Source organism: Corvus cornix, chromosome 22, assembly GCF_000738735.6.
Source record: "Corvus cornix cornix isolate S_Up_H32 chromosome 22, ASM73873v5, whole genome shotgun sequence".
Taxonomy (NCBI): Eukaryota; Metazoa; Chordata; class Aves; order Passeriformes; family Corvidae; genus Corvus; species Corvus cornix.
Window position 1 is genome coordinate 687,021 of NC_046351.1, and position 135,480 is coordinate 822,500.

At 57.3% G+C, this 135,480-nt stretch overlaps 6 protein-coding genes and 2 long non-coding RNA genes across 13 annotated transcripts; 3 read left to right on the forward strand and 5 right to left on the reverse strand.

Annotated features, from left to right (window-relative positions):
- The first annotated feature begins 1,428 nt into the window (after positions 1–1,428).
- Positions 1,429–14,429, forward strand: RAB11FIP1 (RAB11 family interacting protein 1). 2 transcript variants are annotated; one of them, XM_039564310.1, is made up of 6 exons: positions 1,429–1,766; positions 4,691–5,133; positions 5,322–6,114; positions 7,057–9,339; positions 10,430–10,535; positions 11,424–14,429. In XM_039564310.1, the coding sequence occupies exons 1-6, from the start codon at positions 1,444–1,446 to the stop codon at positions 11,640–11,642; spliced, it is 4,167 nt and encodes a 1,388-aa protein (XP_039420244.1). In that variant the 5' UTR covers positions 1,429–1,443; the 3' UTR covers positions 11,643–14,429. The 2 variants fall into 2 exon arrangements, with proteins under 2 accessions (XP_039420244.1, XP_039420245.1); XM_039564311.1 differs by lacking the exon at positions 7,057–9,339.
- A 682-nt stretch (positions 14,430–15,111) lies between these two features.
- BRF2 (BRF2 RNA polymerase III transcription initiation factor subunit) lies at positions 15,112–18,408 on the forward strand. The gene is made up of 4 exons (XM_039564338.1): positions 15,112–15,290; positions 15,870–15,929; positions 16,212–16,533; positions 17,074–18,408. The coding sequence occupies exons 1-4, from the start codon at positions 15,137–15,139 to the stop codon at positions 17,858–17,860; spliced, it is 1,323 nt and encodes a 440-aa protein (XP_039420272.1). The 5' UTR covers positions 15,112–15,136; the 3' UTR covers positions 17,861–18,408.
- Positions 18,409–19,813: 1,405 nt separating this feature from the next.
- Positions 19,814–36,805, reverse strand: ADGRA2 (adhesion G protein-coupled receptor A2). Its single transcript, XM_039564312.1, is given in 21 exon segments — positions 19,814–20,107; positions 20,109–21,108; positions 21,362–21,451; positions 21,595–21,740; positions 21,847–21,970; positions 22,372–22,499; positions 22,634–22,842; positions 23,033–23,234; positions 23,303–23,512; positions 23,660–23,821; positions 23,952–24,101; positions 24,187–24,288; positions 24,290–24,389; positions 24,946–25,110; positions 25,443–25,656; positions 25,724–25,887; positions 25,996–26,067; positions 26,220–26,291; positions 26,398–26,469; positions 29,366–29,437; positions 36,585–36,805. Coding segments are annotated over 21 exon segments (3,876 nt in total). The 3' UTR covers positions 19,814–19,906.
- Positions 36,806–40,591: 3,786 nt separating this feature from the next.
- On the reverse strand, positions 40,592–45,485 carry PLPBP (pyridoxal phosphate binding protein). Its single transcript, XM_039564354.1, is given in 9 exon segments — positions 40,592–42,172; positions 42,453–42,551; positions 43,021–43,163; positions 43,277–43,411; positions 43,792–43,867; positions 44,422–44,457; positions 44,903–45,010; positions 45,391–45,470; positions 45,473–45,485. Coding segments are annotated over 9 exon segments (828 nt in total). The 3' UTR covers positions 40,592–42,034.
- A 990-nt stretch (positions 45,486–46,475) lies between these two features.
- ERLIN2 (ER lipid raft associated 2) lies at positions 46,476–56,974 on the reverse strand. Its single transcript, XM_039564348.1, is given in 12 exon segments — positions 46,476–49,060; positions 50,068–50,147; positions 51,598–51,687; positions 51,989–52,080; positions 53,060–53,118; positions 53,500–53,573; positions 55,294–55,419; positions 56,017–56,078; positions 56,326–56,372; positions 56,638–56,709; positions 56,711–56,720; positions 56,829–56,974. Coding segments are annotated over 12 exon segments (1,029 nt in total). The 5' UTR covers positions 56,936–56,974; the 3' UTR covers positions 46,476–48,850.
- A 12,012-nt stretch (positions 56,975–68,986) lies between these two features.
- Positions 68,987–71,342, reverse strand: ZNF703 (zinc finger protein 703). Its single transcript, XM_039564333.1, has 2 exons — positions 71,115–71,342; positions 68,987–70,704 (listed from the first exon to the last, which is right to left on the reverse strand). Exons 1-2 carry the CDS (start codon positions 71,325–71,327, stop codon positions 69,328–69,330), a joined length of 1,590 nt encoding a protein of 529 aa, XP_039420267.1. The 5' UTR covers positions 71,328–71,342; the 3' UTR covers positions 68,987–69,327.
- On the forward strand, positions 70,911–74,170 carry LOC104694844. Of its 5 annotated transcripts, XR_002047484.2 has the most exons (3): positions 71,718–72,513; positions 72,841–72,946; positions 73,085–74,170. It is a non-coding gene; the product is annotated as an uncharacterized LOC104694844 (long non-coding RNA). The 5 variants fall into 5 exon arrangements; XR_005603558.1 differs by lacking the exons at positions 71,718–72,513; positions 72,841–72,946 and adding an exon at positions 70,911–71,153; XR_002047483.2 differs by lacking the exon at positions 72,841–72,946 and having other exon boundaries at positions 71,718–72,572.
- A 10,071-nt stretch (positions 74,171–84,241) lies between these two features.
- Positions 84,242–93,292, reverse strand: LOC109145830. The gene is made up of 3 exons (XR_002047494.2): positions 92,852–93,292; positions 91,772–92,029; positions 84,242–85,124 (listed from the first exon to the last, which is right to left on the reverse strand). It is a non-coding gene; the product is annotated as an uncharacterized LOC109145830 (long non-coding RNA).
- Positions 93,293–135,480: the final 42,188 nt, after the last annotated feature.

The following is a 135,480-nucleotide window of genomic DNA, read 5'->3' on the forward strand; positions in this document are numbered from 1 at the left end:
AAGCATTTCCTTAACTACCTTTTAATTATTTACGTCTTCTGCTGTCTCCACACCTATACCATGATAAATAACATAATAACTGTGTTAATGGCAACAGCTTAAAATAAGTACAACTTCCCCCAGTTGAGGTGGGATCTGAGGATGTATCTTGGGAGGAGGTTCCGGCAAATGGGAATTTATTTATTGGGTGTGGGGGGTTGTTTCTCTGCTGATGCTGGGCTGCTGAAGTCCCTCCTGGAGCAGAAAAAACAGCGGGTCTGGCTGGTTGTGTGGTTTGCATTCAGCAGCAAATGTTTGACCAAAAGGCCTTTATTCCAAGTCTGTCTCCGAGTGCCGCCTCTGAGGTGGGTGTGCACACCCCTTGCAGACACCGGGGTGAAGCAGACAGGGTGTGGAAGTTGGTCTAAAAACCCAATTGATGCAAATTTGGACCGTGGAGCTTTTAGGGAGCTGTTGGGACGTGTGGTGAAAGCGTGGCTGCATCAGCTCACCTAGGGGCTTCCAGCACACGTCAACCCCCTCGGCCTCACAGTCTCTGTACACCCCACAGACTGTACCCCCACACCTGTCTGCTCTCACAGGCACCTGTGCAGCCTGGAATGCCCGCACACAGCCCTGCACCAAACCACACACAGCTGTACCTACACCTGTACACACCCGTGCACATCTGTACTCACCTGCATGCGCATGTACACCTGTGCACACATGTATACACCCTCACACACACCTGTGCATGCATGTATACACCCTCACACACCTGCACACCTGTGCACACATGTATACACCCTCGCACACACCTGTGCATGCATGTATACACCCTCATGCACACCTGTGCACACATGTATACACCCTCACACACACCTGTACTTACCTGTGCACATATGTATACACCCTCACACACACCTGTGCACGCATGTATACACCCTCACACACCTGTACAGACCTGTGCACACATGTATACACCCTCGCACGCACGTGTACTTACCTGTGCACACATGTATACACCCTCATGCACACCTGTGCACACATGTATACACCCTCGCACGCACGTGTACTTACCTGTGCACACATGTATACACCCTCGCACGCACGTGTACTTACCTGTGCACACATGTATACTCCCTCATGCACACCTGTGCACACATGTATACACCCTCGCACGCACGTGTACTTACCTGTGCACACATGTATACACCCTCATGCACACCTGTGCACACATGTATACACCCTCGCACGCACGTGTACTTACCTGTGCACACATGTATACTCCCTCATGCACACCTGCACACACCTGTGCGCCCGGGCCCCGCCCGCCGCAGGCCGCGCCCTCCCCGCGCTCTCGCGAGAGGGGCGGGCCGGTGCCTCCCCGGTGCCTCCCCGGTGCCTCCCCGGTGCCGCCGCCGTTCCCGGGGCGCTCCCGGCGCCGCCGCTGCCCTCGCTGCCATGGCGGCCGCGGGCTGGGCGCCCACCCACGCGCGGGTGACGGTGCTGCGGGCGCGGGGGCTCCGCGCCAAGGCGGCGGCGGGCGGCAGCGACGCGTACGCGGTGATGGCGCTGGGCCGCGACAAGTTCCGCACGTCGGTGGCCGAGCGGTGCCGGGGGGAGCCGCTGTGGCGGGAGGAGGCCACGTTCGAGCTGCCGGCGCGCCCCGCCGCGCTGCGCCTCACGGTGCTGCACCGCGCCCTGGCCGGCGCCGACAAGTTCCTGGGCCGCGCCGAGGTGGATCTGGCGGCGCTGCGGGACGACGGCGACCGGCGGCACACGAGGTGCGACCGGGGGGGACCCTCAGTGTGCGGTGGGGACTGGGGAGAGGTTTGGGGGGAAACCTGAGCGCCCCACCGGCACCAGGGAGAGGGATGCGAGGGCTTCTGTGTCCCACGGGAGCTGGGGAGAAGGATGGAGTGGGTCCTACGGAGGCTGGAGAGGAGGTTTTGGGGGGGGGGGTCTCTCAGCCCCACGAGGGCCAGGAAGAGGTTTGGAGGGGACCTGTGCACCCCTCGGAGGTCAGGGAGAGTGATGAGGGGGCTTCTGTGCCCCACGGGGGCTGGGGAGGAAGCTGAGAGGGGGCTCTGTGCTCTTCAAGGGTGTGAAGTTGTGTGAGGAGCCCCAGTTCCCCATGGCCTGTTCCTATTCCTCATGGAAACCTCTGTGTGCCACAGGCATGTGTGGATCTGGTGGGAGACCCCTGTGCCCCCATGGGAATCTGTGTGTCCCTCAGACTGGGGGTCACCCTGTGCCCCAGAGGAGTGGGGGGGTCGTGGTGGGGACTCTTGTTCCCCACAGGGCCCCCTGAAGCCCCGTAAGTGCCCACGGGGTGACCCCTCGGGGCAGGGTCCCTCCTGGTGTGGGTGAGCCCCCATAGCTGGGGGCCCGCAGAAAGCTTTTCCAGCCAGTCCTGCCTGGTCCTTGGGTTTGACTTTTAAATGTTTCCGTGTGAGTGCTGACACCGTACAGAGGAAACAGCCAGCCTGACCCCCGAAACCTGCTGTCCTCGGAATGCCGCCTCCTTCCAGCAGGGAATGAGCCTGGGCTCTGCCAGCCGTTTATTTATTTTCCTTAATAAGTGCTTAGCATGTGTCAGGGGAATAATTCCGTGTTCCATGGACTGACCCCGCTGCTGTCAGCAGGACTCGGAGCCGGGACGTTCCTGCCCAGCACCAGCTCTGTGTCACACTCGCTGCTTTGAACATAAACACTGGGGCGGTGAAACCCGGGGGTGGTTCCCGGGGGTTTTACTGGGAGTCAGCAGCCTTGTAATGTGCTGGTGACTCACCTTCCTCCTCTGGCTCACCTGAGCACCGGGATGGAGCCGCTTGTCAAGGCTTAATTAGGCCGTGGGTTCATTAAGGCTGTGTCAGACACTGCTGTGTTTACACTGCGGAGCCCCTTGGTCAGCAGAGCTCAGGGCCGGTGCCTCAGGCTCCCGAGCGCGTTCCTTTGTGTCTGGGCAAAGGAAAATTGAGGGGGAGAAAAAATGAAAACACAGCTTTGGTACTCCTGGGGAAATTTCTCATATTTTCAGTTGTTTCCAGCCCTTGATTTCCGGTTTGCAGCCTGTTTTGTTCTTGCTGCCATGGTGATGTGTAGCCATAAAGGATTAGTTTTATTTGGCAGATAGATGCACGTTGATTGACAGGTGCTCGCTAACACAATAAATGCCATTAATGAGATTTTTTGTGGACTGGGGGGTTGTCAGTCCATGATTGCCTTCCAGCCGCCCCCAGGGGTGCCGTGTTCAGCCGGGACTGAGCTGCCTTTGCTGAACACGTTGTTTGCCCGTGGCTCCCAGGGCACACGGGATCAATTGTGGCACCGAAGCCCTGCGAGCACAGGATGCTCCTGGAAATCACGGGTTGGGAACAAAAGTGCCCAGTGCTGGCTCATGTTAAAGGCAAAGGGGTTGTGATTGCCAGGCTGCTGCAGCTTCAGGGACTGGGCAAAGCCTCAGTCTCCTGATAAAACCCCTTCCCTGGGTGTCTTCTAACTCCAGGTCAGAGTGTCTGACTGTAGCTCAAGCGTTCATTGAGAATCCCAGAATGGACCTTTAAGCTCATCTTGTTCCACCCCCTGCCCCAGGCAGGGACAACTTCCACCAGACCCATTGCTCCAAACTTGCCCTTGAACATTTTGAGGGACAGGACAGGCACAGCTTCTCCAGGATCAGCACCCTCACAGGGAAGAATTTCTTCCACATTTCCATCTGAAGTGTCTGTAGCAGATTCCTGAATCCATCTCCTTCAGTTATCCCCATTAGTTTTGAATTTCCTCTGGAGCAAATTGCCTTTTCCTGTTCTCATTTGTTGCTCTCAGTACATCCTTGGAGGTTGAAGCACAAATTTGATGGCAAGGGCGCATTTGCATGCTCTGTTTGCTTCCTTTATTTTCCCGTTGCAGCTGGTGAGGAGGAAGAAACCAGCAGTCTCCAGGCAGCCTTTCCTATGGGTTCTGTGGAGTCGGGAATTCTGCAGTTCCGTCAACAAACAAAACCATACTGGTGTGCAGTGCTGATAATTCTCTTTGCTGGCTCAAATGTGGTTTGAATGTCACTGAGTGGTGGTTGAGGGCATGTGGGTGGTGGGATTGTGGTTTGGGATGCCCTGGGCACGCCTCACACAGAGCTTGACATTCTGGAGCCTTGTTTGGGGAGGGAGAGGGCTCTGTCTGAGCAATGCCCTTCCTGGTGCGTGCCAGTCACGAGCCTGGAGGGGTGAGTGGAAATCCCCCGCAGTCTGTAAGGCTTGGGTTGGCTCTCTGGTGCTGATTAGGGGTTCCTTGGCTTAAGAGGCATTAAGGAGCTGGAATGAAAGGTATGAGGGTGTGGGACCGTGTGCAGCTCCGAGGCTGCTGCTCTCGCTCCCACTTCAAAGCCGTGGCCTCTGCGAGTATCAGGAGGAGAGATGAAAGGGCAGAGGAGAGTGGCTGAGCTGAAATACAGGAATTCCATGTCGTGTTTCTGTTTTTTCTCCTTTTTTTTAACCCTTCCTGATCTGGGTTTTAAATCAAATCTTACAAATAACTTTCTGTTTACGATAAGGAATGTTTTCCTTGGCACCTGGGGCTGTGACCATGACGTCGTCATAAGATTAAAGGTGTTCTTTTCCTACACTGTGGGCTGATTTGATTTTTCAGCCATAAGCACCCTCTGTGCTCTCAATTACTGGTGGTAAAAGAAACCTCCTTGTTGCTGCAGGTGGTACAAGCTTCGCTCCAAACCGGGGAAGAAGGAAAAAGAGAGAGGGGAGATCGAGGTGGATATCCAGTTTATGAGGAGCAACATGACAGCCAGCATGTTTGATCTGTCCATGAAGGACAAGCCCCGCTCTCCCTTTGGGAAGCTCAAAGACAAGCTCAAGGGCAAGAGGAGCAGCGGCCTCTCGGACACGGCATCGGCGATCGTCCCCAGCACAACCCACTCCCCCGCTGACAGCGAGGATGAGGCCGTCGAGAAGGAGAAGAAGAAATCCAAGTTCAAAGCGCTGTTCTCCAAGCCCGGCCTGCAGAAGACGTCCCTGTCGCAGTCGCTGTCGGTGCTGCCCACGCAGCAGCCTGTCACCCCGAGGGTTCGGCTGCGGCCCAGCGACTTCCAGCCGCAGTGGGACGAGGAGGAGTCCGAGACCTCTCCGACCTCAGAACGTGAGTATTGGCACTCGCTGGGCACAGAGCCTTCCTCCAAAGGGTCGTTCACACTTTCCACAGCACTCGTTAAATTCTTCTTTCTGAACAAATTTGTAGGAAGTCCCTCCTGGTACTGAGGCTGTCAGTAGTGTCAGGGAAAAGGTTGTTCTTGCATCTTGAATTTCTCCCTGGTTTTTTTTTTCCAGGATCCTTTGAAAATGCCCTGGAAGAGAAGCCAGCTCCTTCTCCTCTGTTCAAATCTCGTAAACCAGCGTTTTTGGACAGTAGGCAGCTCACCCAAGGAACCACTAACCACACCAAAAAGGATGGGCTCTCTTTGTTCAGTGGCCTTAAATCCAAAAGCGATCCCATCTCCAAGTCCAGTCTGTGCATCAATGGCAGTCACGTTTATATGGAAGAGACCACGACAAAGGACAAGACTCCAACCTCCTCCCCCTCTCCTCACAACCTCAGGAGGAAGCAGCTCTTTGCCTCAGAGGAGAACCTGTCCTCCAGGTCCACTAAATCACCTGAAGAGATGGGAAGAACCTCTCCTGGTCAGGCTTTCTCTGGGTCCACATCCTTGGAGACTTTCAAATCCATGACTTTGCCATCATACAAACTGCTCAGTAGCGAGGAGCACCTGGACACCAGCGTTCCACCGAGCGTCGAGGCTGTTAGAGAGACCAAAAAACCAGACCACAAAAAGTCTGCCTTGCTCTCCCTGGTCACTGGGAAGAAGGAAACGCTGAAGCCCAGCGATGCTGAGATTATTCCCGACAGGACCCTGCAGAGTGAGGAAAACACAATTACAGAGGAGAAGAGTGAAGAGGAGGCCAAATGCCCCGAACCCCCAGCAGATGGGGGAGGAGGGAGCCCGTCAGGAGACGCTCACCATGGGGAGGACGCCGTCGCAACCAAGCAGCTGCTCAGCCCTCGTGAGGAGGAACGGAAACCCGAGAAAGCTGCGCCAGCCAAGACCAAAGCTGTGAAACCCAGGTGAGTCCCAGCTGCTGCCAGGGGGCAGGAGGGGCAGTGGTGGTGGCAGGTGGCAGTGGGCTGTGTCCTGCCACACCTGAGCTCAGGTGCTGCTCTGTGCATACCTGCAGGTTTTACGCTGGCGTTGGGCGCTTTGATAGCAAATAACAACTCCCAGGTTCTTTCTCAATGTGAAAAAAAGATGGATATGGGGAGCTCCTTGTAAGTGATGCTGAAATAGTGGTTCTCTAGTGCAGGCACCTGTGCAGGTACTGTAGGGTGATTTTTCTTGCTGGATCTCTTGCACAAACTAACTCTGTCTGAGCTGTGTGACTGCAGCCTCCCCAGGGTCTGAAATGCCCGTTCTAACATCTCTGCTTTCCTCTTCTCTACTTGGCTGTGGTCTTCCAGAGGGTAGCCTTGGAGCCCTTGGAGCCCTTCTGCTTTTGGCATCGTTCACAGCAGCACAAAGGGATTTTGTGTGGTTTTGTACACAAGGCTTTTTCGGAAATTCTGCTCCTTTTTTCCTTCATACACACATATATATAAATTGTGTTTGGAGTTTTATATATATATATATATATATATATAGGTGTGCCCTACTAATAAGGCTGTGTTTTGTGTATGTCCCTAACTCCTCATTTTCAGTGCTTCTCAAGTTTAAATTTCTTGCCTGTGCAGTGTTTTCTGTACTAACAAACCTGCTTGGGGTGCAAAGAGACGGTGCTTAAAGCAGCAAAACCAAGCTCTGCAGCAGAAGAGTTCTGATGTAAGTCCAGTGCTTGGTAAAGATGCAGTTCAGGATATAAAGTCTCGCAGACAGGGAGACCTCTCTCTGAGGTCTCTTTAAAGTATGGTTCATCTCCAGTGGCAGAGCTGATGGAGGCTGGTGCTGAAGCTTGTCTGTTCCTGCCTCGTGTTGCATCTGCAAGTGACATCCGAGTTTTTTGTCCCTTTTTGCAGACTGGGCCTGTCTCCAGAGGAGGAACCCAAAGCCACACTTCCTACTCTTGCACCTGACCCTCTCCCTGCTTTTCTCTCTGTGCACCGTATCAGCAGTGCAAATAATCCTTTTATTTCTAAAGTGGGGCAGACAGTCCAAGTGCCAGACTCTAAAAACATCACCAGTTCTCCTGCCTCTCTCGCTGCTCCTGCTTTTGCTGCAGAGCTTTGGAATGACAAGAACCCCTTTACTCCTGAGTGGGACAGGGCATCCAGAGCCCTGGATCCCAACAGCATCACCCGTTTCCCTTCATCCCATCATCCTGCAGCGTCTGTTCCCAAAGCTCCTTGTCCTGGGCCAGTCTCTGCTAGGGGCAATAATCCTTTTGCTGCTGACTGGGGGCAAGGTCCCGAGGGCTCTGACACAGAGGCTTCCCGGGGTCTCTCTGGCCCACCCACACCTTCTGTCCCCTCTGGCTGTCATTTCAATGACAATAATCCCTTCGTGTCCAAGCGTGGGGGACAGCCAGTGCCAGGTTCCCAGGCTGTCGCTGGTTCTTCCCCTTCCTGCCTTCCTGGTGGTGAGGACTGTTCCTCTGCAGGACGCCCTGGTCCTGGTGCTTCAGGAGGCTCTTCGGATGTGGCTTTAACCAGGGATGTCACAGCTGTGCCAGACCCTCTTGGCACCTTGTCTGACCCCCCTGCTGGCCCCCCTGGGCTGGCTCCAGAGCTGCACTGTGATTCTCCCCAGCTTCAGCCTGAGGATTCTTTGGAAAGCAGTGAGCCAGGCAATGCGAAATCTAAGTCCTTTGTCCTTGGTGGATGGCAGGGTGTTACATCAGGTGATGCAGGTTTGGGTGGGCAGGAGGGGGGAGAGCAGCACTCGGGTTCCAGTGGAAGGTTACGGACGGGTTCAGGGGCAGCAGGAGAGGGAGCAGGGTTTGGGGGTGAGCTGGGAGCAGGGGGTTACCCATCGACAGAGCTCTCTGGTGACAGCACACATCCCACCTGGAGCAGGGATGGAACAGCTGTGGAGGTCACTGGTGTAAACACGGAGCCCTGCACGAGGGGTGACAAAGGTTTTGTGTCTCTCTCCAAGTCCAGTGACAGCCTCGTGCCAGAGGCTGACCGGGCACCGTCCCCCGAGAGCGAGCTCAGGGAGAAGCAGGAGAGCTGTGGTGGAGAGCGATGGGTGGAATGTGTGCCCATGGTAGAGCCCCAGGCAACTCCACTTGCTGGAAATGAGTCACTTTCTCCAGTCAAACCAACCCAGAGAGCCTGCCCGGTGTCCCCTCGGGACTCGGGTACAGGAGGGGCTGGCAGCGAGATCCTTGTCCCACCAAGGCCAGCCCCACGGCTCGCTGCACTGCTGAGGAAATGCCCACCCATTTCCCAGGCTGAGCTAAGGGGTGATGTCCCTGCTTCAGGTGATGGTGTGAAATCCACACCAGGGCTTCTGTTACTGGGTGATGAAGCCTCAGCTGCTCGTGGGTGCCTCCCTCAAAGTGGCTCCTTGGAGACTGTCACCCCTCCAGTGACACCCAGAGGTAACAGCAGTGACAGGCCTTTAAAACAGGAAGGTGATGACAATTTATCTGTCAGTCTCACAAATCTCAAGTCTGCCATTCCTGTTCCCGGAGACCGGGGCTCGAGACTGGCCAATCTTCCAGCGATCCCAGAGGGAGGCTCTGATGACGAGCTGCTGGGGGACTGTCAGGAGGGCTATGGAGTCACTGCAGGTGGTAAAGGTGCTTTACAGACTGGAGAGCAGCCCCGAGGTCTGACGCCTTTGCACGGAGAACAAAGAGAGCTCTCTGATAGCTCTGCTGCAGCTCTGGTGATCCCGGCTGCTCTGGGAGGAGGAGGAGCTGTTCCTGGTGCCTGTAAGCCAGGGAGTTCAGCCGTGCTGCCTGCTGGAGTGGGTGCTCCCAGGGTCTGTGTCCAGGGAGCTGACTCAGGCTTAGGTGTGACGTCTCATTCCAGGGAGTGCAGTGGTCATTTTGAGAAACAAGAGCTGGAAAGGAGTGCAGGTGTTGAGGAGCGTGCAGAGTGTGACTTCTCTGAGCCTTCTGCTTCCTCTTCCTCCCTGTCAAGTCCTTGCCAGCCCTACTCTTCCTCTCATTCCCTTCTCTCTGACACCCCAAATCGTAGAGCAGAGTCTCCGAAAAAGCCAGCAGCCGAGGGCTTCGCAGATAAAGCGGGAAATTCGGGCAAGAAGAAACTTCTCCAGGCACGGGTTTCACCCTCTGAAACGTTCCCTAACCAAACCCCATGGGGTGGTGAAACCGTGTCTCCCAAGCACAGGTGAGACCATGTGGGGATCCCAGCAGGTACCTCTGTGCAGGGGTGAGCTTTGCTTTGCTTTGTGGGTGCAGATCTGTCTCTGCAGCTGCTGGATCTGACCGGGATCAGACAGCCCTGACTTCCTTCGGGGCCTGGATTTGTCAGGGCCTGGGTCCTGTCCCCCAGTGCGGGGTTGCTGCTGGCTCCAGGAGGATCTGTGCAGCTCCTCAGGGTGCTGAGCGGAGTGGGTGCTCATCAGAGCTCTTAGGGGAGCCATTAGGGAAAGGGCAGGTGGAATAGAGTCATGAATACCAGTTGGGAAAATGGACTGGGATTGAGCTGTTTGTCAGACACGGGAGAATGGTCACCCTGATAAATGGGGCTGCTTCATTTCCTGGCTGAGTTGGGCTCCTCAGCGTGATCACCACAAGTGATACAGCTCAGGCTGCTCCTGAAGATGCAGCTCCTGCTGTGTGGGAGTGCTGCCACTGACCTTTCAGCCCTTGAGACTTCACCTGCACAACTCTGCCTGGGATCTAGGACACCTCTGGGCCAGTGTTTGCTGAAACAGAAGTAAAATTTTCTTCCTGTGTTAAAATTGGTGTTGTAAGTCCTGCTCAGGCAAGTAATGACAGCACTTCTTCGCAGGTCGTGGTGTCAGTTCAGACTGGAAAAGGCCTAATGCTTGTCTTGGGATAGCAGAAGTATTTGATCTGTTGTAAGACCACAAATATGTTCTGATTAGGAAAGTCGGGCTGAAATACCAGTGCCTGAGGGATCAGAGTAGCTGCCCTGTGCTCTGTCTGCTCGTGTAGCCCGACGCGGCTTTTCTTCCATGACACACACAGGATGTATTTCCCTTCCTGCTGCTGCTTTATCTCCAATGCCTTAAGTCAATAAAGATAGTAGAGAACTGGAAAATACTTACAAAACCCCTGTGGCTTAGAAATACCTTGTCTTCCTGAAGCTGAATCTCTTTTCTCTCAGGAGATAGAGCAGGGAGGGAATCTCCCCCAATTTCTTGCTGTATTTGTTTTAGTGTAAAGATCTGTGTCATGCTGGTGTTACGTGTCCTGCATAAACAACAGAAACATTTCTTTTCCTGTTGCAGACTCCATCCCGTGAAGCCAATGAATGCCATGGCAAACAAGCCTCAGAGTAAGAACCTGAATGTCATCAGCACCATGAATGAAAAGCTGCTGGAAATGAGTGTGAAGGTATGGAGGGAAGTGGCACTTCCACTGCCTAAGCTTTGATTTAATTGAAGAGTTTGTGTATTCCGGATAGCTGGGACATGAACTTTCTTTTGGTCAGCTCCCAAGCGTGGGGACAGTCTTAAATGCTCATTTTCTTGCAGACTGGTCTCTAATAGAGTTGGTGCTGGTGTTTTGTGGAGGAGGTTCTCAGGCACAGCCACTTCCTCGGAGTGTAGTCGTGCAGTTGGGACCAGCACTGGGACTGAGAGGAGCTTTCAGCATAATCCTGGCCTCAGAGGAGACCTCCAGGCTTGAGGCATAGCTTACCTGCCACGTTGATCTGAATGGCTGGGAGCATCCCCTGGTCAGCAGGGAAAATCCCGGGTCCCCTTATTGTCCCTCGGGGTTTTTTTGGGGAAATAGAGAAGTTAGAACTGAAATAATGGCAGTGCCTCCTTCTGGTGTGAGGGGAGAGGATGTGAGTTAAGGGATTCAAAGTGACACGCTGCTGTTTCAGGGGAGTTGACAACTTGCAGTGGGTGTCGTGGTGCTCTGGTTCCACCTAAACTGTGTGATGCACCACAGGAGCCTCTTGTGCTCACACTCCCTGCCTGGGCAGTGTTCTGGGAGCTGCAGGAATCAGCGGAAGTTGCCCAGTACCTCTCAAGTTCCTTAAGGGTTAAAAACAGACTTTTCAAAGAAATAGGAGGAAACACCAAAGGCCTGGGTGGCTGTTTCTTGCTGTTTAACTTTAATTTGGCTTTACCAGTCTGTATTTAAGCAGCTGGTTTAAGCTTTAGGAGGTTTGTTGAAGCAGCAGCTATCACAGTGCTGCTCTGTGTGTTCTGTTGCTGCTTTGGAATGCCCTGTGTCTGCACTGACCCTGCTTTCCCTCCCTCCCTCCCCAAGAAATACGATCCCTCAGACCCTGCCTATGCGTATGCTCAGCTGACACACGATGAGCTGATCCAGCTGGTGCTGAAACAGAAGGATACCATTACCAGGAAGGACCTCCAAGTGCGGGAGCTCGAGGACTACATCGACAACCTGCTTGTCAGAGTCATGGAAGAAACCCCAAACATCCTCCGTGTTTCCATGTCTGGGAACAAAAAGGCTGGGAAGATGTGAAGGGTCTCGGGATGTTGGTGAACAAGGACTGAATTCCCACCAGAGGAGTGTGAGGAGCTGGTGTGGAGCAGGTGGTACCGGTTGTGCTGCCCACAGAAAATGACCTTTTTCCTGTTTCTGCCTTGAGCAACTCTCAGATTGATTAATAGTTCCATCAGGTGTTGTAATGAAGTTGCCTTATCATATTTATTTTTTGTTTTCTTCCCATTATTTGGGAAGATCAGGCATTAATCCAAAGGCTGGTTGTGATGTGAAGGAGGAGGGTTTTTGATGTGTTTTGCTTCCCAGCAAGGCGCTGATGATCCTTTAGGAAGATGTTTTTAACTGGTTTTGTTTTGTAGCAGCTTTGATAGATCAGTTACTTTTCTTTCCACATCTGAAGTTGTAGTGCAATATAAATCCTTGTACAGTAGAGCTTGAGGATTTGATTGCTTCTAAAGTAATAATTAACTACACTGGAGAAGTCCAAAGATGTCCCAGCTTCAGACCCGGGCTGTAATTTAAAAGGAATTAATGCCCTGAATGTTGACCATAAGTTGACCAAATCTCAGTTCATCTCATCAAGTGGACATTCCCAAGAGTTCTCCAAGGGCAAGTTTACAGGTTTTTTGGAGTAGGAGACGTTGAGGTTCACGGTACGTTTCTACCATAGAAATGGCATCAATGAATTTGGGCCAAAGGTACATTTTAAATCAGAAGTTGTTCTCTTGGTGTCTTAAAATTTCTGCTTTGGAGGTCGTTCAGAGGAGGCAAAGGCCCCCTGGCTCTGCTCGGTGCTCTGCAGCAGGCCTGGGTCTCACATCTTGTGCCGTGTGGGAGTTCTGTGACCGTTTCCCTTTTACATTGAATTCATTAAATATAAACCCCTTGGATTTTGGAGCTGGGGCTCACCTTGAATGCCCTCCAAAGGTGATCAGTCTTGCAGTGCTTTTTTCTGTCATTCCTTGCACAGCCCAGAGAGGGGAGGGAGCGCTGGGGCTCCCATCTGCTCTGGCTCTTTGGGGCTGGCTGCTCACAGTGGGAGGAAAACCTCGTGTAGCTGAGGGGTGCTGGTGTTGCTGGAGAATCGATACCTTTGGTAGGGTCTCAGTGGATTCAGGGATTTCTCCTCCCCATCCCGTCAGACAGCGGGAACAGCTCTTTGCTGGTGAGCAGCCACCACGGCTTCCCCCACTGAAAACTACATGGGGCTTTGTTTTGGTGAGCTCTTGGCAAAGATCTAAAAAAAAATCAGATGCCTTTTTGCACCTCTGGGATTTACCAGGGTAGGGAGAGTCCATAAAAGGCTTAGAAGGAAGTTGGAATACCAACAGAGTGGAAGCAAAGGACCAAAGCTTCATGAGGACCAAAGCTTAAAGCTTTCCAGCCTGAGTTCTGTGGAAATAAACACTCCTACCTTTGGAAGTTTTATTGGGTCACTTCTGGCTCAGGGGTGAGTTCCAACTCAGTTTTCCTACAGCAAAGCACTTTATGGAGGGACTGGAGCAGCTGGATGGACTCTCACCCTGTGAGCAGTCTGCTTACAATTGTCATAAACCACTGGAAGCGACTGGAGACCTCAATACTGTATTTTTGTAGCAAAGAGCAGTTTAATATATTTTCACGGAGATGTAAACATTTATTAGAAAAATCAAAAAAATGCTGTTAATGACATTTTTATTCCTGTAAACTGACCTGCTACCAAAGTCCAGAGCTTTTCTGGTAGAGCTGTCCCTCAGGGGCAGGCTGACCTCAAACAAGCCTTAGGAGTTGAGAGTCTTCCAAGACTTCAGGTACTTTTATCTCATTTTAGTGTTATTTGAGCAGTGGAGGCATTCTGTCTTTTCTCCTGTCCCCTCTGCTCTGAACGAAGGGTCCGAAACGCAGGCGGCCCTGGTGGTGGTGGTGAAATCCTGAGTGGTGCTGCTTGGCCTTGCTGAAACTGCTGCTGCTGCTTCTTGTGCCTTCCCGAGTGAGGAAGATGAAGGATTGATTTGTTTCCTCCTTGTGCCTCGGGGGATCTCTGGACAGAGGGTCCTGTACCTCACTGATAAATTTGTATTTTAGACTTTATTCCGCAGCTTTCCGATGTTCTGGGTCAGAGAGGAAACCCTGTTGTGCCCTGGAACAGCGACTCAGCGGGTGAGAAACCCACACTGGTGTTACTGGTCACTGTAACTGGGCACAGGGGAGCAGGACTGGGCTCGCTCTAGGACAGTCCGGGTCCGACGGCTGCTGGCGGCACCTCGGGGTGTGCGACGCTTTTGGAGCCTGGGTCTCACGGAACTGGCCTCGTGTGCATCACCACTGCACAGAACCAAAGCAATAACGTGTGCTTGTAGCAGAGATGAAGCCTTAAAACCTCTAACACCCTCCCCTGGCAGCCTTTTTCTGCCAGCTCCAGCCGTGTCTGTTGGGATGGACCCCGAGCTGTGCAAGGCTCTTGTCCTGGGGTTGTTCTCTCCAGTGGCTGCAGCTGTGGAGCCTCTTCCCGAGCAGACCCAGCACTGGGGGGGACACAGGGGGGCCACAGGGGGGTCACAGTCCTTGACTTCCCCAGCTCCAAAAGCATTGCACAACCCTCATACCTCGTTTTTATTGGCAATACTTGTTAAAGCCTTCCTTCAGTGTGGGGGGACTGCCATTTTACATCCTCAAGGGCCTTAAGAATCAAATATATTGTTTTATTATTGAAGGATCTGAGTGCATGTTCCCTGTTTGTACTCTCTGCTTTTAGCCCAGGTACTGTTTGTTTTTAAACACCTTTTGGTTTTACGGAACACTACAATAAAAATACTTTAAATCCAGTGTTCTGATCACTGTGTCTTTGTTCTGAAATAGTTTCAAAAGGGCCTCGTCCCCTCCTTGTGACCAGCTCCGCTCATCCTCCAGCTATTTTGGGGCTGGTTTCATCCCTGCAGCGACCCATGCAGGAACTTCCTGGTGAACACCTCGCAGGGTGGGGAAACCTGACGGACGGGCTCGTCCGCATCTGCAGAATCGAGAGTTTCTGTAAAGCACAAACAGTGACCGTGTGAAACATTCTCGGCCCGCAGCGAAGTGACCCCGGCGCTGGTCCCTGATGGCAACACTGGCCTCAGATTGCGGGGATGATGGAAGGAGGAGGAGGAGGCGGAGGAGGCAATCAGCCTCCCGCAGGCGGGGCCACTCCGCCTCCAGCCTGCCTTGGCTGCAGGAGCCCTGAGCGCGGTTGCCGCCCTGATCCTCCGCGGCGACAGGCGCCGGGGGCCCCCGAGCCGGGCTGACGTGCGGTTCCCCGCCGAGGAGGACGCGCTGTCCCCTCGGTGCCGCCGCCCTCCGCAGGCCCCGGGGCCTCCTGCCCGGCGGAACTCGCGGGGGCGGAACGCAGCGAGCGCGGGCGGCGCCTCGGCCGGGCGGGCGACGGGAGGCACTGCGAGCTGTGCCGCTATTGGTCGGCTGGGGCCGAGCGGCGCCGCTATTGGCTGTTGGTGGTGCGCCCGCCCCGGCGCTCCCCCAGCGCGGCGGCGGCGGCGATGGCGGCGCGGGGCCGGTGCCCCGAATGCGGGTCGGCGGCGCTGGTGGAGGACGCGCACTACGCGCAGCAGCAGCTGGTCTGCGCCGCCTGCGGCTGCGTCCTGGCCGAGGGGCTCCTCACCACCACCTACACCGAGGAGGAGCATCTGCGGGGTGCGGCACTGGAACCGGGAGCGTCCGGGCGCGGGGTGGTGCAGAACCGACCGTGCGAAGCGCGTTTGGGCCTCTCTGAGTCGGTCCGGGAAGCGAAGCGCTTTCCTGAGCTGTGTCTCGGTGCGCGGGGCTCTCCCGGTGCCCGCTGGGCACTGTCGGGTCAGAGAGGCCGCTTCCCCTCCCTCCGTCCCCCCGAACACCATCAGGGTTTTCCATCATGGGGCACACCCGCAGCACTTCCCTGCCAGGGTTTAGGCTTGGAGCCGGTGATGAACTTTTAATTTAAAGTGTGGAATCGCTTATTATTAAAAGAAATTATTAACATCTCATTTAAACCTCTTAGAAGAGCTTTAAGTGCAGTGGAGCAGCCCCGAGGCCATTGCCTGGCTCTGTCTGTAGAGAAGGCATGGCTCGGAGGAGATCCCACAGCTCAGTGTTGCCTGTGCTGCTCTAACTCAGGGCCCTCAAACAATTCTGATTGTTGGAATCCGGTTCTGTGGGCATCTGGTTGCCGCAGAGCCAAACGACTCTGTCCCCTGGATTCCCTGCAAGACTGACTGATCCAACCCTGTTTTCCAGAGGTGGCCTATTCCCAGAGCACTGGCCAGAAGGAGCAGCTGAGCCGCTGCCTGCAGCGAGGTAAGAGCAGTTCCTCCACACCCCGATCCTCCTGGCTGCTGCTCCAATTTGTTTCTAATGGTAAAAGAGTGTTAAAAACCCTTCGGAGCTGGCGGCAGAGCGGGGGGAGGGCAGTCGGTGCTGCGTCCAACCGGTGCCTCCCCTGCCCTGAGGGCCTGGGAGGTGTTTTAGTGCCATCTGTGGGGCTGCTTGTGCCCGTGCCGGGGCTGGGTGAACGCTGCCTGCTGCAGTTCTGAGGAGAAATTGCTTGATCCGATGTCTGAGGGCAGCTTCTTCCCGCAGGGATCCGGCGGGTCCAGGACCTCTGCAAAGTCCTGCAGCTCCCAGCAGTGTTTGAGGAAACGGCCGTGTCCTACTTCCAGAGGGCTCTGCAGCTCCCCGCCTTCCACCTGGTCAGCCTGGAGAAGAAGGAGCTGCTGGGGGGCTGCTGCGTGTTCGTGACGTGCCGCCAGCACAACTGGCCCCTGACCATGGGCACCATCTGCTCCCTCCTGTACGCGAAGCAGGACCTGTTCGCCAGCGTCTACCTGAGCCTGCAGAAGGAGCTGGGGCTCTCCGTGCCCGCCCTGAGCCTGGCAGACCTGGTGACAACGCACCTGAACAGGTGATGGGGCCCCTTCCAACCATTTCGCAGCCCTTGTTTGTCTTGGGTGGGTGGAGAGGCAGAAATGTGGCTGTGGGCAGGGCTGAGGTGTGACACAGATATGTGTGCTCAAGCTGGGCTGCCTTTTGTCCCTCCCTTGTCACACCTGGGCTGTCATCCTCATCCTTCCCCGTTCTCCTCAGTTTGGAGAGGGCAGAGAGATGCTCAGGGAGGCACCATAAATCACAGAATCCCAGAGTCACTGAGGTTGGAAAAGATCTCTGAGGCCATCGAGTCCAACCCGTGCCCGATGCCCACCTTGTCACCCAGCCCAGAGCACTGAGTGCCATGTCCAGGCCTTCCTTGGACACCTCCAGGAATGGGCACTCCAACACCTCCCTGACAGCAATTCCAATGCCTGAGAAGCCTTTCCATAAAGAAATTCCTCCTGATGTCCATGAGCAGCAGCCCATGGCAGGAGCAGGATGTGTTTGTCCCAAAGGCCCCCCTGGAGCCTGGTGTCCCAGGTTTCCTCTGACTGTGGCCTCTTTGCTCCCGCAGCTTCCGGCTGTTCCAGCCCGCGGCCAACGTCCCTGCGCCGTTCCTGGAGGACAAGGAGAAGCTGTTGGCCCGGACCATGGGCATTGTGGAGCTGGCCAGCGAGACGTGGCTGGTCACCGGCCGGCACCCCGTGCCCATCGTCACGGCCGCAGTGTTCCTGGCGTGGCAGTCGCTGCGGCCCGGCCCGCGCCTCTCCTGCCCCTTGGCACGGTTCTGCCGCCTGGCAGGGGTGGATCTGCCCCCGCCAGCCCACCTCAGGCTGAAGGAGCTGCTGGAGATCCTGCTGGGAATGGCCTCCCATCTCTCCTGGCTGCGCGGCTTCACCTTGGACAAGAAAACGGTGGTGAAGCACATTGGGGACCTGCTGCAGCACCGGGTGTTCCTGCTGAAAAACGCCTTCAGCCAGCAGGACGGGGAGGAGCAGCACGACACAGCCCCGGGCCACGGCTCCCCAGGCCAGGACTCCGTGGGCCAGGGCTTCCTGGATAAGAACTCCCCGGATAAGGACTCCCCAGGCCAGGATTCCCCAGGCCAGGGCTCTCCCAGCTCTCCTCCGGTGGCACAGAAAGGCTGTCCCGTGGCAGGGAAACGCCAGCGTGGGGGCACCCTGAGGCCCCTGCTCCCACCCTGCCTCATCCACCCAAGGAAGAGACTGCGTCCGGCAGCTCCGAGCGCTCCGGACTCGGCTGCCACGGGCGACGAGCCCATCTCGGACACTGAGATCGAGCAGTACCTGCGGAGCCCTGAGGAGATCCGGGCCTTCAGGAAGGCCAAGGCCTGGCTGTGAGGGTGGCCATGGCCCAGAGGATGTTGCTGCCAGGGAGAGTTTTGGGACCAAAAGTGTGAAGCCCACCAGGGACAGAGTGAGTGTGCTGCAGTGACAGTCACCCAGGGAATGAGGCCGTGAGGAGGGAGCAGGCTGGGTCCTCCTCAATATGCTGGACCAAAATGGAGCTTTTTATGGAGTGACTGCTTCAGGTCATGTTACATTTCTGTTATAAATAAATAAAGGTGCAGGTGCCAGGTTTTCCAGGGCAGGCACGAACTTCTCATTCTTCAGCAGAATGACTTTGTGAGGGTCAAAAAACTGCAGGCCAGGCTGTATTTGAACATGAAGTCTGAGAGAAATAACAGCAGATCTTGGCAGATTGGCATATCTTTAATATATTAAACAAAACATATCTGCTAGAAACATTCTATTCATATAAAAATGCAAAAAGACCCCCTTAAAGGCATTTCTTTGGCATATTTCCCTTCCCTCCCCCCGGATATTGCAGGAAGCTCTGTTGATATGTCATTCGCTTGTAAACAGACAAAACAAAGTGTAATTAAGAATACAAAGCTTTTTCTCTAATACTGTCACAATGCAGCAAGCGATAGAACCATGGCGCATCAGCCAGGCTGGGAAGGCTGCAGGAGCCACAGCAAGGGTTTGAACTGTGTTAAATACCAGGGACAATGAAATATTTAAACATTTAATTGGGCAGAGAAGCCGAGGCAGGCAGACAGTGGCATGTTAAGCCCAGGGGTGCCCCAGCCCTGTGGGGTGAGTGGTGCCCAGGGGAGACCGATCCCCACTAAGTGCTTTTTCCTCCCCCCCTCGTGGCCCTGCCAGCCCCACGACCCCTCGGAGGTAGCTACATAATTAAACTCATTTGCATGGAGGGGAAACTGAAGCAGGGGAGGCACCAGGCTCCCACCTTCCTCCTGTGCTTTGCTGCAGCCTCTCTGCGGCCTGGCTGCTTTACCTGTGTGCTGGGAAAAAGGAGAGACTTGTTTTTCAGTGGGAACAATAAGTGCTTATCCAGGTTCCAGCCCTTTGCACCATGGGAACTGTCCGAGGAAGGTCCCCAATTCCTTGGCATCATTCTCCTGCATTCCCAGGAATGGTCCCTGCTCCCCAGAATGGTCTCTGCCTTCTTAAGAGCAAGCCTAGGTCTTTTCTGAGCTTGAGCCCCTGGATTAAGGACACAGAGCTGCTCTGGGTCTCTCCCCCATCTTGGTTCTTTGGTGCTTTGGCACAGAGGGTCAGTCCTGGCTCCAGCAGCAGCACAGCTCTGCCAGCCCACCCCACTGCATGGCTTGAGCCTCTGAGGGCCTGGGAGCATTTTCTGGCTGTGATTTTAGTGTCTGGAGCCTTTTCTGGCCGTTATTTTAGTGTCTGGCATTAAAGCAGTGCAGACAATCGCCTCACCTTGGAGCTGAGGCTCCTCTTACCTTGTGCTTGGCTTTTCGATATGGCTTCAGCACCGCCCAACCCCCAGGGCTGACACGCGGGTAGGAACATTCCAGAGGGAGCAGCTGCTCTCCAGAAGCAGTTTGCTCAGGCTGGGGCTGCGGTGCCTGGACGTAAAGGGCACTTGGAGTGGTCCCTCAGCGGGAATATTGCAGTCGTGGCACGAGTGGGCCCCGGCCCAGCGCCCGCTCCCAGGGCACAGGGGCGGGAGCGGGGCCCTCGCGTCACTTACGGCTCTGTCTATACATATATACATTCAATAATATAGCTTTGAAAAATAGACATTTCCTCTGTATAATATAAAATAGCATTTAGGATCAATCTCAAGTGACATGCAGGAGTGATTAAAGCACGGCTGCAATTCTGGCTGCTGACGGGCAAGGATTGCCTGGAGCCGCCGGCACCGCGGCGGGAAGCTCGGAGCCTCCTCGGGGAGATGGATCGCGCTGTGCCCGGGGGAGCCGGAGCCGCCGGCCGTGCCGCCCACCCCTGCTAGTGCATGTGGTGATTCCCGCAGCGCTGCCACCGCCATGGCCCGAGCAGCTCCGGCCGCGGCTCCCGCAGGAAAACGCTGCGGCCGTTGGTCCTTCCCCACCTTCACACGGTGGTTTCGCTCTTCCACAGGCCTGTCTTCATGCCGGCCACGCTGTCGGCGCTGGCCAGGTTGATGTCGTACTTGCTGCCCTTGAGGCCGCCGTTGTGGCTGCCCACGTTGAGGGGGTACGAGCGGCGCTTCGCCTCCCTCTCGGCGCTGCCGCCCGGCCGCAGGTTGTCCCGGCTGCCGCTCCTCCGGCGAGCCCTCGGCGAAGTCGGGCACCCGCCGCCCGCCGTCGCTGCCCTCCGAGGGGCTGGGCACCGCCTCCCCATCCTGCGCCGCCCGCGGCCCCGCGCGGCCGCCGCTGGCCGGGCTGGTCCTGCCGCTGGGGTAGCTCTCGGAGTGGCTGTTGTGGAGGCTCCCGCTCTCGCTGGACGGGTGGTCCGAGGGGCCCCGCAGCATTTTCAAGCGGTGGTGCTTCCCGTCCCGGCACGGCTTAGTTCTGCCCCGGTGGCTCCTGCGGCCGTGGAGGTTGCTGGTGTGCCTGACGGGCTTCCCGTCGGCAGGGTCCGGCTCCGGGCAGGGCGCCGGGCGAGCGTCCGCCTGGCTCTGGGCTACCTGCAGGTTGGTGAGCTTGCAGCGGCCCCCGGCAGAGCCGGCGCTGCTGGGCGAGGAGGAGGAGGAGGCGCCGGAGCGAGCGGCGTCTGGGTCGCAGCCGATGAAGACCTGCGAGCCGTCCTCTGGCCCCAGCCCGGGGTGGACGTAGGCCTGCATGGGCAGCGCGTTCCGGTACGACGGGCAGCAGGAGAACCAGGAGCTGAGCACGTCCCGGCGCCGCAGGCAGTGATGGACGAAGATGAAGAGCCCCAGCGCCACGGCGGTGACGCCGTAGAGGCAGCTGAAGACGATGTTCAGGTACCAGCGCTGGGACACGGCCATGGCGCCGAACGTCCACAGGGCCACGTACAGAGCGTGGGTGGCCACCAGTGCCCAGAACTGCACCCGCAGAGAGTAGACACCGTCCCCCTCGGGGCAGGGCGGCCCCGAGTGCAGCGTCACCGAGATGGACCCAGAGTCTGTCAGGAGGTCGCTGGTCCCCCCCAGCCGTGGCGGTGGTTCCAGCGGCTCTGGGATGTCTTTCCGGTGTGAGGGTCGGCACTGGAGGCTGAGCCCGGCACAGAGGAAATAAATCCAGGTGACGAGCAGGATGAAAGCCACGGGGACGTAGAAAGCGCCCAGGCTGGGCCGCCACACCAGCCAGCAGCTGTGCGGGAGGAGAGGGGCTCTGAGGGGTCGTGGTGTGGAGCTGCTTGGCACCCCTGCCCTGATGGCACGGGCTCTGTGGAGCCGTGCTCGCTGTCTGGATGATTTTTTCCCAGTATACGGGTAACTCTCGGGAAAAACCTCACCGACCATTTCCCAAACTTCTCCAGATTCCCAGTGCCACCAGTTCCCCTGCCCCAGCAGAGGGAGGCCACCCATGTGGGAGGAATGAAGGATCAAGCAGTGGCACTTACTAGGGGTTGTTGTCATGGTAGTTTTGGATGTTGACAGCTGCTGTGATCCCACAGATGATGAGGGGGATCCCGCCAGCGATCAGGTAGAACCTGGGGGGGGGGGGGGGGAAGTGTCACTGCACACCTGGAGCCCGTGGGAGAGCGCAGGATGGGCTTGTCCAGAAGAGCAAGTCCCACCCCAGCCCCTGGAGATGCCCCCGCGGGGCCGGAGCAAGGGCAAGGAGAGTCCATACCGCAGCATGGGTCTGGGGGCTGCCTGGGACGTGTCCCCGTCCGGCTGCTGCGGCGCCTTCCAGGTCACCTCCTTGTAGAGCACTCGGGCTTTCACTGCCATCCAGAGCAGCGTGGAGAGGGATGAGTAGTGCAAGATGATGCCAACCTGCGGGAGGAGGCCTCGGTTGGGGAGGGGATGCTGCAGACATGGCCGTGCCCCCCAGTCCCTGTCCCACAGGACCCCACGGTGCTGGGCTCTGCCCGGTACCCACGGCCTGGCACACGGCCCGGTAGCCGGTGAGGGTGATGCCTCCTGCGAAGACGGCGGCCGTCATGGCGATGTGGAAGCAGAGGTTAAGCAGCATGTGCCAGCCCTTCCGCGGGATGAGGATGGTGCTGGAAGAGCAAGAGGCACAGTGGGCACCTATGAGCTCCAGCCCGACCCCGGGAGAGCCACAGCTCCCTTCGGCACAAATCCTGCATCTGGGGGGATGCACCAACAGCCTGTCCCTGGCCATGGAGCGTGGCTGGAGGAGGAGATGTACAGGTGCGTGCCTGCACATGGGCGAAGGACCAGGACCCAGGGCACCTGGGGCAGTGCCACTTGCCGGGCAGCACATTCCTGGAGGGTCATCGCCTGAGAACCCATGTCCTAAAGGGCCGTGTCACTGGATGGCCATCCCTGCACACCTTCTCCTGGCTGTTGGCACCTCGGGAGCTCCTCCCGCTGCCCAAAGAGATACCCACCCCAGCACAGCCCGCAGACCCCCACCACAGGCACCGAGATGCTCCCTCACCCGTGGTGGACGATGTAGGTGATGATGGTGGTGAAGAGGCAGAGCAGCAGCACGGCCGTGCAGGTGTACATGGCCGGGTGCAGCACCTCGGCAGCACTTTGTGCCTCGCTGGGGAACCCACTGAGCTCCTGCACAGCACAGCACAGCCCGTGAGACCCCACAGCACCCTCCCTGTGCCCCTGACCCACCCCACCACCCTCCTGCAGCTCCCCCACTCCCCACCGCAGCAACACTCCCACCCTGCTGCTCGCCAGGCACCTACCATGAGCACGGCCACGTTGCTGAGGTGCCGGCAGTGCAGGGAGGTGACATTGGGCTCGCGGGCGGCCAGCTGGCACCCCTCGGCGCTCCAGCCCCCCATGCCTCCCAGCACCTCGAAGTTCCAGTACGCAGCCACGGGGTCCGTGCCCTCCCCGGGGTGTCGCAGGGACACAGCCACTGGCTCTGACAGGTTCCCCACTCCACAGCCATCTGCAGCCACAGAGAAACCTGGTCAGCAGGACAAGTGACGCCCCCAGAGGGGCTGGGCACAGGGGACCCTCCACATCCCACAGGCACACTGCCATCTCCCCATGAGGACCGCGGGGATGCCGCTGCACTGCGGGGGCACCAGCACAATGCCCCAGGGAGCCCCAGAGGGCACCCCCCATGCCGCCCTTACAGGTTCCAGCGTAGATGACGGGGGTGGCCACGCTGCGGCGTTTGCCATCGTCGGCCAGGCGGGAGGAGTTCCCGGTGCTGCAGAAGAGTTTCCCGTTGCGGAAGACCAGCAGCTGGAGCTTGCAGTCGGCCCCCGGCATGGCTGGGACTGGGCTGGCGAAGAGGCTGGGGGGCAGCTGGATGGAGGCCAGGGCGATGCTGTTCTGCGGGTGCACGGTCACTGGTGAGCAGGGGCCAACCCCCAGCCCCCCAACCCCCGGCATTCCTGTACCTTGATGTGGAAGCTGGTCAGGGAGACGTTGGGCCGCCCCGTGGTGCAGCGGAGCCTGAGCTGCTGGTCGGGCATGGGCTCGGCCCCCGGCTCGGCCGAGGGGGGACGTCCTGGGGGGACCCCCTCCCGCCGCTGGAATGCCACGCAGCTCAGCCCCACGTAGCTCTCGGGCTTTACCACGTAAGCCTCGAAGGCGATGTTGCGAGAGTTCTGCCAGGCACAGCACCGTGGGGTGGTCATCAGCCCTGGCACGGGCAGAGACCCCCCTGGCATTGCCAGAGACCCCACACCAGCATCCCACCCACTCCTCCCTCTGCATCCTCCCCCTACCCAGCCCCACCCCATGTTCCCCCTCACCACTGCCATGTGCTGGGAGTTGCTGCCCAGTGTGTGGGCTGCGATCCTCTCCAGGGAGCGCACGATGCTGGAGCAGGCCTTCTCCTCCTTCTGAGACATCCACAGGATGTGGTCGTCCACCAGCATGATGTTGCTGGCCATCTCCACAATCACGTCTGTCAGCTGGGGACAGCAAGCGGCTCTGCAAAGAGCTACCGCCGTCCCCCGTGGAAATCCCCCAATTCATGCTTTTCCACCCCAAAAGCACCAGGCTGCACTGGGGCAAGCAGGGGACACCCGCAGTGCTCATTACCTGCTTGATCTGGTCCACGTAGCCAATAAACTTCTCTATCATCTGGGCCACATAGAGAACATCAACCATGTCTGAGAAGTTGGCTGCCTCGGCCGTGTAGACGCGGAGCTGGTGGGCCAGGGTCAGGGCGTTGGAGGCGTTGATGGGCATCTGCAGGGCGGCACGGCCACGGCGGGGCCACGGTCACCGGCTGTGCCCCCTCCGGCCCAGCCGAGCCCCCGGGCCCCCCACTCACCAGCACGAAGGTGTAGAGCACTCGGGTGATGTCGTTGGTGTAGAGGCAGTGGGAGTAGTCGCCCTCCTCCCAGCGCCCGGTGCGGTCGCAGCGCCGCCACGCCCTGCTTCTCGCCCGCCGAGCCCGCGCCCGCCGGCCCCGCGGCGAACGGGTGCTGCAGGCAGGGCTGATAGGCCGTGATCCCTGCCAGGGTGCGGGGCCACCTGCGGGCACCAGCGCACAGTGACCGCGGGGCACCCGCCACCAGCAGCCCCGCCCCGAGCCTGCTCCCCCGTGCGGCCCCTGCGCAGCGCCACCCGCACCTCCTCCGCAAGCCGCCGCCGCCGCCGGGCTCTGGGGACGCTCGTGTGATGCTCCCCCAAAAGCCCCCATTCTCTCCAATCCCGAATCCCACTCGGCTCCGGCAGCGCAGGGGGAAGCAGCGGGCGGGGGGGGGGGGGGAGGGTACCGCTAATTTAAGCCACATTGACTGTGCCAGTAATTTCTATTCCGTAAGGGCCCCGCCGGGGTTATGGCGGGCGCCCGGAGCCTTTCGTCTCGTGCCAGAGAAATTCCAACACCTCTGCTGCTGGAGCCAGGCTGCGCCGCCGGCACGGGAAGCCCTTCAAAAGCGCCCGCGCTCCCCGCGGCCGATAATCGCTACCAGACGCGCGGTCACCTGCGGCGAGGAGAGGCCCCCGCACGCACCGCTCGCTGTCCATGCGGCACCGGCCACGGGTGTCCCCCCCGCCACAGCACTTGCGCCACCGCGGTCCCCACCTGAAGTCCCCGCGGTTGTTGGTGACCCGCTCGGCAGGGCAGTAGGATGCGGAGGTCTCCAGCACCACGATCTCCACCTTCTTGCTGACGTTACCCTGGGAGGTGGAGACGGCGCATTCCCACTCGCCGTTGGCGGAGACGTGGATGTTGGAGAGGATGAGCTCGCTGCGGGCAGAGGAGACGGGCTGGCGCGGCGGGGCTACCCCACGGCGATCACCCAAGCTTGGGGGCGTGGGGACACACGCCATGAAGCACCGCAGGTACCCACACTCGGCAGCCCACCCACGGCACTTGGTACCGACAAACCTGTGAGCCCTGTGCCCACGAGTGTCCGTCCCTGTCCCCATCCCCATGTGGTCTCTATTGCCATCCCCATCTCATTTTCATCCCTGTCCCCATCTCATCCCCATCCCATCCCAATCTCTGTCCCCATCTCTATCCCAATTCCATCTCCATCCCAATCTCATTCCCATCCCATTCCCATCCCTATCCCTTACCTGGTGATGAAGGTGCAGTCATGGATGAGGCTCTCCTCCACGATGATGCCCGTCTGCTCATCCTCCTCCACGGGCTCGCGGTTGTGGAACCACCGGATCTGGGTGCTGTTGTCCAGGTACGTGGCCGTGCACTGGAAGGGCAGCCGGTCGCCCTGGAAAACCACCTGGCGCAGCGACGGGATGAGGTGGTGGGTGTGCAGCTCCGGGGCTCCCGCTGCAGGGGACACAGGTGAGCCCGCGCCGCCGCCGCCGCCGCCGCCCCCGCCCCGGCCCCGGCTCACCGCAGCGGAGCTGCCCGTCCCGCGCCCCGCGCAGGGCGATGCCGCGCAGCTGCCGGGGGAACGCGCACGCCGTCCGCTCCGAGATCTGCGCCAGGCGCTCGCGGGCCCAGGGCAGCACCCAGCGCAGGTTGCAGTCGCACGTCAGGTACTCGGTGGCAAAGTCCCTGCAAGGGATGGTGTCACGGGGCACCTGCAGGGCTGGGGCACCCACCAGCCCTGAGACCCCCGGCAGGGGCCTCCCTGAGCGCTGAAATCCCAGGGCACCAACTCACACAACTTTAAGGGAGGGGAGCTCGTCAAAAACACCGGGCGGGAGGCTGGAGAAGATGTTTCCGGACATGTTCCTGTGGGACAAGAGAGAAAGATGGCATGGAGGGGGCCAGGGAGCTGCTGGGAGAGGGGACACCTCCCAGGTCCCTTGTTGTGCCCACACACCCCCTCACTGTCAGGAGACAGGGGACAGGGCTGGCCAGGATGTCCCCAGGGAGCTACTTACAGTCGGAGGAGGTTGGGGAGCCCCTGGAAGACGCTGGCACTCAGGCAGCCGATGCGGTTGTTGGAGAGGTCCCTGCAAGGCGAGTGAAGGGGCCATCAGGGCTGGCACTGCCCCACTGTCCCCGTTGTCGTCCCCAGGGCCAGCCCGGTGTGGTCCGAGGGGCTGCACCGGCACTTACAGCCGCTTCAGCTCAGGGAGGCCGAGGAAGGCACCGGGCTGAACTGTGCTGATCAGGTTGTTCTTCAGGTCCCTGTGGGGAGACAGACACAGATCTTGGGGGTGCGCTGTGGGGAGCCCCGTCCCCAGGAGACGCAGCACGGGGAGGCCGAGGCCACGAGCACACCCGTTCCACCCCCAGCCCCCATCTCCTTCCTTGCCCCCCCCCCCCCCCCCAGGTACTGCCAACCCCCTGCGAGGGCCTCATTAACACTTTTCCATCCCATTTCTCTCTCGTTATCTCTCCGAGGGATGCAGGGAAGGCGCGAGGCTCCCCGCTGCTCCGGGGGGAATGCCAGCCCCTCGGCACACCCTGGGTGCCCTGCGGAGCACCGAGGGTCCCTGCACGCTGGCACTGGCTGCTGGCATTGGCCCCGCATTGCTTCCAGAACAGCGGTATCCCGGCGGGTTATCTCCTGTTGCGGGATAAGAGCAGGGCTCTGCGGCCCTCAGGAAGCTCGTTTGAGCAATTAGCCTGATCAGGGGCTCGCCTGGCACAGCCGCGCGGGGTGGCTGCCGACAGAACGGGGAGCGCTGGTGGCATCGGCCACTCTGTCCAGCCCCTGGGACCCGAGGCAACTTCTGCTGAGCACCGGCGCTGTCCGGGAGAGGAAATGGGATCCATATGGATCCGTGTTTATTTATAGCAGTCTCCACGGGCTCATCGCTGGGTCTCCCGCTGCTCTGCCTGCGGCCCTCGGGACACCCCGTGAACCACAGCCCCGCTGGAGGGCCACAAACCAGTGCCCAGGATGGGGAGCGGAGCAGCCCCTTCCAGCAGGCCCGGGGTGCGGGGGGGAGTCCCGCCGGAGAGGCGAGAGGGGCCCCTCAGGGAGAGGAAACGCAGCCGGCGTCATCCCGGCCCTTCTCGGCTGATGCAACGGCCCTGCCCACGCCTGCCTTTCCCAGCGTTCCTGACGGACAAACGCAGGTCCTGGCAGCGGCCGGCGGTGCAGGCAGGCGTGCGGGCAGGTGTGCACAGGTGAGCGCCGGTGCTGAAGGAACAGCTCCGCTCACCTGCACCGCCCCCGCCAGCACCCGCCGCACCGACGGCAGTCCCGCTGCCGACATCCACCCCACACACACCCGTCCCGCAAACCCCGCCTGTTTGCGCCAGGAGAGACCATCGGCACCAGCCCCCTGCCCCGCTGCGTGTCCCAAGGACTCCCACGCCCCAGAACACCCCCAGCACACCCTGCCAGCCAAAACGCATCCACTGACAAAACTTGCGGCCCCTGGCTCAGGTCTGGGGGGGTCTGGGTGCTGCAGGGACCACCAGCCGGGGATGGGACCCACCAGGGACCGTGCTGGGGCCCAGGGGTTTGCAGCCAGCCCGGCGCTTGGCCAGGGGCAGCCTTCCTCACTCAGGCACTTCCTCCCGCGGGCCACGGCCGGGGCTGCTGCTGATTTCCGATAAGGCTCCTCTCTTTCTCTGCTCTGCGCATTTGCCTTTGCATTTCCTCCCGTCCCGAGCCCCCTCCTCCCCCAGCCCCGGCGGGGTGAGCTGCAGGCGTGAGAGCCAGCAGTGGCTCAGTGCCACGTGTGCATGGGGACACCCCGCCACCACACGTGCATGGAGACCCCAATGACCACGAGTGCACTGAGATCCCCACTGCAGCAAACCAAGGACCTGAGCCATCCTGATTCACCGCCCAGAGCACGCTGGGCTGCACCCGCTGCAGCCCAGCAGACAGACAGACAGATGGACTGAGTCCATCCTTGTCCCTGCTGTCACCCAGCGAGCCTCCTCGCATCTCCCCGGGGCCGTTCCCAAGAGGGGCCCTGCTAATGAGCGCTCGCGGCCGCCGCCGCATACCGTCCCCACTCAGACTCATTAATCTCATTACGCCGCTACAAATCACTGGAGATGCCAAGCCCGAGGGGAGGTGGTCCTTGGGGGCACCGCTGACATCCAGGGAATGGGTTCTCCCCATTATGCTGGGACTCCAAAGCACCCACGGTGGGTAGCCAGGGTGGGTGGGGGCCTTGCCAGCCCCAGGATGAGAAGCGAGGGGCCCCGCAGCCCCACGGTGTCCCCGCCTTGCCAGCACGGGCTCCCCATGGGGCACGTCTGTGCTGCGGCCCCAAACCGACCCGATGAAAACAATTATGGCTCCTGTCGAGGGCAATCAGGCGCGGCACAGTGCAATGTGGCCGGCCGGGGTGGGGGAATGCTGCCCACCCCCCCCCCCAGGCCTCCTCTGACCCCGTGGTGAGCAGGAGGTGACCTGGGGCGGTTGCTCTCCCAGGACATGGCGACCTTTAGGGGCACACGGGGGCTGCAGATCCATGGCCCTCCCCAGCTGTGGCCCCCCGGCTGCGCCACGACTCGTCCCCTGTGTCCCATGATCCCTCCCGTTCATGAGGGTGCAGTGCCTGGAGCAGGAGGTGACCCCACACCTCGACCCGTGCTGGGGAGGACTCAGCTATGTGGGATGGTGTCCCTAAGGTGACTGCTTTTCACTCACCCCAAAAACAGTCCCGTGGGGATTTCCACGGGAGCCCACACAGCGCAGGAATGTGCGAGACCCTCGCAGGGCCATGGCAGGGAACAAAACGCCCTCAGTGCTGGTCCCTGTGCCTGCATACCTACAGATCAAACCCATATGGGGGCCATAAATCTCCCCTCCTCACAGCTCCCTCCATAGAGATGCCTTTCACGGAGAGATAAGAAAGTTGACTTTGTTCGGGGGGACAATGTCGCTTTTCATACTGGCCCTCACGGAGCGCGGCCCCCCGGTACCTCCCGCCCCACGGCAGCTCCCGGGGTCCCTGCGATGCCCGTGGGTGCCAGTGGCAAATTCTGCGCTGTGGTGCTGGTCCTGCTGCAGCACATCAGGAGTCGAAAGCGAGTGATGGTGCTGCCATCCACCGTGGAAGCCCTGTCTGCATCCCACTGCCCTCTACCCTCCTGCCCGACCCTCACTCACAGCTTCTCCAGAGCCCGCAGCCCGAAGAAAGAGCCGTTCTCCAGCACCGTGATCTTGTTGTTGCTCAGCAGCCTGTGGGAAGAGCAGAGGGAGAGGGGCAGCCCCGTTACCTGACCTGTCACAGACCCCCAGCCGTGCCCTGGTGACCCAGGAGGGGAGTAAGGACAGGCAGACCCCCACAAGATGCCACTGCCCTGGTGGTGCCACTGCCCTGGTGGTGCCACAGGGACAGGCTTGCGTGGCCAGGTGGGAGCATGGAATGCAATGGCCGTGTTGGGACGCAGAAGCTGTGCTGGGATGCTCTGCGTGGTCTCCATGCCATGGACCACCTGGACTGACTGCCACGGGATCCCCGTGCTGGCTCCTGGGGCATCACCTTGGTGCAAGGAATTACACGTGCAGGAGATGACCCCCGCCCCAGCACCAAGAGGACACCCCAAGGACCTGCAGCCAGGAGGGGGCCGCCTGCTCCTGATGGTCATGGCATTGTGGCTATCCCAGCAAGGACATTTTATCCCAAAATGAACAGCTTTGCTGACCAAAGGGCCCCTTGTGGGGTGATGGGAGAGGACGGAGGGCGCCAGCACCCGACGATTCAGCCAGGAGCTCATTAAAGCTCATCAGTGCAATTAGCAGAGCCAGACCCAGCTCTCGGGGACCAGCGTTGGCTCCCCGGAGCTCCCGTACGGCCCCGTGGGCACCGGCGACGCCAGCGCCGGCAAAGCGACCCGGAGACGGAGCGGGGGCAGGCGGCAGCCGGGCCGGGAGGGCATCCTGGAGCCCTGGCCGGGGGGAGCCGCGGGAAAAAAGGGCTCATTGAGGGCCGGGCCGGGGCTGTTTACACACGGGCGGGCTCGGCGGCCGGGCTGAATGGCCGCTGTGTGCTGCAGCCCGGCCCCTCCGGACGCGCTGCCCGCGGAGCCGCCGCCGCGCTCGGTTCGGGGCAGGACCGCGACCGGGACGTGCAGCCCCCCGCAGGCCGGGTGGGAGGGAAGGGCCGGGGTCTGGCAGCGCAGCCCCCGCATCCTGTGCTAATGAGGAGCCGCCACCGGGCACCGGCGCGCCCGCGGGGCCCTCGACCCGGCCGGCGGGGAGCGGAAACGTCCGGCGGCCCCGACAGCTGCAAATTGCTTCCACACGCCGGCGGCCGGAGCTGCCACGGCCAGGGCCATGTCTGACCCTCTCCTCCCTGCCGGGAGCATTCTTTGCCAAGGCTCGGCTCTCCCCAGCAGCGACCACCGGTGCCGGCTCAGCCCAGGACCCTTCCCAGAGCAGGGGACAGCTTCCGGGGATGTTTCCATCGCTCCTGGCAAAGCCCCAGCAGCCCATGGCGCGCCCCAGTTCCCCGTCACGGCCATCGGTGGGGGCTGTTGCTCAAGGCCGTGCGGGCCCCAAGGGCTCCAGGAGGTTTTCATTCCAGCGGCAGGAGATTTCACAACCCACAGCACGGGCTGTGCGGGGAGATGCAGCTGTGGCTCCAGCGTGGTGGCAGAGCCGGCAGGGCCGGAGCACCAGACCTGCACCGCACTGGGAACGCGGCCCTCGGCTGACCCCCGGGGACGGTCGCTCTCCTCACAGACCCCCGGCACCATCCGCACCTCTGCCCTAACACCACAGCTCCAGCCTTAAAAGGCAACGCTCCTGGCTTCCAGCAGGAGCGGCTGCCCCCGTGATCTGCAGCCAGCGACACCCTCCCCGGGGGTACCTCGGCCGAGGGCAAAGCCACCCCTGGAGCCCCTCCAGAAAAAGGCCGGGACCCCACACGGTTCAGGGCACCCTGAGCTGTGGGTGCTGCCCAGGTCTGTCCTTTCTCAAGGAGAAGAGATCCTTGACTAAAAGGAGGGGTTGGCACAAAAAGGCTGTGCTGACAGTGACAGTTTGCCCAAAACTTTTCTTCCTGGCAGAATTCTTCCTGGGTAGGGATCCTGGCTCTTTTCTTCCCTGTCCCACAGAAGCCATCTGGGTCGCACTCCCCAGTTACAACCCACATCCTCCAACACGGGTTTGTTTTGTTTTCTCTAGTTTCATGGATATTATGTTCCAAATTGTTTTCTATTTGGGTTTTTGGGGTTTTTTTTTGGTTTGTTTTTTTTTTTTTTTCTTTTTTTCCCCAGGAAGTTCTCATCAAGCTTCACGGCACTTTCCATTCCCACATGTCCACAGGCAGCAGAGCCGTGTGTGGGTCCTTGGCACTGTCCCTTTGCAGGATATTAACTGAGAACCCCCAAAATGGGATCCCACACAATGGGATCAGTGTGCCCACGAGGCCACCCCAGCCCAGCACACGGGGGTCATGGGCCAGCAGCCCCTGAGCCACACTGGGAGCCCAGCTGTCGGCACGTGGGGATGGACCTGGAGCCCCCCACTGCATTTCAAACTCTGAGAGCTGTCCCTGGGAGGAGGGATCAGCCGGGGGGAAGGGGATGGAGGGCTGTAAGCCAAGCTACTGCCCCCAGCTCACCGAGGCCAAGCAGCTGTCGGTGGGCTGGGAGATCCGGGCAGGGGTTGCAGTGGCTTCCCATATGCTCACCGAGGCCCGGGGGTGCAGAGGGGACCCAGTGCCCTCACATCCCACCCATCAGCAGGCTTGGCAGGCCATGGAAACAGAGCTGTGGCCTTTGGAGCTGTTACTCAGCTCCGGCCCCAGGCTGGGACCCCTCAGCTCAGCAAGAGAACCCCCAGTCCAGGCTTGGAGCGATGTGCCTGGAGGGAGGGCTGGGGATCCCTCTCACCAACCCAGCTGTCTCCATGCCACTCCAGAATCCTCCCGCCTGGAACGGCACCTCCATCCTGCCCGGTGCCCTGAGACCCTCCGGCCGCACGGAGCGTGGGCGGGCGGGGGGCTCCTGCCGGGGACAGCCCCGCCACGGGGACAATAATCGGCTAATTGAGCGGTGGCTGGAAAAGTCCCTCTGGACAATGCGGGGATTAAGGACTGGAGCATGAAGTCAAATGGAAACGATGGGGGATGCGTGGTGGGGATGGCAGGGGGAGCCCCAAGGAACACCCTCCCATCCCGGGGGATCTAGGCCTGGAAGGGGTGCAGCATCCGTGCTCCAGGACTATGGGGGCTTGGAGCCTGCGAGGCTGCCGGCAGGGAGATACAGTTCCCTTCTTCTTCTTCTTCTCCTCTTTTTTCATCTCAAAAAGAGGAGCCAAAAGTGAAAAAAACAAGATTGTTTTTTCAAGCGTGCTGGAATCCACTTGGATAAATAACAGCTCCAGAAACTGGGCTGCTGAAACAATAAACTTCCTCTGGACCCAACCAAAAAAGGACGCGGGGAGACGGTGGCTCCCCAGCCTGGGCAGGGCAGGCAGCGGCGCGGGGGTTCCTGGGGGGGCCGCGGTGGGGGTGGGGGCCCGGCCCGGCTCTGCTCTCCAAGTGCATTAATTCAAAGCATATGCCCGGAGCAGATACGGCACAGGCTGCGCCCTGAGCATGGCTCGCTGCTCTGCACAGGGATTTCGGGAAGAGAAAAGAGGGGCCCCGGGGCTGGCGAGAGGTGCTGAAGGCTCTGGCAATGAGAAAGGTTCTGGAGGTGGCAGTATCACAGGGGGGGCACGCAGCAACCCAGAGGGACCCCACAGAATCCCAGCGGGACTATGCAGCGTCCCAGAGGGACCCACAACATCCCAGGGGGGAACCCACATTCCAGGAAGGACCCCACAGTTCCCAGAAAGAACCTTGCGTTCCGAGGGGAACCCTACAGCGTCCCAGAGGGGACCCCACAGCATCCCGGAGGGGACCTCGCATCTTCCAACCCAATGGGGCTGGAGAACCAAAGACCTGGCAGGGATCCCCCCTCCCTGCTTTGTTTGGGTGCTCAGGGGCTCTTCCCCTCCCTGTGCCATGCCTGGGCGTTTCCTCCAGCCTCACGTCACGCCGGGCTATTTCGGATGGTGAAAATTATTGTTCCAAGCCTCGGCTTTTGTTAGCACAGGAAAAATAAGCCCCGGAGAGAGGGCAAAGCCTCCAGAGCTGGCCTGGGCCGGGATGCTCCGACTCACCAGGCAGCACCACGACCTGCAGCCCCTGGAAAACCCAAACCTGATGGAGCTGCAGCCCAATAAACAACAAATAAAAAGCTGAAGAAGGCTTGAGAAAGGAACCATCTGCAGGGCCCGGGATAGAGCGGCCTTGGAGCGGGGAGTTCAAGTAGAACTGGAAATTGGTCATAAGTCAAAGCCCTCTATTCCCTGCAGACAATCTGTAATTTCAGTGCAATCAAGCTGTGCACATAAATGAGGCCTGTGCTGGGATTCCACATCTGGAAGAGGTTTGGGCTCCCGCCCGTGTGACAGCGGGGCTGGCCGAGGCTCTCCAGCTCTCGTTAGGGATATGGCGCTTTTTCCATCAGGCGATTAGCACAGGGGTCAGCTGGGGGGGATTAAAGCCTTGTTAATCCCTGTCTGCAGCACCCCGGCACCTCACAGCCACGCTGGAGGGACAGCCCCGAGAGGTGCCAAATCCCCTGGTCCTAACTGGAGCAGGATGTGGGGCTGGGGGCCACACTGCGCCCCAGGCTGCACTGGTGCCAGTCCTGCCAAAACAGCCAGGCCACCTCGCCAGGGCCACGAGTCAGAGCGGGGTGAGAACCCCGTGCACCAAGGCTGGCACCCCTCCTTCCTCCCTGCAGGGAGCTGGGCACAGGAATTAACCTGGGTGTGAACTGGGGCGGGTGTTGGAGGGCACACACCGTGTAACGTCTGCTGGGGCTGCAGGGGGTTGTGAGCATCACCCCCTCCCCACACCCACAGCCATCGCTGGAGATCCCTGCGAGGGCCCAAGGGAAGAGCAAGGAGACACAGCTCCGCTCAGCAGACACTCCCCATCAGACACCAACGTGTCCCCGGGACTCTGGGACCATGGCCGAGCCCAGCAGTGGCCGCAGGGCAGGTCCTGGGGCCACAGGCATCCCTCATCCCTTGTCCTTTGTCCCTCATCCCTGCTCTGCCTGTCCGTGGGCTGCGGTGCCAGCGCGCATTTCTCAGGCGTGGGGGGTAAATGTGCAGCAGCTGCCGCGGAGGCAGCGCAGGATTCCTCAGCACAGGCCTAATAATTAAAGATAAATAAAGCGAGAGTGTGGGAAAAAGCCAAATGAGAGGCGGGATGAGGGACCCACAGGGTGACAGAGCTCCAGCCACTGAAGCTTCTCTGGCCACCTGCCTGTCCCCAGCCACTGCCTGGACAGCTGGACCTGCGGCCGAGCCAGGGTCCCTCCCGCGCTGGCGGCTGCTGGGAAGAGCCTCCCCGGTGCACAGCACTCAGGCACGCCCGATTCCAGGCTGGACCGGATGAGCGCTGGAACATGGCTCTGCTTTGAAGCGTTACTGCCCCAAACACATTTCCTGCAGCACAGGCAACAGCAGTGCCGAGCACCCGGGGAGACAGAGGGGACCTGAGCACGCCGGGGCACAGACAGGACCTGGACCCCCGGGGCACGTGTAGGAGCCCTGCTCAGACCCAGCTCACCCGCAGAATTCAAGATTCGGCTGTCCCCAGCAGGACGTCCCCAAGGCACGTGCAGCCCTTGCCACATTCCCGGGCCCCTCCACTCCCTGCTCGCACCCCAGTGGCTCCAGGAGACGCTCCCAAAGTCAGAGCCTCTGGTTTTGATTGTTCCATCTGGAAAGGGTTTGGAATAAATCATGTTTACTGCGCGAGAGCAGAGCCAGGGTCACCGCATATTTGTAGGTTTCTGCCTATGCCTGTAGGTTTCATGTCACGTTTTAGTGGGATCGTGTAATGCCCTAATGCTTCTGCACGGTCATCCCGGCCCCTCCGAGGGGGCCCTCGGCACAGCCCCCACTGGGAACAGCTGGGGAGGGCACTGGAGCAGGCATGGGATGGGATGCTTTTCCCAAATGCAAACTGACAAAGGACTAAACATCCCTGCGAGCGTTTGCGCGGGGCTGACATACGAGGAAGGGCCATATGAGGAAAGACACGAAGAGCAAAGCTCACGAGTGTGATGGAGAGCCCAGCTGTCACCTGCCTGAGGCCCCCCAGTGTCCCCCGCCGAGGGAAGCCCAGGACACCCCTCAGTGCTGCTGTTCTGGGACAATTTATGCTTTTAATGTGACCGTTGCACTCAGACCCTGCTCACGGCACCATCCTGTAGCCCCGGCGTGTTCCATGCCTGCACTCCTCACGGGGACGCTGGTGCCAGCGGTGTCACCTTCGCTGCCACCATCACCCCAAACCAGAGCAGCAGCAACACGCCCCAGCGGGTTCGAGGATGTGAGAGCAGACAGGACGAGGCAGCCCCCAACCCCAATCCTCTGCAGCGTCCAACCAAACCCACCCGAGGAGGGGAAGGTGGGAGCCACGACCATGGGCAGGCTGGCATGGGCAGGAAGCACAGCCACCCCGACGGGACAACACTCCGGGTGAAAGCGACGTTCCCCCCGGCTGCAGCGCTGCCAGCCCAGTCTTCAATCCAGATTTTAATTCAAACATCTCCTCTGGAGTTATAAATAAACCCTGCAGCGAGCAGCGCGCGGCTGCCAGCTCCAGCCGAGCCCCAACCCCCTGCACGGGGGCCGCGAGGAAGAGGAGCCTTCACGGATCAAGCAGCAGCTTTAGACCCTTTGCACAAACCCCGAACCCATTAACCGCTCCTGATCGCTGCTCAGTAAATATTTCCAGGGACAACAGTCACTTTCAAACAAAAACAGGCTTCCCAGCACTCAGAAACGCTGCGGAGGGAAGCAGGAGAAGGAGCCCGTTTCCTGGATTTCCAGCTCACGTCCACACCAGCCCCGCGCTGCCGCCGCGCCGTAGGGACAGCGGGGTCCCCTCGGAGTCCAGCGCCACAACACCCCTATAACGCGATTTGAGCCACGTTACACAGCACCGAGCGACGCTTCCGCTGGTGCAGAGCAGCTTATTGAGAGAAAAAAGTAACTTCATCGCGCTCCCGACCCCACGGGGCTTCACCCCCGGTCTCCGTGTCCCCGGTTCCCGTGTCCCCGCCAGCACCTGCCCGCCACGGGGCGACCCGGGGATCCCCCGCCGCGCAGCTCCAGCACGGAAAGGGCTCAGCGCGATCCACGCGTGGGTTCTCGTCCCGCTCAGGGGGCCCCGGGGCAGCAGCGCCCGGCCGGGGCGGCGCGGGGCAATGCCGGGCCGGAGGGAGATGCCCGGGGAGACGCCGGGGACTGGGGGATGCCCGGGGCCGGGTGCGATGCCCCTGACGGTGCCGGTCGCGGTACTCACAGCGTGACGGTGCCCTCGGGAAGCAGGCGCGGCTCGGGCGGCACGGGGAGCCCCCCGCCGCTGCAGACCACCCTCCGCCGAGGCGCGCCGGGGCCGCCGCCCGCCTTGGCCCGCTCGGCCGCGCACTTGCAGCCCAGGCTGAGCGCGGGGCAGCTCCGCGCACCGGCCCCGGGGCCGCTCAGTGCCGCCGCCAGCAGCACCAGCGCCGCCGCCCGCCGCATGGCCCCGGCCCCGGGCCACGGCTACGGGCTCCGGCTCCGCGCCCGCCGCCGCCCCGCTCCCCGGGGCGGCTCCGGCGGCGCCGCCTCCCCCGCTCGCCGCGCTCCGCCGCCGGCCCTGGCACCTCCCCCGGCCCGCCCCGGCCCGCCCCGGCCCCGCCGAGGGCAGCGGCTCGGCCCCCCCCGACGGCACCGGCGTGGAGGAGCGGGGGAGACCCACAAGGAGCAGAGCGGGACTGCCGCGGGCAGGGGCCGGAGCCCCGTGGGGTCTCCACGGACCAGAGCTGGGGATCTGCGCTCCCCCCGGAGGGCTCCGGCTGCTCCCCACCCCGGGGCCGAGCTGGAGCCCTGCGTGGGTCAGAGCCCACGCGGTCCACGCGGACAGCCTGCGGTGCCTCGCTGTGACATCCCGGCCGTGACAAGCACAGGGTGCCGTGTCCAGAGTGGGGACACACACGCGGGCCCAGCAGATCCTCTGCATACGGGAGTTCTGCGGTCTCCCGCTGCTCCCCGGGACCCCGCGCCGCGGAGGAACTCCCTGCAGAAACTCACACAGTTCACTCCCAGCCTCTGCTCTGCAGTGAGCACTCGTCCCCCTCGGCTTCCCTGTTTGCTTCACTGCTTTTCACACTAAGTTCAATATTTTTCTTCCCGCTCCCCCCTCCCACGTCCCCGCTCCCTCTCGTCTGCCCGGGGCTCGGCTTCTCCGAGGCCACGGCTCGCTGCAGCGTCAAATCAAAAGGGATCAAAAGCCGGCAATGAAGTCTGTGGGACCTCGTACCAGGGAGAGGACAAAAAGGGTCATGGAAGGACAACAAGACCTCGCTGGGAGTGCGGTTTCTCTCCAGGACCAATAGTTCCTGGAGGGGAAAAGAAATTTACTCCTCTCTCCAAATAAATGCAACTCGCCGTGGCAGTGGGCACCGAGGAGCAGAGATGCTGCTCAGCTCGCACTCCAGGCTGCTCCCACGCGTGCTCTTGGTTGGGAGCATAAGAGCCTGGTGCCCTCAGAGCTCCGAGCCCGGGCACCCGCTGCCTCCACCCAGGCAGGGACAAGGACTGTGTCCCCAAGGGCTCTTCCATGGCCAGTCACACCCCCACAGACCTTCCACCTTGGCACGGGGGGTCAGCTGCAGGACCCCAGAGCCCTGGAGACCGGCATCATCCTCGAGTAAAAGAGACAATGAGGTGTCCCACATATTTCCGTCTTTTTACCTCCCCCCTCCCCTTTTTCCACTGAGCAGAATTTTCCCTTTCTGGATCTGTACCCACCGGTCCCGTTGCTTGTGGGGCCGCCCCCGTCCCCCCACACTGTGGAACAGTGCTGCCCCAGGAGCGAGTCCCAGCCCATGACACTCCTGGCTCAAGGAGCCTCTGCAGAAGGGTCTCAGGGACAGGGTGGGATTGTCCTGTGCAGGGCCGAGAGTTGGGCTCAATGATCCTTGTGGGTCACTTCCAACTCAAAATATTCTCTGATTCTCTGCTGGTCCCAGATCCTGCAGCTGAAGCTGGAAGAGCAACAGGAAACTGCTTGTGTCCAGTATCCGCTCTGAGATCCTGTGAGCATCAGCACAGCACGGAACCCTCCCAAACCCCCGCGTGGTGAGTGGGGCCTCCCGCTTCCAGCACTGCAGAGCAAGAGTGGCTTCCCTCCTTCTGGAGGGGATGAGCCTCCAGCTGGAGCCTGCTGCTCTCCCTGGGCATTCCCACAAGGGAGAAGAGACTCCTTGTCTCAGGCGCTCACAACAGCACCACACAGGGACACCCCAAAACATGTCAGGGTACAGGGCTCAGCCACCTCCTTTCACTGGATGAACCCTAAATTAAGAAATCCTCATCTCCAGGAGCTCCAGTACCAGCACTGGAGTTGCATCCATGACACGCTGAAGCAATCAAACTGTTGTGCCTGCTCTTCAGAATTTCGGTCTCTAAATTCCCTCCAAGAACAGTGAGAACTTTGTCCAAATCAGGACGTGTGGAATACCCTGCCCCAGCCCTGCTTGGAGAAGAGGAGCTCAAGCAACACTTTCCACATGCTTTGAGCCCGATGGAGTTCAGGTTCTTTCAACTGCTTCCAAGCCCCTCTCCATGCTTTTCCAGCCCTGACCCCTCCTGATGCCTCTGGCCCAGGAGACAAAGCAACCCGTTTGAAACTCCATCACCACAGTGCTGGATGCCAAATCCCTGTGTCCCTCCCTCCCACTCAAAGGTAAAAAACCTTAACTACTGCAGGCGCAGGGAAAGACAACAAGCACGAGACTCTCTCAATTCCTTTCACTGGGATCCAATAAAAACCTTGGCAGTGGCCGTCCTTCCTGCCGGAAAGCCGATATCCCAGAAATAAACACACTTTCCACTTTGAAGGGCTGTAGTGGGATCCGCCTCGGCCGAGCTGCTCTGGGTGTCCCGGGCTCCCACCTGCCCGCAGCACCCGGGAGCTGACCCACAGCTCCTGATCTTTGCTGCTTTGGCACTGGTGCTTCGCCGAGGATGAGGATGACCCATTTCCCAGGAGCCAGAGAAGAAGGAGCAGCAGCAGATCACCCTGTCCAGCATCATCAACGGGTTTACTCCTCTTAGAGGCAGCCAAGTCTGCCCATGGATGCGCTCCAAGCCCCCAGGAAGTTTTTCACCATAGTGCATGCGAAGTCCTGAGGCTCTGGGGGCTCATCCTGGTCAGCTCACATCCAAGGGCCAGTGTGGAAACAAGGGTGACCTCAGGGGACTGCTGGGAATCCTGGGGCCATGCCTTTGCTCCAGAGGGAACGACGCCTGCGCCATCGGCCACCGGACCGTCTGCCGGACGCCGTCCTCCAAGGCAAATATTGACAGTGACAGTGGCGGGCGGGGGGAGCCCGAGCGCTGCTGCTCCCAGCCTGGCCCGGGGCTTTGATGGATGTAAACCAAGCCGGGGGCGCGGGGGGCTGAGGCTCCGCGCGGTTCATTAAGAGGCCGGGGAGTCTTTCATCTGCGGCCCGTTGGCTCCACTCCAGCGACCAACAGCTCCCATCTGCCGGGTGACCTCTGCGGACGGAGCGGGTGGTCTGCGCCCCACGCCCCCGGACAGGTGTCCGGTGTCACTGACGCCGCATTCCCGCACCCTCCCGCCTCAGGCTCCAGGTGGGTGCCTCGGGAGGTGCCTGTGGGCAGTGCCCTCTGCTCCGGCCTCGGGGAGGCTCGGACACGTGGGAAGCCTAGCAAACCTTCTGGACATGATGAGAAAAGTCAGTTGGAAGCTCCATGGGTGGGAGAAGCAGCTGCAGGGGAAGGAGCAGAAGCTCTCGCAGATCCCCCCTCCTCTCCAGAGCCTTGTCACAGCCCAGCTCGGGCTGTCCCCAGCACAGCACCTGGGCTGCTCCCCGATGGCCACCTGGACCAGCCCGGCGGGACGAGAGAGGTGTCCTGTGGCAAAGTGCATCCCCAAGGCCACCGAGACCTCTGCCCTGCCGCAGCCCCGCGCACGGAGGCCGCCAGAGCCGCGGGAGCCCCGAAGCTTTCGGCAGGCGCTGTGCACCTGAGCCAGGTGCGCTCCAGGCGATTTTGGGACCCGTGACCCGGCAGCGCCACCCAGAGGCTCCTCCGGGGACAGCTCGCGACACACGACATCCCGCCCAGCGCGGCAGCGACTTCCCGACCTTCCCGATCAAAACCCGCTTCACTTTCTTTGCCAGCTCCGTCTCAGTTGCCTTTCAACCACCCTCCTCCCTCCGCCCCAGCTCCAACAGCGGCTCCAGGTTGGGGAAACAGCTCCAGGGGCAGCTCGGGGCATTTATTCACCACGCTGGCACATAAAAATAACATCTTTAATAGCTTTAGAGTTGGCACAGATGGCATTAAAACTCACCACTGTTTATTACTAGACTATGGAACCACACACGGTGCAGCGTGAGGAGGGCGGCTCCAACCCCACGTCACTTCTAAGCCACGGAGCTACGACAGGTTGGTGTTGGAGTTGACTCTTTTCATTTACATTCAGCTTTTATAGAGTGAAACCAACAGCGAGATTTAACCACACGCACACAGAGCAAAGCCTGGGGAGGATGTTCCTGCTGGCAGCCGAGCTCTCCTCCTCTTAGCAGATACAAAGCCCAAAAACCAGCTGTAACACAGGTTGTGAGACTGGCCAAACAACACAGGACGACGCAGGAGCTTCTGCTCACACCTGAAGGAAAGTTACTGCAGTGACAGTCCCATTTCCCTCTTCCAAGTGCAGGAAAGGATGTTAGAGGACACAGCCCAGCAGCTCTCAGTGGCCAAACAATTTTTTTTCAGGAACCCAGAATGCAGTGGGACAATAATACTTCCTTTTCTGAAGTATTTTCCCAAGGAAATCTCCCTGCTGCCCTGCACCGAGCATTATCCTCACATAGGTGTAGAGGGGATGGCACAGGCACCAAACCATCAGGGACTCACCTTGGAAAGCAGCAGCAAGCTGGTGGCAAAGCAGAGGCCTGGCAGAAAACCCCCATTCTGACCAAAAAACAGCATCAAAACTATTAGGCAGGATGAAAATAATTCCCAGCAACAGAGGAGGGGAAAGGAAGGGAAGGGGGAAAGCATCCCAGATCTGGGCAGCCACAGAGCCATGGGAAAAGTTAGTGTCAGCCTGAAAAGGACAAAACTGAGCCGAAAAGACACTCCCACACTGGTGATGTGCAGCCAAAACATCACACCGTGGACCCACAGTGGCAGCTGAGCTCCTCACAGTCCCCTGTGCCTGTAAGTCACCCCCTTGCCATGGCCACGGCCTCTCCCGTGTCACAGCACAGCCCTACCTCAGCTCCTACGTAACCACCCCACGTGCAAAACTTGTATTTGGGGAAACATTTACAGGTTTCTGGCAAGATCACAACGTGTTCAATGAAGTTTTTAGTCCTTAGTGAAAACACCAGCACTGCTGCGGTGACACCTACCTTGCTCAGCAGCAGCTCCAGCCTGACAAACACTTGTTTGTCCAACCCAGTTACCCCAAAGTCTCTGTCCTTGATGACCCTGAGGAACCAAGACACCACAGCCACTTCCAACCCTCAATTTCCTTGTCATTTGTTGGTTATAAAGATTTCCAGTTTCTAGGGGTACTCTACAATCACAATGATTTGAGGCATTTCTGGCCTCTGTTCCGAGGAATTCCCTCTCACCACCAGGATCGGGTGCTGACACGGAGGGAGGTAAAATGCATAGTGAGTCTCCCGCAGCGAGGTCTCTCCTCTGGTGAGGCCACTTGTTTTCCCTTTAGTGCCCCTGCACTGTCACGGCCTCTGTTTGGCCTTTACTTCCAGCAGGGGCCTTGCCCCCGATGGCTTTGTTGGAATAATCCCGCTCTCCAAAAATAGTGCTCCCAATCCTGACGTTTGTAGAGCCAACCTCTATCTGGAAGAGACAGAGAGGAGGAGGTCAGGGCAGGGCTGCCACCACCCCATGGCCTAGCCTGGACGCCCACCACACCACAGGATGGTTCCCCACAGACCCATCACCCACAGCTACACCCAGGGGTTGGTTTGATCCCAGGAATCTCCCCCAGGACCGGGAGAGCTGCACTGGGATCTCCATCCAAGGGGAAGCCTTAGAGGCCTGTTTGGGTGGCACCTGGGCTGGAATTTGGGGTGCAGGCATGTTTGTTCCCTGAGGGAAGGGGCAGGAATGCACTTACTGCGTGCTGGAAGTCCGTGGACATGCCCATGCTCAGCTCCACCTTCTCCACGGGCAGATTGAGCTTCTCACACACCTCCTGCCGCAGGGACAGCAGCACCTGCAGCGCACGAGGGGACAGGACAGGGTCACACACCTGGACAGCCACGCCAGCTCCCTTCCAGGGTGACACAGATCCCGATTCCTGCCCGTCCCTGAAGCGTCCTTCACACGGGATGTGCAATTCCCACACTTCCCACAGAAGCACCGGAACAGCATCTGGAGATTTCCCAGATTTCCTGACAACACAGAGGAGGCTGAACTCTCACCTGGACCAGGGGCTCCAGGACAGCAATTGCTGCACAGGTAGCCCTGCCAACATCCTGGCTGCAGCTTCAGAGGAGGGATGAGAGAAATACTCTGCAGAAAGAAGCCTCACACCTGCACTGACACTGGTACTGAGGGCTCTGTGCTATCCTGCACAAGGTGTTCCTACCTCCCTACAGCTTGACTTGGACTGGTTTGACTGTGACAGACAAACTGTAACAGGAAACCAGCCCACAGTGACATTTTCTCTGAGAAAATCTTACCTGGAAGTCAGGATTTGGCCCCTTACTGAGGTCATGCCCGATGCTGCCAATGGTCATCAGCCCCACAAATTCCAGGCTGGGGCACTTGTTGATGACATGCTCCACGGCAGCTGTGGTGTCTCCGGGGGGAAGGCCATGCTTGCCTGGAAAAAACCAGGGAGATCTGTGCCCAGCTCTGCCAGAGAAATGCTTTCAGCCCGTCCTGGTCAAGTTCCCTGTCAAGCCAGCAGGACAAATGTCACAAAGAGCCACTTACTGTCCTCCCCACTGGTGTTAACTTGCACCATGACCTTCAGCTTCTGGGATGACCCTTTTTTCTGCCACGAGCTGTTGACTCTGTCTGCCAGTTTCACAGAATCCACCGTTTCCAACATGAACAGGTTTGGGACAGCTGGGGAGAAAACACAGGCTGACAGAGCTCTGCTGGCATGGGATTGTTTGTACCAACAGCAGGCATTTGTGAGTTCACGGTTATTGTTTCAGAGAATCACGGAATATCCTGAGCTGGAAGGGACTCCCAGGGATGATTGAGTCCAACCCCTGGCCCAGCACAGACACCCCAACAATCCCAGCCTGGGCATCCCTGGCAGCGCTGTCCCGACACTCCTGGAGCTCCGGCAGCCTCGGGGCCGTGCCCATTCCCTGGGCAGCCTGGGCAGCTCCTGACCACCCTCTGGGGGAAGAACCTTTTCCTGATCTCCACCCTAACCCTCCCCTGACACATCTGAACACTGGAAGACCATTGCCCACATAAAATCAACCAGGATTTACCGATCAGCTTGTTGACATTGTTCTTCTGCAGGTGGCCAATAAAATGCCACTTGATGTCTGGACAAGACGACAGAATCTGAAAGCAGAGAGAACACTCAGGTTGGAACAGCAATTCCCTCTTCCCCCATACAACACTTCAGTCTTAGTTTGCCCACAACCAAATACCAGACGCCCAATTTCTTTGTTTGTTGACCCTGAAAGACTCAGCTTGTGGTTGTGCTGAGGTTGCTGCACAGCCTGGAGAGGGATGGGGCTGTGGCTGCAGGGAATGCTGTCCATGGGAACAGTGAAGGCAAAGCTCTTTTGCAACAGTCATTAAATAATATTTTCCCCAAACTGAGTGTTAACGTTTCTTTTTCAGCAAGGGCTGTGCTTCTCCTAAAGAGAGCACAAAAGGCAAAGCACTGTGTAGACAAACCATGACTAAGGCTCATGTATTCCCAGACTCCTCTGGAGCCAGCAAGGCAGGAGGGGGAAGGGGGCAGAGGCAGTGAGCCAAGAATAACCCACCATTTATCTGCAAAGATAAGGATCCAACCAAATCCCTAACAAACCCCAGGACTTTGACTGAACAGCTCTTAGGACACAGCTATACATGGAGAGAAAACACAAAGGGAACTGTGTGCTTACTCTGGAGTCTGAAGCCTTTTCCAGCAGCTCCTGAACCTGGGAGAATGAAGGAGAATTCCGTTAAACCCACAGCAGGCATTGGATTGGTGTCCTTGGGATGTGTGTTCCTGGGGCCAACCTGAGCCTCAAAAACACGGGGCCAGGGAATAATGCTGTCACCCACAGAGCCACCTAAACCGGGCTGCCCCGAGCCCGCCCCGAGCTACCAGGAGGAATTTCTTCGCAGAAAGGGTCATTAAACACGGGAAGGGGCTGCCCAGGGAGGTGTTGGAGCGTCCATCCCTGGAGGTGTCCAAGGAAAGACTGGCTGTGGCACTCAGTGCTCTGGGCTGGGTGACAACGTGGCGATCGGGCACGGGTTGCACTCCATGACCTTGGAGGGCTTTTCCACCTGGAATGATGCTGGGATTCCACGCCCTCAACAGGGGGCCCTTTCCCAGCCCTGCTGACCCTCTCCCAGCCCCTCAGACCCCCGACTCACGTAGTTCTCCCCGAAGCTGCGCTGCCCGTGGCTGTAGGCCTCCATCACCATCTCCGCCGGCTTGGTCTTGCTGACGGCCACGAGCCGCGGCTGCACGGCCGGGAGCCCCTGCGGGAGCACGGCGGGGTGAGCACGGGGACCCCGGGCCAGCTCCGGGCACCCCCGGCCGGGGCCGCTGAGGGGGGACGAAGGGGGCCCGGCCCTATTGGGGGAGCGCCGGGACGAGCAGAAGGGAGGCCTGTCGCGATAGTGGGGTGCTGGCTCCTTTGCTGGGGGTTTCAAACACCCAGATCCGTGGTGTGCTCGTCCCTGGGGCACTGAGGGTCTGTTCCCACGGTGGGACCTGTCCCGGTCGCACCGCGGGTCTGTCCCCACGGTCACCGGTAACCTGTCCCCAAGGCGCGGGCCCGTCCCTACGGTGACGGAGGCCCTGTCGCCATGGCAGCGACCCGCGGACCTCCCCGGGTTGCCCCCCGTGCCCCCCTCACCTGCGGCCGCCGCGCCGCCGCTTGCTGCACCTGCTCGGTGACGGCGCGGAGCGCCGGGCCCAGCCCGTCCCCGGCGCCATGCCCGCTCTCCACATCCCCGCCCGCCCGCGGCCGCTTCCGCCACACACCCGCCCCGCCCCCGCCCCGCCGCCAATCAGATCGCTCCGCCGGCCGCCGCCGGCCAATGGGAGGGGCGGGGGCGCCATATTGGGAAGGTCGCGGGCGCCATGGCGGCCCCGGGGACAGCGGGGCCCGGCCGGGGCTCCCCCGTTCTCCGCGTTCTGGCCACAAATCCAAATCACGGCCTGAGTAACGGGCGCGAGCGCTGCCACCCAGCCCGCCCCACTGTTCCAGTCCCGGCCACCCTCCACCCTCCAAAATTAGGTTCTTATCCCTGCATGAGGAGCAGCCTCCCAAGGGTGTGAATTTCAATTATTTCGGGGAGAAAAAAGCGTTATAAAAACAAGGCAGGGACCGTGCTTGTCCTGCAGGCCCAGTCTGAGGGCGGGCAGTGCTGGGGAGCGCTTGGAGCGCGGCCACAGAGCCCGAGAGCAGCTGGAGGGGCCGGGACAATGCCCGGCTTCATCGCGGCCACTGACGGGGGAAGAACGGGAAACTGCCAGCTGGAACCCATTAACTCAAATATTTGTCTTAATGTGCAGAACTTCACTGTCCCTCTGCAGATTCAGTGTTTACACAGCTGGGTAAAAACACCCAGAAGGTTCCTGCCCTTTGTCTGGTAAAACACGACAAGGATTTTCTGCAAACTTTACCAAATCCGAGGTGTTTGCCGCTCCAGTCTTGTTCCTGTGTTTTTCACTCATTCCATAGCAAAGCAGGGGTTGACAGACACGGGATTCCTTGGACATGGACACCTCTGACCTTTCTTCTTCCACTTTCCTCCTCCTCCTCCTCCTCACTGGAAAGGGGGAACCGTCCCGTGCAGGGGCACAGCGCCGACCCCCAGCACCCCACCGCTCCCCATGCCCACCGGCGGCCTTCACGTCCCCTCGCTGGAAAATCCTCCCCTGCAAATACATCTACACGTGATACTAAAGTTCATCCTGATATTAAAACTGGAAGATTCTAAAATTGAAGGCCATTTTATTGCCATAGCAAATACCAAAATAAAAAGGCTTTGAATTCAGTACATAAGATCAAAGACTGCATTTCCATGCTCCCCACAGCCATTCCCAGGTATCAGCAGTGCCACAAACCTCTGTTCCCTTTGCTGTAGAGTGGGTTTAAAGTTCAGATATTCATCTCAAGATTAGAGAAACAGGACAATTTGCCTGTTAAAGAGACAGAGGGAATAAAGGTTTATATGGAGAGACATCCACTCTGGAAAATTCAGGACATTTTACAGAGTGGAGAAACCTGAATGAAGACACAACAACAGATTTTGGCTTGTGAAGACTGATACACTCTCAACTTTGCTTCTGCACTCTTAGTACAATTTAACTAAATTACACTAATACTTTAGCAGTCAGGGTTTTAATTAAAAAAAAAAATCATTAAGAGCTCTTTATCCCAAGCTATTGTCTTGCTATGAAATCACACACAAAAAAAAGCCTTTATAATACCACTTTGGCTTAGTTGCATCCTTCCATTAGTGAAAAATACTTGCGTAAAAGGAGGTGTTAGTTGCTGATGGAAACCTTGAGCACAAACGTAGAACAATCTCAAATGAGCTCATCCTCATTGCTGAACTTCTGCTATTCCCTGTTACAATCTCCCTGCACAGACCAATTTATGAGTCAGGAATATCACAGCCTCCCTGGGGATGCTGTTGTTGACTACTGTGGGTCTGATGGAGGTCTGGAGATGGGACTTCCCTTAGCTCCTATTTTCCAAGAAATACAAAGAGGAGGGGACTTTTCTCCAGCAGAAACCGATGCTTAATTTCTATTTTGCATTTTCAAGCATCAACAGGGAAGAGAAAACTGCTGTAAAAACCCTGGAACCAGGAGCTGAGATTCATCTGAGCTCTCTTAGTGTAACACAGATGGATGAAGATTTAAACGCTGAAGAGTGAGACCAGGGGTAGGGGGGAGCAAGAATTCGGGGCACGAGCCTGTAAATGCACCAGGCTGGTCTCTGACAACGAGCACTGCCATCACCTCAGATGAGGATATTGGCCTCAAATTTTATCAGCAATTAAGCACCAGGCTCTGCTGCCAAATGCAGATGGATTAGGTAGGAAAAAAAAAAAATGTTCCCTCTAGGCATGAATTTTTATCTTCAAATTTTGCATGTGTGGAAAACAAAACCCTGTTTCCTCCTTGCATCTGGGATGCGAGGAACTGGTCAGCTCTCTGGAGGGGAAGGTCTGGTACATTGTTCTGAGAGAAAAAGGGGAATCCATCTTTGGGTAGTTCAGGAAGAGCTGCTTTTCTCTGCCCCGTGACCTTTCAGAATCACAGTTTGTCCTTGGCCAGTACAAAACCTTCCTTCCACAAGGTCCATTCAGACCCAATCCCACAGGAGCTCAGTTCTGCTCGTTTCAGCTCACCTGAAGGTCCTTTTTCTAGTCAGACACTGTAAACACCGAGATCCAGTTGCTCCTGCAGAGCAGGTAACGAGCTGAAAAACCATCAGGTCACTCCAGCAGCTCCTCCCCAGCACGGCCTTTTGTAAAGTCAGGGTCCCTGAGACAAAAGTTCTTTCCTCCCTGGTTTTCTATGACTGTGACAACTTCCACGCCTGTGGCCTCATTCCACTGAAAATCCCACCCAGCTCTGCACTCCAGGACGCTGCCCACGCCCTCCCCCAGCAGCTGAACTGCTGGGAAAACTCTCCTGTGCCCCACAGAAACATGAAAAACAGAAAACAAAGCCGTGTTAGGACATAGAAAATGAAGAATTTGGGTCACTCCCTGCGTGACTTGTGGTCTAAGGCCTCGATCCCCCCGGTGAGTGGGAACCTGCAGGATTCCAGCTGAGCCTCTCTCCCTCATAGGGTCACCTCACATGGGCTCGGCAGCCACCTGCCACTGGCCCCAGCCTCGAGCAGCCACTTGTAGTGTACAAAATCTAGCACCTTATTTTCAAAGGGGACTGAAATAAAGTACTTGGAATTTTCAATAAGAAAAAAACCCAAAACAAGTTGTAGCAGCAATTCCCCTCCCTCCAAACCCTCAACATTTCTTTACCTGCAACAGCTATGAACCACCTCAATCCCAAATCAGGTTCCCATCCAGCTGATAGCCCTGACAGCCTCTCCCAAATCCTTGGTCTGTGTGACCAAGAGCTGGGGAGGTGCAGCTACAGAACATACCTGGAGCTTAGAAATTACCAGAAAACCCACCCCATAAATACCAAAGTCCTTATGTCTAATTGTCATACAAAAGATTGAAAGGATTAAATCTGATTCATCTCTTTCAGCACAGGAAAGGGGGAAAACAAAAAGGAATTTCCCAGTTCATGATGTTTTGATATAAAACGAATAGAAATCTTTCTTTTCAGTTGATGTTATGAAGTAGTTTTGTGTCCTCGCTGGTTCCTGCCCCGTCCTCATCTTGGATTCCCTCTGCCAGTCCCTCTGCAGATTTTCTCTGGCTCCCTGCAGAGTCCATGAACATGTTGGGAATATCTTTGCCAAAGTAGATCTTGCTGTTGGCTGCGATTGCCTTGTACTTCATCAGCTGCAAGTACTCGGGAGTTAACTTGAGCTGCACAGAGAGAAAACGGGTCACAACAGCTCAGATACGGGAAAAGGAGATTCCTGCCATGAGCACATGAGGCACATACTTTCCACAAGCACAGCAGGCATGGCCAGCCCTCCACAGGGAAAACAGAGAGTGCCCAGAGCCAGGCTGAGTGCAGCTCTAAATCCCAGTGACTAAATGGCAAAATGAAAAGTGATGGGACCAGCTGGGGAAAACGCTCAATCCAAACGTGATGGAGATGCTCAAGAGCACATCACTCACTGCAGCCCTTGCAACGAGAACTACTGAGGAGGGAAATATCCCTGGCTGTTTTCCAGGGAGCAGATCCACGAGCGTGTCTGGGTGAGAGGAGCTCATTTGTTCAGGATAACGACATTGTCACAGAGAGGACAGAACAACTGGCACAAAACCTGTGTACAAACACCCCAGCCCTCTGGCCCTTCTCACAGACCACCACAGAACTGAAACTCTTCCTGCTGGAGTGTCCTGGGAACTTGCTCACCTGGCAATTCTATCCATGCCATTTTTCTGTTTCCAGGTTGGACTTTTTGTTGTTTTTACTTTTGCAGTACTGAGGCTCTTCCAGGGTGTCTGAGACCAGCTCCATTTGTTCTTTCCCTGCACTGTGGTTTATTCTACCCCTGCCTGTCACCCCGGAGATCTCCCTGTTCTGACTGCCTGCCAACTTGAGACTGGAATGAAACCACATTTCTCATCACAACAGCGTGAAAGGGCAACACTGAAACTGATATTCCATCTACGGAGAGCCACGGCCCGTGAGCACCTGGCAGAGCAGAGACTTCACATACCCTGACACTGATCTGTCCAGAGAACAAAAGGAACTTGCAAATAAGGATCTAATTGTTTCAGTCAGATAAAAGCTTTGCTGAGAGGAGATGGCCTCCGTTGTGCTTTTTGACTTAAACAATGATCACTGCCTGCTCTTGTGCTGAGCATTCCCCCACAGCCCGGGGCCCTGCTCTGAGGCACCACAAAGGAAAGCACAGTACCTTGTTGGCCTCGGCCACCTTCATAGCAGTGTAACACTCAGCATCAGCTCTCGCCTTCTCTCGTGCAAGAAATGCAGCATCTGGAAGCAAACACATGCTCTGAGTCACATTTTTATTTCCAGCCACGTTAGCACCGTTTGCAGCTGGAAACTCTTCAGAAAGGGGCCAGTGCCACATCTAAACTGCACGGGGTGCAACAAGGGGAAGAGGGAACAAAATGGGAAACCCAGAAATGGGAGCTCAATTTACAGCTAAATAGCTGCAGGACGAGAGCATTAATAAGTGAATTGCATCTGCAACTGCAGAGCTCAAAGAATTTCTCACACATCAGGGTTTGATTATCCCCATCACGTGGGCCAAGCTCAGCCTTTCTTCTCGAGCCAGGGCTGACTCTCGTGCTGAAACGCAGCAACTGCTCTCCTGCAGACGTGGGATTTACCCACAGCCTTTGCCCAGGACTCCAGGAACAGCCTGAGCAGCCCAGCACTCTCTGCAGATGAGGTCTGTGCCTGTGGATGCGATTCCCAGATGGGATTTGGTCTGGGATACGCAGATGAAGGTTCTGGCACACAGAGCAGGGGATTTTAACCTCTACAGGCTCTGCCCCTTGGACAGATGCTGGAGAGCTTTTCTCTGCTCTGTCAACAATTGCTCAAAGGCTCTGATTCTGTGGATACTGAAATTCCTGACTCCTGGCAGAGACACTTAAGGAAAGCAATGCTTCCCGTTTCTGTACTGCACTCCTTTTCCCCCTCGGACTCTGTATCCGTCCAGCGATAACGATGGGTACCAGTGAGTGTAATCCTGCCCCTCTCCTGACATTCCTCCCAAGGCATGGAGCCACACGATTGCAGCACTCAGTCTGGGTTGGAGAGCTGCATAGCTGCATAAACCATTTGTTTACTTCCCCTAGCAGGGAGTCCTGTGAGCTGCTGCACTTAAAGATCATGTAAACAGCTGGATGGTCTGGCCCACAGCTTCCTCTCTTTGGGCTAAAAGGAGAGGCTGGGCCCAGTCACAGACACCAGGAAAAAAGAGGGAGGCAGGAATCCTCTGCCAGCACAGACCCAGACTGACGGGCTGACAGAGTTATAGGAAATAAACCCCACTGTATTTCTGCAAAGAACTTCTTCCTGGGAAGCTGCTGATCTGTAAAACTCTTAATTGGCTCCTCAGTGGCTTCTGCAAAGCTTGGCAGGGCCTATAATGAATGTAAGGGGAAAAAAGGCCTTGCCACTTCTGAGCTGGAATTGCAGAGCCCTCTCCACGCCCTGCAGTCTCCTTGGCAAAGCATCGTATCAGATGGGTGAGGGAACACCTCCTTGAGTTCAAACTCCTACAAAGATCACCTTGAGAAAGGGAGTTTCAAGAAGCACAGCTGTCAAAGAAATTCCTGTTCTTGCCTCTGGTCAGGAACTTCACCCCTGGGAGCATCAGCCTGGACTGAAGAACACAGCCAACACACACTTCAAGAGCTCCCTGGTGAACTGCTTCAGGAGTTACTTACTGGAAAGCTCACCCCCCACTCACCTTCAATCTCTGAAATTCGCTTCTCTGTTTCCTTTTCCATCACTTTCTGTCCATAAGTTATTTCAGCAACTTGTGCAATCTTTTCTGCCTCTGAAATGAAAACAAGAACACACCCACACTGTCATCACACATCTTCCTAACGCCAGAAGCAGCCTCACCCTGGAAAATCCTCACTCATCACCTACTTCAGGTGGAAATAAACGGTAGGAAGAATTTCCAGCCTGCAGAAAACAAAGCTGGAACCCACCTGCAACACTCCTGAGCTTCTCAGGGAGTTTCAGATCAGAGAAGGTCCCAAAGCGAACCAGTGCACCCCTTCCCCCTCTCTGGAGCCTGGGGTCTCTTTGCTGCCTGTCCCCCCCGTTCCCTCTCCCAGCCCACCCATACAGACCGATCAGGGCTTTCTTCCTCTCTGTCTCTGCCTCCTTCTCCACCACCTTCTGCTTCTGTGCCGCGATCAGCAGCTTTGTCTTCTCGCTCTCCCTGGGGAGCAAGAGAAACCAGTTAAAAACAGGGGCTCACTGGTGTGGGATTCACAGCACATCCCCAGCACGAGCTGCTGGCACTCCCCTCCTTCCAGCACGTGTCCAGCGCAGGTGGGATCAGCAGTGTGAGGGCAGGTACCTGCACAGAGCGTCTTGCCTAAACCAAAGCATTCTTTCCTCCCCTCCATAGCAGGAAGATTTTCCAGTGAGTCCCTGTGACACACTCCCTGCAGGCTGCCCTATTGCCTTTTCTATCTTAATGGTTTTTATTTACATTAATGAGTTTTTAAAGAGTGAACATAAATAAAAAACTCTGCCCCTGCTCCCAGCCAGGGAAGAGACACTGGAACTGAGTCTCTCTCAACACGTCCTGCTGTATTTATGGCAACAGAACACAGGCTGATTTGGGACCCCCTGCCATGACCACGCCACACAGGATTTACCACAAGCCCAAAGGTGACATGCAATGCCAGGGAAGCAGAATGGATGAGAGGGATCCCATCCTGGCCAGCACGGAGTGCTGGCAGCGTGCTCAGGGAGCACGGGCGTGTCTGACTGACCAAGTGCAGGAGAAGGCAGCTGGCTCAGGGCGTTGCAAAGGGATCAGCATGTCAACTGCTGCCAAAGAAAGTTATTTCAAAGCTTTGCGAGTCTTCAGCCTGTTGAATCAACAGTTTCTCCATCCCAGTCAAACAACAGGATTAGTGCTGAAATCCATCCCTCTGCCAGTCACCCACAGCTCCAGGAGGGCTCTGGAACACAGGGCCAGTGCCCAGGGGAAGGAGCCCCAGGGCAAAGCATTCCTGTGCTCAAGGGCTCCAAGTGAGGGCCCTGCCAGCCCAGCCAGGGCTCAGTGCTGCTCCTCGGCAGCCCCTTCCCGAGGGGCAGCATGAGGCCAGGAGCCAAGGGCACCCCAATCCCCAGATCCCAAGGTAATCTGCCCTTCTGGATCCTTCTGGGAACACAAAGCCACTTACATGAGCTCATAATTCCTCCGGATTGTTTCAGGGATGTTTGGCTTTGTAACTCGAACTGCCTGGAGAGAGGGAGACAGAAGAGGACATGGGCCAACAGCCAAGTGGCCCCTGGGACTGCAGGGGTGGCACTTGGGGCACGCTCTGCCACCAGAGCTGCACAAACTGTGACCAGGCCCAAAATCCAGAGAAACAGCACTGAAGGATCTCCTGACATGATAGAGATTGTAACCTGGGCAAACCAGCACCCAGAATAACTTCAGGAGAAACTCAACACATCAAAACTGAGAGGAGACAGGAAGGACACTGTTCCCACTCCTCAGGTTCAATGAAATCTGTGCTGTAAAGCAAGTTCCTAAACAAATCTCAGTTTCTTGTTTCCTTTTAGCCCTTTCCCCTCTTCACAATCTGCACCTTCAATATCTCAATCAAATCCTGATTACCTGTATAATTAATCCAGGGGCCATCGTGGTTAGGTCTTGCTGCAAGGCCAGTTTAAGGTTTTCATCAATTTGATCTGATTGGGGGAAAAAGAAAAGGGAATGAAACATCCCCCAGGGCAGTTTGCTGTCAGCACCCAGAGTGAGCTGGGAGGGCTCACATTTCTTATCCCTGGAAAGTACGAATGGGAGTTGGATGTAGAAGTGCTGGCCTGACCCCGAGGCAGGTTCCCAGCTCTCCCAGCAACAACCCTTGGGACGCACCACAGGAACATGGCAGGCATGAAAGGAAACCCTCCAGTTTCCCCAAACCTGCGGTTTGGAATCTTCCTGAATCTTTACAACAAGGAGTCTGTGCTCTAACCCCCTTCCCCACTGAACTTCCCAACTGGATCCTGAAGTAACGTGGTAAATCCTGACCGACTCTGGCCTGCACCTGTGCCAGGAGGACAAAAAGGAAATGGAAAGGCAAGAATGGGAAATAGCAGCATCAGTTACTTTAACAGGCTGCAAAAATCATCAGTAATGTCTCTCTGGCTCAGGGAGTCCCAGAACTCCAGCGTAGCTGAGGATTTCAAAGGGATACACAACCTAAAACCCTGCTCTGATGAAAGCTCCAAGGAGGGCAGCGCTTCCAGCTGGGGCCTGCTGGGAAGTGCAGAGGGAAAATCAAACTGTAATGGCCTTAAGAGGGATCACATCACACTCCTGGATTGTTTGCTTTGGTCCCAGTTTCCTATCTGGAACTCAGGCTCCTAATGAAGTCCAGCCAGGAGTTTGGGAAGCAGCTGTTATCAGTTCCCTGCACCTGCTGGCAGATGTGGGGGCAGAGGGTGACGTGAGGCTGCTCAAAGGGGCTGTGCCCCACTGCAGAGCCTGAGCCAGACCCAGGCAGCTCAGAGCAGGAGTTCCAGGGGAGTTTGTGCAAGTTCCTTCTGTGCAGAGCGGGTGCTTTCAGCCCATTTCAAGCAGCCGTCAGCAGCAGCTGCCGACATCTGGAGTCTCCATTGGCCAGGAACCCGTCCAGCGCCAGCAGGGACTGGGAACCAGGGGGGTCCGAGCCCCAGGCCTGCAGCCTGTGTGGGAAGGGGAAGCCGGGCTCCTTGGAAAGCCCAGGCTGAACAGAGAGCAGGAGTCTGCTCTCTCAGGCACAAATCCTGTCCCAAACCATTCCCAGCAGCTCTGCGCCCACAGCCAGCACTGCCGAGTGCTGAAAGGCTGCAAGGATTTCCTGTCAGTCCAGAGCCAGAAACAAAACACTCAGCATTGGCAGCCACTGCACGAATTCTACCAAGAAACCCCAGCTTCTCCTCAGCCTCTCCTGCTGTGTGTCTCCCTGTGCTGCCCGGTTTCCCGTTGGGAAGGTCAGCAGGCTCCTGCCAACACTCCTGGTTTATGGGCACTGCAGCCACGGGCACAGCCCAGAGCTCATGGAACCCTCTGGCCAGGGAGTGCTTGCTCAGGCTTTCTGTAACAGCAAAGAGCCACAGCCTGGCTCTTCCATCTGGATTAGAGAATCCTGTGACTGATTCAATCACACAGAGAATGCCACAGAATTCCTGCTCCCTTCCCTACAGGGAGGCTACTGGCAGGGCTGGGGCTGGAGTTTATTGTTACAACATATTGAAGCACTCAGCTCCAAAAGATAACACGGATAAACGATGGCAGCTGGATACCAACCCCGCCTCTGAGCAGAGCAAACACAGGATTAATGGATAAAAGCCCACCAGCTGCGGGTTCTGCACCAATAGCCCACGGGGAGAACCCTCAGAACCACCAGTCCCAGGGGCAGCTCACCAAACAGCTCGATGTAAACCTCCTGCAGCGTGTGGACACTGCAGAACTGGTTCAGCTCGTGGTGGATCTTGTTGAAGATGAGGGCCTTGTCGTAGTCGGCCGTGTAGTTCTTCACGATGTCGTACACTGGCAGAGGAGAGAGCAGGGATGGAGGAGGGAGGGAAGGGAAGCGGGGAAAGGAGGCTGAGCACTCTCAGGGAAAACCTTGAGGGGCTGTGAAATGCCCTCAAACCCTCTGCTCAGGGCAGGTTTATTTACTGCTGACATTTTGCGACGCCTCCACCAATATCTGTCCTCTGCTCTGTCAATAGAAGGGTTTGAAGCAGCCTCAGGCTGTGCTGGGGCTGCACACACACACAGAGCTCCCTGCCGAGCCAGGCACTCCCACATTAAACACCCAAGGATTTGGGAAAAGGCTGCACAGGTCGTTCTCCCTGGGCTCCAGGAGCCTGTGCTCACAGCCCCCTTGGCTCCCCCTGCACACCCCGTTACTCCAACCTGATGCTGCACAAAGCTCGGGGGAGCTGGGTTAACGCAGATCAGAAAGGCAAGAAACAATAAACACCCCAAATTCTCGGGAGAGCGAGGTCAGAAGTGACACCCGGAGCTCAGGGCACACCTGTGGTACAGCCTGGCTCCAACCAAACACAGCCACAACCTCTTCACCTCCTGTTCCTGCAGCACAGCCCCCGGGGAGTGTCCGGGGCAGGACTGGTGACTCACCCGCGCTCTGGATGAGGAAATTCACCACCTCGATCCTGTCGAAATAAATCATCACTCCTCCACTGCAAAGCGAGAAAAACAAAAAGTTACGTTTGCTGGAGGCTGAGTTTGCTCCTGTGGGATGAGTGTGGGATCCACCCCAGCCTGCTCAGCACCATCCCAGACCCCCCCGCCCGGGGTGGGCTCCCTGTCCTGGGGAGGCCCTGCAGAGCCTCCCAGTGACCCCAGTTTGGGTCAGAGAAGTTCTGTCTCTGAGGAGCTTCCAGCTGGGATGAAGGGCTGTAGGGGGGTAAGAGCTGAACATCTCACCTGGTGCCACACGGGACATTTTTCACCTCGTCCGTCTGCAGCGTGGTCTGGAGGAGATCGAAGGAAAGAGGCTTAAGAGAGGGATTTTCCCGGCACAAATCCTGCAGCCCACGGGGCTCTGACACAGCCACGTCCCCCCGGGACCCTCCAAAGCAGGAGCTGCACCCGCCTCGCTCAGTCCCTCGTTCGAGGCTCAGCGGGACCGGCCCGAGAGCCGCCCGTCCCCGGTACCGGGCACGGCCGCCCCCAGCCCCGTGGGACCAGCCGGGCTCCCCCGGTGCCCGCCCCGCCCGGGCCCGGGCCCAGCAGCACCTGCACTGACTTGTAGGACGTGATGAAGGGCAGCATGAGGTGGAAGCCGGGCCCGCTGGTGGAGGTCAGCAAACGCGCCGCCGCTGCGGAGGGAACGAGAAGGGGAGAGAGAGAGAGAGAGAGAGAGAGAGAGAGAACCGTGAGCGGCGGCTGGCCGGGGCCCGGCTCTCTCCCCGTAGGGCCCGTCTCACCGATAGTAGACGCCGATGTGCCCCTCGTCGATCTTGTGTACGGCCGACAGGAGCGCGGCGGCCGCGACGCCGAGGGCGAGGGCGGCGATGGCACCGAGCTGGGCCATGCCCGGCACCGGCGGCGGCACCGGAGGCGCGCCACTGACGTCATCACAGCGCGACCCGCGCCGCCCGCCGCCAGAGGGCGATGGAGGAGCGGGGGATGTGGCGCTGGAGGTCGCAGGTTCGAGACCCTCTCGCTCCCGCGGCGCGACCCCCGCAGGGGTTTGGGGTGCGGGGCCCCCAGAGCCCGCTCCCCATGCAGGCGGGGGGGACAGAGCGGGACGGCGGCGTGGAGGGGTGTGCCGCACCCACGGAGTCACAGATCGTAGAATGTTAAGCGTCGGAAGGGACATCGAGACTCATCCCGTTCCATCCACGGGCTGGGACATTTCCCAGCAGAACCACAGAGGATCCTCAGCTGGAAAGGGCCCACGGGATCATCCAGTCCAGCTCCTGGCCCAGCACAGACACCCTAACAATCCCCCCGTGTCCCTGAGAGCATTGTCCAAACGCTCCTGGAGATCTGACTCCCAATGTCCAGCCTAAATTTCCCCTCTTTCAATTCTTTCTGTCACGCACAAAGGGTTCTCCCCTCTCTGACCGCCCCGGCATCGCCCCACGCCCCCCGCGTGGAACCCCCCGTTCCCTGTCCGGACCTTGTTCGGGCAATTGCAGGAAACGGGATGGGCCAGGAACCATGGAATCATCCAGCTCTGTAATCGTGGAAACGGACCTAAAAACCATGTGAGAGATGTATAAAACGTCAATAAAGGAGAATGATTTGATCTTTACTCGTGATAGATCTCCGAGGTTATATATAACAACCCTGTCAGGAGGGTTCAGCGCCATTTAGGAATAAGGAATGAAATATCCACGATATTTGTCAATCCAAATTTTACAGCTCTTAAATAAGTGCAAAAGGGCGCCAGAGATGAAAAACACCCTGTAGTTGGTGTTTTTTTAAAGGCGTTTGCCCAGATTTAGGGCCTTGATAAAATGTATTAAATCTTTAAAGGTTTTAATGAATCTAGTATGTGTTTCATAAATCACAAGCCTCTGCTCAGCCCCTCTCAGTTTAATAAGGGTAAACTAGGAAATTGCTCTGAGCTGGAGCAAAATGCATCCATGGAATATTGAAAAGTAATAGATTTTTAAATGTGGGGTGTTCTGGCTCGCAGGAGAGGTTTTGCTTCATAACACCGGCACTATATCACTGCCCTGAACGGGAAACCAGCTGTGGCCACGTGTTTAACAGCATCAAGATGTGAACCAGCACAAAGGTAAATATTATTTGTAATAATCCTAAAAAAACCTAAAAGCCAAAAAAAATCATTACTGCTGGACCCGAGGCCAGGAACATTCAGTGGTGTCTGTGCCGCGGCGCTCGGGATTTTAACAGGGCTTTTTGGAGGAATAAATGGTTTATTGCACCCAGTTCTCTCCAGCACTTGAAGACTTCTTCATCCCTACCTCATCCCTTTGCCCCTGTCAAAATATCCTGTGGGGTTTTCTGCAGAGTTAAGTGAGACAATTTGAGGGTCTCTGGGTGCTTGTGGCTCCGGACTCGTGGGGATGGAGCTGGGATGGGACCTGGGCAGGCCCTGGGTCGGGATGCGGGCAGAGATGGGGCTGCTGTGGGCAGGGCCAGGACAGGCACGGGCAGCCCCGGGTGGGACGTGCCCCACTCGGTCCCTGCGGGGCGGGGAGGGTCCGGTGGGGCCGGAGCGCGGCGCGGTGTAAAGTCTGTCTGCCCTCATTAGCTGTCACAAGTAACAATGCCGGGCTGGCAATAAAGGCAATTCCGAGGCTGTTGGCCATTAATCACTGCCTGACAGCTGGGAATAGGGCTGGAAAAACTCTGTCCCTGCCGCTCCTGCTTTGGCGTTTAAGGTTACCTCTGCAGCTGCAGTGGTGGGGCGGAAAGCTCTGCTCACCAGTCCTGCCCCAGCCCCACTCCCATCTCCATCTCCGTTTCTATCCTGTCCCCATCCCCATCCCCATCCCCAATTCTGCCTCCATCTCCATTTCCACACCATTCCTATCCCCATCCCATCCTTGTTCACATCCCCATCCCATGCCATCCCATGCCATCCCATCCCGTCCCATCCCGTCCCATCCCAGCTGTTCCCTAGCTGAAACCTAAAGGAGCAGTGGAGCCCAGGAAGGGCTCCTGGAAGGAGCTGGGAGGGTTCAGGGTGCTTGGCTGGGCCCTTTCCTGCTCTGCTCTGGCTCTGGAAGGGAAGGGAAGGGGGTGGGAGAGGGGCTGTGTGGGGGGAACACTTCCCGAATTCCGTCCATCGGATGTTATTTGCCGATTACGGGGCAGAATTGTGTTCGAGTCTGTCCGGGCTCGTTCCGTGTCAGCTCTAACAATACAGCACTTGGCAGTCCAGGCAGTTGTGTGGCGTTGGCCATTAATCATCCCCTGACAGTCCGGAGCTGGAAGGGAGGGAACCACTCACATGTGGTCACGGTGCCCCCTCCCCATGGCCGGCGGGGCAGGGGGGGCTTCCTCTGCCTTGGGCCCACCCAAACCCACTGCGGGCTATGAGCTGAGAGTCCTCAATCCACGTCCCCTTGGGAGGGCTGTGTGGGGCAGGCGGAGAGTGGGGAGACATTCCCGCCTTTGCCATGGGGCAACCAAGCTCCCAGGGAACAGCCCCGCTGGGAGGAGGCTCTTGGGAAAAGCCTTTAAGCACGTGGCATTCCCAGTGTTTTCCTCTCCATCCCCAGCCTCTCGCTCCATGAGCCCCTGATCAGGAGCTGGGGTTTGTCCTGGGGGAGGTGATCCCGGTGGGAGCCAACTCTTGGCACAGGAGGGGAGCTCTCCCCGAGGCTTCTCTCCGTGCCCCTCGTCGTCCCGCAGGCGCCAGTCCCGTGGCCGGGTGCCAGTGTGCCAGGTCATCCCCCAGTAAAGAAAGGAGCAATGTGTTTCCAGCCCCCCGATGCTGTTTTCTAAAGGGGAATGATTAATGGTGCTTGGAAACCACAATTCATCCCGGGAAAGAAAGTAGATTTACCCGAAACATGCGTGAGAATTAGTGCTGGGATCGGCTCCTAGGGCAGAGGGGGGGAAGCTAATGGCAAACAGAGCCCGTCTGTGCGCAGGGGGAGAGAATACCCCGCCAAAAACATGGGCTGGAGGAGCTGGGATGGAGCTGGGACAGGAGGAGGAGAGTGGCCCTCAGAGCCAGGTCCCCCCCCCATCTGGAAACCTCGGTCGCTCCTTCCCTGACCCGCAGTGAGATGGTCATGAAGGAGAACGGAATTCCCCTCCCATGTGTGTCCCAACAGCACAGCAAAGGATGGACAGTGCTGATGAGACCAAAATTCATCATTCCTGAGAGTCCAAGAGATACCTGGGAGAAGCAGGAGTTGCACCAGAACCCACGAAGCTCCGGCGTGGAAACACCAAATGCTTCAAAAACGTCTGTTTTAGGCTCAGGGAATGATCTCACCTTGCTCCTGCTGGTGGCATCCACTGGGGTAACTGGGATGGGCTGGGGTGCAGCACAGCAGCACGGAGCCATCCAGGTGCTTCATCCCTGGGGAGCAGGAAACCTCAGAGAAGGGAAGAACACAGTTTTCCTCCGTGAGGGTGAGAGGGAGGCAGCCGTGGCAGCCCCGGCCCGGAGCACAGTCCTGCTGGGATGTGGGAGCTGCAGCCTCATCCTGCTGAGCTGGGGAAACAAGGCAGGGGCTGGCAGGTTAGGAAGTTCATGGAAAAGGTTTTCAGGCACAAATCCTGACCTGGATCCAAGCTGCCCTGCTCTTCTCTGGCCAGGAGAGCAGCAAGGGAGGGGAAAGGGCTCCCTTGAAAGGAAGCAGGGACAGGTGACATGAATTTATCACCCGATTCCAGAGATAACCCCAAGATCCTTGCCTTTATCTTAGCTCTGGATCAAGGCAGCAGCCGGCCCCACGCAGGTCCCGTCCCATCAGCGGCGTGGAGGAGCTCAGACAGGGCTCCAGGGGAGAGATTTATTTGTGGGATTCCGGGAAGGGTTGGGGAAACCTCAGCGAGGTGCTGAAGCCCAGGTCAGGAGTCATCCCTGGTTCGGGGATATATTTAGAGCGGGATAATGTAAGCGACAGGAGGGAAAAAAATAAAAAGTCCGTGGAGGAGGTGCAGATCCGTCCCCTTGGCTGGGAGTTACTGGATGATCCGAGCCAGGGAACAGATAGTTGGATTTCCCTTATTTCTCCCTTCAAATAAATCACAACTCCAGAGGCCTTTAAACTCTGCAACATGATCTGTTCCAATAAGGAAGGGAATGAAAGGCTGTGTCTCTCTGGAAGCCTTCAGAGCCATAAATCTCCTATGTACAAACACAGACCAGATTTCCAAGTGCATTTATTTTATTGTATTGTTTTAACAGAAAAATCAAACTGCAATAAACTCTGTCCCTCATTAGCTGTCTCCATATCCAGGCCAAACGCTGCTAACGAATAAAATCAGGACAAAGGAATGTGGATGTGGGTCCAAGGCCTGGCCGGGCGCTGACCCCCCGAAAGGCACTTCCCTCTGAGCCTCACGGAGGTGTGGGATGAGGGGAGCCAAGGGGGTGGCTCCTGCACTGCCCATTGCTGCAGATTTGCTGGGGGTTGTCACCCCAAATCCAGCATCCCTGCCACGACCTGGCATCCCTGCCACAGACCTGGCATCCCTCCCTGGCTCCCACCACAGCAGCTGGAGTTTAGTTTAGGGGTTTCCTGCTTCAGTGTGTTGTGGTCCCTGATGTGCACCCCAAGCAAGGCACCACAGAGCAGTGGGAACGCGAGGCAGTTTGGGGGTGCTCCCCAGGCTCCGTGAGACCCCCCCAGCTGCCCACGTGAAGGGGCTGCAGAATTAGGGATGAACTCATTAAGCGCCGGGTCAAACCCCAAACTGGTGATTGGGGCAGTTCTGGAGTTGTTGGTCATTAATCATCTGCTGACAGTCCCGAAGGGTCCGGCGGCTCTGGGGGGGGGGGGTTGGAGAGCTCAGGGACAGGGACGTGGCTGGCAGTGTGGACGGCGCGGTCCCCAGTGACCCCCACGGAGCATCCAGCACCCCCAAACCCGCCCCACGGAGGGAGCAGGGCTGTCACATCCCAAGCACAGGAGGTGCAGCAACTTGGTCTGATCCAGGGAAAACGCAGAAATCAGTCTCAAGCAGGCCAGGAAGGAACAAGGAGCCTGTCTGCAGGATTTACGGCGCTGAGCCGGAGAGCCCAGAGCAGCGCCCGCGCCGCGCGGGTCCCGCCTCAGCCCACGGAGAAATTCCTGACTTATTGAATCACATTTGTCATCCCTAAATACATATGCAGGCCCGTGTTTCTGAATCCATAAACATCTTTAACTAACTCCGCTCAGCGAGGCCTCTTTCAGCAGTAATTTATATTTAACTTTTTCCATATGCAGGGCCTGTCGCGTTGGTGTCATTTCCGGGAAAACCAGGGGGGCTCGGGGGGAGCCGGGGGCGCGGGGGGAGCGCGGCGTGTCTTGGCCCGCTGGAGCAGCCCAGCTGCTGGCACAGCGCGAGAAATCCACCCGGCAGAGCCAGTGCTCATTAATCATTTGAACTACTAAACTGCCAGCTCCTTTCAAGATCTTTCAAGAAGTGTTTTCACCCAAAATAGAGTTGAAAACGCGCCGGGCCCTACTTTCAGAGTCTCATCCATCTGGCCATTATGGGGAGTGTCAGGCGGCTCTGACAGACAAGGCTGCTCTGTTCGAGGGGCCCCGGCCCCACAACCTGTCATATCGCGGGGCTGATGGCATCTGACAGCTCCATTTGTACCTCCCCGGGAGATGAAAGGGCTGCTCCCGGCGGCGGGAGAAGGGCACGGGGAAGAGGGTGAGCAGGGGCACCCCGGGCTGCCAGCAGCGTCCCTGGCACCGCGCTGGCTCCACGGGGAGAACGCCCCTTTCCCCAGGAGCCCATCGCTGCCCCGGGGTGTGATCAAAGGCCGGGGGTCTGTGCCCATTGCCCACCCCTGGCTGTGGTGCTGAGCTCTCCCTGTGCCCTGCTGGCACAGAGAACCCAGAGCTGCCAGCCCTGCCCTGGCCTCCATGTCCCCCAAACTCACCTGGAGCATGCGGGTGCTGTGCGCACCCCCAGTGCTCAGAGCCAGACCCCAAACCCAGCACGACAGACCCAGCGCCCTGAGAGCTTCCGCCGTGGCCAGGAGAGCTCAGGGTCTGCCACACACCAGGATATCCCAAAAGCAGGTGAGCGGCTGCCGAATCCTGGTGCTCCCTTTGGAGTGTTCCCTAGGTAGGAACCCCTCAGTGCTGCAGGGTTTCTGAGCCAGTGCAGCAACTTGGAAAAGTTTGGGAATTATGGAGGCAGCAGCGGGGACAGAGCGCATCTCTGCAGCCAGAGGAGCAGACATGGTGCACACCCAGCCAGCCCCTCTGTCCCAGTTGATCCCAAAACAAAACACAAGCAGAGACTGTGGGAACCCCAGAAGGAATGAAGGGCTCTTGGCTCCACTTCCATTTTTGCCCAGAACACGGCTCTTCTCACCTCCAAGGAGGACTGTCCTTCTCCAGCCTGTTGGATGTTACCAGGACTGTGCAGGGAACGGGAACAAAACCCCACAAAGGCAACACTGCTCCAGCAGAAACAAGGAGTCACTTTTATGGGAGCTCTGCCCAGAGGACCAAGAGCTCCTGGCCTTGCTGCCGTCCTCGGTGATGAGCAGCCCCATCCTTCTCATCCAGAGAGAAAAATACAGCAAATCTTTTGGGTTCTTCACTCTCCCCTCTCCTCCCTCCAGGAAGTGCAGAGAAGATGGTGAGGGTTCAGCAAGAAACATCCAGAACATCTTTGACAGTCCCCATCTCTCTCCTGTCCTTCACTCTCGGAGCCCCCCAGCCACCCCTCCTGTAGGAGCTGCTCAAGGAGAGGTGGCGCTGGGACCTCAGGCTCCCACTGGTCCCTTTTTCTTTGGTACAGCAGCATCTCCCTGTCCCACAGATGCACCAGTGGAGATGCAGGGGCTGCTGTGGTGGGCACCAGCACAGCCCCAAGTGCTGCTGGGAGCCACCCTTTGCAGATGTGGGGGACACAAAAAAGGCCATTTCGGTTCTCTGTTCCACTGAGGTGTCTGCAGGAGAGGTCTGTCAAGCCCCCAAAGCCACCAGATGCCCGGGATGCTGCATGTCCTTTCTCCGCTCCCAAATTTTGCCAGGCCAGGAGGGATGATCCGTGAATTCTGGGACCACAAGGTGTTGGAAGAGGTCACGTTGCACCCTGCCCAGTATCAGGTGTCCTGTCCAGCTCTGCTCAGCCCGTGGGTGTCAGCATTCCATTGTCACTTTTGGCAAAGGCACCTCCCCTGTGGGTCCATCCTCGTGCAGGTCACATCCTCCTGTCCTGTCTCCTGCACCACGCTGGAAGGTGGGATGAAACCATGGCAAAGCTGCTCCCGGAGATTTCCATAAACACCTTTAGAAAACACAACGGTCTGTGTCAATCTGTTACTGGGACTCGAGCTACAGGACCACGCTCTGTGCACGGAGCTGTCAGCTGAGCGCCTTCCCCTGCGCTCCCCGGCGAGGTCCAGCTGAAATGTTGGTGTGTAAGGGATCAGCATTCTCCAGTTATTCATCACAATAAACAGAGCGGTAACTGAACCGGGCCCCGCAGCACGAGCGGGATCCCTCCCACACCACGGTGTCAACCTGTGCGAGCGGCTGTGCCCTGCAGGGAACGGCCGTGCCCAGAGCGGGGCCAGCCTCAGGACCAGAGCTTTGTCACCCTGTGCTGGATCGTCACGCTGCTCAGACACTGCAGAAGAGGGAAACCATGGCCACGGGTCACACTGGGAACTTCCCATGGGGTCACTGGTGACCAGCCAAGGCTGGGTGTCCTGGTGTGGCAAAGAAGACGCCAGCGTATCGCTGCTGGAAGCTGGAGCCGGAGCTGCTGGAGGATTTGTATCACACGTCGATTCATAGCCAGGGCAGAGGCGGCAGCAGCTCTTCAGTTGTTATCCAGAGCCAGAGGAAAGTCCACTCCTATCCATGGTACTCCTGGCCACTGCGGTGCCCGGGTGCTTGCCCACGCTCTTCTGGCTTTGGCGCCTTGAGGTCTTTGCCCTTCTCCACTCACCTCGCCCAGGTCCTCTTGTCACTTATGCTGTCCCACTGCTTGGAGTGGCTGGAGGCGAACACCAGGCCAGGGGCTGCGCTCACGGTGCCAACCCAGGGGCAGCTCCACACCCTGGTGCTGCCCCGGCCGCTCCACGTCACCGCCGGCTGCTCCAGCTGCTCCCTTCCTGCAGGGCTCCAGCACACAGCCCTGGCACAGCACCTCCACTGCCATCTCCAAGCACGGCTCTGTCCCTCCGGGTCTGCTTTCAGCTTGTGCAGCACGAAGCATATCCCAAAGCAAACCCCTGACCCCAGACTGGGCACAGGGATGCTGGTGGGGGGACAGGAGGTGTCCACGCCACTTTGGCTTTGAGGACAAACAGAGCTCGTTTTCTCCGTGGCATCCACCAGTGCTCACGTGGAAAGAAAAGCTGCTTTATGCAGCTGAGGAACTTCTCATCCACCCACCATGGCTCTGCTCTGGCCCATGCCTCTGCATCCCGACCTGACCCCTTGGCAGGCTCCAGCCCTCGAGGACGCTGTGCTCCGCTCTGGACTCTGAAACGCCTTGTACGTCTGCGGGCAGCCACCTCTGCATCACCTAAAAGACATCGGGGATTTTTGTGCAGGAGAGGAAGGAAAACAACAAGAAAAAATAGGGCCTGGCTCTTTCATTCACGTATTTATTGGGCGGACAGCGTGGCTGTGGTCAGCTGGGCTTCGGGCTTTACAGACGGGGATATTTATAAGGCACGCGGAGTGGCTCGGCGTGTGCGTCCAAGTCATTCCTTCCCCGGCACAGGGTATAATGTTGCCTTTGTTCGGCTGCCTCCGGCACAGCAGAGCGTGCCGTGCCGCTCGGCCGGGCCCCTCGCCGTGCTCCGACAGTCCCGGCGCAGCCCCGCTCCTTCCACACACACCACGGCCCCGGCAACTGCCACGATAAATCAATAGGAAAGGAGAGGCTGCCAGTTAGACTAAACAAGTGCATTTGCAAGGATTGCTAACCCTCATTAATCACTCTGACAGTCCTAAAAACACATTTCCCCTTTAATGACTGTATTTGGATAATCAGAGCTTTTTCCTCGCGGCGCGGGGTGAGTGACGGTGGGCGCGACTTCGGCGAGCACCGGCACCGAGGTCACCGGCGAGTCAAGCGCTGCAGGTCCCCGGCAGCTCGGGGCGAGCTGGAGAAGGTGCTGCTGTGCCATGGGGAAAGGAGCCACCAGCACAGCCCCAACACTGCTGTCCCCATGTCTGACACCCACCGCTGTCCTCCCAGCCCCAGCTGGATTTGAAAAGGTCTTTTTCTGTCTCTCCGTGTTCCCTTTAGGTGACTTTTGCCTCCTGGAGAGGTTTGAAACCTCGCACATTTTTCTGTATAAATGATGCAACACATTAATGCAGAGCACATTATGAAAATGGTAATTCAAACCCATACAACTCTAAATTAAGCCATACATTATCCGACCCACTCAGCCATATATTTTGCAGAAAGACAGGATTGAATCAAATCAAACCGAAACTGTGGAGTGCAGGTTGTTAGACAGAATGATTAATAAAGTGCATCCCAGTACTCTTATTATAAAATGAATTCCGCAATAACCTGGGCATACATTACACAGGGAGTTATTTAATATATTGGCAATGCAACTGTTCCCCAGCAGCTCCAGCCCAAGTGCCGCCGCTATCAGATGATACTCGCAGTGTTTACACGGTCTGGCCCCGCTGCTGCAGTCCTTAGGGAAGGGAAAAATATTCCTCAGGGAGCCTCCTGCACAGCAGGATGCATCCAAGCAGCATCCAGCCCTACCGTGGGTGAAGGGAAGGTGCACGGGCTCGTTTTTGGAGCGGGGACCATCCTGGTGCAGGGAGGGTTTGGGGGAGAGGGGGATGGAGCTTCGCCGTAAGGAGGGATGCACCCGCATCTCTGGGAGAAGGCTCTGGCAGGACGAGGGCTGTGCAGCCCCCTGCCCAGGCTGCTCCATGGCTGGGACATGGCACAGCCCTGGCAGCCCTGACAGCCCTGGGTGTGCTGATTTTGGCACTGGGCTACCGCGCCTCGAGGTTCTGCGGCATCGCCCTCCCACCCCGCGGCACGAGGTGCCCGGCCGTGGCCAGGAACTCGCACGGTGTGACAAAATTCCAGTGCAAGAACCTGTGACAGGCCTGGCATCACAAAGGCACAGCTGAAGAGCCAAGATTTATGATGGGGACTGGCAGTGCCTGAGCGAGGCCGACACCGAGCAGCATCACGGGTGGGAGTGGGTGCCACGTCCAGGGAGAAGCAATGCTCCCGAGGGACGGGGGGTCTGGATGCCTCCCATGCCACCCGAGGGAACGCACTGGAGCTGCTCTGCCCACCGCCCCTGGCACCCTGCTCCACGGCCTGCATCAGCTGCCAAAAGGCTCAGCACCCAGCAGGAGACACTGGAGTGGCTGCACCAGCCTGGGTCTGGCACCCCCTTCCTGCTGTGCCCACGGGACAGAGCAAACACCCGCAGCAAAGTCCCCCTGCTCCAACGCCAGTCCTGCAAATCCCAGGCCCTCATCCAGCAAACATCCCACCTGGAAGGAGCAACGCCACCACGGGCACAACCGGACCCCAGCTGCATCCACACAGGGCAAGGGGCAGCCACAAACCCCCAAAACCAGCCTCCCCCAGCCTTGGGGAGCTCGGAACGGAGCCAAACTGGCTCCTGGACCACCAACCTCTCCCACTGCCAGAGGGCCCTCCCACCGGCCGCGCGCCCGCAGCCACGCTCGAGGCACAAGCAGGGAAATAAAAATCCCTTCGGTAAAAGTAGTCCCTGTTCTCAGCACATTATTTCTCAGCTCAAAGGACACAAAGGAATTTAAACACGGGGCAGAAAGCAATATCGAGAAGGCAATTAACAGGGATTAATTGCGTGACTCACTGAAATGCAACAGGAGCAAGGCAGAAAAATACAAATGGTGTGGGGCAATGGGGCATGCAGGGTTTCAAAGGGGAGCAGGGACTTGGCCAGGGGTCCCACTGCTGGAGGAAAAGCACTTTCCTTGGGGCATGGTGCGGGCAGAGCCCCCTGCCCGGCTGAGCCCCCAACATGGCGGGGATGGAGCCAGACGGTGTCAGAGCCATTCATCACCCTCCTCTCCCGGCACAAAGATCGAATGGGAGCAGACAGGACCCCCCAGCTCCTCGCCACCCTCACACCGAGGTCTGGGACCCTGCTTCTACTGCAATTCCACCCCTAAAACAGCACCCCCAGGAAGGGGTGACCACCCGCTCCCCGCAGCTCCCCGGGGGCACCGGGGCTCCCGCTCTCATCCCGCTCAAACGCCTTCTCGAACCTTCCCTCCGCCGCCACGCGTGGGAACACCGTGGGCACGGACACGCGGGGAGGGGGACGGGGGCGCGGAGCCCGCAGGGCCCCGCCAGGACCGCACCCGGGGCTCCGGCGCTCGGTCCCGTGGGGCTCCGGTGCCGGTCCCGCGGGGCTCCGGTGCCGGTCCCGTCGCCGCCGCCGCCGCTAGATGGTGCTGGGACCCCGCGGCCCCCGCCGGACCCCCGGGCAGGGACGAGACCAGACCAGAGCGTGGGTACAACCAAGAGCCGTTTATTAACAAAATCAGACTTACCGGGGCTCGTCCGCCCGCCCGGGGCCGCCGGTCCTGCCGCTGCGCCCGCCGCTCCTCCGGGCCCCCCCGGGATGGGGGGGACACGCGGGGTCCTGCAGCCCACGGCGGGGCACGGCCGCGGGGGGAGCACGGCCGGGGGTGACCATCACCCGGCTGGCGTCCGCAGCCCCCGGGCTCCGGACACAGCGCAAAAAAAAAGAAAATAAAAAAACCAACAACAACAAAAGCCAACAAAAAAAAGGAAAAAAGAATTAAAAAAAAAGAAACAAAAATTTTAAAAGGGAAAAAAAAAATTAAAACCCCAAAAATTAAAAATAAGAAAAAAATTACAAAAAAAAATTACATCTGCGAGTTACAAACGCAGAGAACAGAATCCCAGAGCGATAAACGCAGAGGGGGAGGAGGAAAATGCCTTTTTTTTTTTTTTTTTTTTTTTTGCTTTTCCATGTGTGGCAGGAGTCATGCAAGAATTTCTCATGGGGGAAATTAAGAAGGGGAAGGAAAAAAAATTCAAAAGAAACAGAAGGGGAAAATCAAAGCCCCACACCTGCAAAGTAAAGAGGGATTTTTTTTTTTTTTCTTTTTTTCGAGTTTTTTTTTTTTTTGGACACAGACTTTTGCATACCATTGATTCATTGGTGTATAATGCACTTATATTCCCAGCTTTAAGCTAACATACAGTAATAAATACAGAGTCCAAGGAGGGCGCGGGGGGCTGGGGCTCGGGGGCTGAGCCGGGCCGGGGCCGCGGTGGCTACTGATATCCCAGTGCGGAAGCTGACGTGAGTCTTTGGCCGTAGAGCGCGTACGGGGAGTAGTAAGGTCCGGCGGCCGGCAAGGAGGGCACGGGCAGGGCGCCGGCCGTGGGCAAGTGGCTCTTGCCATAGGGGTGGTACCTGTTTAGTCCCAAAGTGTGTGGGCTCCTCAAGGAGAGCGAGGCCGGTAACGTGTTGGGGCTCCCGGGGGCGGCGGGCGGGAGGTGGAGGTGGCAGGAGGCCGCGGAGCCCAGCCCGGAGGTAGGGTAACCCGCCAAGAGTTTCTCGGCCCCCGGCAGGGCCGTGTGGGTCCGTAGGTGGGTGAGCAGCTCCTCCGAGGTGGCAAACCTCTTGTCGCAGGGTCCGCTGGCAGACACCCAGTTGCATATGTGGGGCAGGGGGTCGTTCTGCAGCATGAAGCCGTAGGTGTAGAGGGGGTGGCCGGGCAGGCTGGGGGTGCCGCTGGAGGAGAGCGTGGTGTGCACCGAGTGCAGGGGGTGCGTGGGGTACACCAAGGGGTATCCGCTCTTGAGGCTGCCAGGGTCGTGCACGCAGCTGGAGCAGTTGCTGGAGCCCAGGTGCGAGGCGCTGTGGTAGCTCAGGCAATACGGGTCCCGGCATAATCCCTGCATGAAGGAGGGCGGCGAGGCCCCGGTGAGCGGGCTGGAGCTGGGCGGTTTGCCCGGCAGCCCCAGCGCCCCCGGCAGCTGGCTGCTCACCAGCCCCGGCTTGGTGGGGTCCAGCCCGGGCACGAACTGGGACGGGTAGCCGGCGTATGCACCGACGATGGAGCCGTGGTAGCCGATGCTGGAGGGCGGCAGGGGGAAGACGGAGTGGCCCGGCTTGTAGGGCGAGACGGGGGCCACATGGCCGGCGGGCGGCAGGGCGGGGGGCTCCGACTTGCGGCCCGAGGGGGGCTCGCCGTGCGCCCCGGGCTCCACCGCCCCGCGCCCCAGCGCCCCGCCCGTCCCCTCGGGGCTGGGCTTGCCCCCCTCGGGCTCTTTCTTCTCCTCGGCGCCCTTGGGGTCGGGGTGCTGCGGCGAGGCCCCGCGGGAGCCGCCGGGCGAGGCGGCGGCGTGCGGGGGGAACGGCGGGCACGCGGCGCTGGGCACCCGAAAGCCGGCCTTGTCCGCGCCGCCCTCCTTGCGCGGCTCCCCGCCGCCCTTCGAGTAGGGCTTGAAGCTCGACTTGTCCTCGGCGGGCACGTCCCCGCTGCCCGGCGGCTTCAGCGCGGCGGGGCGGGCGGAGGGCTCCTTCTCGGCGGCGGGCGCGGCGGCGGCCACGGCGTTCAGCTTGGAGGAGGGCGGCGGGTCCGGCTTCCCGATCTGCGAGCAGGTCTGGGCCAGCAGCGCCAGCGGGCTCTTCTTGGCGTCCAGCTGCGGGCGGAGCGGAGCCGGTCAGGGGGGACCCCGACGGCGCCCCCGCACCGGCCTCCCCCCACCCCCGAAACCCCGGGGCCGGGCCCGGCGCCGAGCCAGGGCGCGGGGATGGGGGGGACGGGGCGGGGGACGCGCCCGGCCGCGGAGAAGAGGGACGGGGTGGGGTGGGGGGAGCGGGGCTGCGGCGGCAGCAGGGGAGGGAAGGAACGGGGTGGGGGGAGCGGGGACGCCAGGCAGGGCAGAGCCCGGCCGGGAGAACCGGGAGAGCCGGCCGAGAATGCTGGGAGCACCGGGCTGGGAAGAGCCCGGCCGCGAGAACCGGGAGAGCCGGGCTGGGAAGAGCCCGGCCGGGAGGACCGGGAGCGCGGGTCCGGTCCGAGTCGCGGTCGGGGGCGGCGGGCACTGACCTCGATGGGGCTGACGGGCGTGGAGGAGAGCGGCTGGAGGTACTCGGGGTGCAGGAGGTGGCCGCCGTGGGCGCTGAGCATCTTCAGGACGCGGATGGGCAGCCGGCTGGCCTGACGCAGCGGGTCGGCGGGGGGCGGCCGGGGCGACGGGGCGGCCGCGGCTCCGCGGCTCGGCGGGGTCCTCGGCCGGGGCCCGCCGGGAGCGCCGCTCATTTGGGGCGGGGGAAAGGGGGGGTGCCCGGGCTCCGCGGGGCCGGGCCGGGCCGGGCGGGCGGCGGAGCGGCGGCGGCGGCGGCCCCGGCGAGACGAAGCCCTTCCCCGGCCCCACCGACACGTCAAATAGCCCCGATGGCGGCCGCGCTCCGAGGGGGCCGGCGCCGCGCACCAATCCGCGCCCGGCCGGGCCCCCGGGGCGGGGAGAGCCGCCGGTGGGGGGGGCGAGCCGCCGCCGCTCCGCCGCCACCGCCCCGCGCCGCCGCGCGGGGGAGAACCGCGGCACCGGCCCGAGCGCGGCGGCGGCTGGCGCGGCGCGGAGGGCACGGCACGGCACGGCACGGCACGGCACGGCACGGCACGGCACGGCACGGCACGGCTCGGCACGGCATGGCGCTGCTGGCGCGGCTTGGATGGCATGGCTTGCGTGACATGGCATGGCATGGCATGGCATGGCATGATATGGCATGACACTGGTGGCACAGCTTGGCATAGCTTGGCTGGAACGCCTTAGCAGGGCACAGCATGGCACTGCTAACGCACCTTGGCACGGCTGACACGAGATGGCACAGCTTGGATGGCACGGCACTGCTTAGCACGCCTCAGCATGGCATGGCTCAGCTGACATGGCACTGCTGGCACAGCTTAGGATGGCATGGCATGCCCAGCCTGGCTGATCATGGCATGGCTCAGCTGGCACACCATGGCATGGCACTGCTGCCCTGGCACGGCTTAGATAGGATCAGCCTGGCACAGCTTGGCATGGCACAGCTCAGCACCCCTGTGCCAGTGGCTCCTGCACCCAAACCTGCGCCCAGTGCCTGTGCCCTGCCACCGCCCTGCCCCAGCAGCCAGCTGGGCCTTAACTCAGAGCTCTCACAAAGTGACAATTCCCTTGTGAACCTACAACTCCTTTTTTCTGGGCATTTTCTCCTTTCTTTGGTTTGCTGAGTCTTAAAAGTCTTCAGGTGCCAGTGCAGGCTGCTGTATAACTAATTAACTTCCAACAATTAACTTCCTATTTCTAGTTACCTTTTCCAGACATTCTTGAATTAATTTCACAAACCCCTGGGGCTTCAGTTTTGGGGGGGGGGCTGAAAACCAACCAAGCTCAGCCAGGCTCTATCCATGAGGAGCCAAGGCACATGGATAAATCCTGGAGCTTTACCCAAGCGACGTCGTGCATGTGAGCCTCTGGGGTCCGGGTGGGGCGAGTGCTGCTTCCCTAGCTCTCCTGGGCTTCAGGTGGGAGCTGGTGGGAGAATGGGGGCTTGGGGGGAGATGTGCAATGGGATGGGGGTGGGGGAATGAGGAGAAAATCGTGAGGGCCAGGATGGAATGAGAACTGAGGACCTTTGGCCTGAAGAAAGGCAATGTGGGGCTGGGTGCCCACTCTGGCCCCATCTCTGCCCTCCCTGGGTTTGTGTTTCAGGTCCCTCCTGCCTACCCAGCGAGGGAGAGGTGAAAGGGGGAGAGGCAGACACCTCTAATTAATCATATTAACTCCTGACAGATGCTTTATGTTCCAACAATGTTGCTATTATTAAGTTTATGTGCCCACCCCTCTCCGAGCCCGCTGCTCCGGGTTCTGGGAAAAAAGGCTTTGCTGGATTTCCCTGGTGAGTGCTGGCATTGCCTAGCGCAGCCCCACATCCAGTCCCGCTTGTCCAACCACTATCAATCACACCCAGGGTCAGGCCTGTCAATTTCCCCTCTTTGTGAAGCTTTTTTCTTCTCTTTTTTTCACTCTCCCAAAGCTGACCGCAAGATTGATTCAATCCGGACAGCGGGATGTAAGCAGAGAGGCGCTGCCGTTCAAAGGAGCCATTCAAGGAAGGAGGAAAAGGAGGAAACAGAAAAAAAGGCTTTCCTCAAAGTCACTCGAGTTGTTCGCCAACAACAACACGGCCTTAACAGAGCAACCCAAAATCAGGTGGGACGAGTGCGTAAGAGCAGCGGCGATGCCGCCGGAGCGGAGCGAGGGCACGGAGCAGCGATGCCCCCGGGGCTGTTTGTCCTTCCCCGAACCTCGGGTCATGCCCAAGGCCTGATCCAGCCCCGGTGCTGGCACACAGAGGCCATTTCTGGGTCAGCTTGTGCTTGCTGGATTAAAGCTTCATCAGAGGGATGTCATGGGTAATGGTGAATCTTGCTCCATGCTGGTGCCCTTCCTGGAGCCCGTTGGATCCTCTGCTCTAAAATCCACGAGGATTTATTTAAGGAGAGCAGTAACCAGAGGGGAGAAAGTTAAACTTCCCTGTTCCATGTCCAGTTCTGCTCCATGATGAGCCCCTGTCTGCTCAGAGATTGCACAAGTTCAAATAAAAGCAAGACCCTTGCCCAGCAAAAATAACACCAGCACCAAAGGAAAAGCAAAATATTTGGAAGAGAAGCAAAGCTGAAGAATCCTCGAGGAGCACTTTCACCAATGACTGATGATGTTTTTGTCCCTAAGCAGGACTTGCCCCACCTGGGCTGCCATGAAGGAGGTTAGATTTTGCCAAGGACAAGTTCCTGTGCAGAGCCCTAATGAAGCCCCGGGACTCCGACATCTTTGTGACCTGTGAAGTGAGGCTGGGGAAGAGGGAAGTGAGTTTTTCTTTAAGTTCAAGATGTTCCAGTAACTTGGGATGAGTCTGAGCAGGGAGTTTGCTGTCCCATGGCACTGGCATCCTGAGTGCCAGGGGGTGCAGAGCAGGCAGGACGGAGAGAGGCCTCCAAGCGCTGCAACCTGCACGGAAAATTGTGGTGGGATAAGATAAGACATGAATTTAAATCGCTGTAACTCTCCTCTGCTGTGCTTTGACTCTGGAATAAATCTCTCCTGTTTCATTGCTGCGGGACACAGTTTAAGGGAAAACAGGATAAGTGGAGCTGGGGGTTGTGTGGGGTACGGGGGGCCAGGCACCATCTCCCACCTCTGCAGGGCGCTGAGGGGACATCTGCCGTGAGGGACCGGGCAGAGGGACAGCCCGTGCTCGGTGGGTCCCCGGACGGGTCCCACGGGGGTTCCAGTCAGTGTGGGGGGAGCTGGGGGATGGTTCCAGCCCCCACTGCAGGATGAGGATCCAGGGCACATCCTAAATCTGAGCCTTTCTCTGCGCCTCGGTGCCTGTTGTACACCTGCTGCTTCCCAGGTAAATCCTCCCTCGCCCACCCCGCAGCCCCTCCAGCTGCTCCCTGGAAGCAAAACCTTCGGAGTCAGCGTTTTCCCTGCCCTGCTCCATCCCAGAGTCCCTCCACTCCCCACGCAGCACCAGCCCAGGCCTTGCTTTTAGCTGCAGAACAAGTGCATAAAAATGATCTTATTTATTACAGGAGACATGTTTTAAAACAACTGACAAAATTGCAAGATGTAAAACGACAAGCAAGTGCTTTTTCTTTTTTAAGCCCGTATAGACTCCTGGCAATGATAAAAATAGTGTTTTCTTTTTTAAAGTTGGAATTAATCTTTCTTTCCAAAGCAATCATGTAGCAGGAAAAGCAGGAAGACACTTGGATATTAACTGATCCTGGCTGGTGATGGTTAGTTATGGAATGGCCGGGACTCGCTTCCCTCCGCAGAGCCATTAACGCTGCAAACATTAAAGCAAAAAAAGGTGAAGGGTTTTTTCCCCTCCCCTGTTCCCTTGATGTGTGACTAACAGCTGCTTTTCTGTGTGACAAATCAGTGGGGTCTTCCTGTTGTTGATGTAATGAAGCTGTTTCCTGGTGGGAAATTCTACGGGATAAATTGCAGAAGGGGGAGGAGAACATCCCACACTCACCAAAGAGCTTTGGAGAGAGGGAGGGAGGGAGGGAGGGAGGGAGCTCGGGTGGTCAGGGCTGGCCCGGGGTCACAGTCACTTAACTGAGGCTTTTTAGGGGTTTTTGCCTGTTTGTCTCCAAGTTTCCGGCCGTGCCATCAGAGTGAGGGTTCGCACAGCCACGGAATGTAGCCAGGATAGTTTGGGGTGTTCTCCCTGCTGACCCCCATGGTAACCCCATGCTGGGGCTGCAGAGAGCTGTGCCAAGCAGCCAAGCTCCCGTGCCTCAGTTTCCCCATCTCTAAAGGGGGAGGGGGGGTGATGGTGACCCCCCAGTCTCCATCACTGTCAGCACTGGCACCCCCCAAAATCGCTGTGGGGATGCCAGTGTTTCCCTGTGCTGGCACTTTGGGGGATCAGCCTCAGTGGGTTCATTGAGTCTTCAGACACCCACAAAAAAATTCACCTTCACCCCCAGTTTCCTTTTTTTCTTTGCCAGTATTAGTTAATTAAACTATGCAAATTAAACCAACTTAATTTCTGTAACACCAGGGCCAGAGCCTCAAACCATTCAGTGCAGCTCATCTGGCACGTACGTCACAGAAAATGTTTGGAGCAACTCTAATAAAAATGAAAAAGGCTGTAAATCAAGTTTAATTTATTCATTTTCTGTATGGTATGAAAGCATGCCAAAATCAGATTATTTATGAGCCCTTCATAACAATAGGCATTTTTATTGGTTGCAAATGACAAAAGGGGTTCTCAGAGGGATTTTTTTCTTCTTTTAAATTTTTTGAATGCCTTTTCAGAAACATTTATTTTTTTGGACTCTATGATCTCAAAGAAAAATATTTAATCATTGATACAGTAAAAATAATTTATATTTTGATACTGAAAAACACATCCGTCTTTAAAACATAAATAGACAGAGCTAATCCAGCCCAAAGGCTCAGGAGAATGCTACCCCACAGGTTAGAGGAAAAGGCTGTGATTTATACCCACATCCTTAAATTTCCCATTAAGAACATAATCCCCTATAAGTCTTTCACAAAATGTCTGAGCCACTTGGGTTTGCTTTTGCTTTTCCAGACCCTTTGGTGGGTCGGGGGCTGTGCACCTGCTCTGTCACACGCCTGTGTCCACGCACGCACCTCCAGGTGACTTTCTCTGCCCATCCAGGGTAATCCACAAATCTCGGTGTGTAACGGAGTCCCTGCGAGGACACCGAGCAGGTGGGGCAGGTAACACACCCCGACACCAAAAATTGCCCACAAACCAGCTCTGGGTTGGTTCTGCCTCTACTTTCCAGCTCATTTCTACCATCTCTGTCCATTGAGTGGCACAGCTGGACCCAGAGGTGAGTTTGGTGATGGGCATGGGCTGCACACCAGGGCAGGTACTCACTGACCACCTGGACCGGCCTGGGATGCTCCTGTGGGTGTCCCAGTGGTTCCCTCTGAGGCTGGACCTTGCTGGCTCTGGGGACAGGGAAAAAGTGCTGTGAGCACACCCAACCCCCCAGACCTGTGTGACAACCAGAGGGCCATGTCCCTCCTCTTCTTTAGGAGGGGAATTACCCAGAGCAACCCCAAAGGCCCAGGAGCCAAGGGAGAGGTGGAGGAAGGGCACCCCAGGGACGAGGTGGGTGCCAGGGACAGCATCTCCCTGGTGGGGACAGTGCTGGAGACAGCACGGGGGGAAGCCCTGTCCCTGGGTGCCCTCCTGCCTGCGACATCCTGGGCATCGTGGCCACAGCCACCTGGCAGCAGGAGGAGGCAGGGGCACCCCAAAACTCTTGTGAGGGAAACAAAAGCCTGTCTGGCTTGTGCTCGGGGCTCGGCTTTGCCGGAGGGCTCTGGGTGAGGAGAGGCACCCTCTCCTGCAGGAATTGGAGCTTTCTCTGCGCCAGCCTGGCCCAGCCTGAGAATAAAAAACCACCGAGAAGAGAAAAGAGGGAACCCCCTCCCCGGGAGAATTAGCATCCAGGATCTGTCAGTCACCGGGAGCTTTTGGTAAAAGGGGCCCCTTGTCAACCTCTGCCTTTGATGTGACTGGGACGGAGGTGCTCAATTAAAAGCCTATCAGTCTGTAAGTAAATCAACGCCTATCAGGCTTGTCACATCAAACAAACGATTATTGCACGAACCCGCCCACCCCATTAATCTGGCTGTTCCTTCTTGACAGCTCGGGGTCAGGGCACTGTAAATCCTGCACTGGATTGCAGCCACCTGGAGCAGGATTAAAGCAGCCCCGCAGCATGTGCTGCTGCACCCAATTACTCCCCGGCGGCGGGAGGCTGCGCTCGGGGGCACCCGTGGGTGTGGGGTGGCCGGCGCGGGGCTGGGGTCCCCACCCGAGCTCAGTTTCGCAAGGTCACGGCCGGTGTCCCCGTGGTTTGGTGGCGCCGTGTGGCCCCCGTGGCACAGGTTGGGTTGTGTTGGTTCTGGGGATGCTCGGCTGTGGGGAAGGGAGAGCTCAGCACCCGGTTTAGGGGTGCTCAGCGCCGGGAGTTGCCAGCACCGAGATAACACGGGAGCAGCTCCGAGGGCTCCTGGCTGCTCTGGGAAGTTGTTGTCCCCAAGGATGGTGGCACACAGCCCCTCAATCACACCTTGGGGGTGGGCAGTCACACCGGGCTGGTCCAAATCCTGACGTGCTCTGGGCAGGTCACATTTCCACCCATGACCGGAGCAGGGACTGACCTTGGGGAGCCTCTGGGTAACTCTCAAAGTGAAAGGAACCAACAGGTTGAGCTTTCAGATGCTCCTTGGGTCTGGATTAGCAGCAGCAGTCCCGGGGACACTGGGTCTTCCCATTGGGTCCCTGAAGGTGAAGACAGCTGGGGGGCTCCAGCCCTCCCCCGCTGGGTGCACCCTGTCCTGGCGCCGGGGCTGCGGGGCCCCGGGCTGGGCTGGAGGGAGGAGGGCGCTGGAGCCGGCGCTGGTGGGAGGTGGCCGGGCCCTCCTCCGAGAACAAGCGGGGCTATTCAAGGGCAGGCAGAAGCCAAACTTGCCAGAAAAGCCTCAGAGCTGCGGTGGGAGCAGCCCCGGGGCAGCCAGAGCTTGTGATTCCTGCACACAGGCAGAGGATTTTCATAAAGGAAAAGCCAAGTCTTGGATCACATGAGGGCTGTGCCATGTGGGAGTAGAACGAGCCCTGGGCAGGCTGCAGGCTGGGATTTGGGAAAGGGTTCGGTGCTCCTGTCCCACCGAGGGCTCTGCTGGCCCCATGTGCTGGCATTGCCCCAGTGGGGACGGGATCTGTCCTCTGCGGCTGTGGGGGGCACAGGGGCAGCCCTGCCCAGGTGGTCCCAGACCAGGAGCATCCCCATGGTGAGCGGTGGCCGGAGGCTGCAGGAGGCTGTGCAGGAGGGAGGGACTGTGCTCCCCTTCTGCCCAGGCCTATTATTAGCATTTTCCCTCTCCCGCCGAGCCTGGCGCCTCGTAATGCAGCTCTGGCTCGCTCTCCCGGCGGGAGCTGTGAGCCGGGGCTGCCCTCCCGTGCCAAGGACAGATGCCGGCCCTGAGGGCTCCGGGAGCTCACCCTGCAGCGATGGGCTGCGTTTTGGGGGTGCCATGGGGGCAGCATCCCCAGGGCTGCCCTCCCTGCCCCAGTGTCCCCATTTACGGGGTCGGGGGTGTCTCTGAGCGGGTGCAATCCTGGCACCCCTAAAAGCAGCACACTCAGCACTGGAGGAGGAGAGGGGCTTTATGTGTCTCAGCAAAGAAATGGAGGCTGCTGCGGCCATCGTCCATCGCTGCCTCCACCCGTGTGCCGAGGGGGCAGCTGGGACAATGGGCCAGTGCCAGCAGAGGTGACACCACATAGGAGACAGTGTCACCGTGCCACGTTTGAGACGGTGACACCAAATCTTTGCCGATAAGTGGTGTCACCTCGGCAGGGAGAGCCATCACCCCTCACCCGTTCCGCACACCCACCCGGCGCCCTCGGCTCTCCCAGCACGTCAAGCAACACCTGCTCTCCCTGGGAGATAAACCCCACCGTGTCCCCTGTGTCCCTGCCATGCCCTGCTGGCTCTGCCTGGCCCCAGCCCTGCGGTGGGAGATGCTTGAGCTGGTGGGGAGGGAAGAAAGGAAATTCCCCCCTCTGTCACCCACTGTCACATCCCAGTGTGGGGAGAAGTGCCGGGGGTGCACGGCCGGGGGGATCGGGCCCTGAGGAGTTTATCTCCCACACATGATCAATGCTGAGTTTAAGTAAGGTTTATTGGTATCTGTAATTTAACATGACATATTTCTAACACGAATTACTCTGAGATCATCGTGTGCATAAAATATGACAGGAATCTTTTAAGTGCAAGCATAGTTCTCAGTTAATTTAATAACTGAGATGGAAAGTGGAATAGCATTAAATTTAATATTTTACATAATGCTCCTACACTTCCTTCACTTGCTGCTGGCATCATTTGTTTTCCCTTCTTCCTCATTTACAGCCCACTCAGCCCGAATTGTCCTGGAGCCCGGCCAGGGAGGGAGGTGCTGACCCCTCGAAGGGCCACAGTGAGCCCCCAGGGCAGCCAGAGCTGCTCGCACCTCTCCCCCATCCCGTGGAAAGGTGCTGGGATGCTCTGCGTGCCCCCTCCCCTTGGCCCCCCACGGGTGGGGTTGCTGTGGCTGCTCTCTGGGTACCTGGGTCGTGGCACCTCCTGAAACCCCCAGACGCGAAGCACCCACGGTCACCACCAGCCCTGAGAAGCCCAGGGACACCCTTCCCGGGGCAGCAGCCCATGCTCCACGCCAGGTTTTTTGCTGGCCGTGGGATTTGGGAGCCCGTGCACTGCAGAAGGGATCGATACAGCTCTTAGCCGTGTCCCTTCCTATTGAGCCTCAGCGGTGATTTAAGGGGCTCCGGTGACGCGGCGCTGCCGCCGCGGACAAGGTGTTAACACCGATCCGGAGGGGCAGGGGCTGCGAGGGGGCTGGCAGGATCCCACCCTCCAGCCCTGTCTGCTCTGGTTCAGAGGGTCCCCAAGGCCGCGATGAAAGCAGCGATGCTGGAGGGATTAGCTGGGGAGGGGAGGCCGGAGCTGCCGGGAGCAGCCGGCTCTTTATCGGAGAGTAGCAGAGCCTGACAGCGCTGTAACTCTCTCCTCCTAAGGAGATGAGCTTGCAATAAAGCAAGGAGCACATTAGAGGTAACGAGACAAAATGGCAGGGTTTGGAAAGCCCGGCAAAGCAATAATCCAGGCTGGAACAGAGAGAGCACTCAGCTCACCTCTGCTCCTGGAAACGCTGCCAGAGCAGTTCTTTACTGTGACTTGGAAAGTCTCGGCCGCGGGTTTCAACACCTCGCGCTCACACCACATCATGCAAAAGTTAATTCTACTTTCAGGCTGATGTCAACATTCCCCTTTATTGCCACGGCGAAATGTGAAGACTACATTAATTTGCATTTGCTGTGTGCAAGTAATGTGTTCCAGATAATCACAGTAACTCCTCTAAGGTATAGACGAGAATTTCCTGGATAATGTGCTGGATGGAAAAAGCCGATGGGGTCCAGGAGAAGGAAACGCCGTTGTGTGTTTTCATAACTCCACCTGGAAGCAGCACAGCCCCGAAATGCAGGCTGCAGCCCCTGGCTGGACCAGCTCCCCTCGCTGTGGAGAGGGTGATTCGGGGGCCTGGGCACCCACTTGCTGTGGAAACATCTCCCAGGGCTCTGTGGGGTGTAAGGAGCGACCATGGAATGCCACGGGAAGGGAGATTCTCCTCCCAGACAACTTCTAACACCAGGCAGCCACTTCTCCATGTAACAAACAACCCATTGCCAGCTGGAGGCCAAAGAAAAATATTGCTTTGAGCAATGTGCTGGAAACATGGGTGCTCCTGTCTGGGATGGTAACGACCCTTTGTCCATGGAGCTGGGAAATAAATGGAGCCCCAGGTGCCCTCGCAGGAGCTGCCTTGTGCCCCACAGTAAATAACTGGGCTGAGCTCAGAGGATCCTCCTGCACCTGAGCGCTCTGTCTGGGATGCAGCAGCCCAGGGAATGGATTTTCCATCTTCCCTGAGGAATGGCACGCCCCAGCCGATGGCAATGACCACACATCACAGCCAAAGGCTTCCAAAGGCTCTGCAAACCGACAGCTGGGCTCCAGGAATCTCATACCGAAGGTGCTGCGAGGAGAGCCAGGGCCTCGGCCAGGCTGCCCCGGGCTTGGGGTTCAGTGCTGGGGCTGTGGAATGGGACAGGGGACCCTCCCAGGTGGGATCCATCCTGTATCCCATCCCCACCGCTGCACTGGCCACCCGCCTGGCATTAAACTGTGTGCCGGGATGCGGCGATGGCATGTGGGAGCGATGAATTCATTTCCATTTATGATCTGTTATGATGATACCCCTGAAGGATAAAAGTCTATACATAATAATCTCCCTCTTCAGCTTTGTTAACAACTTCAATTAACAGGGAGCTGTGTAATGCTTCATCAGCCGCTCGGATTACAGATGAAATTAAGCCATCATATTTATGAACTACGCAGTGAGTTCGAGGAGGACTCCACATATTTTACATTTAATAACTTGCCCTCTCATTTTATTTATAACGTTAATAATGATTTGGTGGCTGCTTTGGGGGGAAACAGCAATGACAGAGCGAGGTGGCCGGGCGGGAGGGAAGCTCTGCTGGGCTCTCCGGAGCCCGGCCATGCCCCTCCTGCCTCTGTTCCCTCCCCTTTGATTTTCCATTAAATCCCCCTCTGCACACAGCGACTTCTCCATGGAATTGCTTTCCACTCAGCACTTTTAAAGCTGGGATGAGGATTAATGATTGAGTTCTGCACCCACCAGCCAGAGCATTGGCAGCCGGCACATGCCAGCGGGCCCTGGGTCCGGGGTGTCCCCAGGTTTGGGGGCGTTCCGGAGGTTCTGATGCCCGAAGGCGGATGGATGCTTCCCATGAAGGGACGGTGTTTTGCCAGGGGAAAAACCAGAAATATCCGTCCTTAAAGTGGGGAGGGGCAGTGGGAGCTGTGGGAGAGCTTCTCCTGCACATCCCACCTTCCCATCCTCCCCATCCTCTGAGGAGGGACTGGGGCCTGCAGTTGGGTTTGGGGTCGGTTCCCTGCCAGGGACACCCATTGTCACCACCCTCTCTGACTGACCAGGCTGGGAGCATGGTGCATCCTCCCTGGCCCTGTCTGGAGCCCTGGCACAGCCAGGCTGAGCGAGGTTAATTAATTTGAGCAGAGACTGAAGCCCCAAAGATGGGGAGCAGCACGTTGAAAGATGATGGCTGGCAAAAATCATTAGAAGCATCTTTCAACGATCTATACACCGTTATCGATCCTGTTATAGATCATGTTCCTTTCCCCTTTTTTGCAGGATCTTCTGGATCGATACAGCAAGTGCATTGAGACTGTAGCAACACATTTAAAACCTTATAAAAGGTTATTTAGTTGCTAACAGTGCAGCAGTTTCTGCAAAGCCTGCCAAAAGGTTACAGCTTTTTGGGCATCATAAATTACAGACGACAGGGGAAAAAAAGTAAGTGCGGTTTTCTTTATTGTCTGGGTGATGGATGGGCTCCTGAACAAGACACAAAATACATCATATCACCTTTAATGGGACCACATTTCTGTAGCCATAACTCACAATTTTAAAATAGAAAATGGTGAAATATGGCGTTGTATATTCCACTCCTGACATATTTATGAGTCCTTCCCTTCTTATAAATACAGTGATTGCTATTTCAAAGCAGCACGTCAGGTATGAGCAGAGCACAAACAGCTGGAGCGAGTGAAAAAATATGGCCAGAGTTGGACATTTTCAAAAACTCTCTCTAGCAGCAGTAAATTTACAATGTTTGCACTAACTGTTATTAAAACCAAATCCATATCTTGGCAACAGGACTCCAGCTGGAGTGACGGTGCCGCTGACAGCCGGGGCGAGCCCGGGGGCTGCTCCTGGGGAAGCATCAAAAGGCACTGGGAGGGCCAGGGGCTCCCGTGGGGCAGCACCAGGGCCGGTGCGGTGCTCCCGGGACCGGCAGAGCCCAGGGACCAAACCTGTGATGGGTGTGGAGTCCTGGAACTGAGCCTCACCCTGGCACCAAACAGCACCGAGAGGTGGGGAAGGGAGGATGGAGCTGGGGATGGAGCTGGGGATGGAGCTGGTGATGGAGCTGGGGATGGAACTGGGGATGGAACTGGGGATGGAGCTGGGGATGGAGCTGGGGATGGAACTGGGGATGGAGCTGGGGATGGAGCTGGGGATGAAGCTGAGGATGGAGCTGGTGATGGAGCTGGGGATGGAGCTGGGGATGGAGCTGGGGATGGAGCTGGGGATGGAGCTGGGGATGGAACTGGGGATGGAGCTGGGGATGAAGCTGGGGATGGAACTGGGGATGGAACTGGGGATGGAACTGGGGATGGAGGTGAGGATGGAACCGGGGATGGAGCTGGGGATGGAACTGGGGATGGAGCTGGGGATGAAGCTGGGGATGGAGCTGAGGATGGAGCTGGGAATGGAACTGGGGATAGAGCTGGGGATGGAGCTGAGGATGGAGCTGAGGATGGAGCTGGGGATGGAGCTGGGAATGGAACTGGGGATGGAACTGGGAATGGAGCTGGGGATGGAACGGGGGATGGAGGTGAGGATGGAACTGGGGATGGAACTGGGGATGGAACGGGGGATGGAGGTGGGGATGGAGCTGGGGATGGAACGGGGGATGGAGGTGAGGATGGAACTGGGGATGGAACTGGGGATGGAGCTGGGGATGGAACTGGGGATGGAACGGGGGATGGAACGGGGGATGGAGGTGAGGATGGAACTGGGGATGGAGCTGGGGATGGAGCTGGGGATGGAGCTGGGGATGGAGCTGGGGATGGAGCTGGGGATGGAACTGGTGATGGAACTGGGAATGGAGCTGGGGATGGAACTGGGAATGGAGCTGGGGATGGAACTGGGGATGGAACTGGGGATGGAGGTGAGGATGGAACTGGGGATGGAACTGGGGATGGAACGGGGGATGGAACTGGGGATGGAGCTGGGGATGGAGCGGGGGATGGAGGTGAGGATGGAACTGGGGATGGAGCTGGGGATGGAACGGGGGATGGAATGGCGGATGTAACTGGGGATGGAGCTGGGGATGGAACGGGGGATGGAGGTGAGGATGGAACTGGGGATGGAGCTGGGGATGGAACTGGGGATGGAACGGGGGATGGAGCTGGGATGGAACGGGGGATGGAACGGGGGATGGAGCTGAGCATGGCGCTGAGGATGGAGCTGAGGACGGTGCTGAGGATGGAGCTCAGCATGGCGCTGAGGGTGGAGCACCGTCATTCCCGTGCCAGCTGCACCCCGCGAGCACCACGCTCCAGCCCCGGCCACCCTCGGTTTATCCTTCAGTTTGATGTGGCTCCAACCCACGGCTCCGCTCCGCGGCCGCTCCCGGGTCATTATTTCCATTCACTCGGCGAGAGGCTTTCACCAGCAAATACCTCGCGAAGAACTAATCCTGCCAAGGGCCCTCCTGAGCACCCCTCACCCCTGGGAGCAGGGGGAACTCCCCGGCCTCATTTAGGCACACAAAAGACCTCTAATTAGCTTTTTGTTTAGTCCGATTATGACTGTAAGTTTTGACCTTTCAAAGTGATTAGCTTTCGAAGTGAACTCATTTGCATAACATCGGTTTCCAAACTACATCTACAATCTGGGATCAGACTTTTTGTTGTTGCTGTTCACTCCTTTTTTCTTTTTCTTCTTTTCTAACAGCAGCCAGGCTCTGGTTTTGGACCCTGGATGAGGCTCTGCTCCTGCCCTTTGGTATCTCCAGCGCTCCAGGCTCTGGCGCACCCAGTTTTAGGGCATACGGGATTTCTGCAGTCCTTTCCCAAAGCTCTGGCTCTGCCATTGCTGGAAAATCGCATCGGCCTGGAAAATGCTCACCTGCATCCTGCTGTCACCACCAACCGACCCCAGCTCCTTGGGACCTCCAGGGAAATCCTGGAGTCCTTCCAGCTGGACTCCAAGCTCTCTGTCCAGCCATCCTGGCCCAGCTGCGCCACAGTCACGGCCAAGGTCACCCGCAGAGCCTGGGGGAACAAAGGGTTTTAATACGTTCTTTGTGGCAGCTAAATTCAAAACTCTTTATCACCACAAACATTCCTTTATCTGGGCAAAGCCCTCCAGAGGCGCATTTTATTACCCTGGGTTATTAAACAAAAACTTTCCGATAATGAGGCGAGTTGATCTCCGCGGTCGCCTTCGGGGGACGGGGGAGCCCCCACCCAGCGCTGCCGCGGTTATCAGCCCCGGGGCCGCGCTGCCTCTATCTCTGCCCGTGATTATCCTGCCCCCTGCGAGGCTTCGCATCTCCCCGGCCCGCCAGTAACAGAGGAGAAATCTTTGCTTTGGGCGAGTCTTCTTGGCGAGCATCTTCTGGCACAACAGCTCAGGGCTCGGGGGGCTTCAGGGGGTCCAAAGGTTTTGGAGATAACAGCCCTCCTCTCCTTTCCTCCCCTCGGAGAGGAGGGCCAAGGGCTCAGTGCAGCACGAACACCAAGGAAATGCTGACTTTGCTCTGGAAGAAACACTCGTATGGTCAGAGGCTGAGCTGTGCCCACTCTCCCCAGCCAGACCTGGATCCTGTGACCCCTCAAACCCACCCACAACCTCCTGCCCAGGCAGCAGCTTTTGGCCTGAACCCCCCCGGCCCTCCCATCCCTGTGGGACACAGACACTGCTCCATCCCTGGCACAGCAGCTCCCTTCCCCCTCCTTTCCCCCCTCCCCAAAGCAGGTCTGTAATATTTTGTTCCCTGCACACAGACGAGGAGCTCTGTGCTGGCTGCTCGGCTTTATAACATCCCTGTTTCCTGCCCTGGCTTTATTACATCTGTTCTTTGGGGTATGGGGTTATAAATTGGGCATGTGATGACGTGTAATCACTAACTGCAAAGCCAATACATTTTCGCTGCAACAGCAGCAAGACAAATAAAGGTGAGCGGGGGAGGCTGGCGAGGCTCTGACAAAGGGAGATACACGGCCCTGAGAACTTAAAAAGCTGACTGAGGATCCAGCGTTACCCTAATCGAGCTGGTTTCCTTTCTGGGGCAATGTCCCTGCTTTTGGGAAGGGTTTTGGCTTTCATTATGAAGCCCAGCTGCACCTCCAGCTCTCTTTTGGGGTGCCTGGGGCCTGGCACTGGCTGTGCTCCCCCAGCAGCACATTCCTCGGGGGTTTCCTGGGCAGAGCCAAAGCCAAACCAAGGCAGTTTCACACTGGGATCAGCCCAGCTGATGTGAGTTGGATATTAGGAAAAATTTCTTCATGGAAAGGGTGGTTAGCACTGGAACAGGCTGCGGAAGGCAGTGGTGGTGTCACCATCCCTGGGAGCGTTCAAAAAACGCGTGGGTGTGGCACCTGGGGACAGGGATTAGTGGTGAAGGTGGCAGTGTGACGTTAGCGGCTGGACTTGATGATCTTAGAGAGCTTTTCCAACATGAATGAATCCATGATTCTGTGATCTCCGGAGGGCACAGCCCTGCCTGCTGCAATAGGGGCACTCTGGCATCCTCACTCACCAACTCTGCCAGGAAGGACCTGGCACATCCCTGCTCCTGGCACAGCAGGACCCTCCAGCCCCTCGCCCCACGTCCAGATCAGCTGCTCCAGGAGCTTCACCCAGGGAGGTTTCTCCAGTGCCCGGGGCTGGAGGGCGGCTTAAACCAACTCAGACTCAACCTGGTTTTTGATCTGCAATTCCAAGGTGCCTCGTGTCCACCCAGGCAGAGTTTCCATGGCTCAGGAGCTTGGCAGTGCCTCTCTGCCCTGCTCCCACTGAGGCCAGGCCCGAGTCAGCGCAGGGCGAGAGCTGAAGCCAGCCCTGGCCTTGTGCAGGGTGAGCTGAAACCGGCCCAGGACTGCTGTCCTGAGCAGCAATCATCACTTGTGCAACTGTGCAAATGTGGCTGGCGAAGATGGGACAGGTGATAAATGGGAGGGAGTCACCCAGCTGCAGCTTAAGATGTGCCTGTATGCTGCCGTACCGGTTTATCATGATAAATGTCATCGCAAAATCAATTCTCTGTGTACTTTTGGGAATTACAACTATCATTCTGGTGTGATTTATTTCCTGTATAACACGGACAAGGGCTCTTTGTTCATCATTTTGAAAGTTCATTTAAAATTGCTTTGAGTTCTTGGTTTTTGCGCCGTGACACGGCCGATGGGTGTCTGCTCTCCTGTGAAATATGGGCCAAAGCAGGAGGAGGCTGGGCTGGGAGCTCTGCCCCTCCTTGTCCTGCTCCTGTGGCCGTGGGAGTCATGGAAAGCCCTGGTAGAAAGTAATGTCACCGGGGGCATCTCTGGGGACAGAGGAGAGGATGGCTGGCGATTGCCCCAGTGCTGGGCTGGGATTCTTTTATCCCGGCACAGCGCGCTGGGCCAACCTTCCCTTCTTTTCCATGCCACCCACCAAACCTGTTTGTCCTGCCCTGCTGCTGGGGAGCCAAGAAACTTCCCAAGCTCTGAGCACAGAGCGTCCCATCTCCTCCTTGTGCCGGCCTTTGTGCCGGGGTTCATGCTGGTGCTGGCAGGAGCTGGCACACTGCCCTGCTAGGTGTCCTTCCCACCCTAAACCTGTCTCCTCTTGCTGCTGGAGCTGCAGGGATGAGGGCTGGAGGTCCCAGAGGATGCAGGGATGGGGGCTTGTTGGGCTGGGGGCAGTGGGGTTGGAGGTGGCAGGACAGCAGCTGCCGGTGCCAGGGAAGAGCAACTGCAAACCATCCAAGCTCAGGTTGTTTATCCACGAGTGCAGAGGCCGAGCAGGGAACTGATGGCTCCTATAAACACATGGGGTAAACAACAGGCACGGGATGAGCTGTTTAAGTTAAAGGACAGTGCTGGCACAAGGACGAAGGGGATAAATTAGCCATGAAGAAGATTTAGGCTGGAAATGACAAGAAAGCTGAAGATCATAAGGAGAGAGAGGTTCTGGAAGAGCCTCCAGAGCAAGGGCATGGAGGGGTGAAGCTTCCAGTGCTTCCAGGATGGGGCCCAGTCCCTTTCTCGGTGGGTGACCTGCACTCCTGCAGCTGCTGCTCTCCTTCTCCCCGACCACCTGGCCAAGGGGCTCTTGCTGCCTCCAAAGATTGATACTCCCACTGCCTTCACCCCGTGGTACTTCAGAGAAGCTCAGGAAAACCATCACTGCATAAATCTCCCAGTTCAAACCTCTCCGGCATTAATCATTTGTCTTTAAAGCCCAGAACTCAGCCCTGGGATTATCACCTTTGGAGGAAAACAGCTCCCTAGGATATCCAGGAGGGGTGCGTGACGAAGGGATCCCTATTTCTGCCCCAAAATACATCCCCCAAACCCTTGGGAAACTGGAACTCAGCTTTGGAGGCTGCATGAGGCCTGATGCAGCCCTGTTCCCTGTCACCCTGGGGTACCCGGCGGCGTTGCTGGCCCCAGCCCCGCGCTGCAGACGTGTTTTTATGGTTGTTTGTACCAGGTGTGCGCTGCGGCGGCGCGGGGGCGGAACCGCGAGGAGGAGGAAATGTGCTCGGTGGTTTTGCCTTACAGATTTGAGCCGAAACCTCCAATAAATCACGGGAGCAGCTGACAGGGAGCAGAGGTTGCGGCGGGGGGAACGCCGGGGCACAGCAGCTTCCCCGCAGGCGGGACCCCGCTCGGTGGGGGTGATGTGGGGACCCCACAGCCGTCCCGTCGTGAATGCCCGCGGTGGAGGCTTCTCCTGCCATCAGGAGCTCCCAGTGGAGCGAGGAGGGAAGGAGAGGAGCTGAGTCACAGTGTCCTTCTCGTGTGCCAGACCCCACCAGCAGCAGGGCCCGAGGGGTGTCCGGCTGCCCTGCGCACACCTGGGCCCCTCCAGCGCCTGTCCCTGTTCCCCAGCCAGGCTCTCCCAGCTCCCTTCTGGTTTTCATTACCCTCCTCCAAGCCCAGCACCAAGAGCCTAATTTGGAATAACAGGCGAGTGAGTGCGAAGGGGAAAAACCCTGCACTTGCTCTGTTCCTGAGCTAATCCCCTGACAAATTCTGCAGCCCCGGCTGTGGTCTGGTTCCAGAGACGCCCCTGATTGAAATGGAAATACTCCCCGCTCCTCTCCCTTAAAGGAGAAGCTTCCCTCTGTTTATAAACCCTTCCAGAGGGGGTTTTACGATTCTCTTTTACTGGCTGGCCTGCCCGAGGAATGTGGCAGCCTCAATAGCTGCAGGAAACATCTCTGCCCATAAACCCCCCCAGTCAGAGCCACGAGCTGACATTGTCATGAAACGAAAATATTCCTGACGCTTATCAGGGGCCCACATCAAAGGAGCTCCGGCCGTAAATCTCCCGGGGCTGTGCCATGGAGCCCAAATAAAAGCAGCTCCCTGGGCAGCTGAGGGTCCCCGCGGGCAGGGCAGGGGGCTCAGGCTGGGGTCACCTTCCTGCACAGACCAGCGATTGGAGAAGGCAATTGGAGAAGGCCTCTGGGTGTGGGGAGAGCCCCGAGCTCGTTTCTTGGGACAGTTTTGCAGTAGAACTTGGAAATGTTTTTGGGGTGCTTTGCCTCCTCCTGCCCCTCTGCTGGGCCTCGCTCACCAAGACACAGATGGACATGGGCATTTCATCCCGGGGCAGAACGTTACTGGTTCGGTGCTTGGCACACATGGGGAGACAAATCCCACCAATCCAGGCTGCCTCCAAGCTCCCAGGATTCAGAAGCGACAGGAGACGTCCCAGCTCTTCCCAGCACACTCTGCCCCCAAAATGCTCATTATTTCAACCTGAACCAGGGTAAAATCAAACATAAAAAATAAATAAAATATCAGGCATGCGTGTGTGTGGGTGGAGAAAGCCCTGTGGGAAGCTGGAATGGTGGGAGAGCTGAAATGCCACTTCCCAGGCAGCGGGAGTGGCACCCGGGATGGGGAGCAGAGTGTGCCCAACCGCTGGCTCGGGGTGACCCTGCTGTCCCCAGGCCCGGGCAGGCTGACAGCACATTATGCAGCTCGCCTATCTTTTGTTGCCAGTCGGAGCCAGGAGTATTCCTGCAGATCGTTTAGATTCAGGTAAATCAGCGTTTTCCAGTCCCAGGGGGATATTTCCCACTGGTTGGGCTGCGGGGTCACCTCCAGGAGCTTTCAGCAGGGTATCGGTTGCTCCGTAAAGTCTTTGAGTGATGGATACTTCGTCTCACAGGTAAGTTGTTCCAAAAGTTAATTATCTCCCTGGTTGCTCACTTGGGACTGTAATCACGCTCTGCTGAGCTGCTGCCCTCACCAACAATTACAGAAGTGCCCAAAGGGGAAGTTTCTATCTCGCCCTCAGCCTCGTCATGCCCTGATGGCAGCAGATTTACAGCCTCCGAGGCGCCCAGGAGCCCCGGCTGGGCACTGCTGCTCTCCCTGCAGCTCTCTCAGGGCTGGACCATCCCAGGGCTGCCCCGAAGCTGCTCCCGGTGCAGGAGCAGAGTTCTCTGTATGTGGCCTCTCCTCCCTCCCTGAAGCAGGGCCACGGAGTCGAAGCCTTGATGAACAAAATTTAAATGCAGCAGCTCTGGGAGAGCCAGACACTAATGTGACATCTCTCACCAGCACTTGCCATTCCCTCCCTTCCACGGCTTTGATGTTAACTTCTTACAAGCTCGGAGACGGCTGCAGGATCGGCTTGGGGAATCGTGCATGTTAATAGGGACAAGCGACAGGGAGGCACAAGGTTCCTCTCTCCCCACAAACACAAGGGGAAAGGGCAGGCTGTCTCCCCTGGGCTGCCCTCTTCTCTCCTGGATGCCTTGTCCAGGTGTTTTGGGATGATGATGTGAACCTTTGGCCCAGTGCACCACACTGCGCCAGCACAAGTGGGTTATTCCTGGGTCAGGAGTCCTTGACAAGGGCTGAAACCAGTTTGGCCACAATTTTAACACGTGGCTCCTGCCTCTCTTCTCCTCCTATTTCCAAACTAGGTTAGTTTCCCCTTGGCTATCAAGGGAGTGTTGGAGATGCTCAGGCAGGTTTGATATTTAGTGCTGCACCTGTGTTGGATGGGCCTTAATTATTTATAGCTTTCCTATCCTGTTTTCTCAAGTCAGTTGGGAAGAGGTGACAGGTGAAGACTTCTTGCAGCAGATGCTTATGAGGCGGGTGAGGTGCCTGCCGCTCAGATGAGAAGAAAAGAAAGTGTCTTCAGCAGGAGAGAAATGACAAAGCTACATAGGAACTGCCTCATTTAGTAGTCAAGGAGGAGGAAAAAAACCCTCCTTAGGTCTCCAGAAAAGAAACACATTCCTGCTCAAGAGATGGATGTGGTGGGGAGCAGAACCCTCCCCTCTTTGTTCAGGGGATGTGCCGGAGGTACCGAGGGCAGGGCTGTGCTGTGACCCTGCCCCTCCCGAGGGCTTGCCCCACTTTGCTTGGCGGGCCCTGGCAATGCCAAAAAACCCTGGGGCATTCAAACCCATGGATGTACCTCACCCTCCATCGGCTGGGCTTGGCTGGAGGCTGTTGTACACAATGCTGGGGCGAGCTCAGCTTTGGCGGCTTTGAGGTCGGTGAGATCTTCCCATGAAACCCATTTCCCCGTCTGTGAGAGCATCAAGGTGGGGGGGAGTGGGGCTGCCCTGCTCTGCACCACCTCTCTGCACCCTTGGACAGAGTCCCGAGTGTCCCCACGGCCCCTCTGTGCTCCTGAACACACACACAGGATTGTCACCCGTGCTCGTGCCTCCCGTTACCTGCTGCTTCCTCACCCCTGAGGGAGAGGTTCCTTGAGCTCAAGCACCTGGTACCTCCTGCTCTCTGGTGACAGAGGACTTAATCTCGAGTGACAGCCAGACTGCTCCTCTTCAGGGCCGCATTTGTCACCGTCGCCCCGACTCGTCCCCGGGCTCAGCAGTTGTGCAGTGAAGGGCTGGGGCAGGAGGAGAGCGGAGCTGGAGCCCGGCAGATGCTGCTGCTGTGTCTCCAGGACACACTGCGGGTGAAGATTCTCACTGAAATGTGATAATTGTGCCACCATTAATACAGTTTGTGCTTCCCCATGAGGATGGGAGGGCAGGAGGGCCGGGCTGCCCCGCGAGGCTCAGTGAGGGCCGGGGCAGTGAGGGGGCTCCGCTCTGCCAGCAGTTCTGAGTCCTGCTCCCAGCCCATCCTGCCACTGCAGATGTCAAGTTGATTATTTTAACCACATTGGATCCCTGTTAATTAATATGAATTAACCACCCTAATATTCCTGGGCAAACAAGCTATTAGGTGCAGGGAGGAGAGGAAAACCACCTTTAAACCATCACTAATCGATCCCTGCCAGATCTGGGGCTTCATGACGGCCTGTGCAGCCCAGCCCGAGCCCGGGCACCCCCTCCTCACTGCCGCGCTCGTCTGGGGCTGGGCGGTGCTGAACTCCTGGCACCTCCTGGTTGCCGCCGGTTCCAGGTATGACACACACACAAAGGTACCTTTTTATAGTTAGGAAATTATAGGTGCCATGACTTCAAAGGCTTTTGCAACAAGAGCTTTCCCTTTGATAAGTGACAGCATCATTAATGGTGATTTATTACCCGGGCTATTTCACAAACAGAAATAACCAGTTTCTTTTCATTTGGCTTGGTGGGTTTTTTTGCTCTGGGCTACCCAGACATACAAGGTGGCTGGTAACAGCTGTTTTACTGCTGGTAAGACATCTCATTTATTAACTTGTCATCATGTGTCATAAAGTTTAGCAAAATGCGAGATGATTGTGTACTTAAGCTGGGTAATTACCCCATTATTAAAGCTGCCTTCTTTATTTATTTGCTCTTCTGGTGGTTTGTTCCTACCTTTGCTCTACATGGTGCCTTAGTCACAGGGCACGGAGATGCGCTGCCTTGTAATTATCCATGTGCTGACTTCCACTCTTGGAGACATGAAAGGTGTCTCTGCCAGGTGCCACTGGCTCGCCGGTGATGGGGGCCAGGCTGCTGCACCACTGGCTGGTGTCTGGAGAGCTGGGATGGTGCTTGGAGCGGTGTCCTGGGGTGCGTCCAGCCCGGTCCTGACACCAGCAATCCCTGTCTGATTTAGCGGCAGGAACGGGAACATTGCACACGCTGAAGGTATCCCAAGATCTCTTCTCCAGGGGAGGAAGCACTGAGGCAGTGCAGGGTCCCGACCTGGCCGGTGGGATGGCTGCACAAGCACTGCTGTCGTAGCCACGCTCTAATTAAACTCCCCGAGCGTCACCGCCAGCGCCCAGACACGGCAGATCCACACCTTGATGGAGGAGCTGCCTAGACAGAGGAGAAACCACGGTTAGCACAGAGATGCTAATTGCCTTGGGAACTCCCAGAACTCAGGTGCGCGTCTCCCAGGAATGTCTGGGACCCTGCCCAGACACGTCCGTGCCCTCCCCGGGGAGGGTGGGGCTCTGCGGGCACCAGCCCGGACAGCGGCACCGCGTTCCCAGACAAATGGAGACACTCCGGCCTCGCTTCCTGCCCTGCTCCAGCAGCCTGCCCGTGCTCTGCTGACGCCGAGCCACCGGATAAATCCGGTTAACAAACATTTTGGAAGAGGTTAAACCCCTGGATCCGCTCAATGCCCGACCATTATCCGGGCAAACAGGAGCTGCACCGCAGGAGCTGCGGTGGCGGCTCAGTCCGGCGTTTACTGTGCCCCGGCCCTGCAGCAGAGCACCGGCAGGTCTGCCAGGGACGATGCCAAACCCACCCTGGGCAATGCCAGAGGGCTGGCTGCTCCGTTGGGATTCCTTCTTCCCGACCTCTTCTCCCAAATCCAGCCTTGTGGTGGAGCACAGCTCTTGCCATCCTTCCTGGAGAGGGAATGAGGCAACACCAGGTGCTGCTGGACCCTGGAGCTGCCGCTGGGCCCTGGAGCTGCCCTGCACTGGCCTCTCTCCCACAGTCCTATGTGCTTGGGCAGTGAGAGAGGATTTTGCAGTGCCACAAGGGATTTTTGGTGTCTTGTTCTTTCACGGGCAACTGGCATCTCCCTCAGCAGGTCCCCGTGGGACAGGCTCCATGTTCAGCGTCTCTGTTTTCCTTTTACATTCTCCAAGGTCAGCCAATATTAAACCAGAGAGAAATAATTACCAAAAAGAATTAAAAAATATTCCCTACTACCCCACACGTTTCTTCCTGGCGCTGCTGTGAATATTGATCAGGGAATTTCATCCATAAATCCGTCTCTCACATGGTAAGAGGTTTTATGTTGTAATTAACAAGTGGCTGTTGCACAGCAGTCACAAAGAGGTGAAAATTCCATTTCCAGCACTGCCCAGGGTGCAGTGAGGGGCTTTTTTCCATCCTGGATGCAAGAATTTTGTTTAGGCCCATCCCCGCTTGGTGTACCTCATTCCGTGGGGTCAAGACCCACATGGAAAGGAAGGGAAAAGCTGGTAGGATCAGAGAGAATAAACCCCACCCTGTGCCTCGGGCTGACTCCCACACATCTGTGCACGGGGCTGGATACCTGCTCCGAGGGATTGGGAGGTTTGGAAACACGGAGGCTTCACAGGAGAGAACTGCCCCGGAGCAGGAGAGGCACAGAGGATGAAATGGAACAGTTCAGCCTCATCCAGGGGTTTTGCACTGGCAGAGCTCAGGGAATGGCAGTGGGAACGACAAAAACCCAGCGCTGCTGAAACCCGCAGCGGCCCAGCAGTGAATCTCCCCATTTCCATTTATTAAAATAGCGTTTTTATTACAAAGAGATGTTAAAAGTGAAAATGGACGAAATCCACTTTACATCCCCCATTGATTTCCTGGGATATTTACAACCGCAGAGATATCGATCTCCCCGAAGTGCCGGATGTGCTCGCTCCTCACCTGTGACACTTGCAGCGATCGAGGATTTTTGGCAAACAAACCACCAAAACCTGCGATGTGAATTGATCCACAAAGGCTGGGGGAAGTGCCAGTGCTGTCTCCACCACCCACCCTGGCTGCCATCCCGGCTTTTGGCCCTTTGCTCCCACTGGGAATCGCGGCTGTCAGGCCTGGGTGGGGAGGAAGGAGCAGGGGAGACCTCAGCGCTGCCATTCCCCACCCCACAGAAACTCTCAGGTGACTCAGCCCCTTTTTGTACTTCTCCCCCTGCCCCCAGATCCATTCCCATAGCCCGTGCTGGCCGCAGCCCGTCTCTGTGCATGGCTCTGACTGGAGTCAGCCGGGAGGCCCTGCCATGGTGCCTGGCACAGCTGGAGGAGGTTTTCTCCCACCTTCTTTTGCCACACACGTGGGACTCAGCCCAGACCCCAATGCCTTTATTCCTCCTTCCAGCAAAATCCTGCTGAAGCAGTGCTGGGGTTCCCAGGGTCCGAGTCGGTGCCGTGGCCCGGGGTTGCAGAAGGGGTGAGAGGGATGGTAGCACTCCCAGTTTATCATCCCCCCTCCCCGCCAGACCCGCACTAGAAACGCCCCAAATCCAGACGTGCTGGCAGCCCCAGGTGCGCCGCGGGGCCGGGATGGTGCAGACGGTGCGTCAGGAGCTCCCGGGGCCAAAGCGCCGCGAGCCAGCGAGGTGCGAGCCCCAGCTCCGGCTTCAAAGGGCGCTCCGAGCTCCGTCGCACCCGCCCGCCTGGCAGCGGGGCCGGCACTGCCGGGGCTCTGCCTGCACCTTCCCTCTGAGTCAGAAGCGACTTGGCTGAGTCCAGCGCAGCCCGGCCCCGCCGAAGCGCCCTTGGCTGGTCTGAGGTGCCCATTTTGGGAGGGTGGCATCGCTGAGCGTCGCTCCCTCCGCCGGGCAGAGCGGCACCTCCGAACGCGGCTTCCAGGAACGAGCCGGGCGGGCGCAGGCTGGGAAAGCGCGTGGTGGAAAGTTTCCAGAGCCCCTCCATGCCGGTGTGTCGGCCCCGATTACATCAGTCAGGTCGTGTTACCCGGCTGACGGGCACTAACGAGAAGTGACAGACGTGACAGGGAGCGGGCAGGCTCCAGGAACGACACCGCCGTCCCCAGGGACACGTCCCCCCCTTCCCGGAGCGGCTCGGCGCCAGCTCCGTGCTCTCGCTGGCCGAAGGCAGGAGGCTTTGCCGGGGGCTCTGCTCCGTGCCGGGGCGGTGGGACCGGCCTGGGGACCCGGGACCCGCAGCCAGGGCCGGGCGGCCGTGGGGAGCCCGTGGGGAGCCACCTGCTTTTGTCGTCAGAGCTTGGAATCAGGGTCAAACCAGGAAATGCACCCGCGGCTGAGCCCTCCCGTGGTGGTGGAGGGCTGGGGGCTCCTGCCTGAGAAACCGCACAGGGGTGGGGGCTGCCCAGCAGTGGCGATGCTCCCCGGGCAGCTCCCGTGTGGAGCTGCGCTTGACGGGATGAATGGGAAGGAGGGCGGGACGCGTTTGAAGTCACATCGCTTTGTTGTGATCCTGTCGCTGTGAGGACCGGCAGAAATCTGGGAAATCTGGCAGGGGGATGCCGGGGGCAGGGGGACACGAAGGAGCGAGCAGGGAAGGAGTGAAGTTTTCACCCTGAATGCCCCCCAGTTTGGTGGCCCTTTGCAGGCCAGGTCTCCGTGGGAGAGCTGGAACCTTGGGGACACCCTCCCAGGGCAGGTGATGGGTGATGGCCTTGTCCCACACAGTTCTGGGAGAGGAGGGGCACAAACAGCTCTTGCTGCTGCATTCTCCCGGGGAAGGTTTTCTGCTTCCCTGAAACAGTTAAAGAGGGCCAAGAGGAGGATTCCTGGGCTCTGGCATGGCAAGTTCCTCCCTGCCTGAACCTCTCCCATCAGGAGCTGCCTCTGTCCCACCATGGCTCATCCCTGCCCCAGCCCACACCGGTAGCCAGGGAGTTTAATCGGCATCAATCTTCCCCAGCCTTCAAGGGTTGCAGTTATTGACATTTTGTTCTGACCAGGTCAATACCAACTTCTCGGGCCAAGAGACAATAAACAGAAAATAATAAGCAATGCAGAGTTAATATTGATTTATGATTATTTGGGTCTTTTCCATGAGTTTCTCGCAGGCACAGCAGCTCTGTGCCCACAAGACTCCCTCTAAGAAACACAAACAGGAGCAAGAGAGGTTTGCTGCAAGGTCCAAAATGCTGAGGCACCTGGCAGGGCCCTCTGACTGCTTGGAGAACACCAGAAGCATCTTCCAGCTCTTAAAACACACTAAAAATGTTAAATCAAATGAAATCTTCCACTTCCTCATGAGCAGTGACTAGGAAGAGCTTGAAAAACAGCATTGGATCGAGTTCATGGGGGGGTTTATATACATTGGGATCGTGAACCAACTTTTGAAGGCATTAAAGAGGATTGGAAAGAAAATTGGGAAACTGGGAGAGAGACATTGCTGAAAAATACCCCAGCGAGCAGGGACAGAGATGACATCTTGGGGCTGAGCTGGTGGGGAGCAGTGAGCAGCACCCGCAGCTCCAGGGGCGGCTTTGAGGGGACACGGAGGGGATAGGGGAGCCCATCCCATCCCTGCTTGGTGGTGAGGGCTCTTTTCCCCTCCTTCTCTCTTCCCTGCCCCGACGTCAGGATGTTTATAAAACTCGGAATCAATTTGAGGCCGGGAGACGCTCAGCCGGGGAAGCACAGTGCTGATAGGGTCAGGGGCCGTCGCCAGCGCAGATCACACACCCTGACGTATTAATTCGAGCTGTCAGGACCAATCTGCGCACAAGCACCCGCGGAGGTGCAGGCAGCGCTTCCCAAAACTCGAGGCTTGCACTTCCCACCCCCCCACGCCACGAGCACCCACATCCCATCGTGGGGCCGGACCCCAACGCGGCAGCAGCGCTGCTCCTCGGGCGTCCCCGCTCCCTGGCACGGAGGCAGATCTGAGGAGCTGCAGGAAGTACATTTGTTACTGGGAACGCTTTGATATTTCTCATGTGAAACGTCTGCGTGCCGGAGGAGCTCAGGCATCTGGCAGGAAATTACCATGAATCCTGTTTCTCTGAACAGTCACACACACGCCTCCTCGCTCCTTCCCTTCCCCCTTCTCCCTGCTCACCCTCTCTGGTTGCCTTCCCCTCTCCCTTGGAGAGGGTCCCAGCACCCCCACAAAACCCCCGGTCCCCTTCCCTGCCCTCTCTGCTCTGCAGCATCCCAGGGCCGTGTGGCAGCTGTGGTCTTTCAGGCCTGTGATAATAAATTCTTCCCTCTTCCTGGTTGGCCTCTGCAGGGTCAGGGTGCCCAGAACACCCACTGTCCTCTGTTCTGCCAGATGCACAACCTGGGGGTGCAGCGTTTGGGGGCATTTTGGGTGCCAGGCTGGGGTCAGGTCACCCTCTGCATCTACGGCCTCATCACTCGTGGATGTCACCTTTGGTTTGGCTGCTGGAAGAGCGGAACAAGCCACGTGCCGGGCATGATGCTGATTTTGGGGGACAGGTACCCCAGGGGCACCTCCTGAGCACGGGGGGCTGCAGGTGGGCACAGACCTCACTGTGCCCCACACCAGGGGTCCCGGGCAGCATCGGGGGCCAGCCTGGAGAGCCAATCCCACATCCCTGACCCCGGCTCTCACAGCAGAGCCACAGGCTCTCCTGGCACAGCCCATCGCCCGGGGAGCACCCAGGCAGCCTGTGCCTCCCACCCAGGGAGCTTGGCCGTGGATCAGAGGCGCTCTCTGCCTTCTCCCAGCACTGGAGCAGGAGCTCCAGACTGGATTTTCGTGTTGCCTCCTGCTGGGAGCGGCCCTGTCGGGAGTTATCGACTCCATCGCTGTCAGGCAGCTCCGCTCCCCAGTGCTCCCCTTGCCAAAAGCGCTCTGGCTGCATTAAATGATTTTGTTCCAGTGAACTGCAGCTCCCCGCTGTAAACACAGCTGGTGCAGGGCACCTCACTGCAGCCAGCCCGGCCGGGCCAGTGCGGGGCAGCAGGACGGGCCCTGCCTCCCTCCTGCCCCGGGTCCAGGGGGCTCTGGACCCTGCATGGGAACCCAGCTGGGACATCCCCGAGGCTGAGCCCCCCCAAAGTGAGGGGGCACCCAGGGGGGCCCCGTGCCCCAGAACCCTCGGAGGATCCGGGGAGGACTGGGGGGCCCCCAGGGTGCGGAGCACGAGCCCGTGCAGCAGCAGAGCAGCCAGAACAGAGCCCTGTGGCAATAAATCCTCACTTTTATCTGCAGTGATACAAATCCACCGAGCACGGGCTCCCTTCTCCCCCTCCTGCTCTCGCAGGTTTCGGTTTGGCCTCGATTCCAGTGAGTTTACTGACAGATTACTTCATTTTAACTCTATGGCTTTCCCGTCTTGGGGGAGGCATATTTCTAAGTATCATATTTATCAAAAGGCCTGTGCAAAAACAAGGGCCAGAATTACTCTTTTGATGGTTCCCCCAATAACTACAACCACAATAAATTTTTCAGGCAAGAAGACTCACCCGGGGACCTTTTGGGCCAGGCTTTGGGAGCAGGGTCCAGCTCTGGGCTGTGCAGCCCCCCCAGCCTGGCCGGCTCCCCCCGCCCAGCACCAGCACATCTGGTCTCGCTTGCAGGGCTGGGCTTCCAGTTCCCAGGGGTGACATATTTCCCCCGCCTATAACTCTAAATCAGAGCAGCATTTCAATAAATCACTGCGAACACTTATTTATTGGACATAGTTTTGGGGCTCTTAAAGCACGGAAAATAAATTTAATGGAGCGTTTGGAGCATTTCTCCAATCTTTTGAGGGATTACTTGGGGAATTTGTCAACGGAGCCAAGCACAGCAGCTTGATCCAGAGAGATGGGAAAGAAATTATGGGAGATACTCTACAAAGGCCCAGGTGTACCCTAAATCACATCAAAAAAGATTAATGTCAGAGGATTGCTTGCCAGCAGAGTTGATTGGCAGCACTGCAGTTTATTTAATAAACTATCAGTTTAGCCAGAGGGTGACTTTAATCTGAATTACATTTTCTTGTTTTGGCCTACGCCATGCCAGGCGATTTATTGAATCCTGTAGCATTCTTCTTAACCTCAAACACCGGGAGAAAAAAAGAAGGAAAGCCTTGAGAGCCCCTGGAAAACCTTGAGGCAGCAAAAGCTGCTCAGCTCAGAGGGCAGGAGCTCTCTCCAGCAGCAGGGACTCGCTTTGGGCTTGCCAGGAAGAGGTGGGAGCAGGAGTGGGATGTTGGGTTTCACACCCCCAGAGCTCAGGGATGGGGCTGGTGCCCGTTTGCCAACTCACACCAGCTCCAGTTCCAAAGCTGCCCTGACTTCCAGGACAACCCAGACCAGGATGGGCAGGGAACCAGGACAGGCAGGGGACTGGGATGGAGGCAGAGAAGTGTCCAGTCACCAGAGGCACTTGCAGAACTAGAGAGGTGTGGGAAGAAATGAGCTCATCCCTGCAGATGCCCTGTGCTTTATCCAGCCTGAATCCCCTCCTTGGGAGTGGAGGGCCAGCACCAACCCCTGCACAGACACCTGCTGAGCCTGCACCCACCAGGACCTGCCTGGAGTTTGGCCCAGAGAGAAGCCCCTCAGCCACCTGGCTGCCCCCAGAGCCTGCTTTTCAAAGACCTGAATGACTGGGCAAAGATTTCCAGCCTTGGAAAGATTTTAGGAATACCCTGGCTGAGGGGGGGAAACAGCCCCCAAGCCTTCCCTTGCTGTGCTCTGTGCATGCTGGCACTGCCTCCCTCCCAGAGAGCCAGCAGAGACCAGCACCAGGGCCTGGAGCCCCAGGGCTGGGGGCCTGCTGACCTGCTGGGCTCTTAAATAATGTGTTTGTGCAAACAGACAAAGAAATCCCAACTAATAATAATCCTTGTTCCAAGGTTATGATTGAGTTTTTCCCCTGTTCTGCTTGATATTTCTGCCAAAGAAAGAAAAATCCTTGCTGAAGTCTAGCAGGAAATCCAATAAAATTTCTTCAAAAGATGGGTCTGACATTGAAAAATAGCAAAATTATAAAAGTAGGCCTCAGAAAAGAAAAGGGGAGAGTTATTATATCTGGCACCTACCGAGGGCCCAGAGCTCCCTCTCCAAATGAGCCATCACAGATTGAAAGTGTTTAGCTTCCCGTTGATTAAACACGGTGAAGGACCCGCAGCGTGCCAAGCCTCGGGGATCGAAAGTTTGTTTTCAGTCAGAATGTGTTTTCAGTCAATGGAAAAAATGGTCGGGCTGTGCCGGGGTATGTAACTGAGAAGCCTCAGGTTTGGAGTGAGTAATGACTGCGATGCCGAAATGCGGGAGGGTTGTTAATCATCCGACCCCAGCCCCCGTAATTCAACTCAGCAACTCTCTGGAAGCCTGTTCCTTTTTTTTTTTTTTTTCCCCTTGCTCTTTTTAACATATAAAAACCCAAATGTTTTTCCTTCTTTTTCCTTTTTTCCCCCTGAAGGAACAGCACTGGCTGTATCGCTGTTGCCTCCCTTTGCTTTCTCCAAGGTAATGGGGAACTGGCAGCACTGCGGGGCTGGGGCTCAGCAGTGGGGTTGGGGCACAGTGGGGTGGGGGAAAGCCAGGGCTGGGGAGGCAGGGCAGGGCAGGGAGGCCTGTCCCCCCACTGTCCCACAGCATCACAGACCCCTGTCCCCCCACTGTCCCACAGCATCACAGACCCCTGTCCCACACCCCTGTCCCCCCACTGTCCCGCAGTGTCACACACCCCTGTTCTACCATTGTCACACACCCCTGTCCCCCCACTGTCCCGCAGTGTCACACACCCCCGTCCCACACCCCTGTCCCCCCACTGTCCCGCAGTGTCACACACCCCCGTCCCACACCCCTGTTCCCCCACTGTCCCGCAGTGTCACACACCCCCCTCCCACAGCGTCACAAACCCGTCACGGGGGTGGCAGGGGGGACCGTGTGCCCTCCTGCTCACCCAGGCTTGGTGGCACCTCAGGCACAGCGACTCCTCGGCACCATGGCAGGGACGGCCCAGAAGAGCCAAGAGCCCCTTTCACAGGGAAACTGGGGCAGATGGCACGGATCAAACACACCTCAGCAGCCAGGGGGCCATGAGCGACGAGCTTGGGGCTCAGCCCGAGTTCAGCACTGGGTCAAGAGGTTGCTGGGGGGACCGTGGGGATGCAGGGACAGCTCACCCGGCACCTGATGCCCGAGGAGCCCCCATCAACAGCCCCACACACCCCTCCATTGGTCCCCACCGGCCCCTCTGCCCATCCCTCTCCCCCCTGCGAGACGCCTGACTTGGTTCATTAGCTGGGTTTGCTGGGCTGCTTCTCATTAGATGGCCAACAAATTCCAGGAAGACAGGACACCCACTGGGCCTAAATGAAATTAGAGAACAGAGTGCTGCTACAAGTGGTTTAATTCAAATTACAGCAAGATATTATCGCCAACTGCAAGTGCTCAGAGCCATGAGTCAGACCCCCACAAGGAACAGGACGGGTTTGAAAAAATCATGACTTGTTAAGAATATAATTAACTGTGGGGTTATTTTTATTTACCTTCCAGTTTTTAGCCTTCAGGAATCAAATTTTTGAGCTTGTTGGGAACAGCTTAAAATTAAAGAGGGGAGGAGGAAGAAAAGAAGAGGAATGTGCCTGCATTCCTCTTGCCAGGAGCTGGGCATTTAAAGTGACACCATACGAGAACCATCCCAGAGCCAACGGCTTTTGGGGTACAGAAACACCCCCGTGCCTCACTCTGGTTCCAGCCAGGAAGCTCAAAGCGAAGCACAAGGAACTGGACGGAGATTTTACGCAAACATGCCAACGTGCCAGCCCCACGTCCCGGGCAAACACCAAATGCTCGCCCATACCTGCTCCTCACAGACCTCTGCAGCTCCAGCTTCCTCCCGAGTTCCCAGCCAACCCCACCCCACCGGGGATCTGCGTCTGCAGGGACGGGGTGAAGTTGGTTGTTGTTCCCTCAGACACTAAATCACAACAGCTGAGGCTGAGTCAGTGCGAGTTCACCAACTCCTGTCTGCTTGAGCTCTGCCTCGTGCAAGCCCCACACTCGCCACAGGATCTGCTCCCGACCCATTTCCTTCTGGGACAAGAGGGTTTTTTTGTGGAAGACAGATCTGCACAGGATGGAACTGCAATAGCTGGAGCTGTGCAGCATCACAGGGCTCTCAGAAGGGCACGTGACTGTGGGGAACAAGTGAGTGGGGAGCCCAGCTGGGGTCCCTACATCATTTCATCTCCACCAAGGAGAGGAGCTCCTGAAAGCAAGAGGAAGGACAGAGCTGAGCAGTTTGCTGGGTGAGGGATGAGTTTCCCAGCATCCCCAAGCTGCTCACAGCCTCAGAGCCATCATCCTCAGCTGATTCTTGTGGAGCCTCCTCTGCTCCTGCCTCAGGTCCTGTCTTCCCCTGTTTCCGCTGAGCAGAGTGTACCCTGCTATCTTTCATTGAAACATCATGTCCAATTTATCCCTTGATTAAACCCATATTTTGCTTGGCTATAAGTCAAATATAAGAGGGCCGCACTCAAGTGAACTAATCTTGGTTTACCTGCCAGTAAGTAATTTGATAGACAATTTGGCAGACATCCACTCTAGAATTAAGCAAACCTGAGCAATAAAGATGTAGGAAAACAATCCTGAAAAGCCATAATGAGACGTCGAGTTCCATTCAACAGCAACTTGTTCCACTTACCTTTGTGCTGACACTCAGGACGGCGGTGCGGTCAGTGCCCGGCCAGGAAGGCACGTCCAGTGCCCAGGCAGGTGCCAGTGGAGCCGAGAGCAGCCATCCAAGCTCTGCTGGTGTGATCCCCAGTGGAGAACGAGCCCAGGTTTGGCAGCCCCAGCCCTGGGGCCAGGTGTGCTCCTGAGGAGGCAGCAGCAGGGTTTGCCAAATCACAGGATCATTTAGGGTGTAAAAGGCCTCCAAGATCATCAAATCCAAACTTTGAAGTCTCAGCTGGGAATGCCTTGGAGGAAGGAACAGCTGAAATGCCCACAGCACAGGACCTTCTCTTGCCACCTGCAAGCACCTCCCTTACCCCATTCTGCAGTTCCAACCCTCAGAGCCCCCCAGCCCTGCCCCAGAGCAGCTCCCGCACCAGGACCGGTGCTGCTGAGCTCCTGTTGATGACCTCCCTGCCACTGCCTGAGTGCCAACGCCTGCAGCATCCCCTCACTGGGATGGGGGAGAGCAGAGGTGTGAGGGCCACACCTGGGGGGTTTTTCCTTCAGGCAGACCCTGCTGGGGCTGTGACGTGCGTGGTGAGGGGGAAGCAGCCCTCAGGGCGATGGCCAGAGCAGAGGGGCTGTCAGCCCATGCTGCTCCATCCCTCATAATGCCATTATGTATTGCTGGCATTAATCACCCCACTAGGTAAGCATTATGGCACTTTTATGGTAGCTTTGAAGCTAATCTGTCACTAATGCCTGCTGGATTATCATGATTTCTTACAGTTGTGATTCATTAACTCAGATGCCTAATAGAATTAGTATTAAACATCTTCCATAGATTTCTGCCTCAACATGTTGAGTTTTGAAAGCCTTTTCAATATTTCATTGTGTTGTATTAAGTGGCATGTCAGGCACATTGTGTGGTCTCCTGGAGAACCTGGCACAGCTGGAGCTGCGGAGCAGGGGAGGGGGCCGAGCTCGGAGGGGTTGGGGTGGCTGGAGGGGCAGCAGGACCCTGCTGGCTCCTGGGGAGCCTCACGGCCATCCCTGGGCCGTGTGTGGGGCAGCGTCAGGTGTTTCAAGTTGGGAGGGTTCTCCTGTTAGAGGTGTTCCAGTGGCACAGCTGCTGCCTCCAACACTGCGTAATTAAGGTGATGCAGAAGAGGTTAATCAGGTTTGAGGACACAAAGTACAGTGCAGGCACTAAATACGATTGCGATTATTACCTGGCCCTGGAGGAATCCTTTCCCCTAGACACTGCAAAGCCGTTCCTAGTAAGAATATCATTCCTAATAATCAATATTAATTCTCAATGCATTCTCTAGGGTTTAGAATGACTTTCTTCTTTAGGATAAGATCTAGATCTTGAAGCAGGCTAAAAAGAGGAATTATTACTATTATTATTATTAGCATTATCATTATTATCTTGGGCTTTAAAAAAAAAACTTATTTAGATAACAGTCTCCCCCAGCAGCAGATTGTGGCGCTCACAGGCCTTTATCTGGCTACTTAAATCCGCGTTGTGGGTAACAGAATTTTACAGTTAATATTATTAACAATGTAAGGCCAAGACCAGAACAACACTGCGTTGGGCTGCGTGTGTGCGTGAGGCTGTCGGACCTGTACCACAACCCTGCCTTGGTTTTCCCAGCTTTTCTTAACAGGGGACTCCCCTGCCCAGATTTCCAAGCGGCCTTGCTGGTAAGTCTGTGGCAGGAGGATGCTGATGCCGGGGACTGGGAAGAGCCTGAACTTTCGGATGCTGCCCTGAACCCGCCGGCGAACCCTTTTTGCTGCCCTGACCCCGGGAACCCCGCGTCGAGGCCGTCAGCCAGGAAAACAGAGAGGGGGGACTTCAAAGCGGGGATTAGAAGCAGCTGTGCAAATTGACAAATCCGTGCGAGGAGCCGCGCGGGCTGGGGAGCCGCGGCTCCGCCAGACCGGCCCGGGGCTCGCCGGAGCCCTGCGGAGCGCGGCCGGCACAGGGGCCGAGCCCTGTCCCCGCCACAGCCGCGACATTCCTGTGCTGGGGCTCGGGGAAGAAACGCTGCTTTTAGAAACGCTCCTGTGGAAAAAAAAGGTCAGGTTTGGGGCAGGCATTTGAGCGATGCCGGGGAGGGCTAGCGGGGGCAGGGAGGCTGTGAAAGGTGGTTTGTCCCGCTGCCAGAGTCAACCTGTGCCGGCGGCCGCGTCCTGCCCCGCGTCATCGCCATCCATCTCCGCGGCTCCGACAGCCCGGCCCGGCCCCGCTGCCCCGGGGGAGCGAACACCGAGGGCAAGAGTGAGGAGCTGCTCCGGGGGGGCTGCGACCCCGCTGAGCACCAGCGAGCAGCCCCGGGTGCGCCGGCCAAGGGACAGCCGTCCCTCCGGAGCCGGCACGGTCCTTCCGCGGGGACAACCACAACCTCGGGTGCAGGCAGGGATGAGCCCTGGCCGTGCCAGAGCTGTTTGGAGCGGCTTTTGCCATGGAAATGATTGATTTCCCAGCTGTGAGTGGCCTCTCCCTGGAACCCTGTGATTTCCCCCCTTTCTTTTTCCCCCTGCGTGAGCGAACTAATGCGCACGTTTAAGGGGAAAACAAAACTTGAAAACTTCTTCATTATGTGAAGTGTCTAAAATGTGCATTTAACCCCCCCCCCCCCCCCCGAGTTTTTGGTTACAGAAACAGTTTGGTTCTCCGCTGGATTGCTTTTATGCAGCCCTGCAGCATTTCAAAGCTAAGCCTTGCTGGAGAGGAGCAATTCCTTTGCTTCTCATCAAAATGCTGCTATTGATGTCATGGCAAGAGGAGAATCTCGGGGAGGGGCGGGGAGAACATGAGGTCCCACCGCTTTTCCGTGGGTTCTGGAAGTATTTTGAATGATGCTTTTCAGCTGATTCTCCCAGTTCAGCAGGAGGAAAAGCGGGGAGTTCCAGACGTGGAATAAATAGTCTGAATTTCGGGAACTTAAAGGTGGGGGAGGCGGCCCTGGCTGTGCCGGGGTGCCCGGGTGGGCGCAGGGCTCGGTGCGGTGGGGAAGGGTCCCCTGCCAGGCTCCGGCTTTGCCGCAGCTCCAGAAGAAAGGGCCGGCCAAGCATGGCCGGGGCCGGACGCTCTGGCTGCCCGGAGCTCCTGAGTGCAGCCTTTGTTTTAGGGAGTGAAAGGGGCGGTCATGGGACAGCAGTCAGCCGGGCGAGCACGGGGGAGGCCGGGGGAGAACTTTAATTAGGGTAACTTGAAGGCAGGCTTTAACCAGCAGCCGCAGGAGGGCCGGTTTGATCTCCTTGTGGGACAGACCCTGTGATTAATCGCGGCCCTGTCGAGGGGACGGACACCTGCCCGTCACATGCTTTGATTCCCGGCACAGGCTTTGATCTCGCCCGGCTGCGTGGGAGGGTGTCGGAGCAATCCCTGGGCCCAGGTCGCTTTTATGCCGCCTGCAGGGGGTCTGTGGGGTGGGAGGGGGGCTCGGCCGCCGGCCCGGGGTCAGCCCAGGAGGTGCCGGGGCCAACCCGAGTTCGTCTGAAGGGGAAAGTTCATCCCCAATCCGAGGGGCATGAGGGGCTTGCTGCTGTCCTGGTGGGAAAGTGTCCAAGAGAGCAGTGGGGATGCTCGGCCCTGTCACCGCCGCCGAGTGGAGCTGGCTCGGAGGAGGTCACCTTGTCCCCCTTGACCGGCTCCAGCCCAAAGGGCTCTTGGTGGGCTGAGGTTGGGGCAGACAAGGGGGTACCCTGAGTGGTGTCCCCACCTTGCCCTGCTCTCTCTGTCCTGCTGAGAGCCTGCACTGGTGGCCCCACGGCCATTTGTCACCAGCCTGGCACAACTGGAGGCACAGAATCATCAGGGTTGGAGGAGATCTCCAGGATCATCCAGTCCAAGCATCACCCCAGCACCACCATAATCACCCCTAAGCCACGTCCCTGAGTGCCACACCCTGACCCCAAGTGCCACATCTGTGGCACCAGGAGGAGAGCAGGCAGCAGCACTATGAGGTGTCCTCTGTGGGGACAAGGATCACCCAGCCGCCTCCCAGCAGGATTCCAGACCAAACCCACCGGGAAACAGGCAGGGGATCGGGTCCAGATTGGCCTCTTGCTGCACCCCCAGGGCTCTGATGGCTGCTCCCTGTGGGTTGTGGTCATTCCCTGTGGGCACTGCCGGCTGCCTCTGCCTGTGATTGGCGTGGGCACCTTCACCCGGGGCCCGGCCTGGGTTATTCTCAGCCCTGACGCTTGTACCAAGCAGGCAGAGCATGTCCCTATTGCTGGAGCGGGAGGGGTCTGTGAAAGAGGATCCCAACGTCTCCACTTTCAGCCTGACCTTGAAACCAGAGCAGGGAGCTGAGCTGCTCTGGATCACACTGCCGGTGTGGGGGGAAGCACAGTGGGAAGGCCTGGCACATCCCAGGCACGGGCAAGCAGCGCTGGCACTGGCGCTGGGTGACAGTGGGGATGGCCTGAGCAGTGCTCAGACCTGCCCAGAACCCGCTCTGCAGGAGCTTTTGTGGGCGAGGGGTAGCAGGGGCGAGGATGCCCAAGGGATGGTGGGCAAAGAGGTGCTCACTGCTGCTGGCTCCCAGCTTCTGGAGACTCCCTGGATCTGGTGGTATTCCCATGACTTTTTCTCGCAGCTTCGCACAGAGAGGGTTTTCATGAAGTCTCAGTAGATGGTTTGGTTCATACAAGCAGTAAATGTCCTGATTTTGGGGAGAGAAAAGGTCTAATGAAGCTAGAGACAAGCATGGGAAAGCCCATCTCCATGCTGCATGGATGTAACAAAAACAAATTTCCAAGAACCCCGGACAAGCGCGGTAAGGCTGTAATGTGGTGTCCTGTTTCCTAATCTCTCCAGTAAGGAAGCAGTGTGTTGAATTTAAAATATCCCTCTGGTAAATGCTAACTATTTAAAGAGTGCTAGGGTCTTAGAAATGCAAAACAAAGATTTGTTGATTAAAAACACATGGTTTGTTCTGGAGGCACGAGTAGCCAGAAAAATCAGTTCTGACAGTATTTTGGCTTTTTCAATCCCACAAGACATGATGGTGATTTATTATAGTGATGTCAGCTGTGGTTGAAAAAAGTTCTCTGTGTTGTCTTAATAAAAGAGCTTTACCTTGAAATCATTAAACTCTCAGCCTGTTTATTTGAAGCGATGACTGTGAATGTGAATGGTCCCCTCTAAATCACCCGGCCCCGCGCGGGAACATCTGCACACGCGGGGCGGTGACAGCCTGGAGCTGGCCTGGCTAATGTGAGTCCTGTGATGGATCTGATTAGTGGGGCTTTGAAACCTGGAGGGGAGATAAGAACACCAGGCAGGGAGGGGAGCCCCCACGGCACAAAGAAAAGGGGAATTAGAAAGACAACGGGGTCTGTCTTCTCCTGCCACCCCTGTACAGCTGCTGCCTGTGAGGGCCCCCCAGCCACTCTGCAGCACCCACTGCACTCCCTGCTGGGACAAAGCCCAGCATCAGTCCTCTAGGAAGGGCCTGAGGGGCTGCAAGTGTTCTTCACCAAAGGCGTGCCTTGGTGTGTCCCCATCACCACAGCCGAGGAGCTCTGGTGGCTTCAGAGCAGCACCGGGGGTGTTGGTAGTGCTGGATCCGGTAGCTTGGGCTGATTTTCGGTTGTACAGGGCTTTGCTCAGAAACCTCTGAGCATATCAGAGAACCCCGGAATGGTTTGGGTTGGAAGGGATCTTAAAGTCCGTCCTGTTTCGACCCTCAGCCCAGGCTGCTCCAGGCCCCATCCTTGGCCTTAGACACTTCTAGGCATGGGGCAGTGCACAAGTTTACAAGTTTACAATATTTTTCTCCCAAAGTGGAGTTAATGTGCCAGCTCTGTCCTAAGGAGAAGGGTGCAGCAGCCAAGAGCAGGGGTGACCAGGAATTAACAAGGATGACAGGTGCTTGACACCAGTCCTTGGGGTGCAGAGGGACCGGGGTGCTGCAGGATCCCCGGCAGCCTGGCCCTGTCACGAGCCCGTTCCCCGGTGTCTGGCAGCAGTTGAGCACTGAGCAATATTTACTTCTTGGGTAAACAGTCGTAATCTCCCTAGCCAGAGTTTATCGCAGAGAAGTGACTTAAATTCCTCTTGGAAAATCCCTGCCTGTTGTGCTTTTCTGAGCAGGAGATTTTGGGATGCCTTTCGATGTAAGTGGGTGGCTCTGGGCCGGAGGGTGATGAAGGCTGGGCCTGGCCCGAGGGAGAGGGCTGCAGGTCCCACCACTCCAGAGACTGCTCAAACTGGGGCTGAGCCACAGTGAGAGAGGACCAAGGGCTCCAGCATGGCCATCTCTGAGGGCTGGGACAGACTGGGACAGACAGGCAGTGCTTGTCTCACTCAGCCCCTCACCCAGCCCCTCACCCTGGGGCCTCCTCTCCAGGTGGAAGAGCTGCAGGTAAGACCCCCAAAGCCAGCAGGCAGCAGCCAATGCCATCCACAGGGTGCCCACCCTGGGCACCAATGCCAGAGACCCTCTCTGTCCCACCTTCATCACAACAGAGCCTCGCAGTAGGAATTACATTGGAAACAATACAGGTGTTGAAAAACCCCCTCGGCGGGTTGTTTACACCGAAATCCCCGGTATCTGGAGGCTGGGATGGAGCAGCACAAGCCGAACCCTGACCCTGGGAGTGTTATCAGAGACGAGACGCTTGGCAGGTACTCACATCTCGTATATTATCTGCTGCAGCTACAAGAAGTATATTTTCCCATCAGCGTGATTATTTTTATTTGACTTTTAAGTCGAGCAGGAAGCCGGCGTGGCTCACATCCATCAGCACTGCGGCCATTAGAAAATTAACCAAGCTTAATAAACTTCCTGCACAGCTCGCTGCTGCAGCTGCACATCTACAGGAAAACAAATATATTGACTGGCTCTCCATGGAAGCACATCGCTAAATAAGACTTGTTGGAAGTGAGGAATGGCCCAGGATGATCCCAGCGTGGCTGTTACCAGGCTGGAAAACACTTGAGCAGAGCTGAGGTTTCAGAAACCTCCCAGAGATTCACGGCACTGTGAGATGCTCCGGTGGTCAGGGGGATGAGGGGTGGGATTTGCTAACTGGGTGGTAATTCCTTCATCCTCTGGAAATGCCGGTCTGCAAAACGGGAGAGCTGCTGCTCATTTCTCCAGGAGCAGGGCCAAACCTGGGCCCAAGTGCCCTGTGCTGGGAAGCCTGGGAGCCACGGTCTGGCTTGGCTTTGCTGTTTGGTCATCACTTGGAGAGGGATTTCATGGAGCTCTGGCAGGGTGGGGGCCTGCCCTGGGCCTGCCTGGCATGGTGCTGTGCCAAAGGGCACCGATATTTTGGGTGACGCCAGGGCAGAGCTCAGGGCAGCAGGACTGAGCCCACGCCAGGCAGTGGAGACCAGCGGCACTTCCCTCCTCTGCTCTCCTCTCCTGCAGAGCCAGCACATCCTCGCTGGGTGAGGCAGCAGCGCTGATGGCTGGGGAGAAGGCAGGGAGTCCCCCTCAGCTGGGAATCGAATGGAAAGAGCTCACATTGCAGCCTCCCCTGGAATGAAGGGAGATGGGCAAGTTCTAACCACACCAGCTGTCACAAATCTTCAGCTCCGAGGTTTCACTCAGCCTTTGGATCCACCTGAAGACGCTCTCAGTGCTGCAGACGTGGCTACAGGAGTTTCATCCAATGTGTGACTTCCAAATCAATCTCCTTCCAGCAGGCAGAATGAACTGGCTGCTCACGTCTGTGTGTCTCAGAGAGGAGATGCAATAAAAAAGGGAATTCAGCTGGGTACAAGGCCACGTCTCCTTCCCTTGGAGGCCCTGGATGCCATTCCAATCGCCTCTTCAAACACCCATCAAAAAGTTTCAACCAGGGGTCCGAGTCCCTGTATCCAAGTCAGGGAACGGGAAGGGTTTGTGTGCCCCCAGGGGAGCCCTGCTCTGCTCGGCCACGGGTGCTCAGAGCTCCTGGGGAGAACAGCCACAAACAGGGAACAAAGTCCAGCAGAGCCCTTGGGAAGTTTCGGAGTTGTGGATGGGGGCGAGTCTGGCAGAGGCAGTGCATTCCCTGGGTGTGCCAGGCCCCCAGCACAGGGGGAACCACAGCAGAGGGAACAGGAGAAAATACCGGCAAAAAAGGGGAAATACCACCACAACACCAGCAAAAAAAATAAAGGGCTGGGGGTGGCACATCCCACCGGGCTCGGGGTGAGGAGGGGGTTTCACCGAGAGGGTTTTGTGGCTGGATCCAGCGGGACAGCACCGAGTCCCACAGCCCCAGTGGGTGCTGCAGCCTCCTGAGCATCTGCACCAGCACATCCCCACAGTGTCGTAACTACAGTGTCGTGAGCAGCTGGCGAGTGTGGGGGGCCCAAAGCCCCCAGACCTCAGGCTGGGGCTGACCAGGGGCCGGGGGGCTGGGGGTGTGGGGTAAGGGAGGGTCGCTCCCTTCCTCGCGTGTCTACAGGCAAATTAAAAATTAAATAAATAAATTTGCTAGTTTACAAATAGAACTGTTACTTGTTACTCACAGTATTAACAGTCTCCTTTTATTTTTTTTCCCCCTTTTTTTTCAAGGCTGTGAAAGACGTTTGTTTCAGTTGCCAACATCTCTACAGAACTAATGTGGGTGGATTGTGACAGATATAATTTCTCCATCCTACAGTTTCATCAACTTGAGTTCTGTTAAACTATACCCGCTGGGCTTAGCTCCTTTTAAAGTTTCCGCTTTGACAGGTAGATTTATTAGTCTTGAAATTTGTACAAATCAGATGTCACTCGTGGCAACTTGTCAAAATGTCAGTCTGGTGAGGGAGGCATGAAAGGATTTTCTGGAGAGAGACGGGAGGCAGGCTTGAAAGAGCTCGAGCAAGGCAGAAGAAAGAAGCTGGGAGGGATTGCAGCCTGCTTGATCCTGGGGGTTTTACTTTATTAAATATCTAGCGCCATACAGTGGGAGATGCTGCTGGATCCTGCCCGCCAAGACATCAAGGCTGTCAACATCCGCTGACGGCTCCGGCGCTCCCGCCGCCTTCCGCAGCTTGTTGTGGATATTTAGGGCAGGGGTGAGGTGTGGGGAGGGGAAAGTTCAGCTTGGTTTTAACGCTGAGGCGTTTGAAATGCTCCATTATCGCCCTAACGAGGCGAGATCCTCGCGAGGTCTCCGGCTGGGTGTGCGGCAGCTCTGTCCAGGGGAGTGGGGACCCGCCACCAGCACCCCCTGCCCGCCCCTCTCCAGCCCTGACAGCCTTTGGAGAGCCTCCAGTGTCTTGTGTGGCTGGAAGAAGTCCAGAGCAAACGTCCCTGGGCTGCCCCGCACCAGGCAATGTCCTTTATCCAGGCATTTCTCCTTGTGGCCTTGGCAGTTTGCTTGCGTGAACCGCTGCTCCGGCCTGTGTCCTTCTGGGGTATCCCTTCCATCCTTCCCTGCATGGGGACGTGATGCAGCTGCAGCCCGGGCCCTGATGCTGCCCAGAGTGTGGAGTCTCCACGGACCTGGGTGTGCAAACCCGGGTGGGATTGAGCCGGTGGAGCCCCGGGAACGCTCGGCCGGCACCGCCCACGCTCCCAGCGCTGCACTCGGACAGACGGAGCAGGGATGGCACCTGGTGCCAGACACACGGACACACTCTGCTCAACCAGCCCTGGAAAGCTGCAGGCAACAGAAGTGACCTCCCAGCCCGTGGGCTCTGTAAATGAGGCGGGAGCAGCTCCTGAAAGGCCACTCGCTGGAAGTGGCTAAGGAAGAGCAGCCATCTCCTTCACCACTCCGACCCAATAATTCTAACTGAAGGTTTTTCATGGAATAAATTTAGAGTTGTTGAAATGAAAACTTAAAAGAAGTTCTTTAAAAAAACCCGCAATTTAAAAAACATTATTTTGATTACCAGTTCCAAGAAGATCAGGAAAATCTCCACCGAAACCAACATTTTTTCATGAATATTTACACTTTGTTTGAAAAATCTGTTTTGGCTGAAAAGACGTTTGTTGATGTTTGCTTGGCAGGCGGTGTCGCTCCCCAGTGACGTGGGGACCTGGTGTGGGGACCTGGCACGGGGACCCGGTGTGGGGCAGGATCGTGGTGCTGTGCCCCAGCGGGGTCATGGGAGCAGAGCTGTGGCTCCTGTTGGGCCTCTCCAAACACCAGATCCACAAAAAGGGGTGGAAAAGGTCCTCTCCTGTCACCCTCCCTCCTCTGGAGATGCTGGGGTTGATGTCAACCCAGAAGCTTCCCACAGAGACAGCCTCTCCTGCAGGCTCCCTGCGCCTGGGCAGAGCTGCTCAGACATTTCCGCCCATCCTGGGGTTTTCCCCGCACCTCTCCAATGTGTCCCGTGGATCTCACACTGTTGCTGTGGTTGAAGAGCCCTTTGGAACTGCCCCAGGTGCTGCCCCAGCCCAGGGAAGGCTTTTCTCATGACCAGGAAAACTCATTTCCCTTCCTGAGCTGGGCAGAGCTTGGGCAGCTGGGCCTTCCTCTCCCTGATCCAGAGCTCATCCTGGTGCTCATTCTCATTCCACCCTTTGCACCTTTCCCCTTGTTCCATCCACTGAGGTGTGACACGAGCATCCAGGTAAGGCTGGTGTGTTTGTCCATCACTCCCGAGGTGGGACAGGCCCCAGTGTGGGATGGGATCCTCGCCAGCCCCCGCTGCCATCGCCTTCCTCACGCTCCGGGATTGATTAGTGTTTGCTCAGGCCCAGGGGAGCAGAGGGGCCGGGACGTTGTTCCCTGTTCCCGAGTCCTTGTCCCCTCATCCATCCTCTCCCTGGGACCAGGGGCTGCTCTGGCACCGTGGGCTCTGGCTGTGGGTTTGGGGCTGCTCTCAGGAGGATTCCTGCAGCAGGGATGAGAAGGCGTGTTATGAAGAGAGAAATTAGGCTGGGAGGCTTTGCTTAATTAATCGGTACATAAATGTTTCCCTCTTCGAGTGGCTCCGAGCGATCCTTGCATGAAAAGAGGAGAAGGGGAAAACCCACTTCACACGGCAGGATTTTCCTTCAAAGAAGTCACTTTGTGTCACATCCAGCCTTGATTCCCTTTCATGTGGCAGAGGAACAGTGGCAGCCTGATTCTCACATCCAGGGTCACCCGGGCAGGGATGTCCTGCCCCTCTCTGGCCAGGGCAGGACCGTCCCGGGCAGCAAACATCCCCTGGGCTGGGGCAGGAGGGGGGCGAGGGCCTGTCCACCCCTCTGACTGGGTTTTCCCATGTGCCCTGAGTGTCTGCAAAGCAATTTCGGTGCAGGGAAAGGGAGAGGAGAGGGAAAGAGGAGAGGGAAAAAAACGCCTGGCATGAGTTCAGAAAGCTCTCCAGCTCACACATCTGGTTCTTATATTTCAAAGTTAATTAGTCATATTGAGGCTGTCTGAAGATAAATTTATCATCCAGAAAAAACACAAACAGTTTGAAAAATGAAAGGAAGTGAGGTGACATGGCTTGACGTTTAAATAAATCATTTTAACATGATTAAAAAACTTGTCCTCCCTGACACCCGGCGCCGGATACTTTGTAAAGACTTTTTGACAAAGACAAGCCCCTGTTTGGTACACAAAGCCTCTGCCATTCAGTTACACACACTAATCTTTGGCCAATTACTTCTCCCAGCGACTACTGGGGCTGTGGTGAGGAGTGTGGGGTTGGAGCAGCCGCAGAGGGGGGTCAAGGACGGCCAGAGGGGCTGGAGGGGTCCAGCTCAACAGGGTGCAGGGTGTGATGGGGATGGAAATGGAAAATGGACTTGGGCTGGCAAAACCAAGGACTCCACAGAGCACAGAGCACCCAGTGAACCCCCCCAGCTTGGAGTGCACCTGGAGATGGGGCTTGACCCCCAGGAAGAGGCAGGGACATCCCAGGGCATCCTCTCCTCATGTCCATCTGCCTCAGGGTGCAGGCAGGGCTGATCTAACACCACCCAAAAGTTTTCTCCCATCAGCAATTTTGCCTTCCCAGCTTTGCTAATGGGATAACGAGGTGCTGGTTCTGCTGCCGGGGCCTTGTCATCCCTGTGATTCTCACCCGGGTACGTTGGTGCCACTGCGTGTCCCCGCTAATTCCACCCAAAAGTCTTATTAAATCAGAGGCCTTAGTTTTACATCCCTGTTATCAAATATCCTTCTTGCTGGCTTGAGTGATGGAAGGTTTGTGATTAAATGAAATGCTCTCCCTGCACATCAGCTGGAGAACAGCCCTGTGTGGCTGCTTGACAATGTGTCTGTAGGCTGAACATCAATCAATATTAGGGGAAATCAGCATCCTGGATGACCCAGAGGAAGAGCTCAGCTGCTTTTCATTCCTATTCACCTGCTCTGTTGGATGCTTTCAGGGGATATTTAAGTTTTACTGACCCTGGCTGAATTTCTGATACTTTTTATTTCCCATATCCAGCCCCATCCCTCAGAATTCGTTCAGGATTTTTTCTGCTGGCTTGACTCAGCCCATGGCCTGGCTGCCGTGGCTATGAGGGACCTTGCAGAAATCTTGGAGCTTCTTGGTCCCTTAAAAATCTGCAAAATGGGGACCTCAGTGTGTCCCCCCACTCCCCACCGGAGCAGGGATGTGCCGGAGCAGCGGCGGCCAGGCAGGGAGACAGCAGAGCTCCGAAAGCCTTTGCCTGCTTGGAGACGAGGAGGTTCAAGAGGGTGGGAAGATTCACATCTTGTAACAAGAAAAGAGCTCTCCCGGGCATGAAGGAAGCAAAGTGACATAAAAAGCATGGAATGAAAATAAATAAATAAAAAAGTGACGCCTAATGGATAAAATGAATATTCAAGTTGTTTCCAGGGAAGAGTCTCTGACTTTGGTGCTGGTTACAGTTACAAGGCTTGTGCGTTTTCTCACTGTCAAAGCCTTCACCGTAATTGTCCAAAAGTTCCTTGATTATTTCTAACAAAACTGTCAGCTGCCTTTGAAGTATCAGAACAGTCTCATCACATCTTATTAAATAGTAAACATCATTTGCAAGCGCGCAGGAGATTTCGACGCCGCGTCAGGCGCCTCGGCGAAGTGGGTCGGGGAGGTTTGCAGGCAGGCACGGCTCCTGCGCCCGCCGGGGCTCCCACCACGGTCCCTGGGGCACGGGGACACCACCCGCAGCAGGGGGACGGCTCCTGGCAGCTCGGCTGGGCCCCGACACGGAGCAGGGAGCGCAAGGAGAGCTCCTGCTGCCCATCCAGTGGAGCTGGGGATGTCACACACTGGGGACAGCCAGCGGCTCCTGGGGACACAGCTCGCCCCTCCGCTGTGGGGGTTACTGTGGAAACTCTCCCCGCCAGCGTTTTGAACTGTGCTGGGAAGGAATGACTCAATCTGAAAAATAAAGGTTGTTTAGGATCCAGCCTAACGCCTTCCAGCCTAAGCTTTCATGCGATTCCTCGAGCCGGATTCAGAGAAACTCATTTCATGTGTTGAAGTGTCTTTTGAGAGCTGAAGCTTTCATAGGAGAGTAATTGTGCAATTAGCTATGAATGAGTAAAAATTCATTCTAATTACTTCCAGGTGTGACACATTCTACACTCAAATGCCGGGAGGGGGCCGGCGGTGCCCCTCTGCCTCGGCAGGGTGGGAACACACTCCGCTCTCAGCCCGTGCCCGTGGGAGCCGTGGCTGCAGAGGGAGTGGGAACAGACCCCAAGGAAATGCTTGGATGGGGAGCCAGGAGCGGGGGTCCCTTTCCAGACCTGCCTGACTGAGGCCGGCTGCAGCAAACTGGTGGGGCCCCAGTAACACCCAGTGCCTTTGACCAGCAGCAAAGGCCGTGGTTCAGACTGACCCAGGACATGGAAGTCCCTCTGTGCCGCTGCTGTGACTGGGAGCAAACCTCGTACACGAGCCACGAGGGTCAGACCCCTGCTCGGTGCCGTTCACCCCAAAACAGGGGGGGTTCAGTGGATTTACTGCCCCTCCAACTCCAGAATGGGCTTCATCATGCTGTGAGGACCTGGAGTCCTCCACAGCCCCAGAAAGCCATAGCTAAAACCCTTCCCTGCTGGAGAGGGAAATCCAGGTGGATCCTATTGTGCCTGGTACATCATTAAAACCACTGGAAATCGCACAATAAAGCCTGCAAGATTTCTAGCTCTAATTCCAGATCAAAGAGGCTTTGGGAAGGAGCATCCCAGGTTTGAATGCTTATCTCAGCCAGACCCCGTGAGCTTTTGAAGTTGCCCCATCAGTCACTAATCAAAGATCTCCTTTTAGATGGGGAAATCAAATCCCTTTCAGCAGGACCCGTGGTTATCAGTTTCTAAACATCACTTGTCTTTTGAATGACCTTCTTTTTGTGAGCTGACCCTCTGAAGAAAACCCTGCAAGAACCGGCCCTGGAGTTTGCAGAGCATTGGCACACACATAGCTGGGCTTTCAGGATGTTCAAATCAGCAAAGAATGTGTGTGTGGAAGCAATAAAACCCTTTAGAGGTAAATAAATACTCGCTGTAGTCCCTGGTTAACACATCGCAATTGCCTTCAACTGCAAGGACTAACAAAGACCCAGCATTCCCAATCCAAGGAGGAATTCACAGAACTATTGGTCTCTGCTTTTCCTCAGTGTATACAAACAAGCTGAGAAAACAATACAGGATCAAGTTCTTAAACACAAAGCATTTTGGCTAAAGAACTCCTCTGGTAGCGAGGATTAAAGGCCCTGTCCCAACACTGCTGTAAGTGATGTGTCTGTGGCATCCTGGGGCATGATCTGGGACTAACTCTCCACAAACTGGGCTGATGAGGAAGCTGTGTCTGCACAAGGAGCCCCCCTCTGCCCCTCATGGCACCAGCAAAGGCTGCAGCACTCAGTGGTGCAGGAGCAGGGAAGGGGCAATCCCGGGAGCTGCTGCCTCCCGGCAGAGTGCCTGCTCCCAGGAATACCCTCTGGACTTGGGGAAGTGATCCCACCGGGCCTGTGTGATCCCTCCCTGTAACTGTGCTGTGCAGGGATCAGGTGATGTGTTTGTCCTTTCAGCCAGTCCCTTGATGGGAATTTACACCTCGAGACCCACTGGGGACCGTGAGTGGGGCCGCAGCCCGTCCGTACACTCTGAGCCCGCTGCGCCGGCAGCAGCGCTGGCACAGCAGAAATGTGTCCCCTGCTGCGAGGCTGGGCCTGCTCTCTGCCTCTGAGATTCATGACCCCCTATTTCAGTCCTGCTCTCTATTTCTGGAAGTTGTCTCATGGTTCCATGTCATTCCCTGTAACTGGATTCTCCATGTCCCCTTGGCTCGATGGCTCCGGTGCAGTTAAACCCTCTGGGGGTGCCTGGGCCAAGGATCCTGCAAGGACCGGCTGGAGGCAGCACAGAGGGGCTGGAACTCAGGCACGGGGACCCTCTGGCTGCCGGTGAGTGTCTGAGCAGGGACATGTGGGACTGGAAGGAGACGGGAGCACAGGGCACCTCCAGCATCCCGAGGCTCAACATCCCGGAGGAGATCCCTCTTCTTCCCAAAGCCAGGAGGGTCCCTGTGGGACGCCTGTGCCCCACACAGGTACCGTCCGTGACACCCCACACACTCAGAGAGGCACGGGAGGAATAAAACCCCAAACCCACCATGTGTTTGAGGGACCCCTTGCAGGAGCTGCTGAGGGCAGAGGATAATCCCTTCCCAGGGGCGAGTGTCCTTGTGACCCCCCCCTGCTGCTGGGGGACACTGGTGCCCCACACCTCTGTCACCCCAAGGAGACATTTCACTGCAGGAAGGTGAACTCCCACCTCCTTTTCAGAAACACAAATGGAGCTGAAGGCAAAACAAAGCCTCAGTGGATGGCGAGGGCTGGGGATCACCAGCACCTCACCGGCGCGGCTTTTATTGGGTTATACCTGATTTCTTGCACATTTGCTCGGGCGACTTTGAATAATTAAAAATAAACTCCCTTATAAAACCCAAACAAACGGTGTCACTGTCCCAGGCAGCCCCAGCCCCAGGGCAAGGCTTCCTGGCTGGGGTGAAGCACTCGGGCGCTGCCGAACCCAACTCCCAAGGCTCCTTTGAAAGCTCCGAGTCTGAGCGCAGGAGACGGGAAGGTGCTGAGCACCGAACCACTGCTGCCAAAAGCTGGAGTATTTTTTTAATAAGGGCTCAAACAAACCAATAAAAAACCCCCATCAGCAGGGCAAATTTCATTCCAGCTGGGAGCTGGATTCCTGTTAAAAGAAAGTGCCAGCAGGCCCTTTAGCTCCAATGGCACTACCAGACACAGCTATAATTACGAGCTCTCGATTGCTGTGTGAGAGCTGTTATGAATTTCGGTGGGCAGAGGGGCACAGAGGAACAGTAAATCACCCAAACAAAAGGGCCGGGCAGCGGGAAGCAGGCTCCGGCCTTAACCAAGCACCGCTGTAAAGAACTTAAATTATGAACATGTGCCATAGTTAAAGCAGGATCTGCAAACCGGGAGCTAATTGTCCCTCAGGAGCCCAAGCATCTCTGCGAGCGCGGGAGAAGCCAGGCCACGCTCACTGGTCCTTTGTCCTGGGGAATCCCAGTGCTCCAATTCATCTGTGGGAGTGCGAAGCCCACGGCTGTGGCTGCAGAGCAAGTGGGGAAAGCAGCGCCCCAGCTCCACATGCCCCGGGATGCTTGGAGCCTCCTTGGGCAGGCACAGGGAGTGTGAGCAGGGATCTCCACCCCAGAGACCAGCAAAAGACCGGTCTCCTTCTGGGGAAGAGTGAGAGGTGCATGAAAGAGCAGCTGTTTGTGAGAGCAAAGGACCCAGCAACCCAAAAAAGATCTTTTTGTCTCCAATTTCCATGTAGGACGTTCCTCCCTGAGCCAGGTTCATTCCTTGGGCACCCTGAGCTGATCTCCACAAGTGGCTCCTGCCTTTAGCTCTCCAGCTGGGGCAGGGAGAGCTGGAGCCTTGGACACAGACAGGGGCACTGGCACAGGGCTGTGCCCCAGCTGGAGCCAGCACAGGCTCAGGGACTGCCAGGGACAGCAGGACCCCCTCCCCAGGCTGTGGGACGGAGATCCAGACCTTTGCCCCGCTCCCCATGGCCTCTCCTCCCTTCTGATGGCAAACTCAAAGCAGAACTGCCACTAGCCATTATTTAGTCACCACTGTCACCACCCCTCCAAGCACTCACTTGGAGTAATCTGTTGCTGATTTGTCATGGATTTGTACCGGAAAGGATTTTTCCAGAACCCCCGGCTTTACAGAGGCTCCTTTATTAGTTCTGGATGCAGCTCTGGTGGGAGGGTGAGCCGGGAGTGCCAGGACCATTGCTCAACCTCTCAGCCTCACCTGAGGAACCAAAATCCACCCTCAGCTGGATCTTCTATGGGAAATGTGGGCTCCCAGGGGGAGTTCTTGCCAGGAGAGGCGGCTCTCCTGAGACAAACCAGTGTTTGCTGGTCAGCTGGGCACCAAACCCAGTTTTGAACTGGAAACTTCTGGGCAAACTCAGCAAAGAATGAGTTTATGTGATGACTTCATTCTCTGCCACGTGCTGCTGGAGATGCCCTTTCCCCCTAGGAAGGCCCTTACCCTGCTCCTCTCCACTGAATTCCAGGGCAGCCACTGCTTCCCACCTTGCTCACATGGGGTTTTTGCTTCCCTCTAACCCATTCCTTTCTTCCCCTGGCACTCCAGAGCACCCGTGGGCAGCACCCACATTCCCAGGCAGGATTTCGAGCCGTTTCACCCATTCCAGCCTGGGCACGGAAGGGAAGGCACAGGGAGCATCACCGAGCGCTCAGCCCTGGGCTCGCACAGGGGAGGAGCCCCCGGCTCTCCCCTCCCTGCTCCCCCCTTCCCGCTCCCTCCTTCCCATTCCCCAGGGATTAGTGTCCATTTAGCAGCCTTTTCCTCGCCCATTGTCCCCAGGTGTCCCCAGCCAGGATCATCCTGCCCGGGGAGACGCAGCTTGAGCAAACACCGGCATTGCCCAGCGACACCGGGAGAATTCCAGTGTTTGCCAAGGTGGTGCTTTCCCCCCCCCCCCCTCCCCCCCCCCCCCCCCCCCGCTGGATTTTCCTACTTGGAGAGATTTGTCTGCAGAGCACAACTTCTGTGCACCTTGAGAAAGTCAGCGCTCTGCCCGAGACAGCCGCAGGATTAATGTCCCGGAGTGAGGAGCGAGGAGGGAGAGCGTGTGAGTGAGGAAGAAAGTCTGCTCCAAACCACATCAGTAAAATGAGAAAGCCAAAGATTGCGCCATAAATAAGGACCAGTTGACACTTCTTAAATTCATAGCTTTAGCACACAGCAAAGTGTCTCCTTTTTATCAGGAATTTGTTGACAAGGGTTGCAAAAAGATCTACAAATAATACTGAGTGGGGCTATGAAAATGTATTTGTGGAACATTTCAGTATCAGGGATCACCATTATATCGGAAGAATTCATCTTCCTGGAACATTTTATTAGTATCTGGATTTTATAGCTGCTCCCTTTTAATTTTTTTAAAATTTATTATTTTTTTTCATTCCTCCAGCAAATATAGCATTGGCTGAGAAGAGGGGGGACCAGCATCCCACACCTCTCCATGCTGTCTCCATGATTTATCCCTGCATTTCCAGCGCAGCAGCGGCCATTAGGGGTTCAGCTTTCCAAGTTCTCCTCTTGGGGCTGCTTTTCCCCATGGATCTGCTGGGTGACCTTGGGCCTCGGTGTCCCCTCAGTGCTGCTCACAGCATCGGAGCCAGGCTGGGGACCAGGGATCACTTCCAGGGGACAGGCACAGCCACCCCAAGGCTGCACTCTTCCAGATGGGAATGTCACACTCCCAGAGACTGGGAAGGCACCTGCACCCCAAGCCCCGGCTGCACCCCCTTTTGCCTGGTCCCAAGGACCAGCTGGGCTCCCTCGGTTCCCTCTGTGCCCCCCGGTGCCCATCCCACCCTCTCCCCCCACGTTCCCGCTCCTCCCGGCCGTGCCGCAGCTCCCGCCTGCCCGGCAGAAGGGATCATAAATCCCCAGCAGTGGCATTACAGACAGTCATAAATAAGGCCTCGCTCGGCGGTGCCGGCACTTTCCATTAGGGCTGTCTGGATCGGGCTGTTGATACCCCCAGTCTGCACGGGCCCGGCTGTAAAATTTATCAGTGCGCTTTCCTCACCCCATAAATCATCCCAACTGGAGGCCATATGGCAGATAAGGCCTTAAAAACACATGAGGGGGAGCAGGCAGCTCCCCTGGGGCAGGGCATGGGGAGAAGGGCACCTTTGCTGTCGGGGGACACCCCTGGGTGTGCAGGTCCCACATATGCCCACGCCGAGCACCCCCCTGCCCTCGGTGGGGTCTGTGCCGGCCTGGGAGCAGGAGGAGAAGGCAATCTGTGCCTTTCCAAACCAACGCCAGCAGCTCAGAAGCAGGAATTATCTCCCTGCGGAATAAAAGCCAGACTGCAGCTCCCCAGGGATTTCACTCCCGAATAGAAGTGAAAAACCTCTGAAAGATGGTTTCAAACCTCAGATAGAAACAGCCACCTTGACGGGGAAACCGAGGCACAACCACACGGGGCACCTGGGACTCAGACACAGCTTGGAAGCACCAGCTTTGCTCGCTAAGGGACCAGTTTGTACCAGTTTAACACCCAGACAGAGGCAGGTGCTCTGGGCACCATCCATCTCCAGCTCCTGCTCTGCTTTCCAGTGGCTCTTTACCTCATTTCCATTGCAACCATGAAAAATGTCACCTTTCACTCCTGCTGGGGGCTGTGATTGGCAGCCAAGAATGGGTTAACCATGAGCCAATAAAGCCATGTGGCTGTGGAGCAAAGAGCAGTTCCAGGAATTCTGCACTACCTCGATACAGGCCTGTCTGGGAGAATCTGCCACAGTGAACTCTTGGGAACACATTAAATTAAGTGTCCTAAATTCGCCTAACTATGCATTTAATTTGGCAGTAATAGGACACTCTCTGTGTAATAGCAGAGTTGCTGTGCAATGGAAGAGGAGCTGCATATTAATATTTTGATTATTAAGGACATGTGTATTGGAGGCTTGATAACTATGTAATATATTATTGCTTAATTGCTCAGACTCTTAAGTATGTTTTCATAATTAGCTGCTATTTAGTTAACGTAAATATTCAGCTTATTAAATATAGAAATGCATTTCTGCCGGAGCAGTTATTTGCATGAGAAGAAACCACATGGGCTGGTGCCTGCCCTGGGAGCAGTGGGAGGGCAGGGACCCTCCCTGGGGGACTCTCTGGTGGCCCTGAGGCCACTGAAACTGTGAGCACAAAAAGGCTGCTCTGCCACAGAGCTCACCCCAGGCACTCCAAACTTCCCACTCGTTGGAGGTGATGGGAGCCCGAGTCCGAGCCGTGGCTTTGTCTGGTTCCTCTCAAGCAGAGCTAATCCCCTCACCTGGGCCAGGCAGCTGATGTGCTTCCTCCTCCCTTAATTTGGTCATAAATCTGCTGAGCCAGGAGGCTCCTGAATGAGGCGTTTGCTCTTCTTTCTGCTTGGAACACCCATAAAAACCATATGGAAATGGGAGGCAGAAATGCACATTTCACACTGTGCCTGCGCCGGGCCCACAGCTCGGGAGCATTGGGGTTCATCTGTGAGAGGCACCTGATCCCCCCAACACCTCCTGATCCCCCCCAGCACCTCCTGATTCCCCCCCAGCATCTCCTGATTCCCCCAGCACCTCCTGATTCCCCCCCAGCACCTCCTGATCCCCCCAGCACCTCCTGATTCCCCCCCAGCACCTCCTGATTCCCCCCCAGCACCTCCTGATCCCCCCAGCACCTCCTGATTCCCCCCCCAGCACCTCCTGATCCCCCCAGCACCTCCTGATCCCCCCCAGCACCTCCTGATCCCCCCCAGCATCTCCTGATCCCCCCAACACCTCCTGATTCCCCCAGCACCTCCTGATCCCCCCAGCACCTCCTGATCCCCCCCAGCATCTCCTGATCCCCCCAACACCTCCTGATTCCCCCCCCAGCACCTCCTGATCCCCCCCAGCACCTCCTGATCCCCCCCCAGCACCTCCTGATCCCCCCCAGCATCTCCTGATCCCCCCAGCACCTCCTGATCCCCCCCAGCACCTCCTGATCCCCCCCCAGCACCTCCTGATCCCCCCAGCATCTCCCACTGCCCGGCCCAGGAGCATTTTGGGCACTTAGGGACACCCACCTCTGGGTGAGCTGGCAGTGGGTGCCCCTGCCTGGGGCACAGGCAGTGCCCGTGGTGGGACCCCGTCCCTGAGCAGCACCTCAGCGTGTGTCCCACCTCGTCACCCAGCCCAGAGCACTGAGTGCCATGTCCAGGCCTTCCTCAGACACCTCCAGCGATGGGCACTCCCAACCTCCCTGGGCAGCCCCTTCCAAGGCCTGGCCACCCTTTCCATGAAGAAATTCTTCCTGATGAAGGAATATGAAGCAGTCCAAAGGGCTTTGAGCTTGTTTTTGAAGCTCATGGGTTTTGTGCAGGTTTCTTGCTCTGGCTCCTAAATGCAACACTTGGTTCTGTTTGTTGTCCCACTGCCCAACAGGGAGGAAGGTGAATGAGTGAGTAACTTCACCGCCGCCAACGTGTTTATTTGAATCATTTTCTTTTCTAAGAGCTTTAGCAAATACAGTATGAACAGGGAAAGAAAAAACCCCCGGTGCCAGCAAGTATAATTCCTCCGGGAGCGAGTCTCACAGGAACACAAAAGCACGCAGACTTCCAAAGTGTAACCAATATTTGCACATCGCAGTGACTGATTCCCCGCTCTGCGCCGCAGAACAATGGGCACAACAGCGAAGTGCATTAACGCAGAGCGGGCCTGCCTGGTGCCGAGGCTCCGTGACACATAAACAAGGAGAGGAGGAGGGTTTTATCTACCTGGATAACTGCTCGCCGAACAGCGGGTTACAAATGCGCTCAGAAAATGCTGACCCAGGGCTGCTCCTGCACCTCCTGCGCCGGATTGGCACATGATTTGCAGCACTGCGGGAGTTCTATAGCTGACCTCATTAGCAGTGCATTTCCTGGCTTGTTAGCATCATATTTGTATAATTTACGGCACCTTCGTTTTTATGGAATGTGTTCCTTGTAGAGTGTAATGGCAGCAATATATTTAACCTCTCCTATTTAGGAATGCTGTTGCTGAAGGCAGCCTGGAGATATAAAAGGGATTTTTTTTTCATCCCTTCTTTCTCTCCTGCATGCGTATTTTTTTTTCCCACCCGGTTGCTACATACCCAAATATCCATGTGACTGCAAAGTGTTCATAAAAGGCAACGCGAAGCCGTGCTCAGGAAACCGCAGCTTTTCAGGAGCCCTCCCAAGGTCAAGCCCCTAAATCAGTGCAGTGTCATCTTTCCAAAGCCATTACTCAGCTGCTGGAACAGGAATGAGAATTGCACCAGCAGAAGGAGAGGACAGCTCTGCGGAGCAGGCGGCACGTGGAGGTGGGTCCAGGGTCACTCCTGGCTTGGCCACGGCTCCTGGGCCAACCTTGGCCAAGGCTCTGGGGGATGAGGTGTCCTGGTTTCCTGCTGAGGATGCTCCTCCCCTCCTCCGGGAGTCTGGTGTGATGGGAACCTCTGCACGCCGGTGTCAGAACCTCCAGCAGAGCAGTGCCTGTGCTGGGCAGGGGCTGCTCACCTGATGAGGTTTGGGAGCTGGGCTGGGACCACTGGCCCCCTCCTCCAGCCTGACTGAGCTGCTCCTGCCAGGCAGCAGCTGTCCCTGGGATAGGCATGGCACGGGCTGGGCACAGAGAATCAGCCTGTGCCTCGCAACACCCCCAAGCCGAGCAGGAGCATCCTGGCTTGCCAGAGGGAAGCTCTGTGCCACAGCTGGCACCACTTTCAGCACAGAGCCTTTAGGAATGGGATCCTGTTTCTGTTCCAGATATCACAGTTTTGTTGTGGTCTGGCAAATCAGAGCATTGATTTTTGGAAGGGCCAGGAGGGGAGGAGAAGGTGACCTGCAGAGACCGACCCCCCGAGTGACACTGAGCTAAACAGGACCTTGCCCAGCTCCATTCCAGAGCAAACAGTCCTGGGCCTGTGCTGCTCTCCAGCTGGAAGCACAGGGCTTGTTGCCACTGGCTTCACATCCAGAGGTGTTCACTGAGGGTGTCCAAGCGGCTGCAGTTTGGAGCAGGGCTCTGGGCTGGGGGTACCTGTCCCGACAGGAACCCACGGTGTTCCCACGAGAGCCAGAGGAACGCGGCACCGAACTGCTGGAACGCCCTTTGGGGCAGGAGGCAACGCCAGCTTCTCCCGGGGCTCACCCAGCACAGCACCACGCTGGCAGCACTTGAAAGCAAATGCCTCTGACTAACCCTGTGCTGGGTTAAGCCCAGCTTAGTCCTTAGTGCTGGCACTGCCTGCACGTCCCAGTGGGCTGAGACACAGCCTCAGCAAATGGGGAGAAAATGGCTTTCCCCCCGGGTGCTCCAGGGTGGGGACTCCAGGGGATGGAGGCTGGGATACGTCCCCTGTTCCTGCCGTGGAGGGTAATTTGTCCTCCTAAATCACCGGAGCTTTCAGGAGACACCAGACTAAGCCCATTTCTGCCATTCCTCTGCTGAGCTTGGATCATTCCTGGAGACTCTGGGAAGAGGTTTAAGGAGCACATGGACTCAGCGGGCAGAACATGCCATCACAGATCCTGCTGTGTCTCCTACAGCCAGCACCTCCTCCTGTGGGCAGTGGGCTGAGCACACACAAACTCACGTCATGGGGGTGACTGAGGGAACCATGGGACTGTGCAGGAATTCAGAGCAGCTCAGCAGAGCTAAAAGGTCCCCAAAGCCACTCTCTCCTCCCTGCTCCTTGTTTTTGATGAATTCCTCTGCAGCCCTTGGGGCTGTATTTCCAAATAAGCATCATTCCAATATTATGGGATAATTGCTGACCAGATGGGCTCGGTGGCTGCTCCCCTGCTCTGCCCAAGCCTCGTCACTGCAGTCCTCAACTCCGCCTCCAAGCCTCCACGCTAAACTGCTGGTCTGAAGAGGATGGAGTGAGAATTAAGCAGCTTTTCCTCAGGATACAGAGCCCTCCAGGCCCGGGTAAGGCGTTCCTCAGGAGGCTCCTCTGGTGCAGGAGCCATTCGCAAGGTTAAGAAGGGCCTGCGGCTCTCGCCGCGGCCGAGCGCATCCTCCATCTGCTCCCGCAGAGCCTGGCAGGAGCTGTTCCTCGCCTTTTTCCTTCCCTAAAGTCACAGATTCGCTCCCGACACAGCCCTCTCTCTGTTACGGGATGAGACAACTGCTCTAGGTCAGCTCGGGCACGCCGCGGGCCGGCTGTGGCACACGGGATCCGAGGCCAAGGCTGTCCTCAGACAGGAGCGAGTGCCCGGGAAGGTCCCTCCACCTCAGCTCGCTGCTTCCTGGCTGCATTTCCATCTGCTTTTCTCCATCAGGATTTTAAAATCCAGGATGCCACCGTGGGGGTGAGGGGAGCCCTGGGAGCAAGGCCTGGGGACCGAGTGCTGCAGCTGGCAGAGCCTCCTGTCTCACTTGCCTGCAGTTTGCTCCTGCCTTACACTGAGATTTGATCCCTCACAGCTCAGCTTAAATTGAACCTGGCTCATTAAATGGCTCCGTATCCACTTCTTGTCTCAACATCCCATTTTCATGCTGCTCAGGGCGCCTGTGGTACCTCACAGTGATGAATTCCATGGGTTAGCCAACAGCTGCATGAAAATACATCTTTTTGTGATGCTTTTCAGCCTGTTTGCACCTGACACGGCTCTTGTGCTGTGACAGCAGTTCCGGATTACTCGCCTTCTCCCTCCATTTAGATGTGCTCGGCTTGCTTTCCTCTCTCGCTTAAGCCCATCCTAATTCCATTCAGGATCAAGCTGAGGAGCCAGGAGGATCAAAACTGAGTTTCTGCTGACAGAGGGGAAATTCGGCTTTGGCTGCTCCCACAGATGCTCCCAGGCTCTCATGTGGAGAACCTACAAGGGTTCTGTGGCCTTATGGGGGGCACTTTGTGCTGGGCTTGCAGGAGGAGAGCTCTGATGCAGCTTTCCTGCACTGGTCAGCTTGGGCAGGGATGTGCCCTCCCGTCCCTGTGCCTGTGGCTGGAGCTGTCCCTCTGGCCAGGTCACCTGCTCTGGGGCTGATTCTGCTGAGGAGAGAGCAGGGTGGAGATGGGCATCAAGAGCCTTGCCCAGCCACTGCTGCCTGAGAGGCCCTGGCCCCGTGGGGGCTGCGGGCAGGCACGGAGGAGAGGCAAGAGACAGACAGACCCCCCCCTCCCTCGGGGCTGGGCACCCCATCTCCATCCCATCAGCTCCTGCCTGGGGCTGACACCCTTCTCCGCCCGGCCAGACAACCGTGGAAAGCAAATCAGGGAGTATTGATCCGGCTGTGCGTGGCAGCAGCCACTGCCAGCGCCCAGTGCCAGCACGCTGTGCCCCCCCAGCATCCCAGCACGGGGATCCCAGCTGGGAGGGGTCGGCATGGGCGTGGTGCCGGGGGCAGGGGCCCAGGGAATGCTGCCCCGCACATCCCGGCTGGCAAATGGCTCCGCAGCAGCCCCGGGAGCGCGTGGCAGCCCCGGTAATGTCTCCATGGCTTCTTGTTAGCTGCACTCTAAGCAGGAAAGTGACTGGCCCTGACAATATAATTTACATTGCTGTATAAAACTATCTGTGGAAGCCAAGCTAATTTGTGCCAGATTAGGCTATTTGTCTCAGCCACTGTCTAACGGCACAATCTATCAGAGGGCTGTTTTCAAATATCGCTTTTCAAGCGTGCCCTTGAGAGGCGGGAATTGATTGGGATCTTAGAAAGCAAAATTACAGCAATAACTTAAAAGAAACAATAATTACTGAATCATACCAGTGTCAGCACTCTGCAAAACACGAAATAGCCATCAAACCCCAATCCAATATATTCTGAAGCAAATTTATTGAATGGAAAAAGCAGTTGAGTGAGGCTTTTTTTCTGCCGGTTCCCCTCGCCCCCTCTCTCTCCCTGTACATATGGTTATCTCCAAACCGCAAGTGAATGAGTCGATAATTCTTGTCATTGACTGCTCCATTTTCAGAGAGTCAAGAAAAGATCCATTAGCTACCTCCCGACTCGGTGTCTTTCCCCTTCCCCTCCAGTCATTTGCCAGTCTGTGCTCCTCAGGCAAACAAACATGTATAACTAATCATCTGTTAAAACACCGAGGCCCCTAATAAATCTCTGCAGCTGAAATACTTTAATGGGTAATTAATTGATCCTGTTCCAGAGGAGTAATAAGATAATAAATTAGACAATATTTCACTCAGTTGTGTCAGTGTGCTGCTAATGGTGCTGGAGGGCTAAGCCGAAGGATAATAAATTAGCCAGAAATTAACTGCTAAGAGCTTTCTGCAGAGAAATGGGCTGACAGCGAGGGGCTGTGATTCAGGGCCCTGCTGCCACCGCCAGCTCAGTTATTTATTTTTTTGGTGCTTACAAACATTACCCCTAGCTGGAGCTGGCCGGGGGCAGTGGCAGAGGGGACAGTGAGGGGCACGGGACCCACAGCTCCGGGCGTGGCGTTCCCGGGACCGGGGAGCGAAGGATTGATGGCAACCTGGCTGTGCTGCATGTAGGTAAATTACTTTTGTGCTGACTATAAAGACTGTCTCCGAGGCAAGTTATTACCCATCCAGCAAACAAAAAGGAAATATTTCCTAGTGCATCTGTCATATTTCACGGGAGGGTTTGGCAGAGATATCAGGGAAGATGACACCGGGGGACTGATCGTGCGTGGTGCAGAGCAGCTCAGCCCCCCTGGAGGCTGGGCCTTCCTTCAGTCTTTTGAGGACAAGTTTCAGAGGTTCTGAAGCCTGGCCCCCACCCACGCTGTGTTTGCAGCCATGGTTTTGGTCATGCCAGACACAGCCAGGCTGGAGCGATGCCAGAGGGAGGTGAGGGGCAAAGGTAGGCCTGGGGAGCCAAAGGTCTCCTGCTTTACCTCAGACCCCAGACTGGCAGGTTGGGCCATCCTAGGAAGACCAAAGATGACCTAAAGGTGGCTTTAAAAAGCCAGAAACCCACTTGCCATCTCAGAAACCCTGGATTTATTTCCTAACAACAGTTAAGTGGAAGAGGAAAACAATAATCAGTCTGTGGTGGAGAAATCTGGGCTGCTTTGATCGTGGGCTTGAATCTGCCCTTCCACAAGGTGCCTCCCCTTCCTCTCCTCCCTTCAAAGCATCGTCAGCCTCCCCTGGCTTTAAACGGGACCCCCATGACCTCCCCAGCCCCAAAAATCCTGGACTGGAGCTGCAGCAGGAGCAAGCCCTGGGTGCAGGGGACAGCAAGGGGATGGAAGTCACACTCCAGAGGCAGCTGGGGGAGATGTGGGTCAGGGAAGGGACAGTCGGGGGAAGTGCCATGGGGAGCTCCCCAGTGCCGGGGATGCTGCAGGTGCTCCACAGTGTCCTGCATCCCGCAGCATCCCTCCTCCTGCTGCATCCCACGCGGGTCGAGCGGCCCCGCGGAGCCACCACGGCCAAGCCCCTCTCCTTGGGTTTGCCCTCTCCCGCTCCCCCCGTTCTCCTTCCCGCTGCCTTTCCTTCCTGAGAGGAGGTGAAGAGAGTGATAATCAGCTGGGGCACCAGGAGAGCTCATGGACGAGATTAAAAGCAAATCAAAGAAGAAAAATCGTGGCATGGTTTATGTCTTCCTAATTAAAACCCCGCCAGTCTCCCTTCCCTGGCCCCCCCTTTCCCAGCTAATGTTACACTAACGAGCTGAGTTTAGTGGCATTTATGTAGATAAAAGTCCTGATGATTGATCTCAATGGCTTGTTAAAATTAGTTTCAGTCCACCATATTGATTTAATTCCATTGCTTGAAAGTGCTAATTAATAATGATAATAAAAGTGTCTGGGCTCATTATTATCAGGAGGCAGGTTGGGAAGGGGATGAGGGGCACGGCGCTGGTGCATCGCTCGCTCCAGCTGAAAATGGCCCTTGGAAAGGTGCTGTGGAGTGGGGAGGAAGTCAGGGGAGAGAGGTGGGCACAGAGGGGGCAGGGAGGGAGCAGAGGGTTTGGGTTTGCCCTCAGCCAGGGCAGGAGAGCTCTGCAGGATTTGTGCAGAATGACGGTGACTTTGTGACACTGTGGGAACCAAAGACATCAGGGGACGTTTCCAAGTCCTTTCCCAGCACCTCCACCTTGGGGACACGAGTGCTGGGGGGCTCAGGGGACCACCAGGAGTTTGGCACATCCCTGAGGCTTCACCCCTGGTGCTACCCCGTGCCCTGGTCCTGCAGGACCCCAGGACTCAGCACGGGCTGGATGGGCTCGGCACCAGCAGCTGCTGCCAGACTGCCCCATCCTGAGGCTCCTGTTCGACCTCTCCATGTTTCCTAAACTGTTTTACACTGAGATTTTTCCCTTTCAAGCTCAGTCCCTGGCCCGAGCACAGTGGCAGGGAACAGACCTAATGAGGGAATTTGCAGCCTGCAAAGTGGTGCTCGTCCTTAGATACCTGCTGTCTCCAGCTACTGAAGCCTCTTTCCTAGGAAAATTAGTGTAATTAATATATTTATGCAATCATTCAAAGTGCTGATCACAAACAACTGCAGAGGAAACTTTTAACAGTGGCAGCCACCTCTTCCCAGGGCTCAGTAGTGGGATTTCATTGTTTTATCTCTGCTCTCGGTCAGCTCCTTCAGTGCCATCAGCTGTGTCCTCCTTCATCCCCCATTCCCTCCTGTCTCTTCCCAGCACCCTTCCTGGGCTCCCTGGCAGGGACCACCCTCATTCCAGCAGCACCCAAAGCTGACTGAGCTCCCCGAGCCCGTGCTGAAGGTGCCGAGCGAGGTCAGGCAGGTGAGGAGAGGCACAGAGGGGTCCCTGCCCACCCCTGCCCCAGACAAGTCTCATTCTCCACCGACTTCCCAGACATGTTTAAACCCCAGACCCAGAGCTGCCAGCAGGACCAGGTCCCCCTCGGAGGAGGCTCTCCCTGCCCTTGGCAGTGAGGCTGCTCCGCAGGTTTTTCCCAAGCAGCTGCCCAGTTCCCCCCAGCCCCACATGCTCTGCTGCTGCTGCTGCTGCTGCTGCAGGGTCTGAGCCTCCAGAGTGACCCAGAGCCCCCCGGGCACTGCGGCTCCAGAGCCGCTCTGGCAAGGAGAAAGCAGGGTGGGGAAGGGCCCTTCTCTCCCCCCTCTTTGCCCCTTCTTCTTCTTCTCATTTCATTCCATTTTATTTTTAAAATTTCTCTCTGTCTTTCTCATCCATCATTTTCTCATTCCCTCTCTCCCATCCACAGCGAGCCAGCTAATGGAGTCTGCAGTAATTCAGTCCTCCTCGACAGGGCTGTAATTTCAATAAATAATTACAGGACTTGATTTCATCTCCCACTTCCCTGAAATGTGACTGCACAAACTCATCCCGTGGGCCCAGGCAGATAATGGGCTCCAGGGTGGGGCTCCACGGTGGCCCCTGGGACCCCAGGGCACAGACCCTGCTCTTCTCTGGGGTCACTTGCGCTGCTTTTGCAGTGCCCAGACCCCATGCTGGGTGATTTTGGGGTGTGCTTGGGATGCTTTGACACCCTGGGCCATGCTCCAAGCACCAGCTCCTGTGTCCTGAGGATGGGAATTTTATTCCCTGTCCATGCAGCGTTCCCAGCTGTGCCACTGCCCATCCTCCTGCCCTGACATGGCTCAGGGGGGTCCAACGTGGATCCCCCTCCTGCCAGAGGGACGGTATGAGGCAGAGAGTGACCCCACACCGACCGTGGCAAAGACAAACCAAGGCCAGACAAGGCCCATAACTCCCCGGACTCCGTGGCACTGAGCCCGTCGATAGCCATTTCCAGTGCCTTTGGTCTTGGCTGGAAACAAAGTGAAGGTCCCTGAGTTCTCCTATAAATGGTAATGATAACACAATTATCATGCAAAACAAAAATTAAGTTTAATGGTGCAAAGCCAGGGTGTACTGTGGAGGTAATTCATATTAATTATGTTTGGATTAAAAGCTTATTTCTTTTGTTAGCATCTGCAAGTAGGAACTTAGCAGTAAAAAAAGCTGCATATAATTACTGCATCTTATGGAGGAGCAGTGTTGAACTTAATGGAGCATCCCCGCTCTCTCTGGGCCCCTGACGAGCCGCAATATTTCACTTTTTATGAAATACAGCAGAAATAAATTACAGGTTTAATGATAAGCATTACTTGGGCTCGTAATGCAGCGTGATTGGCCACCTAATGCACTCAGGCTGGGCCGGGGGGCAGAGGGGCCCCGCTCTGGTGGCTGGGGGACACAGAGCACCCCAAAGCTCGGCTTCAGCCCCTGCCTGATGGACACAGCGCTGTGTCACCCACTGCGGTGAGCCCTGGGCTGTGCTGCAATGTCACCTCTTGGGCGACCCCTGAGACAGCGTGAGGCACCCTCACTGTGCCCCCTGTGACACAGAGCAGTGCCCCCCTCACTGTGCCCCCTGTGACACAGAGCAGTGCCCCCCTCACTGTGCCCCCTGTGACACAGAGCAGTGCCCCCCTCACTGTGCCCCTGGGACACAGAGCAGTGCCCACCCTCACTGTGCCCCCTGGGACACAGAGCAGTGCCACCCTCAGTGCCCCCCTGTGACACAGAGCAGTGCCACCCTCAGTGCCCCCCTGTGACACAGAGCAGTGCCCCCCTCACTGTGCCCCCTGTGACACAGAGCAGTGCCACCCTCACTGTGCCCCCTGTGACACAGAGCAGTGCCCCCCTCAGTGCCCCCTGTGACACAGAGCAGTGCCACCCTCGCTGTGACCCCCCCATGTCACAGTGTGGTGCCACCCCTCGCTGTGCCCCTGTCACCGTGTCCCTCCCGCAGAGCTACGGCCACAGCTGAGGGTTTGGTTTCAGGGGTTTCCCTTTCCGTGCCAAACGCACCCTGTGCCGGTGCCAGCGCTGTGGGAGCCCGGGCTTGCTGACCCCCCTGCAGTGGGACAGAGGACAGGGCTAATCCCACTGTCATCACCCCCCTGGACTCCCTGGGGTGTCCCGGCCCTGTCAGGAGCCCTGAGCCAGCTGCTCTTTCCATCCATTTGTGCTGCTGACAACAGCCAAGGGATTGGTGTCGTCCTTCTAAGCACAAACCAGTTTGGGACTCTCAGCTCTGGACAGCTTCAGCTTTTGTTTATAAACCTGAAATGGCCATTGTTTAAAGCTTTATCTTTTTTTTTAAACCAGAGAACCCTTCAGCTCTTCCCCCCGGTCCAGGCTGGCCTTGGGCCCTGGCAGACCAGGGGTGTTCAGTGGGAGGTGGGAGGTGGCCCAGGGTTGCAGGTGTGTTTCAGCTGAAGGTTTTGTGTTTTCTGCATTTCCCAGTGATTCCGGGAGCCCACTGCACCTCGAGGGGTTTGAGCTGCATTGACACTGTCATTAGTATTATCTAGTTATTGATCTGCAAATTAAAAACTCCATGGCTGAGCCTTAAGGTCTTGCTCTGACAGACCCCAAGGACCTGCAGCAGCTCAGACCTGACCCCCTCTGGGCACCAGTGCCCAGGGAGAGCCCTGGGGTAACAGGAGGGGGAACCCAGTCCTGCTCCCCCAACTGTTCCACCGCTGTGTGACCCTCTGGCAGGAACACGGGGTCACCCTGCTGTGCCAGACCTCGTGCCAGAGGTGTGCCATTGCCTGTCGTGCTCCAGGGCTGTGCCATCGCCTGTCCTGCCCCAGGGCTGTGCCATCCCCTGTCCTGCCCCAGGGCTGTGCCATCTCCTGCCCTGCCCCAGAGCTGTGCCATCCCCTGTCCTGCCCCAGGGCTGTGCCATCTCCTGCCCTGCCCCAGAGCTGTGCCATCCCCTGTCCTGCCCCAGGGCTGTGCCATCCCCTGTCCTGCCCCAGGGCTGTGCCATCTCCTGCCCTGCCCCAGGGCTGTGCCATCCCCTGTCCTGCCCCAGGGCTGTGCCATCTCCTGCCCTGCCCCAGAGCTGTGCCATCTCCTGTCCTGCCCCAGGGCTGTGCCATTCCCTGTCCTGCCCCAGGGCTGTGCCATCTCCTGCCCTGCCCCAGGGCTGTGCCATCCCCTGTCCTGCCCCAGGGCTCTGCCATCTCCTGCCCTGCCCCAGGGCTGTGCCATCCCCTGCCCTGCCCCAGGGCTGCCGGACGATGC

Coding starts and splice junctions, on each gene's coding strand:
- ZNF703 (XM_039564333.1), bottom strand. CDS start 71,327: ATGAGCGGCGCTCCCGGCGGGCCCCGGCCGAGGACCCCGCCGAGCCGC. Junction 70,705..71,114: donor CGCCCGTCAGCCCCATCGAG/GTCAGTGCCCGC, acceptor CTCCGCCCGCAG/CTGGACGCCAAGAAGAGCCC.
- RAB11FIP1 (XM_039564310.1), top strand. CDS start 1,444: ATGGCGGCCGCGGGCTGGGCGCCCACCCACGCGCGGGTGACGGTGCTG. Junction 5,134..5,321: donor GACCTCTCCGACCTCAGAAC/GTGAGTATTGGC, acceptor TTTTTTTTCCAG/GATCCTTTGAAAATGCCCTG. Junction 6,115..7,056: donor ACCAAAGCTGTGAAACCCAG/GTGAGTCCCAGC, acceptor CCCTTTTTGCAG/ACTGGGCCTGTCTCCAGAGG.
- BRF2 (XM_039564338.1), top strand. CDS start 15,137: ATGGCGGCGCGGGGCCGGTGCCCCGAATGCGGGTCGGCGGCGCTGGTG. Junction 15,291..15,869: donor CGAGGAGGAGCATCTGCGGG/GTGCGGCACTGG, acceptor CCTGTTTTCCAG/AGGTGGCCTATTCCCAGAGC. Junction 15,930..16,211: donor GAGCCGCTGCCTGCAGCGAG/GTAAGAGCAGTT, acceptor TTCTTCCCGCAG/GGATCCGGCGGGTCCAGGAC.